General features: G+C 37.4%; 1 protein-coding gene and 1 pseudogene across 4 annotated transcripts; one reads left to right on the top strand and one right to left on the bottom strand.

Moving 5' to 3' along the window:
• Positions 1-54688: 54688 nt before the first annotated feature.
• On the top strand, positions 54689-129263 carry RIPK2 (receptor interacting serine/threonine kinase 2). 4 transcript variants are annotated; one of them, XM_064588138.1, is made up of 21 exons: positions 54689-55201; positions 59900-60053; positions 62403-62558; positions 69829-69986; positions 71099-71148; positions 71978-72139; positions 76646-76731; positions 81013-81102; positions 81747-81840; positions 83480-83635; positions 84194-84656; positions 89434-89485; positions 93524-94042; positions 95229-95355; positions 98433-98730; positions 99215-99483; positions 100404-100522; positions 101818-101914; positions 120135-120240; positions 121838-122018; positions 128306-129263. In XM_064588138.1, the coding sequence occupies exons 1-11, from the start codon at positions 55029-55031 to the stop codon at positions 84529-84531; spliced, it is 1617 nt and encodes a 538-aa protein (XP_064444208.1). In that variant the 5' UTR covers positions 54689-55028; the 3' UTR covers positions 84532-84656; positions 89434-89485; positions 93524-94042; positions 95229-95355; positions 98433-98730; positions 99215-99483; positions 100404-100522; positions 101818-101914; positions 120135-120240; positions 121838-122018; positions 128306-129263. The 4 variants fall into 4 exon arrangements, with proteins under 4 accessions (XP_064444208.1, XP_064444209.1, XP_045752229.1 ...); XM_064588139.1 differs by lacking the exon at positions 89434-89485; XM_045896273.3 differs by lacking the exons at positions 101818-101914; positions 120135-120240; positions 121838-122018; positions 128306-129263 and having other exon boundaries at positions 84194-88790; positions 100404-100739.
• Positions 129264-129499: 236 nt separating this feature from the next.
• Positions 129500-139101, bottom strand: LOC123858916 (histone deacetylase 1-like; annotated as a pseudogene).
• Positions 139102-144179: the final 5078 nt, after the last annotated feature.

Here is a 144179-nt window from a genome sequence, read left to right as displayed (position 1 = left end):
ATTGAGGACATTATACTAAGTGAAAAAAGTAGTATATACAATAGTAAATAATGATGTGTGTGTGTGTGTGTGTGTGACATCTTCTTTGTGCGTGTGTCTGTTAGAGAAAGACTGTAGGTATCTCCTCACATTTCCTGATGATTATCTCTGAGTGGTGGGTTTTCAATTTCTTTTTTGTTTTTTATACTTTTTAAATGATCTAAAATAAACAAGGTCCTTTTAAAAAATATAAGTATTTATAAGAAAAAGCATACACATAACTTAAACCTCTAAGTGAAGCTATCAAGTTATAGAATTTTTTTCAAAGATTTCATAACTTCATTTCATATAAAATATAAATATAAAAGCTATAATACCTGAAAAAGTAAGACAGAGAAAGACTAATACTGTATAATATCATTTATATGTAGAATCTAAAAAACTGGACTCATAGAACTAGAGAGTAAAATGGTGGTTGGCAGGGATTTGTGGGTGGAGCAAATGAGGACATGTTGGTCAATGGGTACAAACTTCCAGCTATAATATGAATAAATTCTGGGGATTTAATGTGTGGCATGATGACTATAATTAACAATATTGTGTTATATACTTAAAAATTGTTGAGAGTAGGTTTTAAATGTTATCTCCACCAAAAAAAATAAAAGGTAATTATGTGAGGGTATGGTGGTGTTACCTTATTGTGGTAGTCATTTTGCAATATATACATATTCAACATCATGTTGTACATCTTAAGTATACATGTTATATGTTAATAATATTTAAATAAACCTGGTGGAAAAAAATTAAAATTAAAAAACATTGGCCTAATCCTAAATAGAACAATATTTCATTTTAAAAAGGAATTTGGTAGTATTGTGATAGATCTAGAAGCTTGTAATCCAAATAGTCTATAAACTTTAGAATGCTGTCCATTCAATTTTATAATACACTGGTCATTCCATATTAATGGAAGTGAGAATGACAAAGATGCATCTGTAATGGACATATCAATAATGCCCTCATAATCCCTGCCTCCTGGTATTCATGCACACAGCAACAAGAGAATGGGGAGAGCCACCAATGGTGGGGACAAAGGTGAGGGTAGAAGGAGTCAAACAAAGCAGAATCAAATGCATCAGGAAATTGTTCAGTGGGAACACACACACTCCTTGGGACCTCTCAAAGAACTCACCCACATGTGGGATGGCCCAAAAGATCCAGCATTTGGATACTTGCCACACAGTCAGAAGATATAACAACCAGTAGTGGAAATAGAGAGCAGTAACCATCCAAAAGAAGACTGCAGCCACAGCCAGTTAAGTAAGGAGAACATTTCTCTTTCCTTCTCCTTCCTTTCCACTCTAGGGCACTAGAGCCTAGAATAAGCAGGAGCAAAGATATACAGCAGTGGTTCCCAGCAAAGAGCATCACCTGGGATCTTATTGGAAACAATTATTCTCAAATCCTTCCACAGACCTACTGAATCAGAAACTCTGAGGTTAGGGCTCATCGATTTGTGTTCTTAACAAGCACCCCAGGTGCTTCTGATGCATGCTAATGTTTGAGAATCACCATTGTAGAGCTTGGCTAAACACAGAAATTTTAAACTGTATTGGAATGAGCTTTAATAACTTAAGTGATCTGAAAGTTATGGGATCTGCCTGAGATGTTACTAAATGATAGGAAAGGGAGATTGGAAAGAACACAGTTGAAAGCAGTGGCTTGAGAAAAATAATACCATTTCATATTTTGCCCCTATGATTGATTAAAAGTTACATATTTCTTCTTTTAGGTACATTGACAGGAATTGCATTTGGGAATTTATATTTGCAAATACCTATTACTTGAACAAGAGTAGGATAATATTCTTATTTTATTTTCAATATGAAATCTGATCATAAGCTATGCAAATACCTGCCTTCCAAAATCGTGTACTCAAAATAGCATGGTCGTCCAATATGAGAAAGCAGAGGTTACCTATACTACCCAATTCAGGACTCCTGCACAACACCCCATACAACACCAAACAGATTTCCTTGAAATAATACAAGCAGTTTACCCTGAAGAGATATGGATTGGTATGATGAGTATCTGGTCAATTATTTATATATGCTATTTCTTTACTTCTAAATTTATTGCTTTAATCACAACTACTAATAGTTATTGAGTGCCCAGCATATTCCAGGTGCCGCCAGATGATAAAATACCTTAGGTAAATTTGCTTCTAGAATTGTCAACTGAATGTATTTTCTTTATACTTGTCAAAATGCTTTATCCACAGTAAATCATGAAGACCTACAAGTCGTGAACTATATATATTTACCCTTTGACTATCAAAGTCAGTGAAGATGTAAAAAAAAAAAAAAAGCAGACTCTGATAAAAATTATAGAAATTATTTTAGTTGCCAAAAAAAAAAACCTGTTAGCAATTATTTCTGATATACCTGCTATGCATATTTTCTGAGCACAGAGGGGGAAAGATGCTGTCGCACACTCACCCTGTAACTCTGCCTCAACACTGCTGAAACTGACCGCAGTCTTTGCATGTTTCGGGTAATATTAACAATGTTCTCTTTATATTAATAATTAAAAGATACCAGACACCATCCTAAGCACTTTACTCATCTTATTTAATCTTAATGAATCTTCCAGGTGGGAATGATTATAACCACTTCACAAATGGAAAAACCAAAGGTCAGAAAGATTAAGTAAACCACCAAGGTCATACCAAATGGTTTATCTAAGATTAGAACCCAAGACTATTTTACTCCAGAGACGAAGCTATTAAAGACTACAGGTTATGGCCTGAGACATCCCTTTGAATGCACAATTTAGAGGAAGGAGGAGTCATGGGCTACCATCATGCCCAAGAGGGTGCACCATATCCCCATCACAAGGGAGAATCAGTGCCATTTAAAGAACTACTGAGGGAGAACAGGGAGGTGGCTACTAGGAGACGGTAAAAGCGCCACATTTCTTCACTTGGCCACATAAACCTGCAAAGAAATCTCCCACTAATGGTTTATGATTGCCCAGCCTCTAGCCTGAGGATGGCTGAAAAAGAAAATGACTTATCTTTTTCCCAGGGGACACTACCACTCTTTTGGTTAGATCAGATTATTGTGAAGGTAATTTTTGAAAAACACAAGATTCACAAAAAAAAAAAAAAATGAAAAACACAAGATTCACAAAATATACCAAGAGGGGGAAAAATCAATTCCTAGGTGATCTTAAGCAGGTTTAGCAAAGCCATTGAGGCACAGAGGTAGGAGAGTATAGAAAAAATATACTGAGGTCTTAAAAATACATGTAATAGAAACAAAAAACAGTATTTAGGTTTTGTAACCTAAGTTCTTAAGAAGATGGATGAATAAGGATACACTAAAAATAACCCAAATAAGAATCCCCAAAACACATCTGCATGATTCCGACATCTTTGAGCTATAGAAAAACAACTGTAATTGGATTTCATTAAGAAGGCTCTTTTATTTGAATTTACTCTTCAAACAGATGTGTTGCTACAGACCTGAAGCTATCATGTTCAACCTTCCCTCAGCTCCAGCTCCTAGTAAGAGTCAAATGGATTTAGTTCCATCTGTATGTCACAACAATGACATCCAGTGGCTAGTTCACTGAAGTACATCTTCAGGGGAAAATTATACAACACCCTTTACAAAAGTAATGAACATTTTGGCACTTAGCGTTTTCAAAAGTCATCTCTAGTATGCACCTTCATAAGGTATGAAAGGGTAGAATGAAGAATTGCGCTCCTCAAGCAATTACATTCTGTGTTCATGATGAACACTTATATGAAGCTAGAGAAATTCAGCACATAAACTGAGCCTGAAAATAAAGCCAGATCTGGCCGCAGTTACTGAAGTCATCATATAAGTAAAAAAAAATTGGAATTCCTAGTAACTCACTTTTATACTACTGTTTATTTATTAAGGCAGAGGAAAATGACTAATCATTTCTTTTTGTTTGTTTCTTTCTTCAACCTACAGTTTCTACTATAAGCATAGTGTTTCTCTTTAAGATGGAAAAAAAATAGAAACATTTAGTGAAGTGTTTTGGTTAAAGAATTAACACAGTTTGCCTGGGAATAACTATATATAATCCCAGAATACAGTTGTTGGCACAATGGAAGAATCTACTCCATGGTTTTCTTGCATTGTGGAGATTTTTTAGTTGGGAAGTGTACATATTCAGGAAGAAATTTCACTACACAATGTTTTGTTTTGTGTCTTGTTTTTTGTTTTTGTTTTGTTTTACACGGTGAAGAGCTAAAGTTGAAACCTGCAAGAACCAAGCTTATACGTTGGCTAAACTGCAATATATGGGTATGTGTATGATGTTATACAAGACTTATATCACTGTCCTAGCCCATTTCTGAAGCAGTATACAAGTGACAATAAATCAGATAAGTGTGGTCCCAGTAAAGAGTGTCTCATTTCAGTTATATGCACATGTAACATAATCATCACTAATGGCATCTTTCCATCATTAATTAAATCAAGTTCTTACAGAATATCTGATACTGTGCCATTTGTGAGGGGGAGGGGATGGATAAAGGGACAGACTACAAAACAACCGCAATGTCTTGGGTTAATGTATGTAACCAATGTCATCTGCCTCTGTGTTCTCTGGCCTTCGGAGATCACCCTTTTTTTAATTATAAGTTGGCTTAAGCCCCCATACCACAAAGGTGAGGAAATAAGCTATCCCTCATATCCCTTCCCCCTACTCATACTTCCAAATGATCCTCGTAGGGTTTAAATTTATCTTATTTACCTCGTTATCATATCCTGCCTCTGCTGAATTCTCTCTACTTCTCTGCACCTGCAGCTCTTGTTCATTATCATTCCAGCTAGACTGAAAAATAAGCGACTTAAAAGCAGGAGCCCTTTCTTAAAGTCCTGCTCCCCATTCTGTCCCCAAAGTCTAAATTAGGACTTGGTCCATAGTAGTCACAATATCCTCTCATTTTTTTAATTCAAGCAATTCAGCGATGCTTTCATCTATTCTCTCCTTCCAGACCCTTCCCTAAGCCCCATCTTTTCATGCCCACGGGACATAATTATGTCACCAGAATATTCTCCCTATTACTTGCATATGATGTATTTAAAACACACCTGGATATAGTGGACTGAGCCACCAAAAAGTAAAGTTGACCTCTTCAATAGAAGAAGCTGAAACAAGTTCAGCATAGTAAGAAAAAGAAATTCACCCTGGAGCAGATCTGAAGCACCCATTTTAGAAAACAAGCCTCCCCATCCCTACACAATAATCCGAGATTTCAGCATAGGTCAGAGCAGAAGGCATGAGAGCCAGAGGACCCTTGGGACGGAAGCAGTGGTGTGCTGCAAAGTGTAACAACAGGCTCTCTGAATTTGGATGCAGATGTTGGTTAATCTTGTCATTTCTATTAATGAGTAAGATGAATAGAGATGAACGGTAGAACTCAACTCATTTGTTGATGATGTGAGCAACTGTTTTGCTAAATAAGATAACAGTTCTCAAACACTAAAGATCTTGTATGCTTTATCTCAATGCAAAGAGGATAGACACAACACACTTTTCAGTTTAATCTGCATTACTAACATTTTCTCCATCACTTAAGTTAGACCAAACGTCAGCAAATTGCAGCCTGCAGGTGAAATCCAGCCTGCCATGTATTTTTGTAAGCAAAGTTTTATTGGAATGTAGCCATGCTCATGGTCCAAGCATTGCCCATGGCTGCTCACAAGCTACAGTAGCAGAGTCACGCAGTTGGGACAGAAACCATGTGGTCTGCAAAGCCTAAAATATTTACTATGTGGCTCTTCACAGAAAAGTTTGCCAACCTATTCTGTACTCTCTCCATTTCTGACACCTTCTCTCCTTGATCTTAGCTATCAACACACTCCTCTGGCTGTTCAAAGTCCCTGCTACTCCCAGTGACCACCAACCCCTCCATTGCTTCTCTAACCTCCTTTTCACCCATAAAACGTTCATTTTCATCCATTTTAACTAAAAGTTGAGGAATAGATTATATAATTATTTTATAGTAAGTTTTGACTGTGTATTAGATTCAATCCTCCTACTTTTAAAAAAAGGACTTGTAGCTTGTTAAAGAAATCTTACTGGAATAACATCTGAAGAACATCAGTATGTTTACAGCACCACCGACCATGTTCCTGTCTTCTCAGCTTCTATCACAGACTCTCCAGAGAACAGTACTGGAGTGGACAGTGAGCCAGAGCCATCTATACTTCTCGCGACCCATTTCTGAAAGGGAGTTACTTTCAATCAATTCTCTGTAAAAAGAATAAGAGACTAGATGAGACTTACGTACTATTTTAGATGAAATTTGGTTCATGTATCTCCTTACTTCCTTTCCTAAAGCTTTCTCCTACTCCTCTAGTTTCTAGGTAAAGATTTTATAGGAATATTCAGGTATTATACCTTTTATATTTATATTTTATATGAAATAAAGTTATGAAATCTTTGAAAAAGAAATCTTTGAAAAAAAAATTCCATAATTTGATAGCTTCACTTAGAGGCTTAAGTTATGCATATACTTTTTCTTATAATTACTTACATTTTTTAAAAGGACCTTGTTTATTTTAGATCATTTAAAAAGTACAAAAAACAAAAAAGAAATTGAAAACCCACCACTCAGAGATAATCATCAGGAAATGTGAGGAGTATACCTACAGTCTTTCTCTAACAGACACACGCACAAAGAAGATGTCACACACACACACACACACACATTTACTATTTTATATGCTACTATTTTCACTTAGCTTTATATAGTGAAGATCTTTCAATGTCATTGAATATTGCTTTACAAAATCATTTATATTGGCTAGTGTTTGAATGTATAGCTAGACCATGATGAATTTTAAAAAATAGCTTGATATATGGTATTGCATGTTTAAAAATATTTTAAACACTGCAATAAATGCCCTAGGCATCCATCTAGTAAGTATTTCCTTAAGGAAATCCCTTTCTGAGCCAATAATTAGGTATCTTTTTATATGAACTGACTTTTAATTCAAATCGTTAAATTGCCCTCCCAAAATATGGTATTGTGGTAATAGTAATGGTCTCTGAAGTGGAATTGTGGATGGTTTAAATTTACTTTCTATTATTTATCAGTTTTTGCAGGTACTCTATAATGAACCAATAGAGATACCCAGGATATTCAGGAGCATCTTTCTTAATAGACAGATGTATAGGTACATAAGTAGATATACCAAATTATGTATTTATGGGTCTAAGCTGTTTTAGTTATAAAATATAAAACAAATTTTAAATGTAAAGTGCCTCTTTCATGGTATCCAGCCATTTAAAAGCAAATGGTTTATGCTGTATATATGCTTAAAAGTGTTAGAATAATATAGCAGAATCTGTGTCTTTAATGTGTACATTGGTGTCTTTCTCTAAAACATAAATGAGATCATTTTCCTTTCTACCAATAAATACAAGAGTACATTTAATGAATATACTCTCAAGTGCTCCATGTCTTATTTCACTACCAGCAGTAACAACCTACTTCTGCCATCTTCCTAATGACAATTTTCATTATAGGGATTAAAAAAAAAAGGCATTACATTTAGAAACACAACATCTCAGGTATAACTCCTAGGTGAATATTTCCATCAGCTCCTCTCATTTTCCTGTTCAACATTAATCAGCTCTTTCCCTATAAATATGCTGTTTCATTTAGAGATAATGTTTACAGTTAATCAGCTCCTACATTGTTGTTTCACTTTCAGGAACCATTTAGGTGTGCATTAGGGGAACACAAATATTAAAGCTGTAAATGTGTTTCTTAATGAATTTACAGTAACATTTCATTAATTTAAAACCCTTTCATACAAAGAAGTGAGCAATAGAAAAACTCCTGCATTCTATAAATCTGTGAAAGTGATTGTGTCCAGAAGGAGGTTTTCTGAGCACAATTTGAAGAGGAAGGTAAGGAAGATCACCTTGAGTGAGCTTGAGATAATCCACTGCAATTCCCTAAGCTACACAGAACGGTTCCAGTTTGATAGCTTTCAGCAAATATCTAGACATTTCTTTCCACAGATAATTCAAAGCAGCATAATTGATTTTCTTACTTATTGGTAGTTTCTATCTTCAACCTGCCTTTAGACCTGTCTCACCATTCTTATTTAAATCAGGTCAGTGTGGTATGGATGTCACACGGTGGACATCAGAATGATTCTTCTTCAAGAAGTTCTTATAGTAGGAAACCAAAATTCATAAGAATGGGGTTGTAAAGGATCAGCATGCTCCATGCATTATTCATTCAACCAATATTTACCAAATCATTATTGAGTGCTAGGCACTAGGCTAAATAATGCTGCCCCTGCTCCTTGTAGATCGTAATTCCTATATGACTTTATTTGCTCCGACTTTACTATCATCTTTTAAATGTCCATTTGAATGATCCTTTGAATAACCTGGCTTCTGGGTTCCTTAATTTGGTTTCTCCAAAGCAGATCCTAAAACAAGAACTTGGCTGCAGGTAATCTACTAGAGAGATGATTCCCAGAAGTAACAATGGAGGAGCAGGAAGGAGTGTATGCTACTGTATTAGTTGCCAGAATACACAATAGCTACTCAGTCCTTCTGGGGAACCATGTGAAACTGAACTGCCCTTCCAAAGAAGAGAAGCTGGGGCATTTATCCATCCACTCCTGTTCCCAACTGGTTTAGCTTTGTTGCCAGAAGTACATACTCTTCCACATTTCCTGACTACCCTTGCCTGCATTGAGGGAGCTCTCAAGAGAAAACCCTGAGGCAGAAAAGCAAAGGGAAAATAGGTGCTCAAGGTAGGAGGGCAAAAGCAAACAGGAACTGTTTGCCACAGCTGCTGATGAAATCAGAGGTCGACCAAGGGGATGTGACCTAGGGCATAAAAACTGTCACTGCAACTTCTTCTTTTTCAGTAATCTTGTTCTCTACCCGTTTCAGATAGTCACTCTCATAGTCAACCCCTAGCCTTGTAGTTTCCTCTTCCCAACTTGCACTTTTAAGAAATCCCCCAAACATCGCTTTCGTTTTTCAAACTATCTCTCTCCAGTACCCTGGTTTAAATAATTCTTACCCCCCATTAGATCCTACAGTCCATTAATCTTACCACCTTTCTATTGGCCACCACTACTCAGGTCCTCTTCCTTTCACAGCTTAAATACACAGTCCATCTTTATCATCATGCCCTTGCACATATTCTCAACTCTCTTGCTTCTCTCCCACCTCCTCATTCTCTTGTAACAAAACTCTCATATTGGGTAAATTTGTCTCTCCATCTACTCTGGTCCTGCGTCCATCCTGTAGCTGGATGAATCCAGAGAAAATTGACTGTTCTCATTTTAAGGGGATAGTCATTTTGCACAAGTAGCCTTTTAATGCTGCCCAACAATCAAACTGAATTTCCCTGGTTCCTTCACACACCCACCCTAGATGGCTGTTTCATTTCTTCTATTCTCATTTCAATCCTCCAACTTCCTCTTTATCTTCATTTCCAGTTGACAATCTTGCTTCCTGTATCTCTGAGAAAATAGAAGTAGAAAACAGAAGTAACTTATTTTGAATCCCCACAAGCTCCACCAACACATCTACCTATCTCATCCCTATATATGCCCATACACTCTAAATTACTCTCCCATTAGGGGCGCCTGGGTGGCTCAGTTGGTTAAGTGTCTGACTCTTGATTTCGGCTCAGGCCATGATCTCAGGGTTGTGAGATCCAGCCCTGCGTCGGGCTCCATGCTGGGCATGGAGCCTGCTTAAGATTCTCTCTCCCTTTCCCTCTCCCCCTCCTCACCCTCTCTCTCTCTAAAAAAACACAAAAACTCTCCTGTTAATACAAAGGGTCCATACCCCATCCAAGGCCAATGCTTCAACTCGTCCTCTAGATCCCATCAACTTTCTCCTGGTTAAGGATATTGCTCCTGGAAATACTTTCTCTTTTTCCATATCATAAATGTTTCTCTCTCTGCTGAATCCTTCCTATTAAGCATAAAAACATGCTAAATTACACCGTCTTAAATTATCATCATCGTCATCATTGTCTTTATAATCATCGTCATCATCATCATCTCCCTCATTACCTTACTAACCCTCCAACCTACACTCCTTTACACTTCCTCACTTTACAACAAAACTAATTTGGAGTTGCCTATATTCATTATCTCTGATTTATCTACACCCATTCTTTTTTGAACCAATTCAATGCAGTCCCAGTCAATATTCTCTTGTCAAGGAAAAATATGAATTGCCCTCATATTTGTTAAATTCAATAAGAAATATTTATTCCTCATATTTTTTACATGTCAGCAGCATGTGACACAGATTTATCATTTGCTTCTTCCTGAAATACCTTTATCATTTGGCTTCCAAGATATTTCACACAGTTTGTTTTCCTTACTGACTACTCCTTCCTCATCATTTTTGCTACTTCCTACTCATCTCCCTGGTTTCTAAACACTGTAGTACCCCAGTGCTCAATCTTTGAACTTCATATATATCATCCGGTTTCATAGCCTTAAATACCATCTATATGCACATGAGTCACACATTTATCTCTATCCCAGACCTCTCTTAAAATTTTTTAATTAGCGGTTTTGAACTATAATCTATATTCAATAAAATTATACAATTTATGAGTTTTGACAAATGAATACAGTCACCTACCCACCACCAAAAGCAAGATATAGAACATTTACTTTATCCAAAAAGTTCTCTGCTGTTCCTTTGCAGTAAAACTGCCGCCACTCCCACCCCAACCCACCCCACACACACACCCTGCATCAGCTTCTGGCAACCATCAGTCTGCTTTCTGTCATTATAGTTTTATCTTTTCTAGAACTTTGTATCAGTGGAATTATACATTATCTGGTATTTTGAGAATGGCCTCTTTCATGTAGCATAATGCTTTTGGTACTCATCCACATTATTACATCTATCAGTAGTTCTTTCCTCTTTATTGCTGTATAGAATTCCAGGCATGGATGTATAGCAATCTGTTTATTCATTCCCAGTCAAGGAACATTTGAGTTATTTCTAGTTTTATCTATTACAAATAAAGCTACCAAAAATATTCACATGTGAACATTTCATTGTGATTTTATTTTGCATTGCCCTAATAACCAACATTGTTGAACATCTTACTTATGCTTATTTACCATTCATACAACTTATTTGGGGAAGTGTCTACAAATCTGTCACCCATTTTTATTTTCATATATTTATCTTATTATTGAGTTGTAAGGGTTCTTCTTTTATTATGGACACAAGTTCTTCATGAAATACATGTTTTGCCAATAATTTCTTCCCATCTGTAGCTTGCCTTTTCCTTTTCTTGACAGTGTATTTTGAAGAGAAAACGTTTTACATTTTGATTAATTCTTATTTTACCATCTTTTCTTAAAACATATGGTTTATTCATTTTGTATCCTAAGATGTATTTGCCTAAAACAAGGTTATAAAGATATTTGCTTATGTTTTCTTCTATAAGTTTTATGGCGTTAGCTCACATTTAGGTGTATAATCTACTTAAAGCCAATTTTTTTATAGAATGTGTGCTAACGGTCAAGGTTCATATGGCTATCCAATTGTTCCAACACCATTTATTGCAACAACTATTCTTTCCCCACTGAATTACCTTGAAACCTTTGTTGAAAATAAATAAGTGTATGTATCTACTTTGGGATTGTCTATTTCTATTTTTCTATATATCTATCCTTCTGCCAATACCATGCTATTTGATAACTGCAAAGCTTTAGAGTAAGACTAGAAATCAGATAGTGTAAGTTCTCAAATTTTTGTTCTTTTTCAAAAATTGTTTTGGCTCTTTAGCACTTTTAATTTGCATATAGATTCTTGAATCAACTTGTCAATTTTTACCAAATAATAAAAGGTACTGGGGTTTTAATAGCATTGAATCTATAGATAATTTAGGGAGACTTGACATTTTAACAATAATTAGTCTTTCAATCTGTGAACCTAGTATAAGTCTCCATTTATTGAGATTTTCTTTACTTTCTTTCAATAAATTTTGTATGTTTAAGTAAATAATTCTTGCACATATTTTATAAAATTTAAAATAAATATTTCATATTTTAAAACTATAAAACTTTTTAAATGCCATTAAAATGTATTATTATAGGGGCACCTGGGTGGCTCTGTCAGTTATGCATCTGCATTCAGCTCAGCTCATGATCCCAGGGTCTCATCAGGCCCCGCATCAGGCTCTCTGCTTAGCAGTGAGTCTGTTTCTCCCTCTCCCTCTCTCCCTCTGTCTGCTGTGCTCGTTCTCTCTCTTAAATAAATAAAATCTTTTTTTGAAGATTTTTATTATATTAATATATTGTATTATTTATTATATTAATATCATAATGTTGACTATAATTATATTATAATTAATTACAACAAATAAAATAATTATATAAATATATTATATAATAATATAATAATTAATATTATAATATTAATAAGTATTATATTAACTTCAAATCCCAACTGTTGGTTGCAAATATATAGAAATACAATTAATTTGTTGAAAAAAAGAAATATAATTAGTTTATTGAATATTGACTTTGTATCCTGCAACTTTGTTATTTATGTATTACTTCCAGTAGCTTCTTTTTTTGCTCAGTACCTTCTGCATAGATTCCTTAACTGTTGTTGTTTTAAATGTAGATGATTGGGGCACCTGGGTGGCTCAGTTAGTTAAGCTTCCAACTCTTGATTTTGGCTCAGGTCATGATCTAAAAGTCTTGAGATCAAGCCCTGCGTCAGGCCCCATGCTGGGTGTGAAGCCTGCTTAAGATTCTCTCTCTCTTTCACTCTGCCCTGTCCCCCACCTCACACTCTCTCTAAACAAATAAATAAATAAAAATAAAAAATAAATGTAGATGATCATGTCATATGCAAATAAGAGGTCCTTCCTTTCCAATTTCTATGTCTTTTGTTTATTTTTCTTATCATATTGCACTAGCTAGAAATCACAATAAAAATAGAAAAGAAGTGGTGGGAGTGGACACCCTTCCTTGTTCCCTTTGTTCCCAGTTTTTTGTTGTTTTTTTTTTTAAAGATTTTATTTATTTATTTGAGAGAGAGAGAATGAGAGAGAGCACATGAGAGGGGGGAGGGTCAGAGGGAGAGGCAGACTCCCCGCCGAGCAGGGAGCCCGATGCGGGACTCGATCCAGGGACTCCAGGATCATGACCTGAGCCGAAGGCAGTCGCTTTAACCAACTGAGCCACCCAGGCGCCCTTTGTTCCCAGTTTTAAGGGGAAAGTATTCAGTATGATATTGGTTGTATGGATTTTGTAAATGCCTTTCTTCTATTTTTGGTTTGGAGAGTTTTTATCATGAATGAGAGTTGAATTTTGAGAAAAATGTTTTTACTTTATCCATTGAGGTGATTATGAATTTCATCTTCTTTATTTTCTGTTAATTGGTGAATTATATTTATTTTTGAATGTTAAACCAATACTAAACTCCTGAGATAAACTTTAATTGGTCAAGATTTATTATCCTATGCAAACTACAGCCACAGTGAGATATCACCTCACACCTGTTAGAATGGCCATCATCAAAAAGACAAGGGATAACAAATTCCAGTACGGATGTGGAAAAAAGGAAATCTTTGTGCACTGTTGGCAAGACTGTAAATTGGTACAGCCCCTAAGGAAAACAGTATGGAGGATAATCAAAAAATTAAAAATAGAACTACCATATGATCCAGCAATTTCACTTCTGGGAATATATCCAAAGGTAATGAAAACATTACCTTGAAAAGATATCTGCACCTCCATGTTCAAAGCAAAACTATTTACAATAGCCAAGACACGGTTATAGACACAGTGGGTAGAGGGAAAGGAACTGAAGGAAAATAGTCAAAAGGATTTAACTTTCAGTTATAAGATAAATAAGTAGTAGGGATACAATGTACAACATGATAATTATAACACTAACATATGATATATAGGAAAGTTGTTAAGAGAGTAAATCCTCCTATCAAAAGGAGGAATTTCCTTTTCCTTTATCATTTTCTTCTTTCTTTTTTTTATTGTATCCATATGAGAACACGGATGTTAGCTGAACCAACTGTGATAATCATTTCACAATATATGTAAATCAAACTCTCATGCTGTATGCTTTAAACTGATATAGTGATGTACATCAGTTATTTTTCAATAAAACTGGGGGGGGATGTATTATTCTCTTTTATATATGGTTGGATTAGATTTGCTGAAGTTTTGCTAAAGGAATTTTTCATTGATGCTCTTGAGTTTACAATATGTCACTTTGACTGACTACAGTTGAGTTAATCAGCTTCCAAGATGTCCTCCAGTAATCTCTGCATTCTAGTGTTCAGACTTAATATAGTCTACTCCCACACTGAATAGAGATGACCTGTGTAAACAATAGTACATATAAAACTGACATCATATGACTTCTTAAGCTAGGTCAAATAGATATTGTGGCTTCCAACCTATCTTTTTTGCATCACTCACTCTGAGGAAAGCCAGCTGTCATGGCCTGCAGATACTCAATAGTCCTATGGAGAGTTCACATGTAAAATAACTGAGGACTGTGGCCAAGACGCAGCACCAACTTCCCAGTCACATGAGTTGGCCATCTTGGAAGCAAACCCCTTTCAATCTTAACTGCAACCTCATGAGAGATCCTGAGCCAGAGCCACCCAGTTAAGCCCATCCTAAAGCACAGAAACTATGTGAGAAAACAAAGCTTCACTGCTGTTTTAACCTACTAAGTTTTGGGGTAATTTGTTATTCAGCAATAGGTAACTAATACAACCATCTACCTTCAAATGATAAATCATTTGATGCACAGTATGAGGGACTTTCAACACTATATTTCTATTTTGCCATCCTGCCCTTTAAGCTATTTTTATTATACACTTTACTTCATATGTTTTAAACCCAAAAATACATTATTTCTATCTCACTTTAAGCAGTCCATTATTTTTTAAAGAGACTTAAAAACTAAGAACATAGAGTATTTTATATTTACCACGTATTTACCATTTCTGGCACTTTCCATTCCTTAATAAAGATTCAAATTTCCATCTGGTATCTATCATTTTCCTTCTGCCTGATAAGTTCCTTTAGCATTTCTCATAGTGTAGATCTGCTGACACTAATTTTGCCTGCTTTTGTTTGTCTGAAAAGTATTTCTTTCACTTTCAGTTTTGAAAAATCAGAAAGCTAGGTATAAAATTCTAGATCAACTTTTTTTCTTTTAATACTGAGAATTGTCTTCTCCTTGCCAAATTTCTGACAAAAAATTCCTAATGAGAATATGTCTTTCTCCCTCTGGCTACTACTAGGATCTTCTCTTTATCATTGCTTTCCTAAAATGTGATTATAATGTGTCTTGGCATGGTTTTCTTTATGTTTTCCCTTCTTGGGATTTGTTGAGTTTCTTAGATCTGGGAACTCAGAGTTTTCATTAGATTTGGAGAAATTTGGCCATTTTCCTTTAAATATTTTCTGTCCTCTCCCCACTTTGCTTCTAGGATATCGATTCTAAATATGTAGCAACTCCTGATTTGGTACCTTGGGGCATTAATGCTCTATTCACTTTTCCTTAGATCTTTTTCCTCTCTGTACTTCATTTTTATAGTTTCTATTGCTCTGTCTTTCTGTAGTTTCTACTTAGTCTATTCATCCCATCTATTCTTCATTTTGGATGTTGTATTTTTTCTCTCTCAAAGTTTGATTTGGGTCTTTTTTATATTATCTGTTTCTCTCTTCATTACATCCTTGTTTCCCTCTGCCTTCTTGTTAACATGAAGTAAATTTATAATAATCAATTTTAGTTATTCTATCACCTTTGTAATTTCTAGTTCTATTTCTATTTATTGACATTTTTCTTGTGATTATAGGTCATGTTTCTGCCTTTGAATTTCTGGTAATATTTTATTGAACACTGGACATTTAGACTTTACATAATCTGGTGGTGTATTTTGTTGTGTTCCTTTTAATAGTGTTGGGCTTTCTTCCTGCACACAGTTAAGTTACTTTGAATCAGTCTAGCCCTTTTGAAGCTTATGTTTAAATTTTGTTAGGGAACCTCAGAGCATCTTTTAGCCTAGTGCTAGTTTAGCCTCACTACTACCTAACTACTAAGGTACCCTTCTGAGCATTCTCTCCAATGTCCCATACAATACAAGATCTTTCCTCTCGGACTGCTGAAAACACAAACTCATCCCAGCCTCATGTGAGCTTTAAGAATTATTTGGGGTTTTTTGTTGTTTGTTTTTCAGTGGCTCTTTCCTCTGCCTGGGGTAGTTTCCTCTCTCACATTGCATATATCAGTATTCAGACAAAGGCTCAAGGGGCCTCTGCAAATTTCTGAATCAATCTTTCTCTCTCTCTCCCTCCCCCTCTCCCTCTCTATTTCTCTTTCTCCTCTTGCTCCCAAGAAAGATTCTGGCTACCTTAACCTCTCTGAACCCCTATCTTTATTTCCTCCACTCAGCTAGACCACCAGGCTTTGTCTGAGTTTTCCTTCCACCCACTGAAGACTGAAAACTGCCTGCAGATGGCAAGCCAAAATGGGGCAATAAGGTTTGCCTTGTTTGTTTTTCCTTCTCTCAGGATCCCCAGTGTTTGTTATCCAATGCCTTGAAAATACTGTTTTCCAATTTTCTAGTTGTTTAACAACAACTAAAGGGAGAATAAATCCAGTCCTTGTTAATCTATCATGGCCAGAAGCAGTAGTGTTCTTCTGAAGACTTTTTTTAATATCAAACTGCTTGCTAGATACCTCTATTTATAAATATAATAAGTATATCAAACTTAATATGTACAAAGTTTAACTCTGATTTCCTATGCATGCCCTGCATCATGTCTCTCTTTCAATCTTCCTTATGTCTTCAAAAATATAACCAGATTCTAATCCTACCACAACCACCCTATTTCACTCTAGTTTGCCATCACTCTTTGCCTAAATTATTACAATAGTATCTGTATGAGTCAAGGCTTTTCTGCATAAAAAATATCCTTCCAAATCTCAGTGGCTTTCAACATAATTTACTTCTTGCTCATATATCCACAAGTCTGCTGTGACTTTCCTGTGCTTCATTGAGCTTTGCTAGGTCATCTTGTCTTAATTCTAGGCTGCTGGTTAAGTTCCTATTTGCTCCATGTCTCTCATTCTGGGTCCCAGGCTAAAGGAATTCTGGCTACTTGGAATATTCTTTTGACAAAGCAGAGGAGGGCTGAAAAAACTAGCTGTGTCTTTTAAAGTCTCATCTCTCAATTGGCATACAGTCACTTTTCATTCACATGTCATTGGCTAAAGCAAGTTAAATCAGCAAATCCAGTTTTAGTGGGTGGGGAAAATTTATTCTACCTAATATAGAAGATAGGAATGTGAATATTTGTTGAATAACAGTCTACCACAGCCTCCTAATGGTCTTCCTGTTCTTTCCCCGGCCTTTTTCAATCTTTCTTAACATAAGATTCAGAATGAACTTTTTAAAACAGTCCAGGCCCTACTTTACTAAAAACCCATCAATAGCTACCCATTTCACTCAGAGTCCACACAATGGTCTATAATGTCTTGATCAATCCAGCACCCAGTCACCTCTCTGATTTCAGTTTCTACTCTTGCCTCCCCACTTTCTCCTTGCTAACCTGGAATGGACTATGCACATTACTTTCTCATATCACCTCCCACCTGTTGGGATGGTCATCATCAAAAAGACAAGAGATAATAAATGCATGCTATTGGTGGGAATGTAAATTGGCACAGACATTATGGAAAACAGTATGGAAAATCCTCAGAAAACTAAAAATAGAACTACCATATGATCTAGGTCCCACTTTTAGGTATTTATCTGAAGAAAACAGAAACACTAAGTCAAAGATACCTGCACCTCTCTATTCATAGTGGCATTATTTACAATAACCAAGACATGGAAACAACCTAAGTGTCCATCAATAGATGAATGGATAAAGAAGCTATGGTGTGTGTGTATGTGTGTGTAGGAATATTATTCAGCTGTAAGAAACAAAGAAATTTTGCCATTTGTGACAACATGGATGTCAAATGCATTATGTTAAGTGAAATTAAGTCAGACAGAAAAAGACAAATACTGTATGATCTCATTTGGAGAAAGGGGGGTCAAAGGTACAAACTCCCAGTTACAGGACAAAAAAATACTAGGGATGTAATGTACAACATGATATCTCCAGCTAACATTGCTAAATGATATATGGGAAAGTTGTTAAGAGAGTAAATCCTAAGAGTTCTCATTATAAGAAAATTTTATTTCCTTTTTTTTTTTTTGCTTTCTCTTTTTATTGTATCTATATGAGATGATGGGTGCTAACTAAACTTATAATTGCAATCATTTTACAATATATGTAAGTCAAGTCATTGTGCTATACTCCTTAAATTTATACAGTGATGTATGTCAATTATTTCTCAATAAAAGTGGAAAAAATATTTGCTTCTCAGAGTCTTTGTACTTACACTGCTCTCTAAAACATTATTTACCCAGATGTCTCACACCGCTTCCAGATCTTTATTCAAACATAACCTTCTTAGTGAGCCTTCCCAGAATCCCCTGTTTATCATTTCAAACAATTCAATACTCCTTAGCCATCATTTCTGCATTATTTTTCTCCATAATACTTATTATACTTTACATTGGGTACTGTCTGTCTCTTACCACTAAAATGTGAACTCCAGGAGGGTAGGTAATTTTTATGTTTAATTCACTTCTGTATCCCGTGGAATAGTGCCTTGTAGATAATAGCCACTCAATAAATATTTATGGAATGAATTAACAATAAGCTAGCATAAATAAGGATGCTCTATTAGTTTAAATAAATTGCCTTAACAGGGAGAGCCAGTCATTCTACCAGAACAAATCTGATGTTCAATCTGCAGTTATCCTTTGAATTCCAGAGACCACATCTAGACTGATGAAGAAGTTCAGGAATCCCAGGGTAGCATTAAAAAACAAAACAAAACAAAAACTTTAAGGAGTTTTTAATGATAAAAAAATATCTTTGAGGAACTTAATGCAAATTTAAAACATGTACAAACAGGAATTATATAATCTAGGAACCTCTAGAAAGAGTACATGTTAAGGCATTTGATCATTTAGAGGAGGTCAGCCCCTATTTTCCATATATATATATATGATGAAATCAATATATATGATAATTCAAAACCTGTGATAAAATGAATTTTCTTCAACTTTAATACGCATTTCTCCTATGTATATGGAATGGAAAGTGCATATTAAAATTGAAGAAAACTGGTTCTATGGTCCCTGAAGGGAGTCTATAGAAAGTAAACTCTGAGGACCAATGAAATAAGGTATACAAAAGTGCTTTGCAAAGTTTAAAGGAAATTAAGTTTTAAAAATGCAAAATACATTTTTTTTTCATTTTTATGATGATACTAAAAGTGAGTCAGGGAGTTAGGTTTACCATTGGCACCTGTGCCGTCAGGACAGTAAAAGCTTTGGTCCCCACTGAAAGGACACACGGACTACTTTAACCCCTGTAGTTGAGGGCACTGGAGCAATGGAGGCATGGGGTATGGGAAGGAAGAGAAGGCAGCTAAGTTACATAGTTAATTAGGGACAGAAAAGTCCTGCATGTTGCTAAGTCAGTGGTTCTCCAACTTTAGTGGTCAAAGGAATCGTCAGTTCTTGCTACAAACTGACTCTCCCTCCACCTCCAGAGATTCTGATCATGTTAAGTATGGGCTGAGGTCCTGGAAACTGCATTTAACAAGTACCATAGGCAGTTCTAATGGTGAGGTTGAAGAACTGGACTTCAGAAAGCACGGCTGCAGGTTGAAGTCTCTCCCCCACCCCCCACCATCCTCCTGTTTTCCTTCATTTTAGAGGCATTCTTAATAATGGCCAGAAGGTGGCATGCATAAACCTAACTCCAAAAATGTATAACCAAATATCCTCACATGAATTAAAGAGTTATAACATCCAGAATATATGCCTTCAGTTCCCAATGGAGACAACATAAAACGACAAATAAAAGTTTGGGAAAATGAGCAGCAAAAAGGCAGCACACACACAACTACTATTTCCATACTTGACCACTAACACCATATGAGGTAACACACATTCTGAGAAATCTGTTTCATTTTGAAATTGTAGTGTGTAAAAGCACTGACTTACCGATTATTCTGGATTTTTTAAAAATATATCTGTTGTTTGATTGGTTGCTTGCTTTTTTAAAATATCTGTAACCTACTAAGTTTTTCTTTTGAAAACAGCAGTAACGAACTCTCATGGCATTTTATTTCAACAGTTCATATGATGTAATCTTTATTAGGCTCCTACCCTCATACCAAATAAGCCTCCGAGGTCAGGGCTATGAAGAAGTGATTGTTCAATCATCAGAGAACTCCCTCCTAAGTCTGCCAAAGACAGAAGGGACAGTAGCCCTGGAAGAGCAAAATAAAGAGACCTTCCCAAACTGTTCTTTTCTTCCTGGTACTTTCCAGGTGGGTGACGATGGGTTCTGTATGCTCTAAAGAGCAAGGCACATACAAGCAGTTACTTTTATCTCATTATATTGTAATTCTCTGTTGTTAGCCCTGAACTTCTGGTAAACATTGTTAGGGTCTACGGAGTGGTCTCAGCTCCACTGTGGTAAACTCATGAAGGGGTGTGTGCCCTTAGCGAGTCCTGGGTGCTAAAGATGGCAATGCCAACAAGGGTGGTTGTGGCAACAAAGATTAGTGAGATCCTCAAAGGACAGAAGATATAAGGCCTGGGCACCTGATCCAGTTGTCCCTTCCCCCCACAGTTGAATTGTTTAAATTATATGAAAGGTTATTTCATATAGAATAAAATAAAAATTATTCTTTTACTGGGTTTCCAAATATTGCAACTTTTGACATAAGCTGCTTTGCAAAGGCTGATTATAGTGATTTTCTTCATAATAGATGATTAAAATAAGATGTATCAAAATCGTGTCCTTTTCTTTACAATACCAAATATGGGCTTTGTTTTAAGAGGAAAATTCAATTTTCCTTGTGGAAAATTAAGGAGTTACTGTAAGAAATTGGACTGACATACCAGAAGGGATATCCTTAAAGGGGGACTAAAGAGGAGTAAATGGGAGTTTCTTTACAAAACTAGACTAGAGGATAGATCATAATTTAGTCAGTGTTACAGTTGTAGTCATACATCGAAGACTAAATGTATATTCTTTATCTTGTCAGAACTAAGCAGGGGTAGACCCAGGGACAAAATGGAAGCCAAATGAAACTTCCCAGCATGACTGGTTTGCTTGCTTGGAGCCCTTAGAAATGTGGACTACAAATACTTTCTCTTCCCTTCCCAAAGACTCTTTCCTTCCCCCCAAACCTTCCTTCCAATTCTGCCTTCATTTTGTCAATTATTTTCTACTCCTGTTCCTGTCCAATTGTGCCACCTCACATCTTTGCAACTTATGTTTTTCTCTTTAATTTCTTACTCCAACTCATTTCTTGTATGTCTTTCAGCACCCCCTCTTCAATAAGTTTTTTTTTTCCTATTTCCATAATGATTACTCTAAAGCTATCTAAAACAGTAAAATAAATATTCTTTTTTATTTTTGGTATTTGGTGGAAATTATATATGTATACATCTTTACAAGGACAAGATCTTTACTTCTGTCTAGGTTAAAATGCATCCAGTGCTATATACAATAGGTATTCATTGAGAATATCAGGGAGAGCAATTTTACTTAGACCACAGTATCTCCCGAGACCCTTCAGTTATTCTATCTTGTGCCACTATAACTATGGTACATGGGTTAGCAGCATTGGGCACTACCTGGGAGCTTGCTAGATCTGCAGGATCTCAAGCCCCACCCATTCTGGTTGAATCACAAGATTCCCAGGTGATTCATATACTCAGTAAAGTTTGAGAAGCACCATATTAGAAACCATACAGAAACCTTTGACTTTTCTGCTAGGGGACTGTCAGTGTCCAGAACTTCACAAATAAATGCCACTAGCTTAGCATATCAGAGCAGAAAACTAAAGTATCTTGGTGACTTCAAAGACTTACTGTCATGTAATATAACCTACAATCTAAGATGATGACTCAGGCAGAAAGGAGAGTAGAACAGGTTCAATGTGTGGGACTATTGTAGTGGGGGGTCATGAATAATTGGATATTGTTCTCAATAAAGGCTACTTGTGGTTATAGTCCTGTACAAGTGTGCATAAACAAATTACATATTTCCTTAGTTTTTATTTGAATGTCTGACTAGTTGGAGAAGCTAGACATGTATAACCAGTTTAGTGTTAACAATCATGTTCAGGAAACAGTATGTAGACTTCCTCCTAATTCTTCTTCTATGGAAGGCCTCCCATGACCTGAAAGGAGTCCAAAATTCTCATGGTACTTTTGTGAATTATTCTGCTTGATTCATATATGTATCTTCATATAATGGCTTTTAATAATAAGGTATATTAGGAGATGAAAAGATTAGAGTAACTGAGCCCATTAAATTGGTAGGTTGCCATCTTTCATAAGAATTTACCCTTCTGGTATACCATGTTTTAATTACTGTTTTTTGTATTATTTTTGGCTTAGATTTTGAGTCCTCCATTTATGAAAAATCAAATGAAGTCCTTTAGCTATGCTGCTTTGTAATTAGGAAGCATAATGTGAATACTTGTTATCATTCTCTAGTCACACACTTACTAGTGAGTAAAAGGTAGAATTCAAGCCATAATTCAGGTGATCCAGGCTTTACTGTCAAGTAACTTGAGGAAAGATTATAGTTTTTGAATGACTAGGAACTGCTTTGCTCATTTTGAAAGAATTATTCAAAAATATGATCCCATGCAAAACACAGAGGGTGTTAAAAATGCAGAGTTTGTATCAACCTTTAAGAAATTCTGTAAAGAACCAGAACAATGATGCTCCTTACAAGGAAACATATGAGCTTCCTTATTCACTAATAATTTGAGCCTCTGTGATAGGCATTGGAGAGAGAAGCTGCAAGGGATAAGCCAGCATCAAAATTCGAATGTATAACTCCTTCTTAATCCAGATAGGGAAAGAAATGAAGCAGCATCTTTTCACCATCTTTCTGTCTTCAAGAGTAAGAAAAGAGATCACAGAATATGAGGTATTAGAGACATGACATGAGGCCTTCTTGGAGAGCTTTAAGATAGCCCTACTTCAAAAGAAGAACCAGCTAATTAGTGAGATGCTAAGACACCAGGCCAAGAAAGGAGGACTCTCAATCAGTGCACATTGCAGGAAAGAGAGCTAAAAGGTTCTCAGCAGCCCCACCAAAAGCAGTTTTCCTGGAAGCACGGGTAAAACAGACATCAACTTTAAAGGAAATTAGTATTTATTAATCTTGCTATTTCTGGTACCTTACATGGTGAATAGCAGGTACTTAATCAATGAATAAGGAAAAGACTCAAGGATCACAGTAGCTGCAAGAGAATTAAAATGTGGGGTTTTTCTCCTTTTTCTCCCATATTAGAAAGATGAAAGTTAAGGAAAATAGTACTGTTTTACAACTAGATAGCAGGTGTATTTAGTAAGGATACCTAAAGTGTCTGAATATTCATTTGTTTTATCTTTTTCTACTTTATTTTTCCATGTTTATACCTGGCAAAAATGGTTAATTACACATACTAGGTATGTTATATGCTCAGAGAAAAAATACATTGATATTGATTGGGTACTTACTGATATTAACATAAAATGTTAACAATGGTTATCTTGTAGGAGGTAGAAGGAGTGATTCTTTGAGAATCAGCAAAGGCTTTCACTTATTGCATTATCCACACTTGTTGAATATTATGTATAAATATGACTTTTTAAACATTTTTCTAAGTTTTATTTATTTAAGTAATCTCTACATCCAGTGTGGGGCTCGAACTCATGACCTCAAGATCAAGAGTCTCACGCTCTTCTGACTGAGCCAGCCAGGGACCCCCAAATATGAAAGGTAACCTCCACTCCTTTGCCTCATGTTTACTTAAAGAGATTATACTAATATTCCTTGCATCACTTCTTCCCAGATAATTCAGATAATAACCGAATTAGAACAAGAAACTGAGACAGTTCACAGACCCTCTCTCAATCTTTTCAGAGCCAGTCTGTCAACCAGGAGCATGCATTTCTTTATTATCTCTGCTGCCTATGGTACCCTGCTTTACCTCCTTTCCCCCAGAAACAGAAGAAAAAAAAACATATAGGAGAGCAAGGATTTTGCCTCTTTTATTCAGTGCTGTGTCTCCAGCATCTAGAACAACATCAGCACTCATGGAGTGCTCACTAAATAAATACTTTTTGAATAAGTCAATAAATTCCCTCTACTCTCTACCGTGTGGTGAGGCGCCTGCCCCATCCGGAGAACCTGGCAGTTGTCCATCAGTGCTGAAGCCTGAACCCACTAACCTAATTCAGAGCTGAAGTTGTCAAGTCTCCTGTGGCTGCACCAGGCCTTGTGTGTGTACTCAATCCGTTGCTGCTTCACATGACAGCTGGTATGTGGTACCTACCTGCTGACCACTGAGTTCAACTCTTACTTGGCTCCAAGTTCAAGAAGAAAGATATCATTTGTTAGGTATATTCAAATCACAATATTTTTTATCATTAAAACTTATGATTTGAAATGGACTTATTTTATTAGAGAGCTATATGACTTTTTAAAAGCAACATTAGCTACATTGTGTGCTCCTACCACTCTCTAACATGTATGAGTAACCAACATGGATATATAACCAAATAGAAGGCAGGTGTGAAAGGATACTGTGTTGACAGAAAGGATAACTGAATTCCATCTAAAAGGCCAGCATACTTTTGCTTTTTCTGTGTTCTCACAAAGCCAATGACCATCCAGCATATTTCAGAGCATCAGAGACCTACCTCCACATGTATCTTTGTGAGACCACTTGCCCAATCCTTGTTGCAATTCCTATGTACCCACCCACTGAAGACCAATGAGAAACATAGTTCAGCTTCTCTAGGCCTTTTACAAATACATCATAAATTGGGTTCCAGAAGTCCAGGGTCAGCTGCTGGAACTTCATGCTTATAGATAAAAATAACCAGTTCCACAGAATGCTTTGCAAAACTATACCCACTAAGTGACCAAAATGCTTATTGGTTTAGGCCAGTGCCAATCTCAAAGATTGTTCATAGACTTAAAAAGAGACAGAGAGGGTGGGGCACAGACACTTTCAAAGATGGATTGGAAGTTTCTTACAAAACTATACAAACTTTTATCATATGATCCAGCAATTGAGCTCCTTCATATTTACCCAAAGGAGCTGAAAACTTACATCCACACAAAAATCTGCACATAGATGTTTATGGTAGTTTTACTCACAATTTCCAAAACTTAGAAGCAATCAAGATGCCCTTTGGTAAATGAATGGATAAATAAACTGTGGTACATCCAGGCAAAAGAATATTATTTGGCTAAAAAGAAATGAACTAGAAAGCCATGAAAAGACATGGAGGAAACTGAAATACATATTATTCAGTAAAAGAAGCCAGACTGAAAAGATTACATATTATATGATTCCAGCTATATGATATTCTGGAAAAGGCAAAACGATGGAGACAGTAAAAGATCAGTGGTTACCATGGTGGGGGGGATCATGGGTAGGAGTGCATAGCACAATTTTTAGAGCAGTGAAACTATTATGTATGATACTATAAATGATGGATACATGCCATAATATATTTGTCCAAACCTACAGAATGTATAACACTAAGAATGAACTCTAATGTAAACTATGGATTCTGAGTGGTTATGTATATTTATCAGTTATAATCAGTGTATTACTCTGGTGAGGGATATTGATAATGGGTGAGATTATTATGCATGTGTTGTGGGGTAAGGATATATGGGAAATCTCTGCACCTTCCCCTTAATTTTGCTATGAACCTGAAACTGCTCTAAAATTTTAAATCAAGAAAGAAAAGAAAGTGAGAGAGAGAGAGAGAAGAGAGAGAGAGAAAGAAAGAGAAAGAAAGAAAGAGAAAGAAAGAAAAAAAGAAAGAAAGAAAGAAAGAAAGAAAGAAAGAAAGAAAGAAAGAAAGAAAGAAAGAAAGAAAGAAAGAAAGAAAAAAAGAAAGATCATACTCTTCAAGAAAAAAAAGTGGAAGAGAGGCACATTCCTGTCAGGGAATTATTGGCACTATTTTCCCTTCTACTTAGCATTCTAAGGCAGTAGGGCCATATGCTTGTAAATGACATTTAAACCAACAAAACAAATGTTAAGATGAAGGAGTGGATGTATTGAAATGGGGCAAGGGTGCTGAATATACCTCCTTCCTTTCCCTGCTGGTTCAAAACACAGCTGTCTTCTTGCCAGATCCTAGTACACAGTTTAGATTCATACCTTCCCCAATCTTAAAGCCTAGAAACACATCTTCCAGCAAAAACTTAAGTAGCAAAAAAATAACTCTACAGTCAAGCAACATGGAAATGGTATGGAATTCATTTTAAGTTGGATATTGGCTGAATATTAAAATCAACAGTTTAAAGGCCTAGAATAATTTTATTAATTAAGACTTACCTATAACTTGAGATTCATTAGTGTCTTAAATTCTTAAAATTTCAGAGACTATAAAAGCAATACAGCCCGGCAATATATTTCAATCAACACTCAAAGCACTTAACACTAGGTAGGGTCAAAACATTTTTAAGAGATTGATAAGATGCCTGAGTTGGGGCGCCTGGGTGGCTCAGTCGTTAAGCGTCTGCCTTCGGCTCAGGTCATGGTCCCAGGGTCCTGGGATCGAGCCCCGCATCGGGCTCCCCGCCCGGCGGGAAGCCTGCCTCCCCTCTCTACTCCCCCTGCCCGTGCTCCTCTCTCAGTGTGTCTCTCTCTGTCAAATAAATAAATAAAATCTTAAAAAAAAAAAAAATGCCTGAGTTGCCTGCTAAAGCAGAGGAGGAAATAAAGCAAGAAAAAAAAGACAAAAATAAAACTGCAAAACAAGACCAGAATTCCAGTCACTTAATATGCTTTTAGATAGCTGACCTCCCTCCAGATTCCTGCAGGATTTCTTACTTGATCTGATTCCCTTTATATATGGTACCCTTACTATAATGGTTTAAGTGAGACATCCATTTGTTATATATGCCACTGAGCACCTTTTACACATTCTTCTCTTGAAACTCAGAACAAGTCACAAAGCTTGTTTTCCCTCAGAGACAAGACTGTTAACGAGGCCAACTTCCTGAGGTTAACTTGCTGGTAACATTGTAAAGGGAGACTTATTCTGTTATTTGTTTGTTTTGAGGAGATGGCTAAGATAGCAAGAAATGCCTTAGATTTCAAACTCCAGACTAGACTTTGTCAGACAGAACAGGAATCTGCCCGGTTCCTTGCTTACTAACCATTTGGCATGGGGAAGTAACATTAACCAACCATTACTTACTAAGGCATTGTTCTAAGAGCTTTGCTTGCATTAATCGACCCAACCCTCAGAAAGATCTTACAAAATGGGACCCTGTAAGATGAGGTAACAGAGTAAGTAACATCACAGAGATGATAAAATAAAGAATTGAGATTAAACCCAGGTAGCCCTGTTGCTAGAGCCTATACCTCAACCACTTCATTGGTGGTTTGCTTTTTGTTTGGGGGTTTTTTTTAGAGGGAGATGGAGGTGGGCAGAAGGAGAGGGTGAGAGAAAGAGAATCTTAAGCGGGTTCCACACACAGGGCTGGATCTCACAGCCCTCAGATCATGACCTGAGATGAAATAGGGTCAGATGCTCAACCAACTGAGCCACCCAGTCAGCCCCGTTGGTGGTCTTTAAAATTTTTAAATATAACCTAAGAAATATTTTTACTATAACCCATAGAAAGTAAGAAATATGTTCTATAACACAACCCAGTACATGCACATATACGTATTATATATAATCGAAACCATTTTACGAAACCATTCTTACTCTTACTTCGAGCAATGCATTGATATTTTTTATTATATTTTATTTTTTTATAACTGCTGATCACTCCTCAACAAACTGATTTCAGGATCCACTGAAAGTCATAACCTGAAGTTTGAAAAACAAGGCACTACATCTCTTTTTATCACAAGAATTTTGTGAGGATTACATAGGCTAATGTGTGCAGAACATTTAGTACAAGGCCTAGTGCATACTGTGTGCTCAATAGATGGTAGTAATTATTATTGAGCTTGTAAACTAGCTCTAATTATGGGAGGCAGAGACACTGAGGGAAAAACCATGACTGGGCTGTAGATAAATTTTATTGCCAGTTAGCATCTATCACTGGCAGTGAGATAGAGAATTTCCCCAGTATTTTTAACTTATATTATAATAGAAATCCATATTCAGAGAACTGACTGGTGGCTAACTCTGGTTTCCTCTTCTTCACTAGAAAGAGCAATTTACAAATTGCTATGCCTCTCTGCTGGAACCCTCAGTATACCCAACTCATTGATCTATGTTTACATTCAACACTATTCTGGACACTAGGAGCTATACAAAATTGGTCTTCATGAAGGAGTCCAGCTGAAGAGATGTATTTCCTACTGATGCTTAATAAATTACCATTAACTTAGTGGCTTAAAGCAACACAAATTGAGTATCTTCCAGTTCTAGAGGTCATAAGTCTGAGCTGGGTCTCCCTATGCTAAAAGCAAGGTGTTGGCAGGGCTATTTCTCTCTGGAGTCTCTAGGGGAGAATCTCTTTCTATACATTTTCCAGCTCCTTTTAGGGGTTATTTGTATTCCTTGGCTCCTGGCCCCCAACCCCTTCCTCTACCTTCAAGGCCTGCAACAGCAGGTTAAAATGTCACATCAAATCGCTGCTATAAACATTGGGGTGCACATACCCCTTCGGATCACTACACTTGTATCTTTGGGATAAATACCCAGTAGTGCAATTGCTGGGTCATATGGTAGCTCTATCTTCAACTTTTTGAGGAACCTCCATACTGTTTTCCAGAGTGGCTGCACCAGCTTGCATTCCCACCAAGTGTAGGAGGGTTCCCCTTTCTCTGCATCCTCACCAACCTCTGTCATTTCCTGACTTGTTAATTTTAGGCATTCTGACTGGTGTGAGGTGGTATCTCATTGAAGTTTTGATTTGGATTTCCCTGATGCCAAGCGATGTTGAGCACTTTTTCATGTGTCTGTTGGCCGTTAGGATGTCTTCTTTGCAGAAATGTCTGTTCATGTCTTCTGCCCATTTCTTGATTAGATTCTTTGTTCTTTGGGTGTTGAGTTTGATAAGTTCTTTATAGATTTTGGATACTAGCCCTTTATCTGATATGTCATCAAATCACTCTAACTTTGACAATGACTTGTCATCTCATCTCCTTCTCCGAATCTTCTACCTTCATTCACCCTTTAAGGACCCTAGTGATTACATTGGATCCACCTGAATAATCCAGAATAATCTCCCTATTGCCATATAAGATAACCTTCAAAGGTTCTGGAGATTAGGATATGGACATTTGGAGGTAGAGGAGGGACAACTGTTCTGCCTAACAGAGGAGACAAACCACACACAATAAGATATAACAACAATAATAATAACACATAACATTTATTGAGCATTTACTAGGCATTGTTCTGAGTGCTTTACTTGCCTTGACTCATTTCCTTGTAGAGAAACCAAGACTCCAGGAGATAATGCAAATTGCCCAAAGTTATACAGATAGTGTCAAACCCAGATCTGTCTGACTTCAAAGATCACGCTCTCCACCCCTTCACTACATATAAATAAATATTAAATGTGTATACATTTAGTGGTTTGCAGCTTCTCTCCATCATGAACTCCTTTTACTTTTTTTCCCCAGGGACCTTATTTTGAATGATTTTGTATATTAAAGGTTGTTCTTCATTAATCAAAGACAAATTTCTAATTGTAACATCTGGTAGCTTTGAGCTAGTCTCTTTGCTTCTTTTTGGATTTATATAGTTCCAGTCAAAATAATGCTACACAATGTTTTATTTAATATGTTTTGGTATCATTTTGGAATACTGAAAATGGGAACTCAAATAACCCCCTTTGTAGATGCCTAGGAGTTCAGAGAAGAAGGAAACCAATGGGGATGGAGAACTGTCAGAAAAAAATGGGGTCTGACTTCTGTCTCAGAGAAGGAGATATTTCAGACAGACCAGAGAAGAACAAAGAACATGAATGATGTCTAGGAAATGGGAAAAAGTATATGTAAAGATGAAATGTAGGCACCTTGTTAGGGAGAACTGGAAAAAGAGACTAAAGTGGAATAAATAAAGCATCAAGGCTTTGAAAGAGGTAAATAAGGTTAAATTTAACCAGGCAGGAAAATGCAGAGGCTGGAAAGATTCTGAGCAGGAGTTCTTGGGCTTGGAGAGGTTAACCAGGTAGAACAAAGAGCAAGAAAGAAGGAAGAAAAAAACTGGCAATTGTAATTCGCCTTCCAGGAGAGATATTGGGTGGCTAGGAGGCATGGGAGGGGGTGGGGACTAACTTCACTATATCCCCTTCTGATTCTTCTAAATTTGATGCAATACACAAATATTAGCTAGTAATATATAGATACATATGTTATAAGTACATCATATATATCTGAAATTTATTAATACATGTATATAAGACTATCTTTACAAACTCAAAGTGCCATATAGGTAAAGCTAGGCATCTACTCTTAGTACACTTAAGAGCTCAGGATAAACCTCTCTGTCATCCTGCCAATTCCCGCCCCCTGAATAAAACAACGTCATCAATTTTCTCATTGGCTTAAAAAATTGGGTCTCTTGTTTACCAACCTCATTCTAAGCATCAACTCAAGGTTGGGCTAGTGCCCAGGTATTTTGCATTACTTTTATATGGTTGCCCAACTTGAACGAAAACCTACTTCAGAAATGACTCAGAAATCTCACAGGCTCATGTCATTTACCCCCAGGATCCATGATCAGTAATAGAATAACAAGGCCTACACATTCCAACCTGCCCAGAGTCCTCACACCCTAGGCTCCACCTCATCACCAGTGGATTGGCATCAGTATTTATATTTTAAATTAGTATGTAATTTAAAGGGTTTTTTTTATCTCACAGATCAACAGGTATCCTACAGTTATCTTGTTTTTAGGAATGAAATAACTCCATCACTGGTACACCTGGGTGGCTCAGTCGGTTAAGCTCTGCCTTTGGCTCAGGTCATGATACCAGGGTCCTGGGATCCGCCAGCATCGGCTCCCTGCTCAGTGGGGAGCCTGCTTCTCCCTCTCCCTCTGCCCCTCTGCTGGCTTGTGCTCACTTGCTCTCTCTCTCAAATAAATAAAATCTGAAAGAAAGAAAGAAAGAAAGAAAGAAAGAAAGAAAGAAAGAAAGAAAGAAAGAAAGAAAGAAAGAAAGAAAGAAAGAAAGAAAGAAAGAAAAAGAAAGAAAGAAAGAAAGAGAAAGAAAGAAAAAGAAAGAAAGAACTTCATCGCTATTTTTGTGGTAAGATGTTGAACCTTTGCACTTTCTTAATCCATGCTTTATTTGTAGTACTGGGAAGCTCAACAGTCAAAGCAAGCACCCTATAATGCCGAGGCAGCCAACCTGCTGCATTCACTAATGTTACATGCAGTAACTGAGACATATGAGGGCTTTGGAATTCTTTAAATGTTTGGCATTTAGGGAAAGAGTTGCATTAGAAAAGATTCCTTGGGGGCACCTGGGTGGCTCAGTTGGTTGCGTGTTTGACTCTTGATTTCAGCTCAGGTCACAATCTCACGGTTGTGGGATTGAGTCCCGTATCGGGCTCCATGTTGGGCATGGAGCCTCTCTCTCCCTCTGCCTCTCCCCCTCCCTCTCTCTCTCTCTCTCTTTCTAATAAAAAAAAAAACTATTCCTTAATCAGGTTGTGACTTACCTATATTCAAAAACATAGTATTAAGCTCTTGCTAAAAGCTTAGAGATTACACATGAGATTATATAAACAAACAAGTTACAGCAAGCATAGGAGATATAATAAACCAAAACTGACTGGCACAGCTAGAACCCCAAAGCCAGTTCAGTTACTCTTTGCACATTTTGCCAAATTCCATGTGTAAGATTAAATGCTTTATTATATGAATGAAAGTGTTACATCAATTACCTGATCCCTCTGCCTTATGTTAGTCAGTGGAGAAATCTTCATTGAGCTCCCCACAGATGAGTAATTTTAGAAACTGTGCGAGCAGACAAACATCCAAGGGTGAGTAATTGCTAAGCCTCTAAAAACTGCTGTCTCTTCTCTTGGAACTCCTGGACAACAGACAATACCCCGTGTTTTTCTATATGTGCCTAGCACAGTGCTTGCCCTCAAATGACACTAAACTAGAGTAAAGGAAATCTTAAAGCAGAGCCTTGATTCAAAACTGAAATTAATTAATGTGTCCCAATTCATGAAGCACTTCCATATCTGTTATCTCATTTATTCCTCTCATAACCCCTATGAAGGACAGCAGCAAGTTTCAGGGAAGATAAACAATGTGGGTACTAAAATAGAGACTGAGCTTGCAGCCAAGCACAATATTATTAACATGTCTTTATATGTGGTTAAGGCCAGGCACACATTATGCAGAATTAGAGCCCTTGGCCATTTACCCACAAATTATAGATAAGATATTACAAACTCATATTATGGAACTCAACTCTTAAAACATTTTATTGCCCCAGAGTGTAGTAGAATACAGACTTGATTCACTATGGCTTTTGCTCCCTTACATCATTCAGGCCCATGAGTGGTCCTGAAAGACATGGTTTTCATTCTTGGACCTTGTAGTCCTCTCTAAATATACCAAAAATTTCTGGGAACAACTTTTTTCCTATCTGTAATACCAAAAATGGTCCCTTCTTTTGAACTGCATCTTCAGATCACTTCTTTCCATGTTTTCCCAATCATTTAAACTCTACAAAATAATAGTGATTCAATTCATCATTCATTACTTGTCTAGCAAATGCCACGTTTTAGAATGAATATTACTGAATCTCCTTAAGTATTTCTGTTAAATATTTATATGTTTATACATATGTACACTCTGCTATGTCTCCAATGTAACCTTTAATAACTGAGGTATCTCAGGCATTTAGTTCAGATATGCCATTTGAGTACTCACTAAGTAAAAATATACACAGTGCGTTTTGTTCTACAGAGTTCATTAACTAATAACAAAGAAAATATGAAAAAAGATGCAAATTTATGATATTTGGCTCTTTATATTTGTAGGTCCTAGCTTTACTATAACTCTAGGATATACATCACAGACTTAATTACAAGAGCTCTCTGATGCAATGAACTTGAATTAGACGATCTGGTTAACCCAGTTCTATCACCTTCTACTTGTAATACTTGAGGCAGGAACTCTACTTTTAGGCTGTTTTTCCATTTTTTAAACTGGGAATTGTTGAGCAAAACACTTACCACCACTCCTCCATTCTAGTATTTCCTTCCAGGAGAAGAGTTTTTTTGTTGGAATAACATATCTGACCTCTTGCTGCACCATCTATCCCCAGTACTGCTTCCTAGAGGAATAAGAGTATCTTGCCTGACTGGTGAGTTTAGGAGCATAGTAGCTCATCCCCTTTCTTTTCCTCTTCTCTTTGGAATCTTCCTGCCTTCAGAGAGAATACATTCTGCCTAACTCCTATTGTAATACTGCCTAGATGGGAGCAGGCCTCATTTGTTCTTTCTATGATTAAGTGGGTACAAGATTAGCAAGCCCACCTGCCCAATATCTCTAAATCATGTTCCCCAAATTTAGTATAAAACAGGTATTCTGGTCTCCATCCCCACTGCTCTTTTGCTTGCTTCTCAGTTGGCCCTGATCTTTGAGTAAAGAATATCATTTATTAGCCCTATCATATCTCAATATAGGGATAATAGTTACAACATAAGATTATGTTATTGTATTTTGTAGAATGTAAAACATTTTTATGTGTAAGGAAGTACTATTGCAATTTTAACAATTTTTTTTAAAGATTTTATTTATTTATTTGACAGAGAGAGACACAGCAAGAGAGGGAACACAATAAGAGGGAGTGGGAGAGGGAGAAGCAGGCTTCCCGCTGAGCAGCAGGGAGCCCGATGCGGGACTCGATCCCAGGACCCTGGGATCATGACCTGAGCCGAAGGCAGACGCTTAACCAACTGAGCCACCCAGGCACCCCGCAATTTTAACACTTCTTTTATCTATTTATTTCATAGCAAATTTTTAAGGAGATTCATTTATTCACTCAGTGAGAGGACAGAGTTTTGACTAAATCTGCTACAGGAATAAACTTAAATTAATATCTAATTATGTTTGAAATAAAATATCTTCCATCCAGTGTTTTCAGTTATATATGGTTTATTTTTTTAATATTTAATAAAATTTTCATTTTCTTTTTTTTTTTTTTTAATTTTTTTATTCTTATGTTAATCCCCTTACATTACAACATTAGTTTTAGATGAAGTGTTCCATGATTCATTGTTTGTGCACAACACCCAGTGCTCCATGCAGAATGTGCCCTCCTAAATACCCACCACCAGGCTAACCCATCCTCCCACCCCCCTCCCCTCTAGAACCCTGTTTGTTTTTCAGAGTCCATCGTCTCTCATGGTTCGTCTACCCCTCCGATTTCCCCCGCTTCATTCTTCCCCTCCTGCTACCTTCTTCTTCTTCTTCTTCTTTTTTTTTTTTCTTAACATATATTGCATTATTTGTTTCAGAGGTACAGATCTGAGATTCAACAGTCTTGCACAATTCACAGCGCTTACCAGAGCACATACACTCCCCAGTGTCTATCACCCAGTCACCCCATCCCTCCCACCCCACCCCCCACTCCAACAACACTCAGTTTGTTTCCTGCGATTAAGAATTCCTCATATCAGTGAGATCATATGATACATGTCTTTCTCTGTTTGACTTATTTCACTCAACATAATACCCTCCAGTTCCATCCACGTTGTTGCAAATGGCAATATCTCATTCCTTTTGATGGCTGCATAATATTCCATTGTATATATATACCACATCTTCTTTATCCATTCATCTGTCGATGGACATCTTGGCTCTTTCCACAGTTTGGCTATTGTGGACATTGCTGCTATAAACATCGGGGTGCACGTACCCCTTCGGATCCCTACTTTTGTATCTTTGGGGTAAATACCCAGTAGTGCAATTGCTGGATCATATGGTAGCTCTATTTTCAACTTTTTGAGGAACCTCCATACAGTTTTCCAGAGTGGCTGCACCAGTTTGCATTCCCACCAACAGTGTAGGAGGGTTCCCCTTTCTCCGCATCCCCGCCAACATCTGTCGTTTCCTGACTTGTTAATTTTAGCCATTCTGACTGGTGTGAGGTGATACCTCATTGAGGTTTTGATTTGGATTTCCCTGATGCCGAGCGATATTGAGCACTTTTTCATGTGTCTGTTGGCCATTTGGATGTCTTCTTTGGAAAAATGTCTGTTCATGTCTTCTGCCCATTTCTTAATTGGATTCTTTGTTCTTTGGGTGTTGAGTTTGATGAGTTCTTTATAGATTTTGGATACTAGCCCTTTATCTGATATGTCATTTGCAAATATCTTCTCCCATTCTGTCGGTTGTCTTTTGGTTTTCTTAACTGTTTCCTTTGCTTTGCAAAAGCTTTTTATCTTGATGAAGTCCCAATAGTTCATTTTTGCCCTTGCTTCCCTTGCCTTTGGCGATGTTTCTAGGAAGAAGTTGCTTCGGCTGAGGTCAAAGAGGTTGTTGCCTGTGTTCTCCTTTAGGATTTTGATGGACTCCTGTCTCACATTGAGGTCTTTCAGCCATTTGGAGTCTATTTTTGTGTGTGGTGTAAGGAAGTGGTCCAGTTTCATTCTTCTGCATGTGTCTATCCAATTTTCCCAACACCATTTGTTGAAGAGACTGTCTTTGTTCCATTGGACATTCTTTCCTGCTTTGTCGAAGATTAGTTGACCATAGAGTTGAGGGTCCATTTCTGGGCTCTCTATTCTGTTCCATTGATCTATGTGTCTGTTTTTGTGCCAGTACCATGCTGTCTTGATGATGACAGCTTTGTAATAGAGCTTGAAGTCCGGAATTGTGATGCCACCGGCTTTGCTTTTCTTTTTCAATATTCCTCTGGCTATGCGGGGTCTTTTCTGGTTCCATACAAATTTTAGGATTATTTGTTCCATTTCTTTGAAAAAAGTGGATGGTATTTTGATGGGGATTGCATTGAATGTGTAGATTGCTCTAGGTAGCATTGACATCTTCACAATATTTGTTCTTCCAATCCATGAGCATGGAACGTTTTTCCATTTCTTTGTGTCTTCCTCAATTTCTTTCATGAGTATTTTATAGTTTTCTGAGTAAAGATCCTTTGTCTCTTTGGTTAGATTTATTCCTAGGTATCTTATGGTTTTGGGTGCAATTGTAAATGGGATCGACTCCTTAATTTCTCTTTCTTCTGTCTTGTTGTTGGTGTATAGGAATGCCACTGACTTCTGTGCATTGATTTTATATCCTGCCACGTTACTGAATTCCTGTATGAGTTCTAGCAGTTTTGGGGTGGAGTCTTTTGGGTTTTCCACATAAAGTATCATATCATCTGCAAAGAGTGAGAGTTTGACTTCTTCTTTGCCAATTTGGATGCCTTTGATTTCTTTTTGTTGTCTGATTGCTGTGGCTAGGACTTCCAATACTATGTTGAATAGCAGTGGTGATAGTGGACATCCCTGCCGCGTTCCTGACCTTAGGGGGAAAGCTCTCAGTTTTTCCCCATTGAGAATAATATTTGCTGTAGGTTTTTCATAGATGGCTTTTATGATATTGAGGTATGTACCCTCTATCCCTATACTCTGAAGAGTTTTGATCAAGAAAGGATGCTGTACTTTGTCAAAAGCTTTTTCTGCATCTATTGAGAGGATCATATGATTCTTGTTCTTTCCTTTGTTAATGTACTGTATCACATTGATTGATTTGCGGATGTTGAACCAACCTTGCAGCCCAGGGATAAATCCCACTTGGTCATGGTGAATAATCCTTTTAATGTACTGTTGGATCCTATTGGCTAGTAATTTGGTGAGAATTTTTGCATCCATGTTCATCAGGGATATTGGTCTGTAATTCTCCTTTTTGATGGGGTCTTTGTCTGGTTTGGGGATCAAGGTAATGCTGGCCTCATAAAATGAGTTTGGAAGTTTTCCTTCCGTTTCGATTTTTTGGAACAGTTTCAGAAGAATAGGTATTAATTCTTCTTGAAATGTTTGGTAGAATTCCCCTGGGAAGCCATCTGGCCCTGGGCTTTTGTTTTTTGGGAGATTTTTGATGACTGCTTCAATTTCCTTAGTGGTTATAGGTCTGTTCAGGTTTTCTATTTCATCCTGGTTCAGTTTTGGTAGTTGATACATCTCTAGGAATGCATCCATCTCTTCCAGGTTATCTAATTTGCTGGCATAGAGTTGCTCATAATATGTTCTTATAATTGTTTGTATTTCTTTGGTGTTGGTTGTGATCTCTCCTCTTTCATTCATGATTTTGTTGATTTGGGTCATTTCTCTTCTCTTTTTGATAAGTCTGGCCAGGGGTTTATCAATCTTGTTAATTCTTTCAAAGAACCAGCTCCTAGTTTCGTTGATCTGTTCTACTGTTCTTTTAGTTTCTATTTCATTGATTTCTGCTCTGATCTTTATGATTTCTCTTCTCCTGCTGGGTTTAGGCTTTATTTGCTGTTCTTTCTCCAGCTCCTTTAGGTGTAGGGTTAGGTTGTGTACTTGAGACCTTTCTTGTTTCTTGAGAAAGGCTTGTATTGCTATATACTTTCCTCTTAGGACTGCCTTTGCTGCATCCCAAAGATTTTGAACAGTTGTGTTTTCATTTTCATTGGTTTCCATGTATTTTTTTAATTCTTCTTTAATTTCCTGGTTGACCCATTCATTCTTCAGTAGGATCCTCTTTAGCCTCCATGTATTTGAGTTCTTTCCGACTTTCCTCTTGGGATTGAGTTCTAGTTTCAAAGCATTGTGGTCTGAAAATAGGCAGGGAATGATCCCAATCTTTTGGTACCGGTTGAGACCTGATTTATGACCTAGGATGTGATCTATTCTGGAGAATGTTCCATGGGCACTAGAGAAGAATGTGTATTCCGTTGCTTTGGGGTGGAATGTTCTGAATATGTCTGTGAAGTCCATTTGGTCCAGTGTGTCATTTAAAGTCTTTATTTCCTTGTTGATCTTTTGCTTAGATGATCTGTCCATTTCAGTGAGGGGGATGTTAAAGTCCCCCACTATTATTGTATTGTTGTTGATGTGTTTCTTTGCTTTTGTTATTAATTGCCTTATATAATTGGCTGCTCCCATGTTAGGGGCATAGATATTTACAATTGTTAGATCTTCTTGTTGGATAGATCCTTTAAGTATGATATAGTGTCCTTCCTCATCTCTTATTACAGTCTTTGGTTTAAAATCTAATTTGTCTGATATAAGGATTGCCACCCCAGCTTTCTTTTGGTGTCCATTAGCATGGTAAATGGTTTTCCACCCCCTCACTTTCAATCTGGGGGTGTCTTTGGGTCTAAAATGAGTCTCTTGCAGACAGCATATCGATGGATCTTGTTTTTTAATCCAGTCTGTTAGCCTGTGTCTTTTGATTGGGGCATTTAGCCCATTTACATTCAAGGTAACTATTGAAAGATAGGAATTTAGTGCCATTGTATTGCCTGTAAGGTGACTGTTACCGTATATTGTCTGTGTTCCTTTCTGGTCTATGTTGCTTTTAGGGTCTCTCTTTGCTTAGAGGACCCCTTTCAAGATTTCCTGTAGGGCTGGTTTTGTGTTTGCAAATTCCTTTAGTTTTTGTTTGTCCTGGAAGCTTTTTATCTCTCCTTCAATTTTCAATGACAGCCTAGCTGGATAGAGTATTCTTGGCTGCATATTTTTCTCATTTAGTGCTCTGAATATATCCTGCCAGTCCTTTCTGGCCTGCCAGGTCTCTGTGGATAGGTCTGTTGCCAATCTAATGTTTCTACCATTGTAGGTTACATATCTCTTCTCCCGAGCTGCTTTCAGGATTTTCTCTTTGTCTCTGAGACTCGTAAGTTTTACTATTAGATGTCGGGGAGTTGACCTATTTTTATTGATTTTGAGAGGGGTTCTCTGTGCTTCCTGGATTTTCATGCCTGTTTCTTTCCCCAAATTAGGGAAGTTCTCTGCTATAATTTGCTCCATTATACCTTCTGCCCCTCTCTCTCTTTCTTCTTCTTCTGGGATCCCAATTATTCTAATGTTGTTTCGTCTTATGGTATCGCTTATCTCTCGAATTCTGCCCTCATGATCCAGTAGTTGTTTATCTCTCTTTTTCTCAGCTTCTTTATTTTCCAGCATTTCATCTTCTATATTACTGATTCTCTCTTCTGCCTCATTTATTCTAGCAGTTAGCGCCCCCAATTTTGATTGCACCTCATTAATAGCCTTTTTGATTTCTACTTGGTTGGATTTTAGCTCTTTTACTTCTCCAGAAAGAGTTTCTCTAATAACTTCCATATTTTTTTCAAGCCCAGCTAGTATCTTTAAAGTGATGATTCTGAACTCTAGATCTGACATCGTACTAATGTCCGTATTGAGTAGGTCCCTGGCAGTCGGTACTGCCTCTTGTTCTTTTTGTTGAGGTGATTTTTTCCGTCTCGTCATTTTGTGCAGAGGAGAATAGATTAATGAGAGAACAAAATGCTAGCAGAGTAACCACGTCCCCAGAAAATATACTCTAAACAAATCAGAAAAGACCTGAAGCAGTGGGATAAGAAGGGGAAAGAGAGAAAAAAGAAAAAGAAAAAAAAAGAAAAAGATAAAGATAAAAACAAAAACAAACAAAACAAAACAACAACAACAAAAGAAAAACCAGAATGTGATCAAATATGATCTATATGGTATATAGATCAGTGCCACACACTAGATTTGGGGTGTGTTTTGGTCTTTTAGAAGAAAGTGTCTCCCAAAATTTTAAAGAAAGAAAAAGATATATGTACAAAAATAAGGGTTGATATGATGAAGGGATAGAAAATGACTGTAAAAATGGAAATTATAAAAAATTTTATAAAAGGAATTGATAAGAAGTTGTTTGAAAAAGAAAGAAGAAGATTTAAAAAAAGAAAAAAGAAAAAGAAAAAAAAAGGGAGAGGATGTGATCAGGCAGGGGAATAGAAAACACCATATACTAGAGATTTAGGGTATATTTTAATCTGTTAGAAGAAACTATCTCAAAATTTTAAAGAGAGAACAACTTATATATATAAGCCAAAAATATGGGTAACTACTATGAAGGGATAGAATATGACTCTAAAAATGAAAAATAAAAATGTTTTTTTTTTAAAAAAAGGGATTGATAAGATGTTGTTTGAAAAAGGGAAAAAGAAAAATTCAAAAAGAAATAAAAAGACAAAAAGACAGTTAAAAAAAAATTAACTTTAAAAGACTAAGGAATCATGGTAAAAAAGCCGTGAATTCTATGTGCAGTATTCCCCTAGCGCTGGAGTTCTGCCGTTCTCATTGATCGGTAAACTTGGTCTTGGCTGGCTGTTCTTGCTGATCTTCTGGGGAGGGGCCTGTTGCCGTGGTTTCCAAATGTCTCTGCCGGAGGCGGAATTGCCCCGCCCTTGCCCCCTCCCGGCTAAGTCATCTGCTCGGGTTTGCCCTCCGGGCTTTTGTTCCCTGCGAGCTTTCCGTACAGCTTTGGAGGCGGAGCGTGAAAATGGCGGCCTCCCAATCTCTGCCCCGGAGGAGCCGAGAACTCGGGCCTGCTCCTCAGTGAGCCCCCAGAGAAAAGCCGTCAGTCACTCCCGTCTCCCCGGTCTCCGGCTGCACTCCATGCTCAACCGGCCTGTGACCGCGCGTTTCTATCTCTGGCACCCGACCCGGTCTGGAGTCTCCAAACCCAGCAGATCCCTGCGGTGCCCTCCCGCGCGGCTCCTCCCGGGGGAGGAAGGTGAGTCTCCCCGGATCTGCCGCTTGTTGGGTCCCTGCTGGAGGAGCAGTGGCCCGGCTGTGCCGCGGATCACGGTTTATGGCCACCCCGAGCTGAGAGCCCGCGCCTGGGCTCCGCCTCTGCAGCCGGCTTCCCTGCTCCGATACCTGGGAGCTCTGCCGCCCTCAGGCACCCCCGGTCCTTCTGTGACCCCGAGGGTCCTGAGACCACACTGTCCCGGAGGGTTCCACCCCCCGCTTAGCCACCAGAGTGACGTCCCTCGGCGGAGCAGACTTTTAAAAGTTCCGATTTTGTGCTCCGCGGCTCTATCACTTGCCAGAAGCGGCCGACGGAGGCCCCTCCCCCGCCGTCTATCCTCCCGAATATCGCCTCGGATTCACTTCTCCGCACGTCCTACCTTCCAGAAAGTGGTCGCTTTTCTGTTCAGAAAGTTGTTGCTCTTCTTTTCTTTGATCTCCTGTTGGGTTTGTAGGTGTTCAGAATGGTTTGATCCCTATCCAGCTGAATTCCTGAGAGGAGACGAAATCCAGGTCTCCTACTCCTCCGCCATCTTGCTCCGCCCCCCCTTTTTTTTTTTTTATTTGAGACAGAATGAGAGAGAGAGAGAGAGAGCACATGAGAGGGGGGAGGGTCAGAGGGAGAAGCAGGCTCCCTGCTGAACAGGGAGCCCGATGCGGGACTCTATCCAGGGACTCCAGGATCATGACCTGAGCTGAAGGCAGTCGCTTAACCAACTGAGCCACCCAGGCGCCCTAAAATTTTCATTTTCTAAATAGGTGATAGAAAATACTACTGCACCGGATAGAATCTACAGTTTAGATAATCATTGGAACACTGGTTGCAAAGGTTTTTTAAAATCTGGTACTTTTTTTCATAGCTTTACCTCTGGGAACTATAAGGATTTTTAAATGTGAACTTACAGCTTTGAATAAACAAAATCCTGAAATGAGCACACGAGATAATCTTGCATGCTCTTAATCAAAGAACTGCAGCCTTTGACTAAGCTATAAAAACATCCTTCCACAGCTTAAAGTGATCGTTATTATCACTCTCACTCATTGTCTTAGGCACCGGTGAGCAAAACAGACATGGCCCTTGTCTTCACAGAGCTCACATTTGAAACAAGAACATGGCCGCCTACCATACGTGTGGTGAGCATAGCCCAAAGTATGAAGAAGTGGAATCAGTGTGTTGTACATCTAAAACTAAGGTAACATTGTGTGTCAACTATACTCAAAAAAAAAAAAAAGGTTTTAAGAAAGAGCATGGCTACATAGTTTTCAAATCACTTTTCAATATTTCACAAGCTAACCTTAATGGTCATTTTACAATGACTAAACTCACTTAAACTAAACCTGGCAAGGCCCTAAATGCTTCATTTTGAAAAAGGAAACAAGTATTTGTTGGATATAACCTTATACACATAATCCTGTTTGATTCTCATAACACCTCTAATAAAGGTATTATTATCACCATTTAATAGATGAAGGAAAGAAGGCTCACTGAAATTACATGTTACCAAAGAGGTCACGCACATTGGTTAAGGAGGAAGACTTTTAACTCACAGCCATCAGATTCCAAACACCCACATATTTTTCTGCTAAAATGGATCAGTTAATGTCAATTATATTCCAAGACAAAGTTGTTATTATAATGAGAAAAAAATTTTTTTAAAGATTTTATTTATTTATTTGACAGAGAGAGAGACACAGTGAGAGAGGGAACACAAGCAGGGGGAGTGGGAGAGGGAGAAGCAGGCCTCCCACCGAGCAGGGAGCCCAATGCGGGGCTCGATCCCAGGACCCTGGGATCATGACATGAGCCGAAGGCAAACGCTTAACGAGTGAGCCACCCAGGCGCCCCTATAATGAGAAAGATTTTTAAAGGATAAAAATTGTGAATATAAAGACTTTAGTCATCACCTTTGTAGGTAGCAATGTAGAGAGTTTATTTATCTTTGTGTGTCCCATATCATATATCAAAGACCCATCCACATCATAGACATTCAATAAATGTTGGATTAAATTGTTAATATGTAAAAGAAAAAGCAAATTATACTCGATGGAATTAGTTCACAAATTTTAAGTTATTCCTAACAGTAAGCTATTATTAAAGAGACATATTGACACTTTACAGTTACTAAACTGAACTGCTTTAAAAGATATTCTTGCATATGGGTTGCATTTATTCATATCAAGAATAAAAGATATTCTTCACATATAAAATAACTCTTCCTATTATAGTATGTTGAGCTTTACCATATCATTCACACTCCATCTCTCAGCAGTCTAATACCACTTCGTTAGAGCAGTTGAACAGATTCAGGATGCAGCCATAGGATTTTCCTGGTTCAGATCCTGGCTCTGCTACTTAATAGCTGTGGGATCTTACACAAGTAATTAACATCTCTGTACCTCAGTTTCTACATCTGCAAAATGGGAATGACAACAGCATCTAATGCATAATACTGTTGTATTAAATGAATTATTATATGTAAATTGTTTAGAAGAGTGTCCGACACATAGCAAACATTAAATAAATGTTCTGTTAAAGCCATTGTTGTTGTTTTAGAAATTCAGTACCTGATGTCCATATCCTCATAATCCACAAAGAACTTGAAAGATGAGATTATGGAGATTATGACCAGCCGGAGTCTCTTCCTCTGGAGTTCTGGGCTCTGAAATAGCACCAACACCATAGACAAGTCACTAAGGAAGTCAGAGGAGCTAGCTCACTGACTGAGATGCAGATAGTAGGACTCCTGGCTGAGTACTAACTGCTCTATGAACCTGTCAAGGTCCTCTAGTCAAAAACCACCAGAGCACATCTATAGTTCTATAAAGCTGGGTGTATTGACTCATTGCAAGAAGAAATGTATACCATGGGGAACCATGGGTATCTCAGTAATGTTAGAAAAAACTTTCTGCAGGACTTAGCCTTTTGTTAGATTATTTGGGGGAGCATTCAAGAAAACAGACATCTTTCCCACATTGGATGCTGTCTGGAAGCAGGAGTAATTCTCTAAGTATCTTAATAATTCTTCTCTGTGAGAGGAATGAAGTTGAGCTAAAGTAGTCAGTAAATAAATTGGCCGTCACTCATTATTAGCCAGGAAAGGGGGATATTTACTCTCTTTTCTGGTTTGGACAATGTTCTTACTTCTGTCTGTTCAGACGTGATAATGAAATGGTCTAATTATTTGTCTGGCTCCATTACAGTCACAAAGCGGTCTTGTCTGAGGTTGGTCTTAAAAGAAAGTGTTTATACTCAACATGAGAACTTTGTAGATTCACTGTGAGTGTCTGGCCAGCTCTCAGCTAATAGGGGGCTGCCTTTCTCTTTCTCTAACTAGATGAGAACGTTTTGCTTGAAGGGCAGGGCTGGCCAGGAAAAGAACAACTATTATTATTATTTACACATATTGACAGGTTTCTAGTTTATAAAGTCCCTTTAGAGTCATTGTATAACTTGAGACTCTCAGAACAATCCTGGGAGATTGCACAACTGTAGGGGCCCAATTCATAATGTATTCTATGTGACTGGCACCGCCCCCATGTGAAGAGTGACTTTTGGAGTTGTGCAATAAGGCTGCCCCATTCTTCTTTACAATTTATGAAAATTGAGTCAGAGAAGCTTCTTGAGTATTCTTTATTTCCCAATAAACCCTAGAGTTCTCTCTGGCAACCTGCTCAGCCGCTGACGTTTTGATCCTTGATTCAGTCATAGTTTCTAGTTCCAGACAATTTCTTCAGCCTGTTCTGTTATAACCTAGACTATACTGGCTACCAAATAAAGAAAGCTCCGCCTTCTTCTACAACTTTGTGCCTTCCCTAAACAGGATGCTGAAAAGGTTACTGAACTTACAACAAACCTCTTTCACACAGTCACTTCCTAGAGAGAGAGAAAAAAAAAAGTCTGTGTGTGTTGCCTAAAAAGTTAATATACCGTAGTATATGTTGCTTGCAATGTCAGGATGGCAGATGGAAAAAATGACTTTGAGTTCTGAAAAAATTTTAAAAAGTAAAATATCCTACTAATTTTAGGGGCTGAAATTTTTAAATGCAAACTGAGCTGCTAGTAACATATCTTTCCATAGTCTTGGAAACCTACCAAGTAAAATGTCAAAGGAAAATGGAATTCCCCATGAAATGTCCCTTAATAGTGAATTTTTTTGTCTAGCACCATCTTTTTGAAACTGAGAAATTCCCCCTTGCTACTAAATTTCTCTCCTGAAACATATAAACTGAAACTGAAAATGTGATAGTGATACAATAGGCAGTTCCCGGAAAGACTACGGGCTCTGATTCAGATTTGCTCAGGAAATCCTGTCACAGTAATTCACAAACTCTGTGACCCTGGGCAATTCATCTACCCTCTCTTTCATTAGGTTACCATGCATGCTTCTCTCCTCTATTACCTGAGAGTACCCTGGACTTCCCTATCAGAACATTTATTACACTCTATGTTCAGATTTCTATCCCACTTGGAACAAAAAATGCATTTAGAGGACAGAGACCATGTGTATTTTGTTGTCCTTATACTTCCAGGCCCTAAAGTTATGGCACGTAAAATATTTGTTAAATTTATTTGTTGCCTTAGGGGAAACGGACTGGAGATCTAGAGCATCAGGAAGGTTTAATTTTCTTTTATATACCTTTTTATAACTTTGAATATTTTACCATGCCAATTTGGTACATATATTTCTTTTTAATTAAAAATAACATTTACATGAAAAGAAGATAAGGGAGAAAATGTTTCTTGCCAATAAATATTTGGTAAAGGGATAGTAGTCACTCAGTACTTTTCAGCTGCCTTTCTTATTTAAGCATGGGATCAAAGTAGGTGATTTTATGGCAAATTATTTTCTCTATTCTATATAATAACCATATGTATAATTTGAGGACTAAGGTATAAATTTATTCGGCTGTAATTTTTCTTTTATTATGAAAAAGTGATAGCCAGTTCTATCTTAAATCCAGAATATTCCAGCTTGAAGCTCGATGGAAGAGGACAGTGAGGGGGAAGATTCCTTGGACCTTTTGCCTAGCACTCCAGTCAGCCAATCAGAGTTTTAACAATATAGTACCACTTTTCCTTCTTTTGCCACTACTCTTTGTATGAATAGCTCTATCAGGGCACCTCATGGAACAAGATAGCAGGCGACTGAGGCATGATATATCTACTCCTCAGTTCCTTGTCCAAATACTATGAAATAGCACCAAAATCCCTAACTCCACCCACTAGCAATTTGCACGTTTTAGCAAACAAGTTTCCCTGCATGGAATACTTCCAAAGATTTTGATTGCTGATCATTTTACTCTGAATGATCACAATAAATCCTTTAGTCTTTCTAAAGGACTTCTGTTTCTTTAGCCACATAACTCAGATCATGCTGATACAGAAAGATTTGAGTCAGATTTTACATACTAATTGAATGTTTTCTGCCGAATTATGCCTTATATTTGCACTTTTAAAAACTTAACAAAAATGGGCACCTGGTGGCTCAGTCAGTTAAGCATCTGCCTTGGGCTCAGGTCATGATCCCAGGGTCCTGGGCTCCCTGTTCAGTGAGGAGTCTGCTTCTCTCTCTGTTCCTCCCCACCGCCCCCCACCTCATGCTCTCTCTCAAATAAATAAATAAAGTCTTTTAAAAATAAATAAATAAATAAATAAATAAATAAATAAATAATAAAATAAAATAAATCTTACCAATATGATTTGTTTCAATGAGCAAATAAAACAAATACTTTTCCCAGGCTATAATCTAAAATGTAAAAAAAAAAAATCCTAAAGCTTCACAACCTAAGTGAAAAATATTTCCTACATAATGGTTTATTTGGTTAATTAATGAAGAGGGGTCTGTAGTAGTGACCTCTAGATTCTGAACTTGATTTGTTCTGGTCTACATTTTTGTTGAATTGAAAACACAGAAGGGAATGAACATAGCATCTATTGAGGATATGCCACATACTAACCATTTTATAAGCATTATCTTACTTCATATTTATAAAATTTGTTAGAGGAATAATTTCACAAAAGGCGAGAATAGGCCTTAAAGAATTTAAACAGGCTGCCCAAAATTACACAGTTCATAAAGAAGGAGAGAACTGAAGTCAGATATGTATAATCCCAAACATCACATTTCCTGGAATAGCCAATACAGCAAAGTACATATTTAAGAGAATCATGGAAGGCTGGAAGAATGGACCTACAAAGATATAGCAAAACTTATTATGAATAAACTCAAAAATTGAATATGGGTCTATAAATGAGACATTATCATATACTTATTAGACAACTAAAATTAAAAATAGTGAAAATGCCAAATGCTGGCAAGGATGTAGGAACCTGGAATCCCATATCTATTGCTGGTGTGAATTTAAAATGGCACAGTCGCTTGGAAAATAGTGTGGCAGTCTTTTTTAAGAAAAACTCAGAAATTGGGGCACCTGGGTGGCTCAGTCGGTTAAGCATCCCACTCTTGGTTTCAGTTCAGGTCATGATCTCAGGGTTGTGGAATGGAGCCCCACGTTGGCTCTGTGCTCAGCAGGGAGTCTGCTTGGGATTCTCTCTCTCCCTGTCCTTCTGCCCCTCCCCACTGCGTGCCCTCTCTCTCTCTCTAAAATAGATAAAAACAAAGAACACTCAGAAATAAAAATGTATGTCCACACAAAGACCTATACATAATTATTCATAGCAGCTTCATTTGTAATAGCTAAAACCTGGAAACAACTAAAATGTCCTTCAATAGGTGAATAGTTAAACAACTTTGGTATACCAATACCATGGAATACTGTTCAGCAATAAAAAAGAATCAACTACTGATACGAGAAACAACTTGATGGATCTCAAGGGCATTATGCTGAGTCGCAAATCCGATCTCAAAATATCACATACCTATCACTAACATAACATTTGTGAAATGATAAAATTATAGATATGGAAAGCAGATTTTTGGTTACCAGGCTTTCAGGATGGAAGTGGGTGGAGTATGGGGGGAGGGAGATCTTTGTGGTCACGTAATAGTTCTGTATTTTGACAGAGAGAGATGGTGGTACAGGAATCTAAGCATGTGATACAGTGCAACCACGCACATTGGATGAATGTTAAATTGCTAGTTTTGATATTATATTTTAATTATGGAAGATGTAACCATTGGAGAAAACAGGGTGAAGGATACTGGGACCTCTCTATATTATCTTTGCAACTCCCTGTGGCTCTATTTTTAATCCCAAATAAAAAAGTTTGTAAAACTTGCACTTGGGGATCTTAGTTTTCTGGGGCTGCCATGAGGAAGAACCACAAACTTGGTGGCTCAAACCACAGAAATGTATTCTCTCATATTTCTGGAGGCTAGAAGTCCAAAATCAAGATGTTAACAGAGTTGGTTCCTTCTGAGGGCTATGAGAGAGAATTTGTTCCATTACTATCTCCTAGCCTCTGGTAGCCTTAGGCATTCCTTAGCTTGTAGATAGTTTTCTTCCTGTGTCTTCACAGTGTCTTCACTTTATATGCCTATCAGCGTCAAAATTTCTCCTTCTTATAAGGATACTAGTCATATTGGATTAGGCCCCATCCTAATGACCTCATCTTAACTTGAGGTAGACACCTGTTTCCAAATATGGTTAAATTCACAGGTACTGGGGGTTAAGACTTCAACATCTTTTTAGGGTACACAATTCAACCCATAACACTGCATCTAAAAGCATCAATTGCACGAATGCAGGAGAGAAAACCGGATCTCAAGGCAGTTTATATGAAAAACAAACAAATAAAGAAACAACAAACAAAAGCTCCAGTTTTAGTTGACCACAGGTTCAACCTTAAATTAATAGTTTAACAAGACCGCTTAAAAAAATGAATATTGTCTTCCATTGTACTAATAGATTCAGATCAGAGACAGGCATAGCCACATGTCCTTCTTGCCTATCAAACTTCATATGGAATTTTCTAATCTATTTGGATTTAGGGGAATACTGGTGAAATTGAGTAGATTCATAGGAAAACAACTGAGTCTGAAAACCAAGTTGAAATAAACGAGATACATTAAGATGCCAAAAACTAAAGATGACATAACTGCTTTCAAGGTATTCAGTTTTTAAATCCCTCATATCACCTTAAAAAGTGGTATACCCTTTAGGGGCACCTTGTGGCGCAGTCAGTTAGGCATCAGACTCTTGGTTTCAGCTCAGGTCCTATGATCTCAGCGTTGTGTGATCTCAGGGTCATGAGATTGAGCCCCGCGTTTGGCTCCACACTCAGGGCAAAGTTTGCTTAGGACTCTCCCTCTCCCTCTGCCCCTCCCCACTGAGCACTCGCGCGCTCTCTCTCAAATATATAAATAAATCTTTAAAAAAAAAAAGTGGTATCCCCTTTGTGTTTGCTGAATGAATGACAAAGCTCAAATTGTCTAGGTAGAAGAATTAGGTCAATTTAATATAGCATAAGCAGCTAATATGAAGACCAGAAGAACTTTGTAAAACTCGGAATGTTAGAGAATTTTAATAATAGAAACTTCTAATCAATCAATGGAAACATCTTGTTCAAAATGTAGTTTATTCCCTATTGTCAGGAAATGTTCAAAGGAAGCTGAGCAACCTTTTGCTAGGTATTCATTCAATGGGAGATTGTACTAGCATCTTCAAACTTTTTCTTTTTTTTCTTTTTTTTTTTTTTTACTTTTCAGCACTTTCACAGAAAGGTATATTAATTTAACTTCTTAGGAATTTTTAAAAATAATTTCACCTTTTTCTGAATGCTAAATAATAAAAGTGCAACTCTAGATTGAAAAATGTTTGAGAAAACTGTTATTATCAATACTATATTAATAGGTTGATGTTAAAGTTCTTTATTAATAATTCTAGCATGAGAACTGTTTACTTTTTTCCAATTGAGATGAAGAATTTCATTTAATTTAGCTTATCAGAAAAAGCATCATTTATCAACAATTTTAAAATAACATGTTCAATTTTAGGAGTGAGAACAATTAGAATGCTAAATGAGAAACATTATGGTGCTCATTAACTGCAAAATTGTGTACTTCTCTGACTCTCCATAACAATAGACTCCACATCATCACAGAGTTTATCAGGTATTTTTTGAGATTTTTGGGGAAGAAAATGTACCAAACATATCCCAAATGTTAGTTTTCCCATGAAAACTGTTCACTGTTACGTAATTACAGAGACTTCCCCAGCATTTGTATTATTAAAACTTACTACGTGCTTTCAGACTGAAAAAGAGAAAAAATTAGAATGAGATGTTTGAAATTCTTGGATTTGTACTTTAAGTGATTTATTTTTTAATTTTTCCATCTTTTTTCTAATTGAAGAAATATTAGAGATTTCAAGCTATTTCATAAAAGAGCACCTGCAGTATAAATAACCCTAATTCTCAGTAAATGGAAAAACAAATCTTAATGTGACTTTACAGAATTTTTTTTAAGAATTTATTTATTTATTTGTCAGAGAGAGAGAGAACAAGCAGGGAGAGCAGCAGGCAGAGGGAGAAGCAGGCTCCCCGCTGAGCAGGGAGCCCGATGTGGGGCTCGATCCCAGGACCCTGGGACCATGACCTGAGCTGAAGGCAGACACTCAACAGACTAAGCCACCCAGGCATCCTTTTTTTTTTTTTTTAAGATTTTATTTATTTATTTGTCAGAGAGAGAGAGTGATTTTACCGAATTTTGAACAGATGAATTCAACATACAAATGTGATAATTGTTTTTTCACCTAATTTGTAATACTATTCTCATTTTTTTCTCATTTAGTTGATGTAATTCAGCATCAGTATTCTTTAAGTTTTCTGTCTTTAGCCAATTAATTATGGGAACTAAACAATACATATATGACTAGGAATACATTTTTAAACTCTGTCATGGTGAACATATTCATGAAAACTAAAGGTTTGAGGTTGTGATAAATAAACTGAATCAACCATTTAGAAGTCTTGCAATAAAAAGAATCTTAGCATTTAAATGAGTTTAGAAGCATTGAACTCCAGCAATCATCAGTCCAACATTGTACCATCTATCTCAAAAGAAAATGAAAGCAACTGTGTGGAGGAACAGTACTCTTACTGTCTGCAGGAAAAAATTTGGTACAACCTCAATGAAGAGCAATTTGACAATATAATTCGACAATATAAACCAAAATTACAAGTGGGCATAACTCTTTGGTTCAACAATTCACTTCTAAGAATTACATATGTAGATATATTTGCACAAGTACAAATGACATATGTAAAGATTATTTATTGCAGCATTATTTGTAATATCAAATATGTGGAAACAATCTAAGTGTCCACTAATGGAGGACAAATTATGGTATGAAGAAAGGATAAGGAAACGTATGCATTCACATGGAAAGATATCCAAGATAGACCGTAAGTGAAAAACAAGCAAGGTGAACAGGGTATAGTGTAAAACTAATTATATAAAGTGAGAGACATAATACACATCCACATATATATTTTATATTTAAACCTATTAGCTTTTTATTGAAGTATAACAATATACAGAAAAGTACATGTTAAGTGTAACCTCAAAGATGTTCATAAAGTGAATACACCCATGTAACTGGCACCCAGAGTCTAGGTCCTAGATCAAGAAACAGAACATTACTATCACCCCAGAAGTCTCATCATGCCCCTTCTAGTCACTACCCTTCTCTCTACAAGAGAAGTCAGTGTCCTGATTTCTAAAAGCAGAGCTTAGTGGTTTTTTTTGCACTTAACAGAAATGGACTCATACAAATATATACTCTTTTGCGTCTGATTTTTTTTCATCCAACATTATATTTCTGTGATTCATCAATATTGTTATACATTGTCCAGTCTCATTGCTGTTTAGTGTCCCATTGTGTAAATGTGCCACAATTTATTTACCCAATTCTACAGTTTATGGATATTTGGATAATTTCCAGTTTGAAGCCATTATAGATAGCACTGCTATGAATACTCTAGCATTTGCATATAACATGTTCACATACCTAAAAGAGGAATTGATGTCATAGAATCTGCATAGCCACAATTTTAATAGAAACTGCTTTACTGTTTGCAAAATTGGTTGTACCAACTGATACTCCCACCAGCAGTGGGTATGAGAGTTCCAATTGCTACAAATCCTCACCCACACTTGGTATATTCTGTCTTTTTAATTTTTAGTTAGTATTTGTGTAGTGGTATCACACTGTGGTTTTAACTTGTAGTTCCCTGATAACTAACAGTGTTGAGCACCTTAAGTCCTTCATTTGCTATTTGCTATTTAGATAGCCCCTTTTGTGAGGTGTCTAGGTCTTCTGCCTAGTTTCCCATGGGATTATCTGTTTTATACTTTTAAATGTTGAACAATGTGCATATATTACTTATTTTTTAAGTATTGTAATTGAAATATAAATTTTATAGAGTTCTATGCTTCACGCTCTCTCCTTCTTGGAGATTTACAATATACTAATATTACAAAAGCTCTGAAGTCTTACCCTTTTCACCATCACCAAACAGTTTGTAGAAATGTTGTTTCTGTTTTTGTATGATTTTTATTTCTCATAGACTTAATTGCTTTTCACTTAGATTTCTTAAGTTTTCTCTCCAATTTTATCACATATTTCATTAGATCTATCATACATCTATCAATATAATTTCCCCAAAACTCAAAATTAGATAATCTATAAAATCAATTACTTTAACTAGATTTCCCTTGGAATCTGCCATCTCCCTGCTCCAGTGAAAAAAGGTTGTTCTCTAATTCTGCCACTTCCTGGGGTTTACCTTCACATCCTCCTGGTTCTGTTTTCTGGATCCCATGTCTTTCTCTTTCTTGATTTATTCCCATGTTTTGTTGGAGCACATGTTCCTGTCACTTTCTTTCAAAAAGAAAAGAAAAAGAAAAGGTGGATGGAAAGAAAGGAAACATTTGCATCCTTGTATATGTGAAAACATTTTTATTCTGCCCTTATACTTGATAGTTTGGCTGACTATAGAATTGTGGGTTGGAAGCTACTGTCTTAGAATTTGAAGAGATTTCATTTCACTGTGTTTTAGCATAAAAGTGTTATTGTTGAGAAATCTAATGCCATTCTAATCCCCATCCCTTTATTTTTGTTTCTTCCTTCTGAAAACCTGTAGAATCTTCTATTTGTTCTTATGGTTCTACCTTTTTAAGGATGTGCTTACATATAGGTCTTTTTTAATTCACTGACAGTACTTGGTGGCCCTTTCAATATGGAGACCCCTGTCCTTCAAACCTGCCAAAATTTCTTGAATTATTGTTTTGATCATTTCCTCCTTTCCTATTTTTTGTTCTTTTTCTGGAACTCTTAGTTTATTAAATGACTGGAAAATTAAATGAATGAATGAATGAATGATGAATGAATGAATGAATGAATGGGGAAAGTTCTGAGCACTTTTTGTAGCAAAAAGTGTATTAAGCGGGCGCCTGGGTGGCTCAGTTGGTTAAGCGACTGCCTTCGGCTCAGGTCATGATCCTGGAGTCCGGGATCGAGTCCCGCATCGGGCTCCCTGCTCGGCAGGGAGTCTGCTTCTCCCTCTGACCCTCTTCCCTCTCATGCTCTCTGTCTCTCATTCTCTCTGTCTCAAATAAATAAATAAAATCTTAAAAAAAAAAAATTAAAAATTAAAAAATAAAAAATAAATTTAAAAAAAGTGTATTAAGCAATAAAGCACAGAGTATCAGACCATATCTTTAAAACTAAATATTTTATTTTAAATCATCAAAATTTTAAAATACAATGTTTCATCACAACTTCCCAGTATTGTAAAATATAACATTGCTACTCTCATTTGAGGCAACACAAAAATACAGGAAACATTTGTTCTCTGCTGACAAAAATACCCCATTCAAGTCAGGCATTCCTTATTACTGTGGCCTTAGAATTCATTAAAATGCCTAGTATGTACTTAGTATTGTATACAATACTCGCACTCACACTCTACAAAATAATCAAGTAGAAAGGTGTTTGTTCTAAGGTAAAAAACGGAAAGATGTTTGGTTGTTTGGGGTTAAAAATGAAATGCATTCCTCCCAGATCTATGAAAAAGAAATTCTTGCAGTCTTAGTTGGAATCAGAGGGACTGACTCTTCTCAAAGTTATTTTTCAATCTCCATATAGTTATGGGCGCCAGAGAGGAGAGAGAGAAAAGTAGCTCCCTAGTAGAGGAGCCTGGAACACGAGCAAAACACCAGAACTTGTTAACAGAGTCAGACTCTGACAGGATTTATCACCCACCTCTCACTCCTGACGCACCTGGAAGTGAGGGATGATTGGAGTCCAGGTAGGCAGGTGGATTTACACCCTACCTGACCCGCTGGGCTCACCGGTGCCAAACTCTCGGAAGTCACCACCACGCCCACCCCTCACCCGCGCGTCTCGCGCAGGCGCGGAGTCTGTAATCCGGCGCCCCCGCCCGCACCCCGCCACCTCTGGGGTCTGGAGACTCCCCCATGACTGTGAGGCTCACACAAGATTCCTCCCTGGTGTGAGAGCACGTCGACCAAAATCGGACAGCAGGCTGCTGAAAGGAACTTTTTTTCTTCCCTCAGAGAAAACTTTTCCCCAAACCTGGAAAACTGGGGGGAAAGAAGACAAAACGAGCGTCCCTCGCTCCCTTCCCCACCCCTAACCCCCGCCCCAGCCCCGCGGGTGTCGCCCAGAGCGTGGGGGCCGCACCACGTGCCGGAGACCCGGGGCCGGGGGCCGGGGCCCCTCTCCCCGCCTCAGGGTCTGCCGTGACGTCACCTGAGAAGTTTGGGGAGGGAGGAGCTTGAACTGCCCGGCTCGGGTGGCTGGTGCGCCTGGGAAGGCCAGGTCGGGGGAGGAAGCTCCTCCTCGACGCGTAGCCCCGGCAGAGTTGACTCCGATACCCAGAAAAGTCCCCTCTGACTCCAGAAAAGCAACGACTGGCGAGAGCCGCGGGCGGCATGGGCTGCCTCGTGACCTAGTGTCCCGCCGCGGGTAGTGCCCGGGCGCTCCGGCTCCGGCACAGGCGTGGGGGGGCGGGTGCGGGCTCCCGAGCGCAGCCGAGGAGCTCCGGAAGCCGCCGAAGCGGCGGGCACACCCAGAGCCGGCCCGCGGCCTCAGAGCCCGCGCCGCCCGCGACCATGAGCCGGGAGGCCATCTGCAGCGCCCTGCCCACCATTCCCTGCCACAAGCTCGCCGACCTGCGCTACCTGAGCCGCGGCGCGTCGGGCACCGTGTCGTTTGCCCGCCACGCAGACTGGCGCGTTCAGGTGGCCGTGAAGCAGCTGCACATCCACACCCCTCTGCTCGACAGGTAGGGCACCCCCGCGGAGCCCCGAACACCGGCCCCGAGCAGGCGGGCTCTAGAGCCCAAACGGCGGCGACGCTCGCGGTCGGCCCCACCCCTCGTCGCCTCGGGGCAGCCCTTCAAGGCTCGGGGCTTGCGTGGTGGGGAGAACTGGCTTCTCTGGAGATGCAGCCCTCGCATTCCTCTGCTCCCCTCTTCTCTCCACCGCCCTCTCCTGCTCTGTCCCTCTTACTCCTGGGCTTCCTCTCTCCAGACACCAAAAGCAGGGTGTTTCGGTGTAGGCCTGCGGTTGTTTTGTTTTGTTTGTGGTTTATTACGTATGGTCATGAAAGTTTAGATACCAGACTGTACTTGCTTTGGTTTCTCCTCTCGCTCTCGCAGGGAAGCCTGTCCCCAAAGGATGTGTACTATTTTGCTAACAATACACTGAATCAGAAAACAATTAAACGACCAGAAATTTTGAGTGTCTTTCACATCCTGAACAATTTCCGTGCACTGTCTAGGTTCTAAGGGAAAGTTAGTATTAGTTTCTGTTTCAGAAAAACATTTCATTCCTATACCATTGACCTGTGATCGAATGTATTAGTCAGTAGGTCTAGTCATTTAGTCTTGTGTATTTGCCTTACAGTAGAGATTTAACTAGGCCCTGCGTTCAGTCCTTAGTGAGTTAACATCCATGATTGCAACACTCTCCTCTCCTCCCCTCTATCTAATGTCAGAATTCATGCCGGGTGCCTGATTGGTCAGAGGCTGTTAGTACCCAATGTCAGATGAATCCCTCAGTTTCAGCCTTACCAACGTTCACTGGACTTTCATCTGCCTGTGGCTTTGCTTTGCTGTCTGCTGTCAGGCTTGGATGGGCCAGATCTCACGGTAAATTTGAGACACTTGTGGAGATTGTTCCCACTTTTTGTATATCATAATCCAGATCTAGTGATATTGATGAGATGTGGTGTGTGTTTCACCTGGGCCTTGAGTTCTGTGGAGCAAGTGCTGGCAAATGTGTGTATGTGTATGTAGTCAAGTTTGAAGGGTGGTGGTTGGTTAGAAAGACTGAAAATATTTTAGAATCAGCTATGTAAATTTATGGATATCGAACCCTAATGGACCCTTTAGGTATTCTAAAGCAAGTTGATCTTCCTGTTTTGGATGCTGCTTCTCAAGATTTTAATTTATCCAAGTTTTGTGCTATTTGAGAGCAAAGGAATGAAGAGGGGGTTCCCTTTCTATTCTTACTAACAACTTTCATAACCTAAAACTCTTCAGTAAATTGGTAGGAAATTCTGTTGTCAAAGAAGTCATAAGGACCAGTTAAACCCTCTGGCATTACTGCATCAGGTTCTTTTTCCCACTTGTTACCTAAAATGTTAACTTTAGCAGTATTCTTGTAATCTGAGCATAGGACAGGGCTATGCAGTTGACTCACAGGGTGTCCATTTCCTCACTTATAAAGTGGGAATAATAAACCATGTACTTGGGCTCTGGTGTGGAAAAGGTTTGCATTGTTCTTTGAGACCATCTGGAAGAAAAATAAGTTTATGTGCAGTTACGTGTTTTTATTTTAGTGATTGGTGAGTCATTCTCCGTAACCTGACTTCTCCCCAATGAGTGGGCCTTCCCCAACAATCTCCCGACTCTTTATGTGTGGATGAGTCTGATTGGTTCTTCAAACATCGTGTGGATGACATAACTGTTTTGTGACTGAAATTTTGAGTTGGGTAATTTTGGTGATATGCCTATGAAAACTGTAACTTTTTATTTTTAAAAATATAAAACCTATTTTAGACCTATTTATTTTTGGCTTTTTCTGTTTTGCCACTTACTCAATTTTCCTGAAATCTGACTTCAGGAACTTTCCTTGATCCTTTCCTTTCTCTGATGAAGCAGTGGAATGGAAAGAACACAGGCTTTGGAGTCCCACAACTGCAATTCAAATCTGACTCCAACCCTGCCACTTAATGTTGGCCTATTAGAAAATTATTTATCTGAGCCTCAGTGCCCTCATATAAAGTGGTGTTAAGGTAACCAACTTTAGAGGGTTGGTCTTCGGATGATAGTACATATAAAGTGTATGACACATAATAGGATCACAGTGGAAGGAAGAATGCCTGATACTCTTAATGAGAGAAAGAATAAGTGTATTAAGTATCACTGAGACTTCACCAGCATGCTCTCTCTCTAGTTTTTTTTTTCAGTATCCAGAAATCTTCAAGTCCATCCCCTGTCTCCCTGCAAGAGTGCTAAACAATAAGATGTAGTTCTTGTTGACCTCCATCTCTTACCTTTTCAATTTAGGGAGGATAAGTTTAATTAAAACAGGTCTCATAAACTGAATAATAGGTTGCCTCACAGAGTATTAAGTGGCTGAGAACAGGGAGAAGGAAAAAAGCTTTTTACTTTATGTCCTCTTGTAACTCTTGAATTTTAAAACATATAAATATATTATCTATTCAGAACATAAATAAGATTTTTTGCTTTATTTTGGCTTTTGTTTGCTTTTAGAGCAAGCCTCATAGTCTGATGTGGAATGTCTATTTTCTTACTTCAACAGCCATTCATCCAGAGCTTGAGTGGTTTAAGCACCAACTAACCATCATTGCTTATCCAATAAACTTCTGGAGATGTTTCTATTTTTTTTTTTTAAGATTTTTTTTTTATTCTTATGTTAATCCCCATACATTACATCATTAGTTTTAGATGAAGTGTTCCATGATTCATTGTTTGTGCACAACACCCAGTGCTCCATGCAGAATGTGCCCTCCTCAATACCCACCACCAGGCCAACCCATCCTCCCACCCCCCTCCCCTGAGATGTTTCTGTTTTATTGCTGCTACCAACACATCTGTCTATGGTAAAAACCAGTGACATCTCCAATTCCCTTGCCTTTTTTTTTTTTTTTTTTTTTTTTTTTTAATATATGTCTACCGTAGTCACCACCGCCTGGGCATTCTATTCAGCTAGTGTTTTTCTTTCCATTTTCACTGTGACCTTTATAGTTTCAGACTCTCATTGCTTCACATCTTTAATTAGTATTGTAATATTCTAACACCTGACTTTCAAACTCTGCCCATTTCTGCTGATCGTACATCCTTCTGCCAAAATAGTCATCCTAAAAGTTTGCTCTACTCATGTCATTACCCTGCTCAAAAACCTACAATCACAATTTGCTAACTACCAAATAGAGTGTAAATACCCTCACCTGGCTTTAGGGCTCTCAGATGAGGCTCTAGCCTACCCTATTCACCTTCATTCCTTTCACATGCTCTTTTAGGTATCCTGATTCATATTAAACAATCTGCCATTTTCCAAACACAACCTTCACTGTAACTTCCTTGAATACATTTGATACATATCTATTAGATATCTACCAGGTGCCAGGTCCTGTTTCAGGTCTGAGGGACACACAGATGAGAAAGAAAAGCAAAAGTCCTCCCATCTTGGAGGCCATATCCATCTTGGCCCTTTTACCAATGGTTGATATTCTATCTGCCCTTAAAGTACAGTTGAAATCCCTCTTTAAAGACCGTTCAACTCCCCTAGCCCAAAGTTTACTCTTTTTTCTGAGTTCCCCATAGTTCTCTATTTATTCATTTGCTTACTTACTTAACTTGCTTGCTTGCTTATTTATTTATTTGTTTATGATGGCACTTATCACATTCTGCCTTATGTTTTAAGTATGTATTTTCTTTCTTTTTTTTACTTGCTTTCCTTTTTTTAACTTTATTGAGGAATAATTGACAGATGTAATTATATATATTTAAAGTGCACAACATGATGATTTGATAGACATATGCATTGTGGAGTGATTACCAAGATCAAGATAATTAACACATCCAAAGAAGACCTACAAATGACCAATAGGTATATATGAAAAGGTCTTCAACATCACTAATCATTAGGGAAATGCAAATCAAAATCACAATGAGTATTTATTTTTCTTAAAAAATTTCTTGGCAGCTTGAGGACACAGACTGTGTTTATCTTTATATTCTCCATAATGTTGAGCATAGTTTTTATTCATAATAAATGTTCAGTATTTATTTGTTTTGTGAATGAACAAGCAAATGAACCTGGGATCCAGAGTTGCCCCAGGGATCTGTTACAAGCATTTACCTGTTCTAGGTGTTCTTTTCCTGAGTTCCACTGTATAATTTCTAAGCATTTTTGACCCTTATGCAACTATTATCATCTAGTCATTTAAATCTACAGCATTTAAATGTATTATGTAAGTATTTGGAAAAAATGCACATGGTATGCAACCATGACATTTAATATAATATTCTAATCAAATATAATCTAATACAACATAAACTTTAATTAATTCAAACAGCAATAATTCTAATATCAATAGACTTTATAAACTTAATTCAAACAGCAATAATTCTAATATCAATAGACTTTATAAACTTTCTCAAATATTGTGTCCTTTTCCTTTCCTAGGAAAGTACAATAATAATAACCTGTGTATATCACACTTTTTTCTGTCAGTGGCTCAGAGAAGTTATTATGGACTCTAAACAGACCTGTGGAATGTATAGGGCAGGTATTATCCCTACTTTAAATATGAAGAAACTAAGGGACAGAGAAGTGCATAATTTACATGAGGTCAATTAATGGGGGGAAAAATCTAGTCTTAATGTTATAGGCATGATTATTGTGTATTTTTCATTACTTTGAAATAATTATGCATTTTCTTTCTTTAGTGAAAGAAATGATGTTTTAAGAGAAGCTGAAATTTTACACAAAGCTAGATTTAGTTACATTCTTCCAATTTTGGGAATTTGCAATGAGCCTGAATTTTTGGGAATAGTTACGGAATACATGCCAAATGGATCATTAAATGAACTCCTACACAGGGTAAGTATCGTGCATTTTTAGTAGCTATCATTCTATTATTCAAGCTATCTAGCTATCAGATTATTTGGAGAGCCATAGATGAGTCAAAATAAGAATGGAAAACAATTACAGTGGTAAAGTTAGACAATTTATGACTTCTTTTGTGTTGTTAAAAATATCAAGAGAGTCAGGCTGCATTCTGCAGGACTGAGGTTATTTTGCTTAGGTTACTGTTCCTGAGGTGTAAACTGAATTCTAGTAACCACATGTATATATAAAGAAGTAGGAGAGGGAAAGAGAACAGATAAACTCTGTACACTATATAACCTCCTGTTAGTTAAGCCAAATTTTATTTTATCTTAAAAACAATTTAGGATTCAAATTAAATGTTAATAATGCCAGTCCATAAAGTTCTAAATAGGCCAAATAAGTCTGTCTCTGAGTACCAAATACATTGGTTTTTCCAATAATAGACAAAGGCATGAGCCATTTATCTTTTTATCAATGTACTAGTTACTCTGGCTTTGATTGTAAATCCCATCAGTAAGCAAACTGGAGGGGTGGGTCCTCATTCTTATCAGTAAGCAAATTTGTGGATTCTTATTCTCAAACTGTATGTATTCATCTATTCTTGTTTGCTTGATCTTATATTAATACTATCTGCAACCTACAGTTTCTCTCGAGAAGTCTTTTTTAAATCACTCGGTCTGTTTTGTGAGTGTTGGTTTAGTTAAAATCTGGTAACATGATCTGTAAATTCCAATTAGTGGATGCTCCTAAATTCTGATACATCACAACGTTCTGTAAGCAAACGAGAGAATGGATGCCATTCGTGGAGGGACTTCCTCTTTATTTCAGCGTATATCACTTTCTATTTATGACAGGACCATCTGAGACAAGGACAGAGTATAATAACTGGTGTCTGTGTATAATATTTGTATAACACAGCAATCAAGACACAAATATTATAAGCACAATTTCCTTTTTAAAAAAATGAATATAAGTATAAATTCTAATATTTTCTTCCCACACCCCAGTACCCAGTAGGTACTCTGATACCCAAAATTGGAACCCATTAGAAATTATAGAGCCTCCTTCCGGGGACTGCCAACCCCTAGAAGGAATCATAACATATAGAGTGAGTGTTCTACCTCTGTCTCCATGATCAAAAGCCTCCATGTGATACTATACTGCACAGAGGCCTTATGACTCCTTTGAACTACACAATTTTTAGAAGAAAATTACCTTTTCACAGACTAAAAGATTCAGTTACTCACTGGGGTGGAGGTCTGTGTATACCAGAGGAAGTAATGTTTTATGTTTCTTTTGGTTTCCTTTGTTGTATTATTAGAGCGGGATTTATCTTGAAGTACTCTCCCCCAACCTCAAAGAAGACTATTGAAAAAAATCAAAATAGAATGTAAACAGCAGGTTAATCAGGGAGCTATACGCTTACCCATTTGCAGAAAAAATTGTCAAGAACAGATTTGAGCTTTCAGTAAAAGCATACTTTTTCATGTCATTTAGAATGTATCCAGTAGCTTGGTGCCTGGTGAATCATTGCCAGATCTTCCCAAATTATCTAATTTTTCTGAGTATGTTCATTCTCCTAGGAAGCTACACTAACTTTTATGTTCAAAAAGTTCAGATGAATATCACTTTAAGTACCAAGATATATAAAACATTATATTTTAAATATGTCTGTATTGCATACACTTAAAAATGAAAATGATCTTTGTCTCTTTCACAAAAGCAAAACTTCCAAAGGCTAAATTTTCAAGCTAGAATACAAAAATTGTACGATAAGAAGTATGAGAAATTCATGCTTAGTAAATAAACATAATATGGTCATAATTTTAATTGATGTAATGATTATTATAATAAGGTATGATTTTATATCAATAGGAAAATTAAAATATAAATTTTGAGTTAATGGTATGTACTAAAAAGAAATTTTTTGTGCATGTGTGTTTGTGTGTGTGCATGTAGTTATTTGATACAAACCATAGAATGAGAGATAGATGTGAGTATAGGTAATGTGTTTGGGTATTACATAGAAAAAAAAAAATTGAAAACTGTTTAAATGAAGAAAGAAGAGCCAATACCATGTAGTTGTATTACCAACATAAACTAAAAGGAAATAACAGTACTATAAAGTCATCATTATTTTTTCTAAAAATTGAGGAAAATAAGATATACATGGATGTTAAATAATATCAAATTGATACCAGGATACTATGTAATAAAAATGAACATATGTCTTGACCTTTGTTTATACTGTATTTCCACATAGAGTATTTAATTTTCTAAGTGGAAATGTAATGAATATGGTCACTTATTTTAGTTTTGTTTATTTTCATATATATGAAGAAAACAGAATATCCTGATGTTGCTTGGCCACTGAGATTTCGCATCCTGCATGAAATTGCACTGGGTGTAAACTACCTGCACAATATGAATCCTCCTCTACTTCATCATGACTTGAAGACTCAAAATATTTTATTGGATAATGAATTTCATGTTAAGGTAATTACTTAAAAAAAAAGTTTATCTGCATCCTTGAGATTAATAGTTTTAAAAACTTTTTAGTGTTTTTTTCTCTACTTAACCAATTTAATATCTCTCTGTTTTCCATAGCCTATAATTCTTTTCTTCAGTGTCCCTTCTTCCAGCTTCAGTGGCTTAGTTATTCCTAGACTTAAAAGATAGATAGAATTATGGTACAAAATACAAAGTCATTATGTCCTTAATTGAAATGATCAAGTAAGCCCTTTTTTTTCTTTTGATTTTGCAGTTATTATAGATTCACAGGAAGTTGCAAAGATAATACAAAGAGAATCCATGAACCCTTCACTCAGTTTCTGCCAGTGATTACATTACATGTAATTACAGTACAATTTCAAGTCCAGGAATTTGACATTGTTACAATGCATGTATATAGTTTATGTGTTACTCTATCACATGTGTGACCATCACAGCAATCAAGATACAGCACTATTCTATCATCACAAATACATCACTCATGCTACCCCTTTGTATTCACACTCATCTCCTCCCTTCCACTATCCCTAACCACTGACAACCACTAATCTGTTCTCTATGATTTTGTCATTTTGAAAATGTTGTATAAATGGAATCATACAGTATGTGGTATTTTGAGATTAATATTGTTTACTTAGCATACTTTGAGATCCATCCAAGTTGTTGCTTATATCAATAGTGGTTCTTTTTTATTGGTAAATGATATTTCATGGTATGTGTATACCAAAGTTGTTTAACCATTCACCTACTGAAAGGTATTTATATTGTTTCCAGTCTTTGGCAGTTACAATAAAACTCCTGTGAACAACCCTGTGCAACTTTTTGAATGAACATAAGTTTTTGTTCCTCTAGATAACCAAGAGCTAATGTCCAGGAGTGCAATTGCTGGGTAAGGGTTTGTTTAGCATTTTAGGAAACTACCAAACTGTTTGAGGGGCTGTACCTTTGTACATCCTACCAGCAATATATGATTGACCTAGCCTTTCCATATCCTGACCAGCATTTGGTATTGTCACAGTTTTTTATTTTAGCATTATAATAGGTATATAGTGATAGCTCATCATAGTCTTAATTCCATTTTCCTAATGGCTAATGATGTTGAACACTTTCTCATTTGCTATCTATATCCTTTTCAGTGAAATGTCTCTTCATGTCTTAAGCCCATTTTCTGATTGGATCCTTTGGATTTTTATTACTGGGTTTTGAGAGTTCTTTAGATTTTTTAATATGAGTCCTTCATATTTAAAATGTAGATATGTAGTTTGCAAATATTTTCTCCCACTTGGTGGTTTGTTCTTTTCATCCTTTTAACGGGTCTTTCACAAAGAAAAGTTTTAATTTTGATGAAGTCCAATTTATCAGGGGTTTTTTTTCCTTTATGATAATTCTTTGCTGTCATATCTAAGTAGCCTTCATCAAGCCATAGGTATTAAAGATTTTCTTCTAGTTATCTTCTAAAAGTGTTAGAGTTTTATGTTTTACATTTAAATCTAGGACCTACTTTGAATTAACTTTCGTAAAGGTCATAAGATTTAGGTGCCTAAAGGCCCCAGGTGTAGTAGTGATTTCATAGTTTACCCTGTATCTAACTGATGACAGCAAATAAAAAGTAGTTGCTAAGTAACTAACACTAAATGTAACTCACTTTATTTTTATGTTATTTTGCTATACTTCTTATAATAATATATGTAATTAGAGATTACTGTAAATATCAAAAAATGTTCAAAGAAAAAATAACAGGGAGGTTGGAACAATAGAAAAATTAATACAAAAAATGTGAGAAAAGTTAAATAAAAAACAAAACCCCTGTTAAAGGCACTTCCTCTCCCTAGAATAAAATGGGAGGGGAAAGGAAAAGAAGCAAGCTGCCATCTCAGTACTACTAAAAAAAGAAACTAATCTATTACATCAGCTATAAAACCACACAGGTAGAAGTGCCTTAATGGTCAGCAAGTCCATTCAAGTCTGAATCCTCACTATGATAGTCCCTTATCTCCCAAGGCAGTTAGTCTATGACAGGGGACTCTTAATATCCATACTTAAATTGATATTTCCTTATGTGATTAATCAAAACGCCTTCCATTTGTTTTCATCCATGGGTCCTAGTTCTATTTTTTGTGATAAACTAAATAAATCCAATTCTACTTCCCATATGACAGCCCTCTCAATGTTTACAGATGGCTATAATCCCCCTGCCCCTCACATACACTCATGTTTTGTTCTTCTGTCTTCGGAACATCCTTAGTTCTTTCAGCCAACTTCCTTATTACATTGCTTTTAATCGCAGGTGCTATCCAGATGCTTCTGTGTTTAAATCTCTGTTAAATTTTTATCCTCACAATGAAACAAAATACTCCTTGTGACCTTATGAATATAGACTTGAATGGAAGTGTCATTTCCCTGGTCCCTAAGCACTTTGTTTAATACTTAATGAATCATTGGCTTTTGGGGGGTGATCATATCACAACATTTATTTCTTATTTATTTATTTTTTTTAAGATTTTATTTATTTATTTGACAGAGAGAGAGAGAGTGAGAGCAGGAACACAAGCAGGGGGAATGGGAGAGGGAGAAGCAGGCCTCCTGCCGAGCAGGGAGCCCGATGCGGGACTCAATCCCAGGACCCTGGGATCATGAACTGAGCCGAAGGCAGACGCTTAACGACTGAGCCACCCAGGCGCCCCATATCACAACATTTAAATTGGGCTTAACATCAACAAGCCCTGAGAGGTTCTTTTGTTCAGGTATTATTGCTTAAGTCACGTCTCCTTATTGTGTACTTTGCAGAATACTTTCTGGACATCATCAAAGTTTATTTTGTTAGATTTGAGTGATCACTTCAGCCTCTTAAGATCTTTTTCAGTATCATTTCTGTAGCCCAAGGATTTTAACTTTGTCTCCCAGCTTTGTGTCATCCTCAGATTTAATTAGCTAGTTTTTGTATCTTTAAGTCATGATTAAATATTAACCAGTACAGAGCTCAGATCAGAGCCTCACAACATGGTGCTTAAACCTCCTTCCAGGTCAATATTAATCCTTATTTAGCACTTTTGGAGAATAATCATTAATTTTGTGTGGACTACTTTGTGCAGAACTGTTTTACAGCCCATATTTCTCCATTTTTTCCTTGAGAATATCATCAGGGGTCCTTGCTTGACTACTTTCCCAGGTGTCCTCCTGGCTTATTCCCTCACCTTCTTCAGAATGGCTTTCCCTGATGACCTACCCAGTTCCTCTGTGTCTTTGTACCTTGATTTATGCTTCTGCATATTATTTTTCACCATCTGTCATATTATCATTAATATGTTTATTGACTGTCTCCCCCAGTTAGAAAATAAACTCCACAAAGACTGAAATTTAGTCTATTTTATTAACTGCCACCTGCTCAGCAGGTGCCATATTGAAGCATTAACTAAGTATTTGTTGAATAAACAAATGAATGAATTCCGGATCTTCTATATATACCAGATAGGCCTGATAACTTAGTAGTCATGCATGTTATTATAAAATAACAAAGTGGGGGCACCTGGGTGGCTCAGTCGTTAAGCGTCTGCCTTCGGCTCAGGTCATGATCCCAGGGTCCTGGGATCGAGCCCCGCATCGGGCTCCCACTCCCCCTGCTTGTGTTCCCTCTCTCGCTATGTCTCTCTCTGTCAAATAAATAATAAATAAAATCTTTAAAAAAATAAATAAAATAACAGAGTGTTTTATAATATGCAAACTGTTTTAACATTTACTCTTTGACAGTACTACTACTGTCAAAAAAGGAAATGAAATTGGTCATAATTTTAGTCAGTAAATATTTATGGAGCAGCAGTGGCATTGTGCCAAGGACTTGGGATATAGCATGTGAGACCTGAAATTGACTGATTTGGTCTGATATAATTTGTTTTTCATGAATTCTTGCTGATATCCCTTTTATTAAATTTTATAAATTTTTTAAGCAGGGATTAAGGATAGTGTCTACCAATAAGTAGATTTGCAAAATCAACATTTTCCTTTCCTTTTTGAAAGTCAGAATGTCATTTACTTTTCTCATATCCTGTAGTACCTCTCCATTCTGTCCCACAAAGAACACTGATAGCACCATGGAGATATTTGCAAGTATTCTCAGTAACCTGAAATATATATAAAATATATATAAAATAACCTGAGATTTGCATTTTTTAAACCTTTCAATGTCCTTGTACTATACTTTCTTCATCTCAGTCTGGAAACTATACTTAGCAGAGTAAACAGAAGCAAAGTAATAGGTAATGATTCTTACTTTCTTGTTTTCGCTGATCAACAGGGTATCCTTGGTCTTTCTTTGATATGAATAGAATTTAGAATAGTTTGGCTAGATTTAGTTTTTATAATTTTTATTAATTTAGTACATACAGAGCTGTGACCTTTCTAATACTATTATAAATTAGCGACATTCTTTTACATGCATCTTATGTGTCTCTACTTTGTACTTTATAAATGTCCGTTAAAAGTCAAAGTTCATCACTGACTCATGAAAAAGTAACAGTTATTTAATCTACCTATCTTCTTGGAAAGGCCTTAAATGAAGTGCAAAGTATCTTTAAAAATACTTAATGAAATTAAATGGAAATTTACACCTTGCTACCATTTTCTGAGGTAAGTTTTCTCACTGGAATGCTGACCAGAAACATAGTATCTGAAAGAAAAATGTTTACTACTGATTAAGGTCAACTGAGATTTTTCTACTTTAAAAAGGATACATTAGTTTGGTTATCTGCCACGTGTCCATTAGTGCACCTTAGATACAAATGAACTAGTGATACGCTTCTTTGAAATGAAAATATTTATATGTGCCATATTTGCTTTCTCTGCTATTCTCTCAGTCCGGTGTGGAAACCAGAATACTTTAGGGTTATTCTTCGTAACTTCTTACTGATGATAACTTTATAGTTTTATAGATATGGATAGTATATGTAAATGAAAATAGCTATTCTACTAGGGTGAGAGGATTGTGGATTTTTATGAGTAGTGTGTTTTAATTTCCTCTAATTTTTAAAATCATCTTTTTAGTTAAAAAGAAAGCCCTTAGCTAAATCAAATTTAAAATCTTGTGTAGAATGGGAAAGTTCTTATTCTCTGTCTTCATGGCTGAATAATAAATTTATCAAGACTTTCAAGAAATCATGGCATTCTTATTCCTTCCCTCACATTATTCATTTTTATCCTTCTGTTGAAGATCCAGATTTAATGAGTCAAATTTAATGGTATTATTTGTAACAGAGAAAGGGGAGAAGTATAGTTCCATGTGAAAACCAGACTAAATCAGCTCATAGAATTCTGATTAAGGTTTTTAGGTCAGGTTTGAAAATAAAGATGAAGATCTTAGGTGAAGGAGCACATAAGGAAGCAAGCTCAGGAATACATTTTCTACAACACTGTATTCAAACCAACATTTAGCCCAGGAATTTGCAAATTATGGTTCAGGTATAAGGTGAGACCACATCTCAGATTTTTTTTTTTTTTTTTAACATTTTCACTTGTGGGGGCACCTGGGTGGCTCAGTCAATTGAGTGTCTGCCTTCGGCTCAGAACATGATCCCGGGGTCCTGGGATCGAGCCTCACATCGGGCTCCTTGCTCAGCGAGGAGCCTGCTTCTCCCTCTCCCTCTGCCTTTCCCTCCTCCCCACTTGTGCTCTCACTCTTGTGCTCTCTCTTTCTCTCTCTCTCTCTCTCAAATAGATAAATAATAAATAAATAAATAACATTTTTCACTTGTGGCATAAAAATAAACTCTACTTATAGTAATGCTTATCATTCTAGCAAATGTGCAACTGGAGTGCTGTTTTTTTTGGTTTTAGAGGGTAGGTGGGAAGAACAGATTGTATTGAATAAGAGCAACCTGTATACAAAACAATAATATTAACACATATGGATCACTTATTATGTGATAATGTTCTGAATGCTTTGCTTAGAATAAGTTATTTAATTTTCTCACTACAACCCTGTGATATAGTGTTATTATCCCCAGTTTGCAGGTGGGTAATCATACAGAGGCACAGAAAAATTTAAAAACTTCCCCAAGTTCACACACAAGTGGTAGAATTGGAATATAAATGTAATATAACCTTAGGCTCTAGAACCCATGTTCTCAGCCACGTGGTATATTGCCTTTCAGAATCAATCCAGCTTAGCTCTTCATGTATTGGCACCATGTTTTCTCTTGGTCTTTTCTATTTTTTTTCTTAGACTTACCCTTTTATTTTAATAATGTATGAAAAAAATCATATAGTCCACCCCCTCCCTTCTTAAAGTAATATTTTTAATATCAAATTCATCTAAACACTAAAATTTTCTTCTATTAAAATTAGTAAAAGTATATGAGTTAAATAACTGAAACACCAATGGTGTGCTAGATAGAATTCATTTCCCTCTGTTGGCTCTAACTTATGCAGTGTGAAGATCTAAGCAATTTAAATTAAATGTTTTTAAAGATTCACTACACCCTTTTGTCCATTAAATACTGTTTCTGTTCTTATATTTTGTCTTCCATTTTTTAAAAAATAAGGAAACCTTTAAATAGTTATAAGATGTTGTATAACATCTATACAAAATTTACAAGTAAAGCAAAACTGTAAAGGATATATCAAAAGTATAGAATGGCACCAATAATTCTTTAGGCAGTACTTGTTGTGGACATAAATATGTCTTATATGCTAAATAGACTGTTGCCAACAGATATGATTCTTTTAGTGGTATGCATAAATCATATAATAATGACCTAATATATTAGAATTTTACTTGCTTCAGAAATTAAGGTTACTATTTTTAGGGCATTGTAAATAAGAACATATAAACCTGAGTTACAAACAATGCCCAGTGGCAGTCATATTAGATACCAGTAGTTTAGCAGTTCTGTGAGGTGTAGGAGAATTTTGAAAGCACATGCTGTAAAACTACTTGTCTTAAAAAGTAGTGTTTGGCATATATGCTCATTCAGAATTTAGGACAAAAAATACTCTGTTTAATTTTTCAAAACTCAGTTTCCATTTTAAAATTTGTGACATTATGAACTTCAAGTCAGTATGTATTGTTTCTAGAGTTACTGGATTCAACACTCTAGAAGTTAATGTATTAAGAAACTGATAGTATATGTAGAAATAAAATATTAATATAGAACACTTCCTCTGGTCTCATACCTAAATACAATGAATATAAACAAAGACAGTTCTTGTTGTTGTTGTTTTTTTTTAATTTTTAAATTCAATTATTTACTCTTTTCCCTTACAGATTGCAGATTTTGGTTTATCAAAATGGCGTATGATGTCCCTCTCACAATCACGAACTAGTAAATCTTCACCAGAAGGAGGGACAATTATCTATATGCCACCTGAGAACTACGAACCTGGACAAAAATCAAGGGCCAGTGTCAAGCATGATATATATAGGTATAATATGTTATTTTTGCTCAGAGTTAACCTTGTCCAAAAACAAGATTAATGAGAATTTTGAAGCTACATTTTAATTTAAATTTTTTTAAGATTTTATTTATTTGAAAGAGAGAGCATGAGAGGGAGGAGAGGCAGAGGGAGAGTGATAAGCAGACTCCCCAATGAGCAGGGAGCTGGATGTGGGGCTCCATCCCAGGACCCTGGGATCATGACCTGAGCTGAAGGCAGACGTTTAACAGACTGAGCCACCCAGGTGCCCCGAAGCTACATTTTAAAGTGTGATTTTTAGTCTTCTCTCATAAGTGTGGTGAAAATAGAGACCACAGTCGTTAATATTTTTAAAATTAAAGATGCCTTGCTTTAAGCCACTTTTACATCCTTGAAAAGAATTTAAAGTATATATTATTGTTCTGTCAATTTATAATATAGTACTAAAAGGTTATTATCTGGGCGCCTGGGTGGCTCAGTTGTTAAGCATCTGCCTTCAGCTCAGGTCATGATCCCAGGGTCCTGGGATGGAGTCCCACATCGGGCTCCCTGCTCGGCGGGAAGCCTGCTTCTCCCTCTCCCACTCCCCCTGCTTGTGTTCCTGCTCTCGCTGTCTCTCTCTCTGTCAAATAAATAAAATCTTAAAAATAAAAAAAAATAAAAGGTTATTATCTTATGTGACATTGATGGAGGAGGGAGGGAAACAGTGTGGTTAACACTTAACACTACCAAAGGAGATAGTACTTAGGCCAGAAAAAAGTCAATAGAATAGAGCTACATGAGATCATCTTTTTTATTGCTCTTTATTTTGTGTGAATAATAGAATCATGTAACTAGAGGTCATTAAAAGTCATCCACAACAAGTTATCCTTACCTTTAACTCCAAATTTTTATTACAGTAATTTGTTAATTTTTCAAATTAGATTAATTCCCTTTCAGAACAAAACTGTATATAAACACATCATTTTTATTATATATGGTGATTCTTTATATAGCATTTCACTACCTTATTACTTGCAAAAATGATATCTCCACAGTCAGCTTTTAAAATCAGTACTATTTTAGTTTATTGTGCATAGTTAGTTTATAATGTCCTGTATGTATATTTTTATCTTAAAAAGCTATGCAGTGATCACATGGGAAGTCTTAACCAGAAAACAGCCTTTTGAAGGTAAGTGTACTTTCACTTCCTTATTCTAGACGACAGCATGTTGGTAGGCCATATTCAGAACTATCTAAATAAAGCCCATCTTATTTTAAATCTGCCTACCATTCATTTTTTGGAAAACACACTATAAAAACAATTTATCAATTCTGAATCCACTGTATATTAAAAACTGTACTGGATTAAGGGTCAGAAAAATGTAGATTCTGATTCTTGTTCTGACAATAATTAGCTCTGTAATCAAGCCACTAAATCTCTTGAGTCTTCATTTCTTTTTAATTTGCAAGATGAAAATTTTGAATTTTATTTCTAAGATTCATTCCAGCTCTAAAACTCTTTATTTGAAAATTTAATTAGTGCTCCTTCTATAACTTTGAAAAATAATTTTTAAGTTTTCTGATAACATTGTCCATTTCTTTATTTTGAGGAGTGTATGGGTCAGCTATCTGTGTAACAACCTCAGAATCTCAGTAGCTTACAAAATAAGTGTATGTTTCTCATTCACATTAGGTGTGAGTGGCCATTTTTGGCTGTGCTAGGTTCCACTCAGTTCTGCCGAGCTCTGCTCTATTCATGTTCCATTGGCCAAATCAGGTGACCAAGCTTAAAATTAATGTGGTGAGGTGAGGCTGTAAATACGACAGGAGGCAGACGAGTCTGTCACTGGCTGGGATATATATGTGTATATATATGTTTTTAACAGAAAGGGGGGTAATGCATTATTCCTATGATTTTAAGTTTCCCTCATTTTCATTTGGTTGACTTTAGAATGTATTTAATTAGTGTATTAAATCATAATATATTTCTAATGAATGAAATATATTTGTTTTGACAGAAGTCACCAATCCTTTACAGATCATGTATAGTGTATCACAAGGACATCGACCTAACACTAACGAAGAAAGTTTGCCACTTGATATACCTCATCGAGCACTTATGATCTCTCTAATAGAAAGTGGATGGGCGCAAAATCCAGATGAAAGACCATCTTTCTTAAGTGAGTGTACAGTTTTAGTCTGGACCTTTTGAATTACAAAAACAGTGAATATACTGTGAATAAAATATTCCTTGAAAAATTACACAAGTTAGATGGCAAGCTTAAAGTTGTTTTTTGTTTTGTTTTTTGTTTTTAATTCAGTTGCTGTTTTTATTTTATGAGATGAGATTGGAGAGATAAGGAGGGGCTTTGGCTACCATTAAAAGGCTAGAAATTTATTCCAAGTACAATGGAACAACATTAAAGTGTGTTTTGTATGGAAATGACATCTAATTTAAGTTTTGGAGAGATCACTCTTGTTGCTGTGTGGAAAATTGACTGGAGAAGGGTAGGCATGGAAGCAAAGAGACCACCTAGGAGACTCTAGCAAGAGTTTATTAAGGTGCTAATCCATGATAGACAAATTAGATAGAATTAAGATTTATTTCAAAGGTAGAACGGATCATCATCTAAATGTAAACACAGGAGAAAGTTTTTATGATCTTGTCTTAATCAAAGAGCTCTTATATATGACATCAAAAACAAGATCCATGAAAAAATGATAATTGAGCTTTGAAAAAACTGAAAATTTTTGCACTTCAAAAGATGCTGTTAAGAAAAAGTGAAAAGATAAGCCACAGACTGGGGAATCATCTTTCTAACTAAAAAAGCAATGAAATATATTTTTTATTCAAAATTTGTGTCCAATGCTCATTAGTACTATATTTAAAAAAATCAAAAGTTGCTTGTAATGGATTCACATTTTATTTCTTATTTCCCAGAGCTATGTGGGAGGATATATATCTCCTTTGTCCCCAGTGCCACTTCCAACTATTCATTTCTTTTCCATTCTCTAAAAATTCCAACTTCTCTGCAGATCATACCATTAGGCATACTTACTTCTCTACAGACTTCGTGTTTTTTCCCTATTGTTCTTTAAAGACTTTTGCTGAATACTTAAAGGAGCCTTCTGCAGATCACAGAGCTCTCTCTCTGTATGTCTCCCCTCTCTGGTACTGCCCTATGAACTCTCTCTGCCTTGGTCTACCCAGACTTTCAGCCCCATCTCTTCAATTAAGTTTCCACTCAATTGAGAAGTGAGGCTCCACCTCACTTCCCTCTTAAGCTGCAGCTAGAAACTCTCAACACAGTAAGCGTGGGCAGTCATAAGGCTCACCTGATTTGTTTGCCATCTCAGTGATCACTGTCCTTTGTTGCCTGATATCTAGTATCTTGAAAACCACTGTTTCATGTATTTTGTCTGGCTTTTTTGGTTGTTTTAGGCAGAGTGGCAAATCAAACCCTGTTGCTCCATCTTGGCCAGAAGTGGGAGTTATTTATTGGTTTCTCTTTAAATTAATGGCCAGGGCACCTAGGTGGCTCAGTTGGTTAAGTGTTAAGTATCTGCCTTCAGCTCAGGTCATGATCCCTGGGTCCTAGGATTGGTGCTTGGGCCTCCCTGATAAGTGGGGAGTCTGCTTCTTCCTCTGCCCCTCCCCCTGCTCGTGCATGTTCTCTCTCTCCTCTCAAATAAATAAATAAAATCTTTAAAATTAATTAATTAATGGCCAAAATTGGACACTAAACACTACTTAGCAATTCTGTTATGCTTCTCAAATACATGTACTATTCCATTTTCATAGATCAACTGTTCTAAAGGTGTGGTACAAGGGCCCCTGGGGTGGTTGGTCCCTGAGACTTTCAGAAGAATTCACAAAATCAAAACTCTTTTCACCAAAATAATAAATACTAAGATTTTTTTTTTTAATTCTCATTCTCTCATGAGTATATAGTGGATTTTTCCAAAGGCTAAATGAGGTATGATGGTTTCATTGCTCCAACAAATAATGGAATGTGTTCTCACATATATATTCTGATGTCTTAAATTTTTCTCAGTTTTAATTTGTAATATAGTAAATATCAATAGATATGACACAAACGTACAAAAGCTATTTTGGATAGTCAATAATTTTGAAGAATCCTGAGACCTAAAAGTTTGAGAATTGCTTCCTTATATCAGTGATCATCTTGTACTATTGTAGGAGATACCTAAGGCCCATCCATTCTTTATGTTCCCAAAGTGAAGATGAAATCCATTTCAGTCCCTAAGAAGGAAAGTATAGAAAGAACATTTCCAGCTTTTATGTGCCCCTCAGCACTCTTCCTCAGACTTACCTCATTTGCTAATTTTGGAGAAAAACTGAGCATGCTTATCTGGTTCCTTCTCAGTTTTTTTCCTTCTTTTAGAAGTCAGCCTGTCTAAAGGATGCATACATTTTCTGCTCCCCCATGTGGAAGTAGATGAGGCCTGTGGCTGAGTAAAGCTGTGAACTCTTTCCAAGCCCATTGGCTACAGATCTAAAGGTAAATTCTCCAATTATCTTTATCAGTAATAAAGGTTGATACTTTGATCATCATTTATCATTATCCTGTGGCTTTTCTTGATAGATTCTGAGCTTAGGAAAAGAAGACAGTGGTTAATACCTTAGCCTCCCTTCTTAAACCTCTGGCACTTCATGCTCCATCTTTCCTTTGAGCTGATCATCTGTTCTCACACTACATTAAGAAAAGAGAAACCATGAGAGAGCACTACTACCTCATAGATCCACTACCAGATCTACAATCTTAGTTGTACTTGTATCCATTTTTCCTGCCTTATCTCTTTTACAGGGGAAAAAAGTATCCATATACTTAGACAAATGTAAACGTATCACTTGTGCTCTGAATACCATCCCCAAGCCCTCTCCAGTTTCTTTTCCTTTATATTCTTGCTCTACTCTTGCAGTGCCAATTTCAGTCTGTCTACTGGATCATTCAGCTATCACACAGATATATTCCATTATTATCCCCTATTTTTATATAGGAAAAAAAACTCGACTTCATGTGTTGACTTCAGGTACCACCTCATGTTTTGGCTCCCATTCAAATCTAAACACCTTGTAGGAATTGTCCATACTTGTCGTCTCTGCTTCTTTCCCTGTAACTCAGTTTTTTTTTTTTTTATTTTATTTTATTTTTTTTTTTTTTTTTTTTTTTTTTTTTTTAAGATTTTATTTATTTATTTGAGACAGAGAGAATGAGAGACAGAGAGCATGAGAGGGAGGAGGGTCAGAGGGAGAAGCAGACTCCCTGCCCAGCAGAGAGCCCGATGCGGGACTCGATCCCGGGACTCCAGGATCATGACCTGAGCTGAAGGCAGTTGCTTAACCAACTGAGCCACCCAGGCGCCCTGTAACTCAGTTTTTAACAAACTTGTATCAGTCTTCTGTTTTCATATCTCTACTAAAGCTACATTGTTGGGGTTACCAAGGATGGCAGTGTTAGAAAATCCTGCTTACCTTACTTGGCTTCGTGGCAGATTAGACATGACTAATTAGCTATTCCTTCCTTGGAACTTTCTTTCTGGCAGCTTCAAGACACCAGAGGCTACACAATTTAGTATCCTCTCTTCCTCAATCTCTTTCTCTTCCTCTACTCAATTTCGAACTGTTGGAACGCCTCAGAGCTCTACCATGGGCCCTTTACTGTCTGTGTCCTATGTATATTCACCCCCTGGATAATCCAGTCCAGACCATGGCTTTATATACCATCCATATGTTAGCGATGCTCAGTTTTATATCTGGAGCCCTGGCCTCTCCTTTCAGCAATAAATTCATATATTATTGTAGTAGTTGTAGTAGTAATTATGATTATTTCCATTTGTTGGCTATTATGAATAATGCTGCTATGGCTGTTCATATGCAAGTCTGTGTGTGAACATGTTTTCATTTCTCTTAGATTGCTATCAGTGAGTTGAATTGCTGGGTTGTATGGTAAATTTATCTTTCATTTTTAAGAAACTCCTAAATGTTTTCCAAAATGGCTGCATCATGTTACATTCCCATTCTTAAATGTGGTTATTTGTCTTATTATTGTCAGAGTTCTTTATATATTCTAGATATAAGTCCTTTAGCAGATACATGATGTGAAAAAATGTCCTCCCAGTCTGGGGCTTGTCTTTTCATTTTTCTTAATAGCAGCTTTTTGAAGTGCAAAAGCTTTCAATTGTTTTGAAGTGCATTTATCAAAATTCGTTATGGATCCTGTTTTTAACGTCATATCTAAAAATTCTTTGCCTAACCCAAGGTCATGAAGATTTTCTCCTATATTTACATTTAAGTGCATGATCCATTTCAGGTTAATTCTATGTATGATTTTAGGAAGAGTATAAATTTGTCTTTTTTTATGTGGCTGTCCAGCTGTCCTAGCACCATTTGTTGAAAAGATGATCCTTTTCCTGTTGAATTGCCTCCGCAACTTTGTCAAAAAGCAACTGACCATAACTATAAGGGTTTATTTTTAGACTCTCAAGTGTATTCCATGATGTATATTTCTATCTTTATGCATATAATAAAGACTCTTAAGAGGGTTAAATGTCATCAGTTTGGGGAAAAATTGACTTAGGGCCTTCTCAGTGAAATATTAGCATTTATATTTTGCAGTTTAATGATTAGAGCAATCTGAACTCTTTTTTTTTTTCTTATTTAGAATGCTTAATAGAACTTGAACCAGTTCTGAGGACATTTGAAGAGATAAATTTTCTTGAAGCTGTTATTCAGCTAAAGAAAACAAAGGTAAATTGCTAAATGAAATAGTAGAAATTGAATTTAAAACAATCATATATTATTCATGGAGATTTTCAGCTTAGTTTAATTTAGTTATTATCTATATATTTTTCACACATATAGGCTACAGTTTAACAGAGACTATGAATACTGTTTTCTCTGTCACCAAAGAGCTTTTCCATTTCATTCAAATGCCACTTCTAGATTTCAGAGGCATTTCCAGAACTCCCATATATGAAATGTAAGCTTAAAACGTGTAATGACTGCCTGTTATGTACAATGAATGCCCTAAATCACTAGGGTTTTTTACCCTGTATTTCTTAACCTAAAGTTTTAGTATATAGAGAGTAATAGAAGTCTGGGTTCTTACACTTCTTTTTATTCAGTGTTCTTGGGCTTTTTTTGAGATTTATTGCCAAGTTAAGCTATAGAATTGTATTAATAATTGAAGCCAAAATGTATAGTTTTAATGCTTTATTTTATTTTGTTTTGTTTTCCCACTCAAAAACTCTATTATATAAATCAAAGTAACAGTTGATATGAATTACTTAGAACAATTGTCTTATTTACTCATTCTGGCATTTGTAGATTAGAACAATTGAAGGGACCTATTACTGCAAGGTTTTCTTAATATTATCAAAATTTGTTTAAAAAGCAACTACAGGGGCACCTGGGTGGCTCAGTCGGTTAAGCATCTGCCTTCGGCTCAGGTCATGATCCCAGCGTCCTGGGATCGAGTCCTGCATCACTTCTCCTTTTCCCTCTGCCTGCAGCTCCCCCTGCTTGTGCTCTCTCTCTGTCAAATAAATATATAATATCTTTTAAAAATAAATAAATAAATAAATATAAAAAGCAACTACAGTCCTTTAGGGACAAAGTAAGCATAGTTGAATACTTGCTGAGTTTCATTAAATTGCATCTGAGATATAATAATAAAAATAATCAGTTATTAACCAAAGTCTTGAGTTGTAAACAAGCATAGTCTACAGTTTATGTATCATTAAATGACATTGATTGCCTCTTGCAGTTTGCTGTATCTTTTGACATAACCTTTAGTTTAAGAGGGAAATGCATGAAGAAACAGCCACCTTTAGCCAAACTAAAAATTGATGGTGGCAGTATTAGTGCCTGTGTTTTAAGGAACTAGAGAACTGTGTTTCCATTCTTTTGATAACTTTTCACTGACCTCCCTGCTTCTGAGTAGGTACAGTCTTTTCTAGAACATTCCAATCTCTCCACTTCTTAGTAGCTATAAACTTCTGTTATATATATATATATATTTTTTTTTTTTTTTTTTTTTTGCTTTATCTTTTCAGTTCTCTTTTCTCTCCTTACAACTTTCTCTTCTTCTGCCAAGCAAAGGTGGATAGAAGAATTTGTTCTCTTGGTTATAAAGTGGAAGAGAACCATTCCAGTTCTTTTTTTTTTTTTTTTTTTTGTCCCCAAACAACTTAAACACTAGGATCTATATTTTTTTCACTTTTTTAAATTTTAATTCAATTAATTAACATAATGTATTATTGGTTTCAGAGGTGCAGGTCTGTGATTCATCAGTCTTATATAATACCCAGTACTCATTACATCACATGCCTTCCTTGATGTCCATCATCCAGTTACCCCATTGCCTCACCCCTCTTGCCTGCAGCAACCCTCAGTGTGTTTCCTATGATTAAGAGTCTCTTACGGTTTGTCTCCCTTTCTGGTTTCTTCTTGTTTTATTTTTTCCTCTCTTCCCTATGGTCCTCTGCCTTGTTTCTCAAATTCTACATATCAGTGAGATCATATGATAATTGTCTTTCTCTGATTGACTTATTTTGCTTAGCATAATACCTTCTAGCTCCATCTACATCATTGCAAAACACTATGATCTATATTTAAAACTGTTAATTTTTTAGGAGAAATTTAGGCTTTTTATATAAAATAAAGTACATATTTTCAAATACCTGAATACCATTTAATAATAGCATTGCTAAATTACTAAAACATTACTTTCTTTGTTGTTCTTAAGTAGCTCTATTGTTTTTACTCAGAATTTTAGTATTTTTTTCTATTTAAAAATATTCTTTATCAATTCTGTGAAACTGGTAGGGGAAGAATATCGTCTCTATTTATGGATAAGACACTGAGGTATAGGAAAGTTACACAACACTCTACACAGCTAGCTAATGGCAGGGCCAAGAGTAGAATACAAATTTAATAAGATTTTTCATCAGGAAACTTCTGGGGGCACCTGGGTGGCTCAGTCAGTTAAGCTCCTGACTCTTGATTTTGGCTCAGGTTGTGATCCCAGGATCATGAGATCAAGCCCCACATCAGGCTTCGCACTCAATGCAGAGTTTGCTCCAGGTTCTCTCCCTCTCCCTCTGCCCCTCCTACTTAAGCATGCACGCATGCTCGCTCTCTCGCAAATAAATAAATAAAATCTTTAAAAAAAAAAAAAAAAGGAAAGAAATTTCTGAAAACCCAGGGCTCCTGGGTGGCTCAGTCAGTTAAGCATCCGCCTTCGGCTCAGGTCATGATCCCAGAGTCCTGAGATCAAGCTGGCATCAGGCTCCCTGCTCAGCGGGGAGCCTGCTTCTCCCTCTCCCTCTGCTCTTACTGCCCCCCACCCTTGCCATGCTCTCTTTCAAATAAATAGATAAAATCTTTTTTAAAAAGAAAGGAAAAGAGGGAGGGAGAGGAAGAGAGGGAGGGATTTCTGAAAACAAAGACCACCAGTTAGGGTGACTTGTTTTGTTTGATGTTCCTACATTTTTTCCAGTTCTTTGAACCAGGTCCCATAAATCATGTTTTCAAAGATAGCCTTTCCTATATCTTAAAAAGTAAAAACTGAACCAAAAGAAGTTTTTCCTTAATATTACATTTCATTTCTTTCTAAGGGTTGATTTACTAGTTCATAAATAATATGAATTATCATAACATCAGTTATGAGAAATGATGTTATTAATTCAAGGATATTGCATTCTCAGAAATGTTTCAATAAATTTAAAAAAACAGAAAAACTTATATAACAGAGACAGATCCAAAGAATAATTCTAAAGGTTCACATAAAAAGGTATTTAACAAATGCTCATTGGACTGCTTTGTGCAAAGTACTATGCTAGGTGGATTATATATACAGATGAATAGTGATTTTTTCTTCTAAAATTCCTTACCCGTGTAATGGAGCAGGCAGTCATATAAGTATGAATATGGAGGGCTGGTGTAGTACCCACCAATTTCTAAAGTTCTGTAGAGCAGTTGACATTATGTTGGTTTGGAGAAGAGAAGCATACTACAGGCTTGTTTTTTAAAATCACTCACTAGTGATGGCAGCTAATCCAACTGGTTTATAGAGGTGGGAGTAAATCACTAAATGATTTTAATACAGAGGTTTAGCATATAAATAAATCATCTGCTTAATAGCTAACATGTACTGAATGCTTACTAAGTAATCTTAGGACTTTTTTTGTTTATAATCCTCCTTACAATAATCCTGCAAAATAGGTATTCTTATCTCCAGTTTACAGAACGGTAAACTGAGAGTAAGTCTCATGCCTAAAATCCAATAGTTAAGTATCCTGGGATTCTACACCAGACCTGACTGGCTACATGATCCCCATCATTCCATTAGGACACTCTGTATCCTTTACTTTAGCCCTCAGTTTCTTATCTGTAAAACGAAAATAATACTTGTACTTACCAGCACAGTGCCTAAAATACAGTAAATACTTAAAAATTATGATAGATACATAGATACATATACTTACACAAATTGAAATTTATTAAGTACCTAGTTTATACCTTCTGTTCATTATCTCACTTAATCTCTTAAACAATCCGGCATGTAGGTATTAGTCCATCTTTTTTTTTTTTTTTTAGATTTTATTTATTTATTAGAGAGAAAGCAAGAGAGAGAGAGAGAGCACGAGTTGGGTGGGGGGGCAGAGGGAAAGGGAGGAATAGACTCCCAGCTGGGCAGGGAGCTCAACACGGGGCTCCGTCCCAAGACCCTGGAATCAGGACCTGAACTGAAGGCAGATGCTTAACCAACTGAGCTACCCAGGCATCCCCAGTATTAGTACATCTTTAAAGATAAATTTGCTCAAGGTAACCAAATGATATGAGGCAGGATTCAAAGTCTGTTTCTCTAGTTATTACCTTTAGGTTTTATATTTATATCCTCAAATGATTTAACTTTACTTTCCAGTGATTTTGTATAAACATATAAAGTATGTTAAGCAGATTGTATTTTACTCACATAATTTCCTAATCACCTTCAACTAAAGGACATATATGCATTCATTCCAGTTAAAGAGTGCCTCAAGCACTGTTCACTTATGTGACAAGAAGAAAATGGAGTCATCTCTGAACATACCTGTAACTCATGGACCACAGGAGGTAAAAAAATTATGTTGATAAACTCAAAATATGAGAAGAAAATGAAAAATCATTTAGTCTTAATTCCTTCCTTTATATGTGGGAAGCTAAAACCCCAGGAGATTTTAAGATTTATTAGGTAGCCGATGGCAATCTCCATTTCAGACTCCAACACTCCTAATTTTCACGCCACTGTTCATTTCATTGAATCATATATAGTCCTTGCTTCTTTGTTTGCCATTAACTTTAGTCCCTGTAATTGTTTCATATAATGAATGGTGTTCCAATGTGTCCATAGGCAAATCATTGATTACATTTTTACCATTATATTTATGCCTTCTTATCCAAATGTAAACTAGCTATAATACTGCTTTGTCCTTACCTCTTACAATGATTAATGAAAGGCAAAATGCCATTTCTGTGGCTATCTAAAAGGAAAGATTTCTTTAGTAGCATTCATTCATATTTCAAATTAATAATTTCTCCTAAGAATATATAAGATTTGTTTTATATATGTGTTTCTTTAATTTTATAAGGTATAAATTGTAATAGTTTTTATTCTTTTTTATAGTAAACTAAAATCAAGAACTATTCAGAAATTAAAGCTATTTAACTTTAAAATGATTTTCTATTAACCTAAATCATTTATCTTCTATTTACTTTAGGAATCGTGTGGATCCCCTCAACCCCATGAAAGTAGTGATTCTAGTAGAGCCTCAAAGTCCCTGTCAGCATCTCCAGACAATGATTTTTTATCTAGTATGTAAATTTTTCAGTCAGTATTACTTGCAGGTTTTCCATTTTTTTTAAGATCATATTATTGGTAAGCAGTCATGGTTTGTATGGAACACAGCTTTCATCTGTAGCCATAACTCATTTTTTAAAAGTGTTAGAATCCTAAGTTGTGAAAAGAGTAGTGGGATGTTCCATAAATACATTAAAATATTGAATGCATTGTGTTCAACTTTGTGAAATATATTTAAAAAAATACTTTCTAAGAGAAGAGAAATGTTTCTGAGTAACCATAGTATGAGATAGAAAGTGATGTATTGTAAAGGAGATACAATGTAGAGCTATGGTAATACACTGGAAAAGTAACATTTTTTATAAAGCATTTCACAACAACCTTGTGAGGGAGATATTCCTCATTTTACAGATTTTTAAAATCAAGACTTCCTGGATCACATAGTTAGTAGCTGGCAAATCCAAGACTTGAAGCCAGGTCTTTTGATAAATATTTTCATGTCACTCCACTACACCATGTTGTCATCATGAAGAAATTGTTTCTGACTGAAGGTTGGACCTATAGTTATAAAGATGGGCATTCCAGGCAAAAGGAACAACATAGAGGCACAGAAGCAAGAAAACACAGAGAACAGTGAGTAGTTGGTTTTAGCTGGTAAAGAGGATGAATGAAAGGAGATAAAAGATCAATAGGGTGGAGTCATATCATCACAAATTCTAACACTTGGCGGAGCTATTTGGGCTTTTTCACTTGGGTAGGGAGCAACTATTGCAGATATTTGAGCAAGGGTGTGACATGATAAAAATTTTTTGCTTTAGGAAGATTCGTCCTGGCTGGAATATGTATGGAAGGAAAAGGAGAATGCAGATGGGGAAACCAATTAGTAGACTGTTGGTCTGTTACTGTAATATACATGAGAGGTTATGAGACCTGATCCAGAATACAAGAAGGGAGAAATGATGAGAGAAATGTTATGGAGGACACACTGAAGGAGTTTATAGAATTCTACTTGTAGGAAGGAAGAGAGAAAAAAAGAGCGAACAAGTTGTCAAGCCTGGTGACTGGGAGAACATTGATGCTATTAACAGAAATAGTTGAAATAGGTTTTAGAGTTAGATGAATAATTAAGTTTTTAATTTTTTTTTCAAATTTGAGGTGCTTAGCAGTGCATATGAGGTTGATGTCTAGTGGACTGTTGAAAATGTAAGACTAAGGCTCAGTGAAGACAGGAAATTTAATTATATAGATTTTGGAAGAGAGGTGACAGTTGAGACCCTGAGGTTGAATAGGATTACCGAGGAAGAGTGTAGAAAGACACATATCATAAATAGATTTAGAAGACACATTTAAAGTACAGAAGAAGAAGAAGACACAGAAGAAATATGGGATTATGTGAAGAAGTAAAATTTCATGATTTATAGTTTATATAAAACTGACAAGCCAGACAGAAGTGTGGTAAAAACATTCATTATAAACGCATTTTTGTTCTAAAATATATTTACTTGTGGAATTAGGTTTATGAACCAGCTTTAATAACAGTGAAAATTTAAACACATTGAATACTATCCTCTGTGTGACCCAAATGTTGATATTTTAGCTAATAGGAATAGCTAAGGACTATCCTACCCCTAATGAAGATACTGTGTTTTGTAGGAAAAACTCAAGACTTTTCTACGCTGTGTCACTATCCAGTAAATCACAGTTGCAATAGTAACATTTCTGCAGCTCAAAAGGGGACATTTTGTGATTACAAGACCACCCTATGCTCTTTAACAGTAATAAATCCAGTCCCAGCTGAGGGAAACTCAGGTAAATATTTAGCACTTTGTAAATGATGCTGTTTATCTCGCAACTATATGTTCAGTATATTTGCCATGCAATAAGTTTTATTTGTCTTTATTTCTTCAACATGATAAATATATACCTTCTTAAGTAGGAAAGTACTTCCAATCCTAGGAGATAAGAGTGCTAACATGTAATAATAGGCCCACATGGTATTCCATGAACATCTAACATCTGTGTAGGGAGGGAGTGCTAAAAGGAGGTGTGACTTAATATGTTACTAAAGGTAAAGTTATTTTTGTTTATTTAAAAATATGCAGATATCCTTTATATTAAAAAATATATATCTATAAGATAGATTGGGTTTTGCCCCCGTGGATTTATAGTATATAAAAAGGCTTTTTCTGGGAAGGGAACTGGAGTGTTTCCTGAAAATTAGCAGCATCCTCCAAAATACTTGTATTCCATATTAGCATAATCGTAGAAAATTAGGGGTTTTATTCCTTATTACTTCTTTGTTCATCCAATGTTACTCATAGCTGTTTACCTGTCCTCACTCATTTGTCATGCCTTGCTCTTCTGCAGTACGATCACAGCCTGGCATAGCCCAACAGTGGATCCAGAGTAAAAGGGAAGACATTGTGAGCCAGATGACAGAAGCTTGCCTTAACCAGTCACTAGACGCTCTTCTGTCCAGGGACTTGATCATGAAGGAGGACTATGAACTCATTAGTACCAAACCTACAAGAACCTCAAAAGTCAGGCAGTTACTGGACACCACTGACATCCAAGGAGAAGAATTTGCCAAAGTTATAGTACAGAAGTTGAAAGATAACAAGCAAATGGGTCTTCAGCCTTACCCAGAAATACTTGTGGTTTCTCGATCACAATCTTTAAATTTATTTCAAAATAAAAGCTTATAAGGGACTCTTTTTCAAGAAGAAAAGTCATTCTATAAAAGGGTATTTTATTTCTCTGTTGCCTTTATCTTATCGGCTTTATAAAATCCACATGAGTATTAGAAGCATTAATGAAGTTTCTTCTTCAGGTAAATATTAGTCTTCTTCCATGACATTATAGTATTTTTTAAAATTAATATATTAGAAAGTCTGCATTTTGCTACAGAGTTCAATTGTCTGTCTCTTTGGTTAATTGAAATTATTTTTTAAATGTAATAATTATATTCTTGTATATAACAATGTCTTAAGGTATGATGCATTTCTCATGGAAGCCATTTTCATATTCATTTTCTTTGTGGGTTATTTATTACTTGTCTAAGATGCAGTTTGGCTTTTGGAAATGTAGCCTTTATACTTAAATTAGAGCTAGTACAGCATTTCTAACCTATAGTGCCAGGTTCAAATCCTCACCAAAAGGTTGTTCATTAAACTTTGTTATCCAGATTACAGTTTTAAATCCTATTCATTGAATTCTTCTTTAAAAAAAAAATGTTTCAAAGGTAAAATGACACAAAGTCTATGGAGAAAAAATTAATCTTTCAATATATGTTTCTACCCTCATTTCTAACCTCAACTAGCAACCAAGGTGACCAAAAATTAACAGCACACTGTTTATCCTTCTATGCCCTTCTTCCTACTCGTATGTATACATTCACGTGGGAAAGGGTCTTTCATTAATATTATTATAATACATCATATTACAACCTAATTTTTGCACTCAATAGTACATCATGTACAGCCTTCCAGATCATGAATAAATCTAACTCATTCTTTTTAATTGCTGCATAATGTCAAGGCTGCTTTTTTATTTTTTTAACTTATTCACCAAGTTTAGCCAAAACAATATAGTGTGAGTAATTTTTTTAATAGCTTATGTCACTAAGTGAAAATTTACAAGGCATAATCCCCCTTCTGAAAATGTTTATTAATAATGTCAGCAAAAAGTATGATGCAGGATAAATTCTAAACAAACTTTCAAGAAGCACCAGATGCACAGTATGAAAAAAGAAGGAGAAGGAGATTGGGGCAATTAAATATTTTATTAAAATTGTAAAATAAGTATTTTAATCTCCATTTGGAGCTTGACATTAACCTGTGGCACCTTATTACTCTGAGAAATACGGAAATTAGTAGGGAAAAATAGAAACCAATTAAGTATATGAGTGATCTATTATATCTCTTATTTTTAAGGTGTTAGGATAAAGATTTAACTTGAGAAATAAGTTGAGAAGATGGGATTGTTTTAGGTTGTACATAGACACAGCACTAAATAACATTTAAGTCAAATAGTAAGGAAGTTCTTTTCAGTTCTTCCTTGAGCCTTCTAATTAAGTAAAGGAGAATGTCACAGTCGTGCTGTCATCTTTTAATCCCCCTTGTTAAGAAAAAGAAGAGGCTTCAGAACTTCAGAAACAATATTTAGCGGGCACCTGTGTGACTCAGTCATTAAGCATCTGCCTTCGGCTCAGGTCACAATCCCAGGGTCCTGGGATCAAGTCCCACAACAGGCTCCTTGCTCAGTGGGAAGCCTGCTTCTCCCTCTCCCACTCCCCTTCCCCCCTGCTTGTTCTCTTTCTCTCTCTCAAATAAATAAATAAAATTCTTTAAAAAAATATTTAGCAAGAATTTTGTAGTTTTTTAAATTGTATTTTATTTGAAAATGACCTACATATGACAAGTGGTACTGATTTTGTATTTATAATGTTTCATTTTATAATATTCAAATAAAAAGACAAGCAGAAATACTAAATTGTGATATAGGAAATACATGAGTGTGACAGCAAACATAGAAGTAGTGGAAGGATGACATTAAGATTGTCACTCAAGGAAGGGACCTAATAATCTATAATTATCCGGGTTTTTTTTTAACTAGATAGTACTAGATGATCTGAAAATGTCATTCTTTGCAGTGTATTTTAAAAGAGTTTTACCCATAAGTGTAGTCCACAGAGCAGCTGCATTAACATCACCTGGAGCTTGTGAGAAATGCAGCCTCATGGCCCCTATCTCAAACCTGAATCAATCCCAGGTAGGAAGGTTTAGAAATCTGTTTTAACAAACCATCCAGGCCATTATGTGTGCTAAAGTTTGAGACTCTGGTTTTTTTTGTTTGCTTTTTTTACTGTGATTTTTTTTTTTTTTTTTTTGTAGTTGTCACCTTGGCCTTTTTTTTTTTTTTTTTTTATGTTATGTTAGTCACCATACAGTACTTCATTAGTTTTTGATGTAGTGTTCCATGATGAAGGGGGGGAAATTAGAGGGGAAGATGAACCATGAGAGACTATGGACTCTGGGGAAACAAACTGAGGGTTTCAGAGGGGAGGGGGTGGGGGGGATGGGTTGACCAGTGATGGGTATTAAGGAGGGCACGTACTGCATGGAGCACAGGGTGTTACACGCAAACAGTGAGACTCTTTAAGAAATGCAATAGAATTATGCATAAAATAATTTCCCTTTAGTTTCACAAATCTGTTTTCCTTATGTCCATTTGCCACATTTGTCTTCAGGATATATAGTCTCAGAACTGAGGTTTGATTAGTAAATTTAACTTTTTTTCTTTTTGCATCTGCTTGAATTCCCAAAACAATTATAGACATGTTTTACATTTTGGAAAAATCATTTAAACATGATAATCTGATCAGTAGATTGAATCTACCACTCAGCTTTTTAAAGAAGTACTTAAGAACGGGACAAACACTCAAATTATGACAGCAGAAGAGCAGAGCTGATGTGGGACAAGACAAGAAGCAAGAATAAATTTGCTGAAAGTTATACTAAAGAAATTGACATCACTATGAAAGACTGGGCTGTGGCAGTGGCAGTATCCAGCAGTGGGGGCTGGTTTTTATCTTCTTCCTCTGTCATTAATTCTCTGCTCACCCTCCCCCACCCCAAATACTCAATTTCCTAATTTACGAAGAAAAATTATCAATTGGGAGAACAGAAGAATCAGTAATCTTTCATGTTAAGCCATCCTCACAAACATGTCATTGGCTTCAGAAATGTGTTTCTTCTCTACAATCTCCACTCCCATCTCTCAGAACCCAGTTCCCAATCTCCTGCTTTTCCACCCCTTCTCCCCTGGACCCTTTCTTTTTTTTTTTTCAATGTCAAACACCCAGATTTCTTTTAAAAACAAAATTCCTTTGCTTGACTTGTCTGTACCTTCTCATCCTTTTCCTGGAAAATTATGCTGCCTTTACTCTTGTTGCCAATTTCATTCTTAATCTTTTAAAATTTTTAAAGGGACACTCAGGTGGCTCAGTCAGTTAAGCATCCAACTTGATTTCAGCTCAGGTCATGATCTGAGAGTCCTGGAATCAAGCCCTGCATCAGGCTCCAAGCCTGGCAAGGAGTCTGCTTGAAGATTCTTTCTCTCTCCCTCTGCCACCCCCCTGCTCTCTCTCTCTCTAAAATAAATTAGTAAATATTTAGAGAGAGAGAGAAAGCACAAGCAGGGGGAGGAGCAGAGGAAAAAAATCCTCAAGCAGACTCCCTGACCAGCTCAGAGCCTGATGCAGGGCTCAATTCCAGGACTCTGAGATCATAACCGATCCAAAATCAAGAGCTGAATGCTTAACTGACTGAGCCACCCAGGTGTCCCTAATCTTTTAAGTTGTTTTTTTTTTTTTTTTTAAGATTTTATTTTTATTTTTGTGAGAGAGAGAGAGAATGTGCATGCATGAGCAGGGGAGAGGGGCAGAGGGAGAAGCAGACTCCCCACTGAGCAGGGAGCCTGATGTGGGACTCGATCCCAGGACCCTGGAATCATAACCTGAGCCAAAGGCAGACACTCAACAGACTGAGCCACCCAGGCGCCCCACTTTTAAAATTTGATGTCATAGAATTAATGAATCTCTAGGTTGAAAGGAATAATTATACATGGTTATGCCTCAAATTCCTCAAATAAACACATTAGATATACAAATATCTCAGGATCAAAAACTTCTATTGATGTTGGAGGAGGCTATTACCTATTCAGGTCATGTTCTTCATGTCTAGACAGTTCTGTCAGTTCTTTCCTACATTGATTTAAAAATCTATTTCCCTAGTGTATGTATCTATCGGTCCTGGTTCCAAACATTGGGATAGTCTATATAGAGTACATCTATTCCCTCCCCCACATGACAGCCCTTTATAATATTTCCAGATAACTTCTATTCCTGAGGACTTTTGTTTTTACTTTGAAATAATCCCTTCTTCCTTCAGTTGCTATTTAAGAGGTATGTTCTGTATTTCTTTGAAAGTATGGTACCCATAACTGCATGTGATAACTTTTAATCCATTTAGGTCTTGTCAGCACAGTTGGGATATCTCTTCTCTTGAAAGTAATATATTAAAAGCCTATTTTTTAACAATGACATGACATTGCTTAGTTGATATTTAACTAAAATGAGCTAAAAATCCTCTGTCTTTTGTAACTATGCTGTTTTGCCTTATCTCTCCTTTTTTATACTCAAAGTTGGGTTGGGTTTTTAGTCCATATATAACACTATGCCTTTATCCCTCTTAATTTTTCTAAAATTTTTCTAAATTCATTCTAATTCCAGCAGTGCACTCAGTATGGTTTTGATTCCTAAATCTGGCATCTCCCAGCTTGTCATCCACAAACTTGACAAAGTTTCCTTTTGTAATTTCATCCAAGTTACTAATTAAAATTTTGAATGGTACTGGGCTAAGGAAAAGTCTGCAAAATGCCACAGGCTTGCTCCCTTCAACATGACAAATCTCAACTAATCATCACTATTAAGGTACAACCATGTACCTATTCACTAATGAACATAACTGAAATATTCTTAAAGTGTTACACGATATCATAAAAGACTACGTAATCTACAAGTTTAACCAAATAATCTCTATTTCCAGGTCAGTTTTTAAAGCATTGGCTTATTTTTTCATCCAAAATGTGTGTTTCAATGTAAGTACACTTTTCTTAGGGGTTTGGGGGCTGAGTACATTAAAATATTAAAAAGGAACATGTCTCCTGTCCTTACATAGAAAAAATATGGTATTGCTCAGGCTCTGCTTAAGAAGTCTAGATGCAAGGCACTGTGTCCACCAAAATCTCATGATTTAAGGATACCAACTGTATAAAGAATCCCCAAATTAAACATCTGAAGAAAAAAAAACTAAGAAAATTAAAGATTACACAGAAAACAACTTTAAAATAAGTATAAATAATACCCTTAGAGAGATTTGAGTGGATATATCTTTAAAATTACAAGTTGCTATGAAATAGAAACAAACATCTAGAAAAAGTTCAAACTATGTTCCTCAAAATAATAACCCAGAAGTTGTTTATTCATTTTTTTAAAGATTTTTATTTATTTGAGAGAAAGAGAGCATGCATGCATGAGTGGGGCAGGAGGTGGGGGGGGGGGGGGGGAAGGAGAGGGAGAAGCAGACTCCCCACTGAGCAGGGAGCTGGACACAGGGCTCCATTCCAGGACCCTGAGATCATGACCTGAGCTGAAGGCAGACGCTTAACTGACGGAGCCACCGAGGGGCCCCCATAAACTGTTTATTCTTAAAACCCGTCCCACTTCTCATTCCACTACTGACCTAGGGAGTTTGTTATGGTAGATAATTAGTCTGCAACATCCATAATCTGTGGTTGATTCCTTTATGAGGATATTTCGAGACCCTGAGCAAATGGGTAACTACCAATAAAATAGCTAAAAGTGTTTTCATTTCCAGTTTGAAGTCTCTTCCCCTCGTTAAGAATACAAAAAAGAAAAAATTAATCGGTTCTTTATTGATTTATGTGGTTAAGTGAGAGTATGGCTGAAATGACCAGATACTCTGCTTGTTCAGAAAGGACATAAAGAGGGGCGCCTTTGTGGCTCAGTCGGTTAAGCCTCTGCCTTTGGCTCACATCATGGTCCCAGGTTAAGAGTCCGCCTTCGGCTCAGGTCATGATCCCAGGGTCCTGGGATCCAGCCCCGCATCAGGCTCCCTGCTCCACAGGAAGCCCTCTTCTCCCTCTCCCACTCCCCATGCTTGTGTTCCCTCTCTCGCTGTGTCTCTCTGTCAAATAAATAAATAATCTTAAAAAAAAAAAAAAGAAAAGAAAAAGAAAGGACATAAAGAGACTGGACAGAATATGATTTACTTTCTGGCATTTTACCAATCAGAAATTAAGTTTCAACCTGTGGACCTTATATGATTTAATAAGATAAAATCATGCTCTGGATTTTTCCGTTATTCCACAGGGAGAAACTACTTTGCATAGGCTGTCAAACCTTAATTTTTCTCTTTATTTTTTTCACTTTTCTTGGTGAGAAATTTTAAGTTCTAGTCTCTTAGCATATTTTGATTAAACAATATAGTCATGTCAGTTATAATCACCATGTTTAACATTAGATCCTCAGGCTTATTCATCTTATAGCTGAAAGTTTGTACCCTCTTACAAACCTTTTCCTATTTCTCCTACCCTCCAGCTCCTGGCAACAACTTTTCTACTCTGTTTCTGTGAGTAGAAGGATAACTTCTAAAGTATAACTTTTTTTTTCTTTTCAGCTTCCACACATAAGTAGTATCATGCAGCATTTATCTTTATCTGGCTTATTTCATTTAGCATAACGCCCTCAAATTCCATCCATATTGTTGCAAATGGCAAGATTTCCTTCTTTCTCATGGCTGAGTGTATTCCAGTGTGTGTGTGTGTGTGTCATATCTTTTTCATCCATTCATCCATTGAGGTACATTTAAGTTTTTTCTGTATCTTGGCTATTGTAAATAAAATTTTTCTTTTAAAAGAAAAGAATAAAAAGCTGTTTTTCTGTACTATTTCTTTACTGTTTTGATACCTTTTTACTGCTGTGATCTGCTTCCCATTAACCTGAACTTGGTGAGTTTTCAGTGATTCATATGGCATGTCTGGTCTGGACAAAAGCATTTTAGAGGCTAATAAATACAGACTGTTTTCAGAGACTCAGAGAAAAACTTTTGTATGTTTCCTTCTAGGCAAACTCAGATTTTGGCATAATTGTTCTTCAATTCGGTGACATGTATTCAAAATTGTTTCCTTAAATATTCTTTGAACCTCAGAAATAATTAAATATTTAGGGTGTTAGAATGGAAGAAATGCAATACTGATGGATAAATTGTAGTGAACAAAGTATTTCTTAAGGGAAAATTTCCTCTCAGTAGGCATAAAAAGGCCTACAATCTCTACCAAAAGCCCCAACCTACTTTTGAGATTATAAAAGTTTTTCACTGGAAAACACTGCAGAAATTCCCAGTGGGCTAGCAGAGGGAGAAAGGATTTAAAAGTAGTAGCTAAGTTGACACCCTGGGCACATTCTGGTAAGGAAAAAAAAAAAAAGCCACAATTGCCTCAGACAGCATCATCCAGTGTTAGATTTCTTGACTTCTTGCTGATGTACCCTCTCCCTGACAAGGAATGTAACAATGAAATTTACTATTCATTCATTCTAGAAATCACTAGTGAATACTAACCATGTGTCAGGTAGTAGAGATGCAATGAAAAAGGTAAAAAGCCTGTCCTCAAGGGATATATATTCTAGTGGGAGAGGAAGACAATACACAAACAAGAATTGGACAAATTTATTTAAGTGAATAGAATCCCATCAAATAACAATTAGTGTTGTGAAGGAAACAAAGAATAGTGGGTTTCAGAGGGATTGGAGGAGAAGGACCTACCTTAGATTAAAAAATGATTAGGATACTTTTTCAAAAAGCAAGGTCTGAGAGATTTCCCCCAGTGAAGAAGAGGTGCCTGACAGGTGAATATTAGGAGGATGAGTGAGGCCAATGTTAATGGAGGTGGTGACTGAGGACAAGGGAGCTGTGAGCCGAAGCCACAGTAGTAAGAAGAGGCCGGAATCACATAGGACTTTGGGGAAGAGTTTGAATGTCATGATAGTGTAACGGAAGCCACTGGATAAATTCAAGCAGAGAAATGATATGATGTACTGTAGTTTACATATTTGAAGATTACTAAAGATGACTAGAGAGGGGCTAGATGATGCCTGGACTGCAGTGGGTAGAAATGACCAGATTTCAAAATTGATTGATGGGATTTGATACATTTTTTTAAAGATTTTATTTATTTATTTGAGTGAGAGAGAGAGAGAGAAACAGCATGAGAGGGGATAGGGTCAGAGAGAGAAGCAGGCTCCCCGCTGAGCTGGGAGCCCGATGTGGGACTCGATCCCAGGACTCTGGGATCATGACCTGAGCAGAAGGCAGTCACTTAACCAACTGAGCCACCCAGGTGCCCGGTATTTAATACATTTTTTAAATTATTGTAAAGAAATGCCCATTCAATGCTAGACTTCTTTCATCTTTCTAAAATAGAATGTATCACACCACATCTGTTTAATCTTCAAAGGTCCCCAAACACCCACAGGATAGAGGACAATCTCCTTATGGCAAGAAACCCTTTAAATTAGCAGCTACACAGCTTTGCAGGCTCTGCTCCTAACATTACCCTCTATGCCCTGAACTTCAGCTACACCAAACTACTCAGTTTTTCTTTTGTCATTGCCTTGCACATGCTGTGAACATTACATGGAATGCCACTTAGCCTCCTCTCATGTACCCCAAGAACTCTGAGTCATCATTCCCAACCCTCAGGACACTCTCATAATCCCAGAGACAAGTTAGTTGCTGCTTCTCCATGAGCTCATTGCAGCCCAAGTGATTTTTTAATTGTGTTCTAACAGACTGATATCCCTGAGGGCAAGGACTATGCTTTGTTATTTGTATTCCTAGAACCTATCTCTCCTGAGTTCTTTAACTGCTTTGGGAATGAATAAATGAATGGGTGGATCATGCTGAAAATTGAGTCATACAGTGTATTCACTCAGTAACAGAATTTCAGGAACATTCTTCACATTATTGTTGGTTTGAGAGTCGCCAAAAGTTGTTTTTGCCATTTTCTTGTACCATCTCATGAAGAGCAACTTTTTTTCTTCTCATCAACCCACAGGTATGCTGTTCTAGCACAAAATGACTGGTCGTTTTTCTCTACACTGTGGTAAACATGTCACACTCAGTAATGGAGAACCAAGAGAAGACAAGCAAGACAAGGACCAAGAAGAAAACGTCCAAATGAAGCAGAACATCACTGTACTAAATAGCATCTGTCTCATGGTGGGGCATATGAGGCTCAGGCATACTTGTATCGCCCAAGAAGGTTCTTAGAATAGTGCCTCCTCTAGGCTTTTCCTGATTGTTTGGGATATTACTGGACTTTTTTCACTGTTTGGGACTTTATATTATGCAGAGCTGGGAACTTACATCCAGAAGTCAAGGACAAGCTGTGCATATGTCTTGGAAGCATTTCATAGATTTACCGTCTTCAGCTGATTTTAGTCATCTTTACTCATTGAGCCAACAGGACAAGTCATAAAGGCACCCACATTTATGAAATTTGTTATCACACCTGTTTGGACAAACTATGATACCCCATATGAGGCCGGGAAATGGATCCTGATTGCCTGCATATGTGAGTATAGTACTTTGCCCTTCAGGCTCTTAGAATCTTATTCTAATCAAGGAGACCTCAAAGCTATTTTTAAACCCCTGTCAACCTAATATTTCAAATTTAGCTGAGGGCCAGTCTATTTGTGGAAAGTAGTCACTTGTATTTCTGATAATACTAAATGTTCAAACTTAGGGCCTTCGTGTCCCTGAAAGTTACATTCATTTATTTCATATTGATTTTACTTACAAATTTTATGAAAAACAGCTGGTAACTTCAGGTTCATTATCCATGAATAATTTATGAACCTGGACTAAGAATCTAAGTCCTAAGTTTAGTTCTATGAATCTTCTACATGTTACAAACTGTGGGGACATAGAAATAAGGTCTTCCACAATTAGCATATATTCTGTTGAGAGTATAAGACACATATAAAGAACAGCCTAAGCAAAAATGATATTCCATCAGAAAAAATATAAACGAGTGCTATAATATTTCAAAAGTGAGGGAGCTCACATTTGCATTGGGGATCAGAAGAAGTTTCTTAGAGAAGATGACTATCAAGATAGACTTTGAAAGACTGGATTTTGACAAACAGAAATATAAGGGCATGTACAGTAGAGCATTCCATGTGTAGAAAACAGCATAAGCCAAGGTATGAGGACAGGAAAATAAGAGAGGTATTCTATGTGAATGTCCTCCCTGAAATGGTGCAACAGGTACATTCAGTTTTCCCCACATAAGCAGAAGAGGATCCTAGTGAGATGCAATGAGGCGTTGGGATCAAATTCTACTTTAGGATCATTTTCCAAACTCATCAGGCCACTTTATTTTTTGTATTTATTTATGTTTTTTTAGTAGACTCAACACCCAACATGGAGCCCAAAGTGGGACTTGAACTCACAACCCTGAGATCAAGACCTGGGGTGATATCAAGAGTCAGATGCTTTAACCTACTGAGCCATTCAGGCACCCCAAGTCACTTTAGTCATGGGTTATAGAAGGGTAGGAAAAACAAAAGTAGATAAGTTCTTAAAACTACTATATAAAACTGTTTATCAAATGGAAAGTGTACGATTTTTGTTTTTTAAACAATGGACTTTTATCCTATTGAGAGTCCTTCCTGAACACTGATTCTTGTGAGCGGCTGTGCCTGTGATGTAAGCAGCATAATGCTGTGTTTCACTTACTGTGTTCCTTCTTCCTTTAGGAACTTATAATATTTATTCACTGCAGGAGTGTGAACTAGGAAAGCAGAATTCAGGATATCTTCATGTATGTAAAGATCTTGACACTCATCTTAGGTATAACTAGGAATGGCTACTTTGTTTTTAAAGGTAAGACCAAAAGCTAAATAAACAAATGAATAAAAATACCCATGAAGTAGTTAAGCAAATATGAACTACTATGTTACATGAATATCAACCTACAATATAGTTCTCAGAGTCTAAGCTAGACTGTTTAGTAGGTTCCAAGTTGTGTCACCGAGTTTCAAATGTAGCCACTATTAAATGTTCTGACCATAAAAAAGTAAATCTATCTAGCTTTTACATTTTCAATAGCTTTTCAGCATAATATCTCATTTAATCATCAAAACCAACCTATGTTACCTAATGGCCATTTTAGGAAATCCAAATGTTGTTTATTCATAAAAGACATCTTAACAGTTGTTTTGTTTTGTTTTGTTTTTAATTTTGACTGTAGGGTCTGAATTTGGGATAGGCAAAATCAAGAATATTTTTTAAGAAGACAAAATATAAGTCATAAATATTTAAAAATAAGAAATATTTACAGGCAACAATATCAAAATACACAGCAATAAACAACAATGGTTATTAGAAACAATTGTTTTTTAGAAACAATTTTTTTAAAAGCAAGGGATCTTTGAAAACATAATTTGAGAGAATGTCAAAAAGCACTAACAGTTGTTTGTGATTAAAAGGAATTTCTACTATTTCAGGCATAAAATAACTCAGTCATTTTACAGAAAAGAAAAAAAAGACCCAAGCTCTAATTATAATCCTTTATCCTTTTGTTCATTCCTGTAACAATTTGCAGTAAAAGATTTAACAATACACTTTTATATGTTTGTATTTAGCTATATACAGGTATATAAATACACAATAATTGATACATATAAAGCTTTAAAATATTAACTTATCAATATATCAAATGAAACAGTGTATATTTTTTCAATGTATGTAAATATATATTTTTCAAAATGGTAATTATGTATATCATAGTAATGTTATCACTTTGGAAAACCATAAAAATTTTCTTAATAAGCAAACAAATATATATTTAAAAAACATCCTGTGGAAGAAATAAGGTGAGTTTTATTCCCACTTTACAGATCAGGAAGTGAGACTTGGGAAGATAAAGTGATTTCCCAAGGTTATCCAGGAAAGACACTCATGAAACCTTTCATTTGACAAATGCTGGCTCTGGCCCTGGCACAATGCTAAGCATTAGCTAAACAAAGACTGACAGGGCATTCCCCTGTCCTTGAGGAACCACATCCCATCTTGAATTCAAGTCTTCAAAATCTTAGATAGATAGATAGATATTAAAAAAAAAAAAAAAAAAAAACGACCATAGTAACAGACCATGGAAAAGGCACTCGAATATCAAGTCAGGATACTTAGGTTGCAATTTGACTCTAGCAGTGTGGAGCCATTTGAGAAAATTACTGAAATATGCCAACTTTCAATTTTCTGAGCCACTAAATGAGTGGCTCTCAGGTGAAATTCCTAAGGACCTATCAGTACCAAAAATTTAATGATGTATAGAGCATTTAGAATTGGTACTTATAGGTCTAAAGTCAACATTAATACCATCGTGTGATAAATATACCTTTTCTTATGAGCTTGCTATTTTTGTGAGATATCTACTTTTTAAAAACCTTCTGGTTATAGTATTTGTTTTATGTTTTACTTATGTACTTTTAAGCCATGAAAATTAGCGCCATCCAAAGAAGCTCCAGTATTACCTCAAATTAAGTCAAAATCTTCACAAAATTATCTTTCAACAAGCATGTATTTTCCTCTCAGAGAGGAAAAAAGTGGGGGGAAAAAAAAAGCATTTTTGCCTTTAAGGAGATCAGATCAGGGATAAAAGGAGAAAACCAAAACCAAAACAACTATCCAAAATGTACATGTCTACTAAAAATAGGCCCTAGGATCTGGAAAATCTGTGCCAAACACGATGTGAAAATTAGAAAAAAACAGATACAAGTTGAACTGACAAGATAGCCAAGAGAAGGCCAGTTGGCTGTTTCCTAAGATACCTGGCAGGAGTTCTGACATTCCCTTACCAAACTTCAGGTTCTGCCTTCAGTTTTATAAAAATCATCAAAACCAAGCTATGTTACCTAATGGCCATTAGGGGCCTTGGCATTAAGCTGAGAATGGATCCATCCATCTGAGTGGTACTGATAAATAAAATCAGAATGCAATGCCATTTTATTCACTAAGGATGAGAAATAGAATTGTTGTTGGGCTTCTATGATTTTGTGAAAAATATGTTTTCTTCCACTAGTGAGATCTGTGCTGAAACATAAATGATAAACAAAAGAAGACAGAATAAGGGGTGTCTGGTTATTTCCCCAACAGAGATATCATAATCAAGGCTTTAGACTTGAGTACTTTTCACCCAAGACATGCCTCCGTGGACATGACAAGGACCACTTCTCTGACCTTCTGCCATCTCTTCCAATTGGTCATTCCTTAAATATGTTAGTTCCTCCCAGAAAACTTGCTCCTTTTCAAATTATGAAATATCTCAAATGTACAGAATATAACAAGGATTCCATATCCCACACATTCTAAGTGCTACATTTGTTTCAGACTTCTTTTTAAAGAAATAAAACAATATAAATAGAACCAAAGCTCCATTCCTCTATCTTCCTCTCATCACCACCAACTTTTTCTTCCCAGAATAAATAACTGTCCAATGTAAACACAAATCGCCCCATGCATTTTTTTAAAAATCTTACAACAGATGAATGTATCCACAGTAGTGTCGTTTCATAAATAGCACTACCTTATACATATCTATTTGCAGCTTCTGGTTGTCTCTTAACATACTTTTTAAAAGATATGACCACGTTGATATATGTAGCACTGCATTTGGCATAGTACACTATGGCAGAAAGTAGACTTCATTATTTTATGTATGTATGTATTTTATTATATGTTTGTGTGTAAGACACCTGATACAGAGCTCACAGGGCTAAAATCTAGGTGTAGGCAGGGCTGCATTCCTTTTTAGAGACTCTAGAAGCAAATCCATTTCCTTGCTCTTATAAGTTATTGCCAGAATTCTGTTCCTTGCAGTTGTAGGTCTGAGGTCCCCATTTCATGCTACTGTCCTCTGAAAGTTGTTCCCAGCTTCTTCTTTTTTTTTTTTTTTTAAGATTTTATTTATTCATCTAAGAGAGCACAAGCAGGGGGAGGAACAGGAGAAGGAAAGCAGATTCCATGCTCAGCATGAAGCCCGATCCCAGGACCCTGAGATCATAATCTGAGCCAAAATCAAGAGTCAGATGCTTAACCAACTGAGCCACCCAGGCACCCCGAGTTGTTCCCAGCTTCTAAGGGCTGCCTACACTTCTTGGCTCGTGGTTCACTTCTTCCATGTTCAAAGCCAGCAAGGATGAGGAGAAGCCATCTGAAAATTTCAGTCTCTCCTGCCCCTCCTCCAAATGATACAAGGTAATCTCTTGATCTTCAAGTCATCTGGTTGGCACCCTTAATTCCATCTGTAACCTTAATTTCCTTTTGCTGTCTACGCAATATATTCACAGGCATGACATTGGGTTTAGACTGAGGGGGACGAAATCTGCCTGCCACACTGCCAATGCCTTAGAATTTCTTCGTCACCTAGCGAGGATAAGGGAAGGTACATTCTCTGATGGGAAGCTTCATGACTGTTACGTAGCTATATGCTTGTAGAAAGTGAATATAATTGACTTTTTCAAAACAAAGACCATACCAGTTTGTTTACTTCAGGATGACAGTTTCTTAATGGATTAGAGAGAAAGAGAGAAAAGATGTCTTGGAGAAACTGCTCTAAACTCTGAGGAGAGTCATCACCTTTGCCCATAAGAAAATCTTCCATTTTGATGCAAATGCTTGTATTCTTGGTTTCTTTTTCAAATGTTCAAACAGTAAAATGTCCTTTAATTTTTCTTCTGAGGAATCTACCAGCGGCTGTTTCTGTATCCGTGCCCATTGTGACCGTCCTTTATTTGCTGACCTATGTGGCTTATGATGTCATCCTACTTATGCCTTCTCCCTTGACTAGTGAAGTTGGAAAGGATCCACAGCTCTTTGCCTCCATTGAGAAGTTTTTCATAAGAGGAAAATATGAGCAATTTACACCTTTCTGTGCCAGATCCATTGTTGGAAAAAAATGAGGAAAATAATAATATGGGAATATTGTGAGAATTAAATGAGCTAATACATGTAAGTCTTACCACAAAGCTTGGCAGAGCAATCAAGGTTCACTCTTCACTGTTGTTGTTGTTGCACTAACTTCAGGAAGAAACACTCATTACGGTCACAGTTATCATCTAAAGACCACATTATGCATACCAGGCAGCACCATGAGGGGTGGTTCTGTTTCTCTATGGCAACTTAGTGTAGACCCACAAAAACAGGCATAGGATTTCCCCGCCAAATCTGCTTACAGCCAAGGTAATCACCAGAGTTGAGACAGGAATTTTCCAGCCATGTTTATGTCACTGCATTGGTGACCTGAATGGTTTCCCAGGGCCTGAGTTAAATTATCCCATTTCCTGCACAAAGAACTAAGACTGCATCTATAACAAATTCATGTAAGGAGGTTGGCTGATAAGACTTGTGTGAGGAATTGATTGTGTCTACTATAACCTAACATTAAGTCTTGTTTCACTATTTTTCTTTTTTAAACTTTTATTTCCACCTTTGGAAAAACTCTAGATTAGATACCCCTAGATATGATTCCCAAACTGGTGCATTTTTATGGATATTCTCATTTCCTATAAAATCAAGAAAAAAAAGAAAGAAGAAAAACACTATGGGGCCCCACATGAGAGGAGAGTTTGGCCTAGTGTGCCTTTATAAATTCAGCATTAGATAATTAAGGGGAACTGAATCTAGAGAAATGTTTGTAAACATGTATGATGTGGATTCTATTTTTCTTTTAGGTTTTAATCGGCTAACTTACAGTTTATTGATACTTCTCTACATGAACCATAGGGATCATCAGTTTCTTAGTTAGTATTGAGTCCATTTCATTCCAAATCTCTGTATCCTGAGATTAGTGCTAAAAATAAACTAGATCCCCCATAATGAGTTTTCTTTTTACTAATAACTTTCTTTTCTTATTCCCTCCCTGCCCCCAGACATTTGGTAATAAGGCCCTACACCAAGTTCAGAAACTCATTCCTATAGGGCTTGTATCTCTGAACTTGGTTTAGGGCTTTGTCAGTGAACTGAACTCATCACTCATTAGAGCATCCAGGTAAGAAAATCAAATTGTGCTATGGGTTATTTGTGTTTTCAAAGCTCAGCTAAGGGAAATCAATAACTTCTTATGTTTAGTGTCACTAATGAACAACAGCCAAGCCTTTTGATTATTTCTTGTTCTTGTTTTTACCATAAACCTATTTCAGGGATTTCAAATGTTAAAATAGAGATTCTGTTTCATCATGTTTGTTTTTCACTAGTTAATGCATAAATGCGACTCTAAAAAAGAGTCAATCTTTTCCAGGATGTGGGAAAGCAGGGTTTGCATGAAAACTGTTTAGTAACATCACATACTGCAAATAGTTGTCAGTCAGGATAATTGCAAAACAAAGTACAAATGTGGAAAAGTGCTGAGTGAATGAATCCACTGGGAGAAGAGCCAAATGATGAACACAGCAAAACAAGCGGTAAAAAATCAATGCTAATACACACCCGCTTACCCAGTGTACTTAAAATCAGATCCCTTGGTTGGCCACCTTAGCTGCCCTACCGCTGGCTAGAATAATGATGGGCCATCAGACAGCTGCTCAGTAAAGAAATTGCAAAGAGAGAAGAGGAGATTAGGGTGTAGGTGTGCTGGAAGAAGATTTTTGGGAAAACATTTCTAATTTGGGATGGTGAGTAGGAAGGATGGAGCAGTTCCCACCATCATTCGAGTCTCGCCTATTTTTATTGAAATGATAATAACAAATTAGTTTTGCTAATCTTATGTCATTTGCTATAACAAACCTGTGAAATTGTTGCTAACAATAGTATCATTATCCTTATCTTCAAGTTGAGTAAACCAGCTCATTCAAAGTGACCTAACAGATCCAAGGTCATATCAGTAATATAGAGCTCAGGACTCACATTTCTGACTCCAGTCCTAATGGCTTTTCCACCTCACCATGCCTCCTCTTGCTAGTAATGACTGAGGTCTGCTTCCGTCCAGTGCAAGATAGGATTTGGTTCCCATTTTTCGTTTTCTCTTAGTTGTCTAATTTAATGGTTGCACTAAATCTTAGTGGGCAGCACTTGGTCCTATCTGCTCTTTTTCCATCCTTTTTCTCACTCCTAATAAGCGACTAAAAAAAAAAGCAAGTACAAGGGGATTTCCAGTTATACTATCTGGTTCCTGTGTGGTCTTTGATATTTCAGGAAAAAAAAAAAAAAAAGTACCTCATTCTGTGTGCCATCTGAATTTCTCTTTTTCTTGCCCTGCATATTTACATTAGAATATCAATTGCTGTGTTTGCAGAGCATCTAACTGATTACAGCTAACACTTCGCATTCTTCACACCCATTTTTCAGGCTCTTTTATGTGGGCCCAACAGAAGGGCACCTTCCCTGCAGTTTAAGCATGATCCATGTGGAGTAATTCATCCTGGTCCCTGCTCTTCTCTTCAAAGTAAGTAAATCTGATGTCCATCTTATAGAAACTGTTATTGTCAAGAATTCCTTGCTTGTGCCCCTCGTTTTCTATATTCATTTACTTGAGAACGTTGAGCTCTCCACCCAGCTTTAAGATAAGGAACGTTAAGGGCCTATGTCTTGCTGAGGCCCAAGGGAGAACAGCACCTTAAAGCTTCCTGCTCTATGAGGCACCTAAGACCCTGGGCCAGAAACTGAGCAGAGATAAACAAGATGTAGAGTCTGAAGATAGGAAGACTCCCAGAAACAGTAAGTAATGCTTTAGCTGCGTTGTCATGAATTGGAAATTTCCCTGTAGTCAGGGAAACAGGAAAAAAGGAATAGTCAAAAAAGAGAGATTATATAGGAGAAGATACGGAACATAAAATGGATAATTTGTACTTAGTTGTTCAGTGTTTACTATGTGCTACACACTAGATGTCATCACAAGATGGCATAGAGATTGACTTGGGGCAAGACATTCGGCAGCCAGATGGTCTTTGAAAACAATGAAGCACATTATTTCGTTCTCCTATTTAATAACCTTCAAAAGCAGGTTCCCCTTGTAAACAAAGTAAAATCCAAATTCCTTAGCATGACCCACAATGCCCAATATGATTAGCCCTGAGAATTTCAACAAGCTCATCTCCTGCCACATCCACTATACTCCAGGCCCTCTGGCTTTTTTCTGTCTGCTTTACAGGGCAAATCTTTTTGCTTCTCCAGGGCATTTGCATTTATTGTTTCCTGGCCTGCTTATCCCTCAACTTTCAGGTCTTATCTCAAATGCTTTGAGAAGTCTTTCATTAGCACCCCGAGATAGAAGCCATCATTCCCCAACCCACTACCCAAGACTGTCTCTGCCCCATCTCCCTGTTTTACATATAATCCCATAGCTTTGATTAAACCTAAAATGTCCATTTGCTTTGTATTATCTGCTTTCTCCAACAATCATAGAATTGTTATACAAGAAAAAATCTTATAGAAGCTCTGTGGAAACAGGAATCTTGTCTCTTAGACAGTACTCTATCCTCAGCATCTAGAAGACTTGGCAATCATCTGTTGAATAAATGAATGAATCACTGTCATGAGGGTGAGTAAGCTGAGGAGTGTTCATGATCAGGAGAAATGAGATTATCTTAAAGGGTTTTTCTGGGTAGGGTTTTCCAGAGTAGAAAACTTAAAGGCTGGAGGCATCTGGGGAGCTCAGTCGGTGAAGCATCTAACTCAGTTTCGGCTCAGGTCATGATCTCAGGGTTGTGAGACTGAGCCTTGCATGGGGCTCTGCACTGGGCGTGGAGCCTGCTTAAGATTCTGTTTCTTCCTCTCCCCCTGCCCCTACCCCATGTTTCCTTCTTTAAAAAAAAAACTTAAAGTCTGAGTTGATAAGACATAAATAATAAACCCTGAGTAACTACCTTACCTGTAGGTTAAGCATGCAATTCAGTTTTGGCTTAGGTTATAATGTTACTAAACAGTAGATGTTACTAAACAGTTTTCATGCAAACCCTGCTTTCCCACATCCTGGAAAAGATTGACTCTTTTTTAGAGTCCATTTAAAATGGGCCGCATTTTATAAAAGTTTCTTAAGAAAGGATCTTAATATAGAAAGCATGACTATATTCATTGTGAATATATTCATTGTGAAATCCTGGAAATGTATACCAATGAATTCAAATTTTATCTATATAACACTATACATTCTTTGTGTTGGTAGGGCATGGTAGCTATGATGTATCTTCTGGTGGAAGACATTTTCCAACTCATCATCATTCCTTCAGCTACTGGCTCTATGTCAGGCTCTCAATTATAGGATTAATGTATGTGAGGAAAACACAGCCTGAAAGACCAAGGCCAATCAGAATGAGTAAAATATACACTATCTAGGAATGCCTTACTAAATTTCTTGAGAATTTTTTAACTAGTATATATTAATGCATTATTTATATGATTTCTTGTTAAATTTTTTAAATAAACCCATGAAAAGCAGAGACAATCTTTGAAAAAAATCATTCTTTTTTTTTCTTAATATTTTAAGTAGATTCCATGCCCAGTATGGGACTCAAACACACGACCCTGAGATCAAGAGCCACAGATTCTACCAACTAAGCCATGCAGGCACCCCTTGAAAAAAAAATCATTCTTTACTCAACACCTATATATCTAGGAATTTATTCTAAGGATAAAATTTAACAGAAATGAAAATATATGTGTGACAATGTCAACTATATCTTTATTTGCAAGAGCAAAAACAAACAAGAGAAAATATCCAGCAACTTGGTGGAGAACTGTATGGATAACAAAAATGATACCCATATAAAACCGAGAAATATTTATATGACAAAGTATTTAAATGAAAATAACATAAGATAGCATTTGTAGTATGATATGTTGGACTTTGGATTATGACATCCTTATTCATATATCCAAATCACATTTAGTTACTTATGAACCGTATGACCTTGGGTATGTCCATTAACCATACTAAGCTTCTGTTTTCTCACTTATAAACTAGAAATACCAATAGCATCAATTCTATGTCATAGGAGCAATTTTTTGTTAACTAAAATTCATTTATAAAAATTTTATTGAAATGCCTCCTTAAAAATATCCATGTGAAAGTCATTAACTTTCAAAAATTGTTACCTTCTTTCCAACACACATTACATTTTAAAGATATTTTATTTATTTATTTATTTGACAGAGAGAGACACAGTGAGAGAGGGAACACAAGCAGGGGAAGTGGGAGAGGGAGAAGCAGGCTTCCCGCGGAGCAGGGAGCCCAATGCGGGGCTGATCCCAGGACCCTGAGATCATGACCTGAGCCCAAGGCAGATGCTTAACGACTGAGCCACCCAGGTGCCCCCACGCATTATATTTTAGATTTAACTTTCGTATCTCCTCATTGAAACAATTAACAGAACCTGCTTATGTGTTATGAAGTGCTTTGCAAGGCTAACTATACAATCTTGCTGGTGAGTAGTACATAAAAATTAAGAACTAAGACTAAGCACAATAAGAAATAAAGTACTAATCACTTAGCAAAGTTGTGGTTTTCATTTGTTTTCTTAAATTGTATTCTTATTTACCATCATAAGCCATTTTTTCTTCAGAAGAGAGGTAATGAAGTTTCATTCAGAGACAATTAAGAGATGTTGAACTATTGGGGTGCCTGGGTGGTCTGTAGGTTAAGCATCCAATTCAGTTTTGGCTTAGGTTATAATCTCAGGGTCGTGAGATCAGCCCCGTCACGCTTTGCACCTAGCACGGAGTCTGTTTGTGACTCTCTCCCTCTACCCCTCCCCTCGCAATTTCTCTCTGCCTCAGATACATAAATAAATAAGTCTTTTTAAAGAGATGTTGAACTATTAATAGAGATGAAAGAAGGAAATAATCAACCAGATAGAAGAGGAAAAGAAAGCAAAAGGAGTGAAAGAACTTTGGTAAAGAGAACAGACACAAAGGGTTATTGAAATGGAGCAATAGGGCGCCTGGGTGGCTCAGTTGGTTAAGCGACTGCCTTCGGCTCAGGTCATGATCCCAGAGTCCTGGGACCGAGTCCCACATCGGGCTCCCGGCTCAGCGGGGAGCCTGCTTCTCCCTCTGACCCTCTCCTCTCTCATGCTGTTTCTCGCTCGCTCGCTCTCTAATAAATAAATAAATAAAATCTTTAAAAAAAAAAAAAAGAAAGAAATGGAGCAATAAGGGGTGCTGGGTGGCTCCGTCAGTTAAGCGTCTGCCTTTGGCTCAGGTCATGATCCCAGGGTCCTGGGATCGAGCCCCACATCAGGCTCCCTGCTCAGCGGGAAGCCTGCTTCTTCTCCCTCTCCCACTCCCCCTGCCTGTGTTGTCTCTCTCTGTCAAATAAATAAATCAAATCTAAAAAAAAAAAAAAGAAATGGAGCAATAAATCTGGGTATTATTTTCACAGATGGCTGTGATTCCAGATGATGGGATAGGATATCTATGAGCAGTATCTTAGCTCAGTAGTTTCATTTCAATTCAGCAATTCTAAAATTTAGAAAAGTAGAGATAATATGGCGTGCTGTTTCTGGCTCATGAATTTACACCAAAGGTTGTAATACGAAATGCGTTAGCGAGCTTACTGCACTGCCCCCCCGCGCTTTAGTGATATAGGCTGTGTTGATACCACATTTGGCTACAAAAACTAGCTAGCTTATTGATTCCTGTAACATTGGCAGTACTCGATGAACATTATAAATACCAAGAGACATTTTTATCTCCTCTTTTGTAAGTTTATTAGAATTTGTGCCCTTTTACCTAAAGATGTTTTTGTTTATAATTGGTGTTACCAACTTGAAATATTGCAGTAATACATCCCAAAGTATTTCAATCCAGAAAATTGGGGTTGGGAGTTAATATGCTTCTTAAATCTAAGGCACAGATAAAATAATTTTAGTTTTCCATTCTCTTGACACTTTTCATGACCAAATGAAGGTTGGACTAAAGATTTCAGTACTAGGGGGTTACCATAGGCAGTCAAGAGTCATGTATTCCTGTGACTCAAATTTCTTGGGCTTAGGGTCTCTCAAATGTCACAAACAACTCTGATTTTGTCCCTATGTTAACAAAATTAATTCTATAATTCTTGACCCACTGTTTTTATTTCTAACATGAGGGGAAGCCATGAGGTGGAGTAGAACAGGGGAGACAATACAACAACAGTTGTAGGCACCTTACACAAGGAAAAGAGAGCTGGTGAAATAAAGAGCAAGTTTTGGAAAGGATATTTTTGTTTATATTATATACTCATATATTTTATAACTTACATATTTTTGTTTCCTTTTATCCATAGTTAAGACTCTTCTTCCCTGGGCCCCTGGGTGGCTCAGTGGGTTAAGCATCTGCTTTCAGCTCAGGTCATGATCCCAAGGCCCTGGGATCGAGTCCCACATCAGGCTCCCTGCTCAGTGGGGAGCCTGCTTCTCCCTCTATCCTTCCCCCCACTTGTGGGCTCTCTCTCTCTCTCTCTCTTAAAAATAAATAAAATTAAAAAAAAAAAAGACTCTTCTTTCCTGTAGTTTATTGCTTGTGTACACTCTCCCTGGTGATATTCCCTCTCTAGGTGATAAAATCAACTCCTTAATTGGAATTAGAATTTATCTTGAATTTCTGCATATTTCTTGAGCATACATTTATCAGTAAAAAATGATCTTCAAATTTACAAAGGCTATGGTAAGAAATACAAACTCAGTGTTCTTTCCATTGCATTCTGTGACTTGCAATGGCACCAATGCAAATGGAATAAAAGCTTGTATGTGTAAAATGCTAGGACTTCCCTCTTTCACTTCCCTCTAAAACACACTCACACATACACATCCGACAGCGTTTAGCAGTGTCTAGCACAAATCAGGCACTTAACAAATGTTACTTTCTCTTTCCTTTATATAGAACTGTGTTCATCACCAAGCACCACCTTAGGGAATAATGGCTAAAGCAAAAAGCGGGGAGATAACTCAGCAGTTAGAAATGTGAGCTTTGGTATCAGACCTGGTTTTGAATTCTGACTTCACCATTTAACAGTTCTCTGTCCTTAGGGAAATTACTCAAACTCTGATTCTTAGTTTCCTCATACACAAAGTAAGGATACCACTAGGCCATAGGATGATTGTTAAAAGTAATGAGCTACTACATGCAAAGCACTTAACAGCATACCTAGCACATAGTATGTACTCAATTATAAAAACAAAACATTTTAAATTTTAAAAAAAGTGCATACTTACTAATCACTAGAGAAATGGAAAACAAATCACAATGAGCCATTAGGAGGGCCACTATCAAAAAAAAATAGAAAATGGCAAGTACTGGCAAAGATGTAGGACCTGGTAGGGAGGGTCCCCAAAAACCGAAATATTAGAATTGCCACATGATCCAGCAATCCTACTTCTGGCTATATATCTAAAAGAACTTAAAGCAGGATCCCAAAATGATATTTATACACCCATGTTCATTGCAGCATTATTCACAATAGCCAAGAGGTGGAAGGAGTCAAATGCCCACTGATAGATGAATAGATAAAGAAAATGTACTAAATATATACAATAGACTATTATACGGCCTTTAGAAAGAAGGAAATTCTATCACATGCTGCAACATGGATGAACCTTGAGGATATTATGTTAAGTGAAATAAGCCAGTCACAAAAGAACTAGTATTGTATGATCTCACATATATGAGATGTCTAGAGTAGTCAAAATCATGAAAACAGAAAGTAGAAGGGTAGTTGCCAGGGACTGGGGTGGGAGGGTGAAATGGGGGGTTGTTCAACGGATATAGGGCTTCAGCTTTGCAAGATAAAGCCTCTAGAGATCTGTTACACAACAGTGTGAACATAGTAAAAGTGCTGTACACCTAAAAATAGTTCAGAAGGTAAAATTTACATCATGTGCTTTTTACAATTAATTTAAAAAAATAGTTCATATTTAAAAAAAAAAAGAGTGTGTCTGTAAGAATGTGCTCTCCAGAGCTTCTCCAATACTGGAAGAGAGAATGGGAAGGAGAAAGGAGAAACAGGTGAAGAAAAGAAAGAATGACCTTCAGTGCTATAAATATGTTTGTGAAGTTCCTTTAGATTAGAGGGAGAGGAAAGGCCATATAACATAGAAAACACTGATCAGAAGCAGCCTTTTTCCCTCAACTTCGGGGATATTCAAAAGAAGACACTGGAAATAACCCATCATGAGCATAGAATGGGTTATCCTGTGTCTTTCTGCTTGCCTTTTTTACTCAAGGTCAGAGTTGGCCGAGAACTGAAAGTGATGTGGTCTGGGGAGAGGTTGTTAAATGATAGGAGAACAGTTGCTCAAAAGTGTTAATATATATACAGATATTAGATCTGTCAGATCTGACCCCTTTATGTCAATAATAACATGGACATACAGACCTGGCAGGGAGATAATGGTCCACTCTTTGCACATATCCAGGTAGTTCTTAGCATTTCCAATTAGACTTCCTAGTTTTGTTTACAAATGGTTATTATTATTCTGAATTGTATTCACTAATTTAATGTAGCAAAAATGTTTTTAAATATAATTAGAAATAGGTTTAAGCAGCTTTTAAATACCAGAGTATTTCTGCCATTTGTTAAGAAACCACTTCTATTTTCAAATTGTGAGGGACTATCTCAGGACATTTTTAACCTACCAGGCTTTTGGCTGCTTTTCCTTTCTTTCCAATTCCAACTTTTGTTTCAAATAACCTAAAACTAAAATATTTCTCACATGGCAAAAATAACATTCTGAGTTAAATAAGTTACATAAAAAATATCATTTTGGATGTTGCAAGCTTTTGCCTTTTCAAAAGGATTACAAGTTTTAATGCATGAAAGGAAGTAGAACCAACAAAAGAGATTGAGAAGGACTAAAAAGGTAAGAGGAAAATCAAGAGAGCATTAGATTAATCAAGCAGAGGAAAGAGTTTCAAAGAGAGGAAGGAGGGGTCATAGAAAAAGGCCAGGGAAAGAGGGTGCTTTCTGCAGGTTCCCAGCGCCTTCCTCTGTCCCTGAAAATAGCCAGTTCTTCCTTAGCTGCTAGCTTCCTCCTTCCTTTCAAAGAATTGTTATGAGAACGGCAAGGAAGTTGAGGTACAATAGCATACATGGAAGAGCTTTGTAATCTGTAAAACACTGTGTACCTAATTAGGTGAAAAGTCTGCCTGTCTAGGTGATTCAGACATGTCTTCTCATGGAAAAGAGTTACTACAACACAGATCAGAGGTGACTGATGGGCTCCACTTCCATGGCTGGGAGCTGTTATAGGGGAGATATTTCGCCAGCAAGTTCTTCAGAATTCACTATTCATGCTGCCTGTGTTTCATCACCAATGATTCACTCCTTATTCTCTCATGTTTAGTTTCTCCCTTGACCTCAATGCTCCTGAGCTCCTAACATTGTGCATGGAGTTCTTTCAAACGCTTAGACTTTAAAAGGACAGGTACAAAAAACAGTAGCAGAGGTATGAAATCAAAAGCAAACTGAGAGTTGTGGTCAGACCTCTGTGAATAATGCCAGTAATGCTGAAGCTTTAAATGAGGTTAGACTTGAAAAGAGGGGGAAAAAAAAAAAAGAAATAGAAAGGTGAGAGATAATAAAGACAAAAGTGATTCCTTATCCTTACTGATGGTGATGTAATGTTCAACAGATTAAAAAAAAAAAAGTAGAATACATAACTTCTGTCTGACTTTCTTCTTTCCTATCAAGAAAAAGATATTCAATGAAAAGTTCCAAATAGGGGCGCCTGGGTGGCTCAGATGGTTGGGCATCTGCCTTTGGCTCCGGTCATGATCTCAGGTTCCTGGGATCGAGTCCCACATCAGGCTCCTTGCTTAGCAGGGAGCCTCTCCCTCTGCCTGCCACTCCCCCTGCTTGTACTCTCCCTCTCTCTCTCTCTGGCAAATAAATAAATAAAATCTTAAAAAAAGAAAAAGAATAGTTCCAAATACTTGAAAAGATAAACCAAACACATTTAACAGGTAAGTGAAGTCCATCTGATAGGTGAGGAATGATAAGACGATTTAGCTATTTTCAATATTCAAGTGAAATAGTTTGCAAAGCACTGAAAGGAGTTGTCAGTGTCAGCAAAGGACTGCTGTCAGTAATCTTTGAAAAACTGCAAAGAATGGTTGAGATGCAAGAGAACTGGATATAGATATGCCCTAATTTAAGGACAAAGAAAAAAATTATCTCTTCTTAGAAACCACATGTGGGGAGAGGTTGCTGTGATTCCCAGTAGAACTTTCTAAGGATCCGTTACCACAGAAGGGGGTCGATGGCTTCCTGCCAAAGCTGGCAGACTAAACACATGCACTTACCTCTCTTCCCAAATCCCAAAGAAATGTCAGAAGAGTAAAATTAAATAAAAATAAATCTAAGTAAGTTTTAGTTCAGAAGGTGGTTACTAATAGTCAACTAGAACAGTAAGAAATTGGGGCGCCTGGGTGGCTCAGTCGTTGAGCGTCTGCCTTCGGCTCAGGTCATGATCCCAGGGTTCTGGGATTGAGTCCCGCATCGGGCTCCTTGCTCCGCAGGAGGCCTGCTTCTCCCTCGCCCACTCCCCCTGCTTGTGTTCCTGCTCTCGCTATCTCTCTCTCTGTCAAATAAATAAATAAAAAATTAAAAAAAAAAAAAAAAGAACAGTAAGAAATTTCTGGAATATATAGATGCTGAAATGAAACAGAGCTAGTAACCCACAAATCCAGACCATGAAAGAGAACTTTAAAAATACAAGTTTTCCCTTGAAAACCTAAATGTGACACCTGAAACCATAAAAATCCTAGAAGAGAACACAGGCAGTAATTTCTCTGGCATTGACCATAGCAACATTTTTCTAGATATGTCTACTGAGACAAGGGAAATAAAAGCAAAAATAAATTATTGGGGCTACATCAAGATTAAAAGCTTCTGCACAGCAAAGGAAACAATCAACAAAATTAAAGGCAACCTCCTAAATGAAAGAAGATATTTGCAAATGACATATCTAAGAAAGGGTTAGTATCCAAAATCTATAAAGAGCTCAACACCCAAATGTATACACAATTCAACATCAAAAATAATAATAATAATCCAATTAAAAAATGGGCAGAAGACAAGAACAGATATTTCTCCAAAGAGACACATGAAAAGATGCTCAACATTAATGAGCAACAGGGAAATGCAAATCAAAACTACAATGAGATATCACCTCACACCTGTCAGAATGGCTAAAATCAAAACCACAAGAATCAACAAGTGTTGACGAGGATGTGGAGAAAAAGGAACCCTCAGGTGGGAATGCAAATTGGTGTAGCCACTCTGGAAAACAGTATGGAGTTTCCTCAGAAAGTTAGAAATAGAACTACCCTATGATCCAGTAATCATACTGCTAGGTATTAACCCCCCAAATACAAAAACACTAATTCAAAGGGAGACATGCACTCCTATGTTTATTGCAGCTTTGTTTACAATAGCCAAAGTATGGAAGCAGCCCAAGTGTCCATCAATAGATGAATGGATAAAGAAGAAATGGTATATACGTACAATGGAATATTATTTAGCAATAAAAAAAAGAGTGAAATCTTGCCATTAGCAACAACATGGATGGAGCTAGAGTATAATGTTAAGCAAAATAAGTCAGTCAGAGAAAGATAAATACGATATGATTTCACTCATATGTGGAATTTAAGAAACAAAACAAATGAGCAAAGGGGAAAAAAAAAGGAAGTGAGACAAACCAAGAAACAGACTCTTAACTTTAGAGAACAAATTGATGGTTACCAGAAGGGAGATGGGTGGGGGATGGGTGAAATAGGTGATGGGGATTGAAGAGTACACTTATCATGATGAGCACTGAGTAATGTATAGAATTGTTGAATCACTATTTTGTATACCTGAAACTAATATAATACCATATGTTAACTATACTGGAATTAAAAACTTAATAAAAAAATACAAGTTTTCCCAGCAGAATTCTACAAAAGCCTTACAATGAAAACAAGCAGAAGCTAGCTGGAATAAGTGAGCCCTGGGCTGGGGGTAGCTAACTAGTTAAGGAAAAGCTGGTCCTTATTCCACCTAATGCTGATTCTGATATATGCCCCAGGCTGTATATAGTCACTTTTCATGTGAAATTCTCTCAAAATGAACATCAAGTCCAGAGAATTAGGACCTCGTTACAGGCAAAGGAGAGCTGCATATACTTTTTTCTTTTAAGACTTATTTATTTATTTGAGAGAGAGAAAGAGAAAGAGGTGGGGGAGGGGCAGAGGGAGAGAGAATCTCAAGCAGACTCCCCACTGAGCACAGAGCTGGACATGAGGCTCAGTCCCATACCCTGAGATCATGACCTGAGCCAATATCAAGAGCTGGCCGCTTAACTGACTGAGCCTCAGGTGCCCCAAGCCACATATCCTTAAAACAGACCATACTCACATCTTAAAGAAAAGCCCACAACCACTAAGTCAGAGCTGATTTACTCTAAACTTGAGCTTCTGGCCAGGAAAACAAGAATTCTTACTCTCTCCAGCCACCAATAATGTTCAAATTGAGATCTCACTTACAATACGACCAAACAACCAAGAATCATCAAACAACCAAGAATATGAGAAGAAATGCACTGAACCCAACAAGCAGAAATAAACCCTGGGAAAACACAATATAGGACACAGAATAAAATGCTAAAATAAACATGTTTGATATCTTCAGAGAGATTCTAGAGGGTTCTGAGTCTATAAAGAAATTAAGTACAGAGAGCTACTAAACATTTAGGAAGATGTTTAAGATTATTCAAATATTTAAAATAAGAAAATGAGGAGAAAAAGGGAAGCAGTGATCACTCCAAGTCAGCATGAACTCATGAAGCACAAGTTGTCTCAATTGCTTCATTTCCTTCTTTACGAGGTCATCAGACTGGTAGATCGGGGAATACCAGTGGCATGGTGTGTCTGTCCGGAATCTAGCAGGCCATTAAATTGTTTCGTGACACAATACCCTGAAAACAAGTTATATCCTACCAGTGACTGACAATTCAACAAGCTAATAGAAGTTTGTATCACCTATTTTAAAAATCCCTAATTTATTTATATTTCCCTCCAGATTGTAAACTTCTTAAGATAAGAAACCATTTTTGCTTTATTGCATTCAGCCTCTCCCCATTGTCTATGGGATATTTAGTGAATGACAGATTCTCAATAAATATTTATGATATGATAATTAAATTTAATATTAATTATCACAGAGCCTCTGTTTAAAAGTATGTATGAGATGAAAGGGGAATAGCTAGCTTCTCTGTTCATTTGGAAACAATATAGGGGTTTTAGCTGATTGCTGACTTAATGTTGTCAACATTGTGGCATGGCTGACAAGAGAACCATAAGTAAAAGGCTATAGTAATGGACAAATAGGAACAGAAGAGTTGTGGTTGATTGTATTTTGCAAAGATGGCCACAACAATATCTCTTACCTCACATGTTCTATTTACAATGTGACTGTGACTTTTGACACTCCACCCATTGAGAGGTAGGGTTTATGTTCCCTCCTCTGGAATCTGAGTGGGTTTGTTACTATGGCAGAAGTGCCACCATAGGACTTTCTAGGCTAGGTCTTAAAAGGCAATACAGCTTCTGCCTGGTTCTCTTGGGACACTTGATCTTGAGATCCAAGATGTTACATGGACGAGCTCCAGTTGAGGTCTCAGTAGAGAGCCAGCATGAACTGCCAGACATGAGGGAACAAGCTTTCAGATGATTCTAGCTGTGGGCATCAAGTCATCCCAGCCTTCCTATCTTCCCAGCTGAGGTCTCACACATTGTGAAGAAGAGATAAGCCATCTGTTTAGGAAAAAGTCAGTTTTCCTCCTTCTGCATAGGGTAAAACCCAGTTCTTTCCTAAGATGTGTTTCTTCCCTATGTCTCTCCTTTAACACAAAGAACACTTCACTTCTGGTCACCAAATATGTGGAGGTTTTTCCTCACACCAAGCAATTCTCTGTGACACCAGCTGGGTGTCTTATAATTTAATTCAATTCTGACACTATCTACTTGGAGATAACATCAGCTTCCACAGGTTAAAAGCTCAGTCCCACAAATTGCCCCCACTCCCTCCACATACACACACACACACACACACACACACTTCCGATACCAGTTACAAGCCCGGGTTATCAGCTGTACTTCCAAGCAACAATCTATAGATCAAAGGTTCCAACAATCCCCCCCTTATTGGGGTCAATTGATTTGCTAGGGCAGCTCACAGAACTCAGAGAAACACTTATATTTACCAGTTTATTAAAGGATATGATAAAGGATGCAGATGAACAGCCAGATGAAGAGATGCTTAGGGAGAGGTCTAAGAGAGTCCTGAGCACAGGAGCTTCTGTCTCTATGGAGTTGGGGATGCATCACCCTCCCAGTGTGGATGTGTTCACCAAAATGGAAGTTCCCTGAACCCCCTCCTATAGGGATTTTATGGAGGTTTCCTCATGTAGGCATGATCAATTATAAATCCCAAGTCCAGTCCCTTTCCCTTCTCTGGAGGATGGGGGACAGGACTGAAAATTCCAAGGTTTTAATAATGGCTTGATCTTTCTGGTGACCGGCCCCCATTCAGGAGCCCATCCAGAGCTACCTCATTAGAACAAAAGATGCTCCCCATCTTCTTATCACTCAGAAACTTACAGGATTTTAGAAGCCTTGTCTGGGACAGGGTGAAAGACAACTATGGGAAATGCTCCTAGTGTTGTTATCACTGAAGGAATTACAAAGGTTTTAGGAGCTCTAAGCCAAGAACTAGGGGCAGAGGCATATATATATATTTTTCTATTTTCCCACATCATCTTTTGGTACTCTTTTCAAATCTCTGACCCACAGAATCTGTGGGCATAACAAAGTAGTTTTCTGTACCATTAAGTTTGGGATGGTTTGTTATGCCGCCATCAATAACTGGAAAGATAAGAAAATGGATGTGCAAGTTGTGATCTCTTTACTCGATGGCCACAGTAAGAAGGCTTTTGTATTGAAATACAAATAGAATGTATGTAATTATTCATTTATTCATTCAAGAAACATTTTTGAGCTTACTATGTCCTAAGGGCTGTTCTGAGGATACAACACTAAACAAAACAAAGTCTCTACGCAAAGTCCTCTGCCTGGCCTGTGTATTTTGGTGTCCCCATGTTCAGTGTTTAATTATCTTGGCTTTAACCTCAGATGGTGTCCAGAATTCTATCTTCGGCTTTGATCTCTATCTTGAGCTCCAGATTTATATATTTGAATACTTACCTGTTCTTTTCAATTGGATATCCCACAGGCACCCCAAACTGCTAGTTAATGGTGCTAATACCTACACATCCAGTCCAGAGCCAACAACCTAGAAATCAGTGGAGATTTCTCTCTCAGTTCTCACCTCCCACCACGGGACAGCCCTTGTCTGCACAAAGAGGCCGCTGAGCCCACTTCCTGTCACCTGAGTCCATCCCTTGTGTCTGTCCCACCACCATTGCCTGGTTCCTGTCATCATCATTTCTTCCTTGGGTTCCTTGATCTTCCTGCCACCATATTACCTCGAATTTACACTATAAATGCTGTTGTGTTCTTTCATAATATACAAATATGATTATGTTACCCTCTTGTTGAAATTCCTCCACTTATTCTCTTCAGAAAAAGGCCCAAGATTCTGGTCATTGCTGTATAATGGTGGGAAGTCACAAAACAACATGCATGCTATGATCCCACTTATATATTTACACACAAATAACCATATGTTTATATACATGTAGAAAGATACTGGATGTTCAATAAAAATGCCAATAGTTGCCATCTCAGAGTGGAGAGAGCGCACCTGATTTTTACTTTTTTCTTTATACTTCTATATATTGTTATAATACCTAGAATCTCAGAATTTTTTTCAAAAAATAAACACATTTCACTTTTACAGAAATAATAGAACATTAAAAATATTAAATAAAGAGACTCTTCATTATCTGGCCTTGGCTTATTCAGCTTTCTCGTTTCTCTTCTCTCTTCTCCTAGTCCTTACCTGAGCCCCTGCTTCATACTATATTGGTTACTTCCATTCACTCAGAAAACCACGCTCTTTCAAGTGTTCACACATCCAGCTTCTTCTGCCCAGAAGGCACTTTACTCACTCTGTCTTTGCCTGTTTGATCTCTACTCTACTCATTTATCAGGTTCAGGCCAGGTATTGACTCTTCCGGGAGGCTTTTTCTAACCAATCCCTTCTCTGAGTTCCCATGTTGACTTCTACTAACACTTACCACACTACCTCATAACTATCTTTGGCCCCCATCTTTGTGGTGAATCCAACCCCAGGTATCCACAGATCCTGTACAACACTGACACACTGAAATTATTCCATACAATGCTTCCCAAGGAAATCCATGAAGCACTGTTTGGGAAGATAAGAGCTTATGGGCAAAGGTTTTAGTATTTCACTCCCTGGGCTCAAATTTCTGGTTTTGTCATTTGCTAGCTGTGGATATCTAGACAAGTTACTTAAGCTTTCTGTACCTGAGTTGCCATATCTATAAGGTGAAAATAATACTAACCGTATCATCGGATTGTTGTGAAGATTAAGTAATGTCAAGTGTAAACAAGTTTCACGTAGAGTAGGCATTTAATAAATGGTTATTATTATTATTATTGTTGTTATTATTATTTGCTGTCCCTCATTGACCTATAACCCCCTTGAGAACAGGGCTGTGTCCTTTAAAACTGTATCCCCAGAATCTTGGATGTAATAGGTGTTTAATGGTTTGACGAATAGCTGTATGAACTCATATATTCTTGACTGTTCTGAAGAATATTTTCCCTTTATTTAATAATTACTTCACGATTATTTTCTCCCTGGAATCAGTCCTCCACTAAGAGCAGCAGGAGAGAGCCTGCAATAATGGAAAACCCTCATCTCTTTCCCAGAGGTTTCCCAATGCCCAGAAAACCATACCCAGATTTGAGGGCACATGGCTGATTGTGCCCCTTTCTTTCCTTTAGAGTGTCCTTTGCTGCCACCCCCTCTGATGTGTATTAAATTGTCCTGAATCTGAACATGTCTCTCTGCATTCCTATGTCTTTCCTCCTCTGCCCATACTCCTCATCTTTGATAGAGGTGTTGAATAATAGCAAAAAGAGTCACACAGGAATGTGCAGAGACATCCAATCCAGCCCTGGATTTCTGGAATAAGACCTGCCTCAGACCATTCAAAGGAAATAGTGATTCCCATGAAGCCCTAATGAAAGGATTCTATTCAGTGGCCCATTGGGACCTTCAGAAAGGAGTTAAATATGCTTCTCCTGTTCTCATTCCTGGTCACTTAAGGCCCATTTGAAATATAATTTTTGTGAATTTGTAGGAAAGATGAAATGAGATTACAAATGACTATTTTGACAAATGATGATGACAAATGATAATTTTGAAAAATTAAAATGTGTACATTCTTACGTTAAATTTTGAGAATAAATTATCCTGTGTCTTTGGGTAATCAAAACTGGTGATTTTTACCAATCTTAATTTTAAATGCCAAATTTTCCTAAATTAAACATAAGAAAATCTGAGAATAAGTTTCTTTGTGTCATATTCTTAGAAGTATCTGGGTCTATTAATTTTGGCAAAATCAGAGACTTGGGAAATATTTTGACAGTAACCAGGAAACCTCTGGCGAACACTGAGCCTGGTGTCCTCTCCCATAACAGGAGTAACCATGAGGATGAAAGAGCTGGGATCTTCCCATTCTCCATTCAGGAGAATGGTCTGCCTAAGATGCCCCAATATCACACAAGTGCATTATAATATTTTTAAGTTAGTTACTGAGAGATGCATATAGTGTACTTTATACTCCACAATAATTTTCCTGAGTTAAATGTCTGCCAAGGAGGTGGTGTTTTAGCTAATCCTTAAGGAGAGTGACAGAGAGGATTGGGGTGCATGCCAATCTAGGAAGGAAGAATGGGAGGATAGACGGAGGGAGAGGGAGAGAGGGAGAAGGAAGGGGTAGAGGAGAGATAAACTATGTCTGAGGACAGTGAATAAACCAATTTGAAACAGTAAAGAATTTATATTCAAAATAGTGGGGCATTACGTTTGTAAAAGTGAGTCTCAGAAAGACTGTCAAGAAATTTTAGCCATGTGCAAAAGAGTTTGACTCCATTGAGTCAATAGGATGAGGGAGGAACAAACATGGCTTTTGTTTTGTTATTGAGGAGACTCTAACAAACCTCATTCTTCAAACAAAAAAGCTTTATTTAAGAAAGCCTGGTGATGAGAGACCTAGGTATAATAACCAGCACAGGAACTGGCCTCTGCCTTCCTCATCGGACAGTACATCATACTGCTTGGGTTTTGCTATATGTCAGGAGCTTATTTAGTCCTACAAAGTAGGTACTGTTATTATTTATCCTCATTTTGCAGACACAGTTAACCAACTTGCCCAAGATCACCCAGCTTGCAGGGGTCAGAACCAGAACATGAACCTGGGCAGTGTGAATCCAGGTCGTTAGCTCCTATCACTGCACTGCTTCCTCCTCCAAGCCTTGTGAGTAGGGCAGGAACAGGAGAAGATGGGGCTTTTTGGAAATGTCATTCTGGTGCTAAGGTAGGGGAATGATAGGAGGGAAACAGCAAGTGTCCAATAGTTGCTTCTGTTCTAGTCATGATTTTAGCTTGCAATTTTCTTATATTTAATTATGAATACAAATTTTGAGAATAGTTGATGAGTTGTTTTGGTCTAGAAAATCAAAACTCACAACCAGTACCACGTTGGTCTCTTTGGACTTTTTAAAACACATTAAAACGACATGAACAGGCAGATAGTCTCACTTCTGCTATCCTGCCAGCTGCGCCCTTGCAGTGTATTCAGTGAACGTCTCTACCTTGTTCTACCTTGGGTGAATTCTTTCACCACTGTGCTGCTGGCCTCCACCCAATCAGGTTGCCCCACATTTGGTGGCCCTCACGGGGAATTTCTGCTGACCTGGGGCTTTCCCCGGATTCTCTAGGAATTTCTTGGGACTTTCCCTCAGGGGACAGACTCCAGTACTCCTTGGGGAACCGAGGTTACTCCTTGGTGAGGATCTGAAGCCCCAGAGGGAACCAGCTGGACCACCCTTTCCTAAAAGGGTGAGGGATTTCCCCTCTTGCCCTTCAGAGGGATCCTTCTCTCCCTCTCCTTTTTCTTTTTGGCCCTTCAGGGGTCTAACCCTAGTACTCCTCAAACATCTAAGGTCTCTGGCCAGGACGACTCCCCCATGTGGTCTGAAGGTCTGAGGGCTAACAGGGGGGCTGCCTGCACCCGGGGGGGTGAAAGATGCCTTTTCTCTCCTGCCCCCCGCCCCCTCTGTTGCAGCTCGTCCAAAGCAAATCTGCACACAGTGACCATCAGGCTGAATGCAAATAGGTTCATTAGGCGACCCACCTCAAAAGAGCCATCGGGCTCTAGCTGACCAATGGGCTACTTATAACCCGGCACAGCTACCAAAAAAGGAAATTCCATAGGTACCCATGCCTCCCTATTTCCTTATCCCGCCCCCAACTACAGCGCTTACCCCACCACCGCCTGACAGTCTCTCCTTTGCTGTCCTGCCGACTTCCCCCTTGCAGTGCAGTCCATAAACTTTTATCTCCTTAAAAGAAGAAGAAGAAGAAGGCATAAACATAGCCCTAATGATTCGTCACTAAGAGATGCTTCGTGATCTCTGTTTTATTTTTCCTGTAGTGGTAACAGTTATTCCCTCCAGACCCGTGGAGCTACCTTCATCTTACTCTCGGCATGCAAATGAAGGAGACCCCTATCTGACAAATAGAGAAGGTTGGACGTCAAGGTGAGTATATTGGAATAGAGCTGGTGTGTGTGTGGGGGGGGGGGGGGTGTTGCAGGGAGAGGGGGCGTCTTATACAAACAAAGGGAGCTGGAGTATTGTCTTTTTTACACTATGCTATAATCACATGAAACATTTTCCCTTATTATAATTTCCATTTTTAGTGATCTTTTCAAATTACAGTTTTATAACTTTCTTAGTAAAATTTCTGGCTCGAGAAATAGCTGCTGTATAAAATAAAGTGGAGTGGAAATAACTGAATTAAATGGAATTAAAGATAATTGGATCACATTGTAAAATATATACACTATCGAGGTTCTTAAATGCCTCTCTCTTGTGTCACTAGAGGGAGCTCAGCACTTAATTTGTGTTCTGAAAGAGCGGCACACTGGTAATCGCATCCCAAGGGCAGTTTGCGTCCCGGTGGGCTGCGTGGAAGGGGCGTCTAAACAAACCAAGGCCAGGGGCGCCTGGGCGGCTCAGTCGTTAAGTGTCTGCCTTCGGCTCAGGTCATGATCCCAGGATGCTGGGATCGAGCCCCACATAGAGACCCACATCGGGCTCCCTGCTCGGCGGGAAGCCTGCTTCTCCCTCTCCCACTACCCCTGCTTGTGTTCCGGCTCTCTCTGTGTCTCTCTCTGTCAAATAAATAAATAAAATCGTAAAAAAAAAGATTCTTAAGTAAACCAAGGCCATTATTTTTCTTAGAAAATGAAAGTGATTGAAAGCATTAGCTCTCGTGCTTTTCATGGTATTTGGGGCAAGTGGACATGCCTGTGTCCCTGCAGCGCCACTGTCAAAATAACGCACACACTTCTTTGAATGCCCCTCTGAAAGGGCTCATGCTCTTTGCAATGGTCCAAAATGGAATGGATGAGGAGAGATTGGAGCACAATGCATGAAAGGTGCCTCAGCCCCCTGCCTCCAGAGGAAGGTCTGTGCAGGGCGGTCAGTACAATACCCACAGGAACAAGATCTGGCCCTCGGATGATGCTCCACCTTTAAATCTGCAGTATTATTATAATATGTGAACTGCCCATAAATACACCTCTTGTGATAAATGCATTTGTTTTTAAAGATTTTATTTATTTATTTGACAGAGAGAGAGATACAGCGAGAGAGGGAACACAAGCAGGGGGAGGGGGAGAGGGAGAAGCAGGCTTCCCGCGGAGCAGGGAGCCCGATGTGGGGCTCGATCCCAGGACCCTGGGATCATGACCTGAGCCGAAGGCAGACGCTTAACGACTGAGCCACCCAGGCGCCCCGATAAATGCATTTTTTTAAAAAAACGGGGGAGACCTCAATTTTGTCACCACTATTTACGGCCAAAAGCCAGTGAACTTTGTACTCAAGCTGTCAAAAAAAAAAGATTAAATGAGACTCTTAGAAGACAGTAAGCATTCACCAAGTCCTGCAGCTGAGGGATTTTGAACAAAAATAAAGGACAGCTCTGGGCCTCGTAGAAATAATTGGATGAGCCTTGTAAATAAGAATGAGAAGGATATTAGCATCACACGTTTGTTTTCACAAGCCGCATTTGTAGTGAAGAAATAAAATATAATGGAAATAAGAGTTGTAGGTATTCCTGTCTACTTTCCAGGCAGGAGCCGGTAAATATGAGCCTCAAGTCTCTCAGGACATGGTTCTTTGCACGTCCTGGGGAAAAGGCTAAGGTTGATAAAATCACAGACCTTTGCATTTGGAAGGAACCCAGGAGCCTTTGTCTACCCCTCCTGCACACGGAAGTCCTTTTGCTGCCTCTGGACCCTTGCGGTGCTCAGGTACGTGGGGGAGATCCCCCTGCCCACTAAGGCAGACTCGTCTCTTACTGGATGGCCCTAATTCTGCAAGAGGAACTCTTCTATCTTCACAACTTCATTTTTCTCCTCTTTAACATTGTACTTTTATTCTGCTTCTGCCCTCTGGCTGGAGGTAAGAAGTCTTTTTTCTTATTCTCAGGAAAGGCATCGAATCTGAACATGGACATTATGTCCTTTCTTCTTTCCCAGCGCCACACTCTTTCCCACCACAACCTCTTATATCCAGCCAAAATAGTACAAGCTTGTTTGCAACATTTGTTATTAAAATACATTTTTATCATTCTTCCCTTGGGATAAAACTTTGTAGAAAAACTAGAAAATTCAGACATGCCAAACAAAGAAAAATAACCTTACTGCTCAGAATCTATTTTTCTATGTCAATATATACGTCTTTATTAAATCTATTCACAAAGATAGACTATCACCCATTTTGTTCAAAAACCTTTTTTTATGTAACCAACCAATAAATCATCTATAAGAACATTTTTAAAGTTGAATAGTACTCCATTGTGTGCTTGTAGCATCTGTATTTAAATAATTCACCACTGTTGGATAGTTTGTAGTCTTGCATTTTGGCTATTAGAAAAATCACTAAAAAATTCTCACAGATACATTATTTGCAAGACACTTGTGTTATTTTCTTACGTTTTAGTGTCTTATTTTTTAGAAATTAAGATCTTTCCATCTTTTTGAAAATAATTGTTTCAAAAAACAAACTAAAAAAAGTAAAATATGTTTACTTCCTCAGTAACTTCTTACGGAACATTGTCCAAATCTATCATGATCTTCACCAATCTTAAAATTGAGAAATTTATTTCTGTCTGAACACTTCTTCTGAAAAGCCATCCCCTTCCCCCAGTGCCAATCTTTTAGGTTTCCTGAGCCCTTGGTCTAGGTTAGGTCTCTGTCATAATGCCTCAGGATACTTTTTACTTGTCCTTCATGGTATTTTTCATGATTGTGATTACATGGTTCACTGTGTGATGATTGGTGTAACTGTTGGCCTGTTAAAATCCCAAGGACAGAAATCATGCCTGCTGATTCCGCACAGTGTCTACAGTGACTGCTAACACAGTGCCTAGCAAAAAACACGTACTCAAAACCTTTCTTGAGTAAATGGAAAGTGTCATAGATTTTAAGTGGTGGCGGACTAAGAGAGTTCACCATCTCAGGTAGATAAGAGTCTATATTCTGAGTCCTTGTTCTATAGGGCTAGCAGAAAATTCACCACAGCACATTGAGGGATTTCTACATCTTGCCTACCTCCCCACCTCCTGAGCCATAGTTACTGGATCCCACACAGGGCAGAGGCATTCAAAGAGGAACTGGTCGTCCGTCCTCTCTTCCTTTCTGCATGGCCTCATCAGGTCTCAGGCTCATTCCAGCTTCTGTGACATGTCTGGGACATGTGAACCTTCTCGTAAGACTGCCTGTACAATGGTCTGCATCCACAAAATCAATTTCTCAAACTCCATGTGCATAAGAATCACTTGACGGCCATTATGAAAATGCAGCTCCCTGGACTCCACGCTCAGATATTCTAATGCAGCAGGTCTGGGGTAAAGTGCAGGGATCTGTCCTTTTCACAAATACCATGTGACCAAGGTGACCATAAATCAGGTAGATCACAAGTTGAGAAACATTAATAAAGGATGTTTTTTAAAAATATTTGCAGACTATCATTTCATCCCCTCAGTTATATTTTAAAGTAAGGAGGACCGGGATTGTTTTCATCTTATAGACGAGGAGGTTGAGTTTTCAGAAGATGCAGGGGCAGCCCAGATCTTTCCTACAGGATGGCCCTGTAACGATCAGAGAGACTGAGTTTATCTTAGACATAAAATACATATGTGTTTATTCACCAAACTGTATATTCCTTGAGGACAGCAAGTCTTACTCATTTTCATATTTCCAGTACTTAACAAAGCACAATAAATATTTAATGAAAGAGCTGATTTCTGAATATCTAATATTAATTTTTTAAAAATTTTATTATGTTAGTCACCATACAATACATCATTGGTTTTTGATGTGGTGATCCACGATCCATTGTTTTCGTATAATACCCAGTGCTTCATGCAGTACATGCCCTCCTTAATACCCATCACCGGGCTAACCAATCCCCCCTCCCCCCTCCCCCTCTAAAACCCTGTTTGTTTCTCAGAGTTCATAGTCTCTCATGGTTCATCTCTCCCTCCGATTCCCCCCCTTCATTTTTCCCTTCCTTCTCCTAATGTCCTCCATGCTATTCCTTATGTTCCACAAATAAGTGAAACCATATGACAATTGACTTTCTCTGCTTGACTTATTTCACTTAGCATAATCTCCTCCAGTTCCATCCATGTTGATGTAAAAGTTGGGTATTCATCCTTTCTGATGGCTGAGTAATATTCCATTGTATATATGGACCACATCTTCTTTATCCATTCATCTGTTGAAGGGCATCTCGGCTCTTTCCACAGTTTGGCTATTGCAGACATTGCTGCTATGAACATTGGGGTGCATATGGCCCCTCTTTTCACTACATCTGTGTCTTTGGGGTAAATACCCAGGAGTGCAATTGCTGTGTCATAGGGTAGCTCTATTTTTAATTTTTTGAGGAACCTCCACACTGTTTTCCAAAGTGGCTGTACCAACTTGCATTCCCACCAACAGTGTAAGAGGGTTCGTTCCCCTTTCTCCACAACCTCTCCAACATTTGTTGTTTCTTTCCCTGTCCATTTTTGCCATTCTAACTGGTGTAAGGTGGTATCTCAATGTGGTTTTTGAATAATAATTCAAACAAAGCACCCTTTGAAACATTTTTAGTTTTTCTCAATCAACAAAAGTTCTGTAAAACAAAAACAAAAACCTTCAAGCTACAGTGTTCAGAAAATATAAACCTTTCTTTGTTTCTTAATAGCTGAGCTAAAAGTAACTTTCTCACAGTTGGGGAAAGATCATGAGGTCACCCAATTCCACCCTGGAATGGAATGCCCCCTTGTTGCTTGTTCACAGAACTGATGATGCCAACAATCCTTTGTCTTTGGTATAATCAAACTCTGAAGTTCGTCCAGGCCTCTAGGTCCAGGCTGCCAATGCTGGCAGCCTCTCTTCCAGATAACCGACTCCGTTCTGCTGACTCAGAAAATCAACTCCCAGAGTCCCATAGGGCCCCTATTCAGATGGGACCAGTTTCTTAACCTTTTTTTGTGGGGGAGGGGGAGACACAAAACCCTCTGAAATAAAACGGGATTCATATGAATCCTGCACCTTATGTCGATGGACACCTAAAACGAGATTGTAAAACCATTTTGCAAACCCTAATATTTTATGATTACCCTTATAAGATATTTTCTACTGGAAATAATTTGTCATGGGCAAGGGTATAGCTGTAAATGGCTTATCTAATAAACTGAGAGACAGCAGAGTGATTGTTAATGTGCATTACGACCCCAAACATAGTTTATTCAGCAGCAGCTCGTTCAAGGCTATTCTTTTCATTCTACTGTTGGCAGTGGAACATTTGAGGAAAGCTTGTATTCCATCAAAGGTAAACATAGCTTCAAATGGAAGGCAATTTGGTCCAGAGGTTGTATAATGGTAGAGCTTACGGCGAAGAAAACTGCTCAATATAATTATATTTTCACTGATGGAGCTTGGCAATATTTCACAAATTTAATACCTGAAGTTTACACATTTTAAGGCAACAATACATACTGAAGTATGGACTAAGAGCCTCTCTCCACCTGCTCGTAGAGTCAAGACAATGCCCAGACCAGTGGTTTTGACTTTACAGTATCTGCAACTACAAATAGCACAGAGTGTTCTTAAGCACCTTCTTGGCAAAACCAGTTTGGAAACTTTTATCTTACTGGTAAGGCATGTTTCTCTTTTGTAATTCAGCAACCTGTGATGATTCACAAAGGCCAGGAAGAATTGTACCCTCTGTGGAATTTCTAGGTCAGAGGTAGAATAACAAAGGAATATCAACTGATAAGGCTATAAACATAAGAGGTTTAATGGAGCTGTTGTTGAGTCAAATTGTGGTGATCCAACCAAAAGCCTGCTATTTACTTTGATAAATCTTAATCGTTTTATCTAGTTTACACCCAGGGAAACCAAGCTTTGGAGAATTTAAATGACTTCCCCAATATCACCTAACCAGCGGTGAGAAAACAAACTCTGCCATATGACCCCCATATCCTAATACCACACTAACTCCAACACACTTTCTTTACCTGAACGTATGTGAAAAATACTATTGTTTAGCTAATTCAGATACTATGGCAAGCAGCATTGGTGTGAATAATATAGAGAATAAAAGACAAATTTCCTTAAACTTTGGAATGAGTTTCTATACCTGTGTTTGGATATGGGTGTCGCTAATATTCTGAAAATGGGTAAACTGTCTTGTTCCCCAAAGCCAGGATAGGTAATTTGCTATCTTGAGTTTGACGCAAACCTCATACCTCCTCCCCTGTCAATAACTTTTGGATTGGAATCGCACAAAATGAGATGAGTGTAATTATGGGGATAAAAGAACAGACTGAAAATCAGGATTATCTGAAATACCTTGTTGCTGTTTTGGTAACATTTAACTTAGGAGTATAAACAGGAAAGGTGATCCTGTTAAAACTGAGCAGATGAAAATGCCATAGGAAAGTTAAAGGCAAGATTTATTTGGAATAAGTTTGCATTGTTCATGCATTCACAAGACCAGGCAGGTGATACGTTAGCAACACATGCCTTGCTATTTCAAGATCACTGAGGAAAAATGCTTGGAACTAAAAGACAGCCGAACTAATTAATTTGCAATGGTGTTTTCAGACTGAAATGTTATATTCTATGTTTCTGAAAGAATTATACTTTGTGGTCAGCTGAAGATTTTGGAAGGGAATAAACATATTAAGCCATCTGACAAATACTTTCCTGTTTTTAAATCACTAAAATGCCTGCAGAATGTGATAACAAGGCAAATCTAAAAAGTGAAAATTGTTTTATACAGTATGGGCTTGTGATTTTTCATTAAATAATAATAAAACGGGGTGCCTGGGTGGCTCAGTGGTTAAGTGGCTCAGGTCATGATCCCAGGGTCCTGGGATTGAGCCCCGCATGGGGCTCCCCCTGCTCAGCGGGGAGCCCGCTTCTCCCTCTCCCTCTGCCTGCCGTTCCCCCTGCTTGTGCTCTCTCTGTCAAATAAATAAAATCTTTGAAAAAATAAATAATAAAACATTAAATAATATTAAATCAACAATAAAAGTAGTTTATACATTTAGAAAATTTAAAAAAAATTTTAAAAAGAAAATTTAAAAATTCAATATACTGAAAACTAAGCAGCAAAGACAAATCCCAAACCATCTAAAAATAGAAATAATGAGGGGCACCTGGGTGACTCAGTCGTTAAGCGTCTGCCTTCGGCTCAGGTCATGATCCCAGGGTCCTGGAATCGAGCCCCGCATTGGGCTCTCTGCTCCACGGGAAGCCTGCTTCTCCCTCTCCCACTCCCCCTGCTTGTGTTCCCTCTCTCGCTGTGTCTCTCTCTGTCAAATAAATAAATAAAATCTTTAAAAAATAATAAAATAAAATAAAAAATAAATAAAAATAGAAATAATGATAACATTTGTAAAATTTTTTATTTGAGCGGTGCCTGGATGGTTCAGTTCATTAAGCGACAGACTACTGATTTCAGTTCAGGTCATGATCTCAGGGTCCTCAGATCCAGCCTCATTAGGCTTAGTGAGGCTCAGTGCGGAGTTGGCTTGAAATTCTTTCTCTCCCTCTCTGTCTGCCCCTCCCCCTGCTTGCATGTGTGCACTCTTTCTCTCTCTCTAAAATAAATAAATAAATAAAATCTTAAAATTTTTTTTATTTAATTAATAACATTTTGATGTATCTTCTTATCTTTCTTCTAAACATAAGTTTTGGGCATTTTAAAAATACACATAATTGAAATCATACTGCACACCTGTTTTGCACTTTGCATGAATTTATCATATCTTATTTAGCTATTCCTTTGTAGCCAGAAAGAGAAAATATTTTAATTTTTATGAATATAAATAACATTGTTGTGAACATCTTTGTACACAGACTTTTCTGCACTTATTGTTATTATGCAAGATAGAATTATTGCTAGCAAGAAGATCAAAATATATAATCAGTTAATTTCATATAATATATAATCAAATATAATTTTGTTCACTATTGCAAATAATATTTTATTGGTTCTATGATGCATTTTTCTTTCATTTTAATATCTCTGAAATCAGAAGGCAGCATACAATCCACGGTGTCAACATCAGTGTCTGCCAAGCATCAGTGACTGACCTGGTGGTCATTTCCTGTGTATGTGTGAATGTGGTGGTTATACCTGGTGGCAACAGCTGGAGCTCTGTGACCCTCCCCAATTCCGTCAACAAACCTACTAGAAACCATCTGAAGAAGAAATGAGTCCTGGTTATTCACCATTTCCATGACACCTTCTGCTAGGATGAAGAAAGCACGTGTGTCAAAATTTACAAAAATGGATTTTAACCCCTTAGAGTTCACTTTGAAAGAAGGATCTAACATCTTACTCTTGATGGCAGAGAGGACGAAATTATGTAGAAAAACGTGGACACAAACAACCCCAAGTGAAAGAGTGACACAGAAGAGTTGAATTCCAAGTATAAAGAAGTTGGCTTATGTTTTTCCTTTTTATACATGCGCTAGAATTATAAATGATACAATTTCACATCTAAAAATGTCTAAACCCTGTTAAGTATAAAATAAATGTTACAAATGAAAGAAATCACTGTATTAACCTATATGGCAGATTTTATTTCTTTCTTTGTGATAAAATAAAGTTGTATCTTAGGATCAATGACATCTTCAGTTCACCAAAGCACTTTGTATTGCCAAATTACTTTTCAAAGGTGTTATATCAATTTACAAACCAAATTCTATTAAATATAGAATACATTAGAAAATTGAGTAATATAGCATATAAAAAATAATGAAAGAGTACTTAAAAGATAAATTTTCACACACTTTCACCTTGTGTGAAATAGGTACACAATAAAAAATGGGGATGATAATGCACTGCTTATTGCTATCATAGCGATTTTAAAATACAATATTATTAAGGTAGTACTTAAACATTAAATGTTTTAACATGAAACTATTCTTTTTAGGAAAAGATTTATAGTAAAGGAAAACATAACAGATTTAGCTTCAACTCCTTCACAACTAATATATTAAGAGTTTTTCTAAAATTGTGTCTCTTTAATTGTCAAACAGTAACAGTTGAGTTCAAATCAAGATGAAGCAGTATCTGGAAGTTCTGGAGACCAAAATAATAAAAATGCACAACAAAATAACTACTTCTTTCTTTCTTTTTTTTTTAGGAGGATGTAGAAATGTACCATTTTATTATTACAAAGATTCTCACGAAAATGAAAATAGTATCTCAAAAAGGGTACTAGACTACCAGTCTCCACCCACAGAATTGGGCAAGGATAGAGGGAAGGCAGTGGGAGTTCCTTGGCTCACACGGGGCCAGTGGGATGGCACGATAACAGAACCAATCTAAAAATGGCTGTTACCTTAAGGAGCCTGATTGGGCGGGGGGGGGTGTCCCTGAAGACCCAGCCACTCCTTCTAGAATGCTCAGTAAGGACACCTTTCCAAAGCTACTAAGCAGACACTTGGCATTTCAGGATTTTTGTCCCATGGCTGCTTAAGAGTATGCCTTCCAGACCCGGCACCCTTTATGGTTCAAATTAAGAACTGGGGAAGGATGGTGGCAAGGCAGCCACTAGAAAAGCTCAGTCATAACATGTGCCCTGGGCTCAGGGCCCTGGTTCCTGTCTAGTCCCTGGGGATATTTATATTTAATATATTTTTATATAAATACACAGAGAAATAGAAAATATAAAATCTGAGGGGTTGTGGGAGAAAGGTGGGGAACTTGGCAGGAAGCCAGAACTGGAGAGGTCTGCTCAGGCCAACTTGACCCCCTCCTTGACCCCTTTGGCTTCTTGCTTCTCCTCTTTGGTTTTCTCCTCTTCTGTGACTTCTTTCTTCTCTTCTGGGTCTTTCTCTTTTTTATCCTCAGTTTTGACTCTCTTGGCTTTTTTGAAGTTGGAAGAATTCTTGTGCCCACCTTCTCCCTCCTCATCAGAGTCCGAGAACTCTTCCTCACAGGCAATTCGTTTGTCAGAAGAACAGATTGAGATGCGCTTGTCAGGGTCTTCTTCGTCCTCATCGCCACCCTCCTCTGGAGTGGCATCCTCAGGAATCACCTGCCTTTGGACCCCAGGTGCGTAGGGCAGCATTCTCAGGTTCTCAAACAGTCACTGTTTGATTTTCTCCAGGTATTCATTGGTATTCTGGTTCGTCATATTGGAAGGACTGATGTGAAGTTTGAAATCTGGTCCAAAGTATTCAAAGTAGTCGTTGTATGGAAGCTCATTCAGGATCTCTGTGTCCAGGGCCATGGCTGTTTCATACGTCCAGCAGCAGGCCACGTTGCGGATGGTGTAGCCCCCCCTCCCCCAAGCATCAGCATGGGCAGGTTGAAGCTCTTCACAAACTCCACACGCTTGGCCTGCCCTTTGATGGTCAGATTGAAGCAGCCTAACTGATCCCCAGACAGGGAGTCGGAGCCACACTGTAAGACAACTGCCCTGGGCTGGAACATCTCCATCACTTTAGATATGACCAGCTTGAAAATGGCCTCATAGGACTCATCATCGATTCCATCTCGGAGCGGGTAGTTAACAGCATAATACTTGCCTTTGCCAGCCCCAATATCCTGTAGGTCCCCAGTTCCTGGGAAGTACTCTCCGTATTTATGAAAGGACACAGTCATGACCCAGTCTGTGGTATAGAAGGCGTTTTCCATGCCATCACCGTGGTGATTTCAATGTCAATATACAGCACCCTGTGGTGATACTTTAGCAGTTCCAGGATGGCCAAGACGATATCATTGACGTAACAGAAGCCAGATGCCTCAGACTTCTTTGCATGGTGCAGGCCCCCAGCCCAATTCACAGCGATGTCCGTCTGCTGCTTACTCAGTTTCACAGCACTCACCACAGAGCCACCAGTAGATAACTGACAGAACTCAAACAGGCCATCAAATACTGGACAGTCCTCACCGACGTTGAATCTCTGCATCTGCTGGCTGTACTCAGACATGTTATCTGGGTGGATGGAGCACAAGAATTTAGTGTAGTTGTCACTGTGGTACTTGGTCATCTCCTCAGCACTGGCTTTGTGAGGGCAATAGATTTCCATTTTTCGGTACAGACCATAGTTAAGTAGCAAATTGTGAGTCATGCGGATTCGGTGAGGCTTCATTGGGTGACCTCATCCATAATAGTAATTTCCAACATCCCCGTCATAGTAGTAATAGACTTTCCTCCAAGTGCCCTGAGTCTTGCTCGCCTCCCATCCCTCCCGTCAGTCAGTCCGTCCGGCCAAAATAACTTCACTTCTTGAGCATCTCCAGAACCATTTACACCATATCAAACAGGATTTCATGCATTAGGTTATTATTATCCCTAGTTAACAGAGAGAGAAACTCAGCCTCAGGCCAGGTATTTAGTGTGACTGGCGGTCAGTGGCAGCGAGAAGTACTTTGAAGCCCATTATTTAAACCATTAAATTCCCAATTTGTAATAAAGTATTAAGTCTCCCCTAAAGCCAAGCAAAATTCCAATCTCTTATTTTATAGGTACAAGAAGTAAACAAAATATTTGCAACTTGTAAGACACATGATTTATATCCCTTATAAACAAATTGCTCCTATAGGCAATGTAATTGGAAAAAATAGTTACAGATATGACCAGTGTAGGGCAAGAACTTTCTCCATTATCGTCTTAGCACCTCCAGCTGGGCCTAAGACTTAAATTGGTAGAAGACAGATTCATGGGAGAAAAGGATACAAATTCATGAAATTTTTTATATGTACATGGGAGAGCCTTCACAAGAGAATGAAGATTCAGAGAAATGACCAGAGCAGGGAGGCTTTATACTCTTTAGACAAAGAAACAACCCATTTGTGAAGAATTGACAAGACAAAGGAATGTGGGCTAAGAATAGTAAATTGTGAAGAAGTAAGTCAGAAGATAAGGGTTAGTTTAACAAGGTTTGTTTGTACAGATTATTGGCCGCAAATTCCCCATCTCTGATAATAAGAATGTCTTCCTTCTTTCTGGTATAGGAAGGGTACTTATCACATGGGAATTTTATCTCCTGCTTTCAGGGAAAAAAAGAGGGTTGGGGTGTCTTTCTTGAACCTGCTGTTTCTTAAGTGTCTTTATTTTTTTTTTAAGATTTTATTTATTTGTTTGACAGAGAGAGACACAGCGAGAGAGGGAATACAAACATGAGGAGTAGGAGAGGGAGAAGCAGGCTTCCTGCAGAGCAGGGAGCCCAATGCGGAGCTCTATCCCAGGACCCTGGGACCATGACCTGAGCCAAAGGCAGATGCTTAACGACTGAGCCACCTAGGTGCCCCTCTTAAGTGTCTTTAATTTAAAATATTCAATATGCCAAAGTGGCATATTCTGGGATCCTTTACCAGGCAAGTGAAGGAACATAAATACAAATGGCCAGTGAACATAATTTAAAATATTTAACCTTACTAATGAATGGGGACATGAAAATTAAAGTAAGATATTACTTTTATTTATCAGGCAAAAATTCAAAACATCACAGTGGAGAAAAGGATACTCATATATTATTTTTAGGAGTGTAAAATAATACTTATCCAAAAAAAAGTAAAAATACACATGTCCACTGCCACAGTAAATCCATTTCTTAGTATCTCTCGAGCAGAAACATTCATATAAAATGGGCGATAGTTGCTCAAGACTATTCTTAGTAGCATTTTTGAAATTGTTAAGAATTAGAACAAATTTAAAGTAAATCAGTTAAAGACTGGTTTTAAAAGTTGTGATACATTCTTTCACTAGAATAAAATTCAGACTTAAAATAATGAAGTGGATGTATAAGCAGTAGAAAGATACACGTGATATGTCACTGAATAAAAAAGCAAGTTTCAGAATAATATGTTAGTCATGATACAATTTGGTTAAAAAAAAGATATGTATATCTGAATTTGCATAAAGAAAGGTGTGATAGGATAAAAACTGAAATTGTTAAAAATGGTTACATCTGAGGGGAGAGAGTTGTAGGGAAAAGTAGATACGAAAGAAACATTAAATTCCTTAAGATTTGATAATTTTTAATCGTTTCCAACTTTTTAAATGAAAATATGTTGTAAGTCAAAAGAGAGAAACATTTTAAGAAGTGAGAGCAACACATTCCTCAAAAAGTGCTGAATGGGTAGAAACTGAGGAGAAAATCTCAATGGGAAGGTCAAACTCAAGCAGAGTTGAAAACCACTCAGTCCAATTTTTTCTCAATTGAAAATTCTTCTTCCAACCCTAAAAACTGAAAGGTGCAGCATTCTGTTTGCTTGATTTTTTTCATTTGAATTATTAAGGTGCAATTTACATACAATAAAATTGAGCCAGTTTTAAGGACACAATAAATTTTGACAAATGGGGGAAACACCACCATACATTTTGTTTTAGGGCTCCGGGTAGCTCAGTTGGTTAAGTGTCTGCCTTCGGCTTGGGTCATGATCCCAGAATGCTATGATTGAGTCCCATATGGGCTCCTTGCTCAGCAGGGAGCCTGTTTGTCCCTCTGCCTGCCACTCCCCCTGCTTGTGTTCATTCTCTCTCTCTCTTTCTGACAATTAAATTTTTTAAAAAGGCTCCTTATTTCACTCTAGCTAAGGATTGATAATTCATCCTTTCCAGGCACATTTACACTTTAACAGAAAGCTATTCAAGATGCTTTAACCCAAAGCGATAAGATTCTTAATTATTAGAATTCTACTTCTGTCAAAATCCATTAAAACAGGACAAATTACCCCTGGCTGTGCCCCAGGCCATTCATGAAAGCAAGATACAAATAAACATTTGTGAGGTCTCTAGAGTTTAGAAAGTACTCAGATTCTAGAAGATAAATCACTCACTGGAATTCCGATCCATATCCTCCCTATTTGTTTCCAGATCAACTGTGTCTGCTCCTTCTCTATGCCCCAGATTATTGATTCAGTAGCCTAGGTTTGATAACTCACTTTTGACTCTTAGATTTTGGTTAATCTCTAACTCTTCACCTGTTTGCTGTTTTTGTCTTGGCATACATCTACAGAATTTAGCTAAGCTCAATTCATGAACATTTGCATCTTCTACTCCAACCTAGCCTTTTGGAATAAACTATCTCACTCCCCACCATGGAAACTTGGAATTCAGCAGAAATTTAAAAGAAGAAAAATATTTACTGTGAAGAACTCTTTTCTTTTGTCCATGGTTAATTCAGGTCCTCTGTTCTTTCTCTCGTCTCAGATTTCATACTAGGTTTGCCTCTTAATTTTGAGTAGGCCTTTTCCCCAGTTTCCAGTCAGGCATTTAAACTTGAGCTCACATTTGGGGGTGAGGAAATAACATTATAAACATTAACATTATAAACATCTATTTCATTTGACCATTTTTTTCCCAACCAACCTATATTACTTTTTGTAACTTCTTAAATTTCATTCAAAAAGAGTGAGATAAGATGATGTGGATATTTTAAGGGAATTATTGGTCAGATCTTTATCTCCACTCTTTCCCAAGAGATCTTAATAATGGCTCATCTCCTTTTTCACAAAAGTCTATCATGCTTCAGGTATGAACAATTCTAAGGTGGCAAAGCAAAGGGAAAATTGGAAGTATTGACGTTAGTGCTGAGAAAGTGAATTATTCTAATGACTATTCTAATGAAAGGAAATTATTCTGATGCTAATTTTTGAGCTGTTTTCTAATTATTTGCTTTCATCAGAAGTGAAGGAAAGCCTAATCTAACTTGTCAGTTGATAGGTTTTAAAATAACTTTTAATAATAGGTCTTTTTTAATAATAGATCATTATGGAGTTTTTATGTGTATATGACTTGGAAAGACTTCAAAATGACATTGCTACTACAAACTTTTCACATTTGTATCTATTTTCTAATGTAAACAGTTTCTCAGCACTAAATATATAAATATTAAAAAGTAGGGATATCTCAAAATATTCCATATTCCTGAAAATGGGAATAGAACTGATGAGACTAGAACCTTGTCTCATTCTAGTAATTAATAATATGCATCTCATAGAGGTACACTGATTTAAAAAAAATTAAAACACAGTTCCATCTCTCCTGAAAATGTGTAAATCTAAAATATTTTAGCTTTTATTTATCAAAACTGCATAGATCTGAGGTAATATATTTATTTTATATACAAATTATGATTGTATTAAAAACTCAAATGGGGAAACATTTGTAGTACTCAGAGCTTTAGGATCATAGAAAATAACTTTTCAAAATTCACTTTATATGACTATTGTTGCAGAGAAGTATGATAGGATGATCAAGATTTTCAAGCTTAAAAATTACATGAAGATAAAAGTATGTAGGGACTGTGGAATGGCAAAGCAATTTCAAAGAGAAAAGAGAATTACACAATATTTAAGAGTGCTGGGAAGCCTGGGTGGCTCAGTCGGTTAAACATCTGCCTTCGGCTCAGGTCATGATCCCAGGATCCTGGGATCGAGTCCCACATGGGGCTCCTTGCTCAGCAGAGAGCCTGCTTCTCCCTCTGCCTGCCGCTCCCCCTGCTTGTGCTCTCTCTCTCTCTGACAAAGAAATAAAATTAAAATATATATATATTTAAGAGTGCTAAAGGGGAACTTGTTCATCTGTACTAAAACAACAACAACAACAAAACGTTTGATTATGGAAATTTTCAAATATATCCGAAAATCGAATGATTTAGTGGACCCTCATTATCCAGCTTCAACAATTACTAATATTTTGCCAATCTTATTTCATTTATCCCCCACTTCTTTTTTTTTTTTGCTAGCATTTTTATGCCAAATCTCAGACACCATATTATTTCATAGTAATTTGTGTATTTGTAAAGTGGGTAAGGGTAGATATCAGTCTAATATTTTACTTAGAGTTCATTAGAGACATTGTTACAAAGCAGTATGACAGCTCTACTTCAAATGTCAATATTTACAAAAATACCAGATACCTTTGCATTTTTTTATTCTAAGATATTTCAACATATCTGAAATTGGATGAAAAAATAAATTTGACATTTATTTCTTTCCCCTTTTAATGAATTTGCACTAAAAAAACCCCAGTAACTTTTAAAATATGTGTTTTATTTTGGACATCACACAGATTATAACTAGAGAAAAATATAATATTTTGCCTTGTGGCATCCTTATAGGTCTATTGTCCCTTCAGTTACAAAATGCAAAAATTCTGAAGACTAAATGCTTTTTCCTAATTTGGTGTAAACTCATCAGACAGCAAAACCTGCCCGAAATGATGTGAGCTTATTCATAGTCTTTATTTATTTCACGTAGTGTGAATATTTCTGTATTTTGTTGTAAACATATTAATGGGTTTGATTATAGGGTGCTTCCTCAAACCCTGATAAAGTTATTATGTGAATGATAAAAGGCATATGTTTAAAAAAGAGTTTGAAACACATATGAACCCAAGACTTTCATATAAGGGGTGGTGAACCTGTATTAATATACTTTATTTGATTTATCTGCAGAGAACTTACTTTCTGTATTTTTAATCCATTTATTACATTACTGACTTTGCATCTGGTGGTCTTCTCTCTGCACAACATATTCATATGGCTGAGGACCATAGAAACAGAGAGAACTATGTTGATAATTAAAAATACCAGGATCTTTAAATAGAACTCAGCTAACACATGACAAGCTTTTTTCTTTAGAATTAAACTTGTTTTTTTCCAAAATAGAATCAAATGCTAAGAGCTTGCATATATTATTAGAGCCATTTATGTTACTTCCCAAACTCGCCCTGATTTCATATCCCTCACACTCCCCAAGGTCCATGGTCCCTGCCCCAAATAGTATAACTGGGATGGTTATGGGTAAGTAAACAATGAAGTATATTTTGTTTTAGAAAAAAGAAACCGGACCAATTCTACCAGAATTCTCCAAAATAGAAACAGTATGTCTTCCTCACATTTGACTGTTGCAAATGTTTTATTTTTACAGTCTGAAAAAAGCCTCAATTGTCCAATGTAATCTCAGTGCACAGGAACCAAAACCATAGTGAACGTCAAAAATAATCACAGCAGTAAGCATGTGAATCATAGAAGAATCATTTAAAATTTGTTTAACAATTAATATAACACTAAAAATAACAAAAATTAAAGAATAATTGTTTATGCCAGGATATTGGGTTTATGCTTTTTCTCAATGTTCAAAAATCAACTCTAGGCCTTAATAAGAAACTAATGATGTAATGTATGGTGATTAACATAACATTATAATAAAAAAAATAAAAATGGACAAAAAATAAAAATAAAAAAGAATTATATACATTATAGTTTTATTTATGAAACTACCTAAAAAATAGATAATCTCATCATCAGAATGTTAATCAAAAGTTTTAAATTCTAAGAACAATGAAAACTGTGAATCTAGAAGGTTTTATCTTTTCCTTTGGCTGGGAGGAGGTATGGTTATTATTTTATGATAATTCATTTCCTCTGTCAGAACTGTTACAATAACTGAGAAGGCATGTGACCAGGAAGAAGGTAGAATCATCTTCTCCTTTTTTTTTTTTTTTGGTCTACCTAATATTCTGGTTTAAACATGTATTCTTTAATTTTTGTTTATCTTTAGTGTTATACCAATTGCCAAATGATTTTTAAGGGACTTTCTGTGATTCACATGCTTACTGCTGTGATTTTGCTTTTGACTGAGTGAGTTAATCACAGTCAAGAACAGAAGTTATATCTGTGGTGCTTCTAGATTATTCCTTCCCAGTGTACTCCACACCCCCCCCCACCCCCCCGCGCCATCCGCACAACTGAACCATCTCTCCCCATTGCTGGGCCCTAGCGTGTGGCACAGCAGGGCAAAGACAGGGGCCCCAGCACTCAGACGTGCCAGGACACCTATTTATTTTTATTTATTTATTTATTTATTTATTTATTTATTTATTATTTTTTATTTTTCTCAGGACACCTATTTTAAAAGAACCAGGAGATACTGGGGCGCCTGCGTGGCACAGTAGGTTGAGTGGCCAGCTCTTGATTGGGCTCAGGTCATGATCTCCAGGTCATGAGATCGAGCCCCACATAGGGCTTCTGCTCAGTGCGGAGTCGCTTGAGAGTCTCTCTCTCCCTCTGCCCTTCCCCCCTGCTTGTGAGCTCTCTTTCTCTCTCCCTACCCCCCAACAATAAATAAATAAATAAAATCTTTAAAAAAATAAATAAAAAGAACCAGGAGATGAAGTATACAGCATAGGGAATCTGGTCAATAATATTGTAATATCTTTGTATGGTGACAGACGGAAGCTGCAGGTAACGTGGTGAGCATTTTGTAATGTATATACTTCTCAAATCATGTTGTACACCTGAAACTTATATTGTGTGTCAACTATACTTCAATTAAAACAAAAATTAAGGAGAACCTGGGTGGCGCAGTCGGTTAAGTGTCTGCCTTTGGCTCAGGTCATGATCCCAGGGTGCTGGGATCGAGTCCCGAATGAGGTTCTGTGCTCAGCGGGGAGCCTGCTTCTCCCTCTGCCTGCTGCTCTGCCTACTTGTGCTCTCTCTCTCTCTGTCAAATAAATAAAAAAAATAAAAATAAAAAATAAATGAAATAAAATAAAAACAACCGGGAGAAGGAGAGCATAGAACCGCGAGGGCATAACCACGCTCCTCGTGCTGGCTGCAGCACCATGGGTCACCTCACTTAGAGTTGCCCCTTCAGTAGATCCGAGCGGTGAGGGATCTCCAGCCCAGTGCTCACCTCCCGGGTGTCAGGGTGTCATCGTGAGGCAGACGCTGAAGCCAGCTGCAGAGTCAGTGCCGCAGTTCCTCCAGGAGTAAAAGGAAGTACCAATGTAATGTTGGCTTTTAAGGGAGATCTCCCAACTGCTAGAGCTTTACGCTTAAAACAATGAAAAACAACACCTTGTAGTATTATTTATACAGTCACATATGTTATATCATTTTTCACTCTCAAACGACTTACCAAGGGGGGTACATCAAGGAGAGGAAAACAGAGAAACAAACGCAGTGACATGTTCAAGCGTTCACATCGGAGTGGGCAGAGGACTGATTTTCTCAGGGAACAGTGATTAAGGGTGTGGGTTTGAGATCCAGACTTGGAAGGTTGGAATCATGACTTCAACATGTCTGAGCTTTGTGTTCTTGGGTAAAATATTTAACCTCCCTGTGCTGTGTGTGGGGATTTTCACAGGGCCATGTTGTGGATTCCATGTGTTAATCAATGTGAAGCATTCTGGAAGGCTCTGTCGGTGTTTGCTTTTATTCGCCTCCCATGTAATAGCATGGTGTGTTTTGATGTGTTTGTAAGTAAAAGTCAACATTTTTGCTTCTAGGTTATATTGCTTATCTAAACTTTCAGCCAGTAGCCAGTGACATTCTAAAAGAGGGGAATAACCTGGGGGAAGCAGCTGTCCTAGAAAGGCACTAAATGTAGAGGGTAAAAAGGTAATCACTCACCTGTCGCAAGCCAAAATCCACCCACTCTCAGAATGTAAAGGAGCAGCCTAGTAACTTGGAGCTGTTCAGGTCTTCCTTCCCCTCTAAGCAGTTATCTACCCGCCCTTCTTAAACTACTTTTTACATGCTTCCCTATTCAAGATCAACTCGATACAATCAAGAATTAGGTCTTCCTCTGCTTCACTTGTGTCTAATGACTGACAGGCAAAAATTACTTAGCATAATATAATCAGAAATAAAATATATTTTATAATGATAAAATTTCCTTGGTATTGTTATGTGGTTTAAATGGATTAGTATGGGGCGCCTGGGTAGCTCAGTTGGTTAAGCGACTGCCTTCGGCTCAGGTCATGATCCCAGAGTCCTGGGATCGAGTCCCACATGGGGCTCCCTGCTTGGCGGGGAGTCTGCTTCTCCCTCTAACCCTTCCCCCTCTTGCACTCTCTCTCTCACTCTCTCTCTCTCTAATAAATAAATTTTAAAAAAATCTTTAAAAAAATAAAAAATAAATAAATGGATTAGTATGTATAATGCTCTTAGACGTGCCTGACAAGTATTCTGTGTTAATTTTTATGTGCCCCCTTCCTTATTCTCACCCATTGACCCCTTAGAATCATGCCAGTCACACATTCTGCATCCTTGCTTATAACTGCTCTCACCAAATTAACATAATATCTAATGGGCAGCACCAGAAGTCCATTGACATATGGATAAAGACGATGTAATACACACACACACACACACACAATGGCATATTACTTGGCCATCAAAAAGAATGAAATTTTTTTGCTACAATGTGGATGGAACTAGAGTGTATTATGTTAAGTAAAATAAGTCAGAGAAAGACAAAAATCATATGATTTCACTCATATGTGGAATTTAAGAAACAAAATAGAGGATCATAGGGGAAGGGAAGGAAAAAGAAAACAAGATAAAATCAGAGAGGGAGACAAACCATGAGAGATTCTTAACTCTAGGGAACAAACTGAGGGTTGCTGGAGGGGAGGTGGGTAGAGGGATGGGGTACCTGTGTGATGGGCATTAAGGAGGGCACTTGAAGTCATGAGTACTGGGTGTTATATGCAACTGACGCATCACTAAATTCTACCCCTGGAACTAATAATACACTATATGTTAACTAATTTGAATTTAAATAAAATAAAATACAAAATAAAAAAATATCTAAGGGGCAGCAGCATCTTAAGATGTGGCTCACTTCCACATTAAAGTTTCATCTGAGGAAGTAGTCTTAGAATTGTAGCTCTGCACTCTCTGGGTCTGAGTGTGGGACATTTAAGTTACTTGGAAGTGGCTATAGGTTCGTGGTATGAACCCAGTCTTTGTCCTAATGGTAGAGGCCTCATCCAACTTCTGTGAAGAATGAAGAAGACAGCTATGGGCTGTGGGAAAGGGAGGTCATGAACCTCTCCCTCAGTCCTGGTTCCCAGCCCACCTAGCCCTCCGTGTTCCTATTACCAACTGCATTTCTAACTTTTCATTAGGATTGTTATGTTGCTGGCCTAGCTTAGCTAGCCATTAAGATCTGTCTTATTTACACAGTTATGAGGCTGATTTTTCCTAAAATGTAAGGGACATGGGATTCTTAAGTTTTTTCCTTTACAAGTTTATCCAGCTGGTGTTTCTGAGTCTACATTTTCAGATCAAATTAGTTTTTCTTAAAATATCCTCTGTAGAAAGTACAACATTGAATCCTCAACTTCTTTCATCCATTTCAAGATTGATTCCAGATAAAGACCTCTGGTAAAGGGGCACCTGGGTGGCTCAGTCGTCTGCCTTCGCCTAAGCATCTGCCTTCGGCTCGGGTCATGATCCCAGGGTCCTGGGATGGAGTCCTGCATCGGGCTCCCTGCTCAGTGGGAAGCCTGCTTCTCCCTCTCCCTCTGCCCTTCCCCTGCTTGTGCTCTCTCTGTCAAATAAAATCTTAAAAAAAAAAAAAAGACTTCTGGTAAAGAATTACTTACCTTAAAAGAACATCCCTCTTAAAGCAGTGACCAGGGGTGCCTGGGTGGCTCAGATGGTTAAGCGTCTGCCTTCGGCTCGGATCATGATCCCAGGGTCCTGGGATCGAGCCCCACATCGGACTTCTGGCTCAGCAGGGAGCCTGCTTCTCCCTCTCCCTCTGCCTCTCTCCCTGCTCATGCTTTCTCTCTCTCTCTCTCTGTATCTCTGTGTCTCAAATGAATAAATAAAATCTTAAAAAAAAAAAAAAGCAGTGACCAGCCTGATGCCTGGGAGTGTGTGGCATCCATTAGAACACAGCATGGTTTGCTTTCCCCTCTTGCTTTGGAAGACTTGCCTGTCAGACCATGGCCATATTTGGCTAGGAGGTGGAGGACCGTGATAGATAGGGCCACAACGATCTAGCTGTCTGCAGACAACTGGATTTGATACAAAAAGACCTCGATGATCTGAGCCAACTCAAACTCACATTGCACTGGGGAATAAAATACACACAAAAGAGCTCGGAATGGAATTTTCCTGGTTTATATGATTAAGTAAGTCCCACGTTTTATGCCCAAATGTTCAGTGGGAGGGAATACTGTTAAACATGTTAGATATAAAATATAGAGTGTACTATTAGGAAACTATTACAGTATGATTTTCAAATAAATATTTAATGAAAGCAGAATCCCCATTTTAAAAGTGTGTGTATGTATGTATGTATATATTATGTATTTATATGGGTATATGTATGTATATTGTAGAAAGGAATGTCCAAAAATATTAACAGTGGTTACATTTAGTGGTATGATTCTTATAATTCTCATTTTCTTCTTTTTACAGAAATGTATACTCCTTTCTTAACTTTATGTAATGACCAAATTACTTCTAAAGTAGAAATTCAAATATATATTGTTAAAGGAAGAAGTTTATTAACTTAAACATATTTGAAAATTTTTTAAATATAAATGATTTTAAAACATTCCAGATATTTGATAACTCCCAAAATGTCTATTCCTAACAATGTTAATTTTAAAAAAATTACTGAACTTCATGTATCTGAAACATCCTATTTTCCCCCCTTAATATTTGTCCATGTCTTTGGGCATAATACAAATTTATACTTTTACAAATTCATTCATTTTATAAATTACATCATTCATTTAGCTTATGCATTTATTTGCTGCTTGATGACTGATTTACTCAGATATAGCTTCTATCAGACTAAGAACTTTATGAAAAATACCAGTGACCCTGGAAATCTTTGCTCCCAAGTATTCCAAAATGTGAGGTCTGTGTCCACAAATTAAGTCCATGCCTTATTTTTAACAAGGATCAACTTTAGCTCAGTGTTCCTAAAAGTGACTAATGTTGAATCCTACTTGCTATTCACTAATAGTGCTTCAAAGGAGGTGGTAGAAATTAAATGAGCAGCTTTCACAATTAGAGTACTTAAAATATCTCACTACCTCTTATTTTATACCGTGTCCCTGCTTCCTTGGGTACTGACTGTAGCACTTTGCCAAAGGACCAGAAAAAGCATACAGTGATTGACAATAGCGCAGATACAGAGGCTTAGACTTGGAAAGAACATTAAAGACCAGATGGTTGAGGTTCTGTCCAACAGATTCCTTTCCACAACATGCTAAGGGCTGGTTGTCCAGCCTCTGCCGGAATATTACCTCAGGAGGCAGGAAGCGCCCTTCTTCCTGAGGCTGCACGCTGACCACTGCTACTTTCTACACCTATTTTTTATTTGTATCACTAATGGCTCTTCCTACTAATTCTATTGCATTTGTACAGACCTTTCACATATGTTATCTCATATCATCTTTACAAAAACCCTTTGAAGTAGAGATACCAAAAATTACTATCCCTGTTTTATACATCAGGAGACAAAATGTGAGAGTTTAGGCGAGTTGTCCAGGATCACATAGTTAGCAAATGCCAGCCCACAACCGAACTAAACTCCCCAGCCGTTTCCTTCCACATGAGCAATTTTGCTCTTTGTTAGAAAGTTTTACTGTAGGGCACCTGGGTGGCTCAGCTGTTAAGCATCTGCCTTCGGCTCAGGTCATGATCCCAGGGTGTTGGGATCGAGCCCCGCATCGGGCTCCCTGCTCGGCAGGAAGCCTGCTTCTCCCTCTCCCACTCTCCCTGTTTGTGTCCCCTCTCTCGCTGTGTCTCTCTGTGTCAAATAAATAAACAAAAATCTTAAAAAAAAAAAAAAGTTTTCCTGTTCTGAACCAAAATTTTCTTCCTTGTAATTCTCCCCCTACATTAATGCAAATCACTCTCCCCACCACCAAGAACTCCATTCATGTTTCAAGTCGAACTCCTTTGACTTTGATATCAGCTATTAGAAGGAAATTCACCCAATTCTTCAGGAGGTTAAGAAGAAACAGGCAAGATACTATGATGGATTGGTATCAGTTCAGCTGCTAGGTAGAGAAATCCAAGATAACTGTGGCTTAACTTATTCTCTCTCCTGAGATGTGGAGAAAAGCCATCCAGGGTTGACAGCATGGCTTCAGGGACTATTGCACATCTTTCTTGCCCCAGGGA

Source organism: Mirounga angustirostris, unplaced genomic scaffold (assembly GCF_029215605.1).
Source record: "Mirounga angustirostris isolate CCGP_5_RB_7025 unplaced genomic scaffold, mMirAng1.0.hap1 SCAF_4, whole genome shotgun sequence".
In the NCBI taxonomy this organism is placed as follows: Eukaryota; Metazoa; Chordata; class Mammalia; order Carnivora; family Phocidae; genus Mirounga; species Mirounga angustirostris.
This window is presented reverse-complemented; position numbering and strand designations above follow the sequence as displayed.

What these genes read in the sequence shown, in the direction of transcription:
- RIPK2 (XM_064588139.1), top strand. Translation starts at nt 55,029, where the DNA reads ATGAGCCGGGAGGCCATCTGCAGCGCCCTGCCCACCATTCCCTGCCAC. An exon ending in TAAATGAACTCCTACACAGG is followed by an intron (nt 60,054 to 62,402) that starts GTAAGTATCGTG and finishes ATATATATGAAG; the next exon opens with AAAACAGAATATCCTGATGT. An exon ending in TTCAGCTAAAGAAAACAAAG is followed by an intron (nt 76,732 to 81,012) that starts GTAAATTGCTAA and finishes CATTCATTCCAG; the next exon opens with TTAAAGAGTGCCTCAAGCAC.